Below are 109422 nucleotides of genomic sequence, written 5' to 3'. Positions count from 1 at the left end.
GATGAGTTAAAGTAATGTAAAAACATAAGTTGCCAAGTTGCCATAGCTTACTGATCATATAATTTTTTTTTACAGTGGTACTAAAATCAGTTTTGGACAAGCCCCATAATTAACACAAAGGGTAGAAATAAGAGAAATCTTCAAGTTCAAGTAGATTGTCCACAAACTGAGATAAATACATAAATATATCAAAGGTGCACAGTGTCAAACACAGAAATACAAAACACCATTATGGTAACACACATGACGTAAAATAATGCAATAAATATATGGCTTGACAACATAAGATGTAACATGAATCCCTAATGCACATAACAAAAAACAAGAAACAATTATTAAAATGAAAAAAGTGTCACAGGGAGTCACAAAATCAGTTTTATGGCTTTTTACTGTAAATTGATGTAAGATGATTTGTACATTTAACTACATTTTATATTTAATGGTACATTTAACAGTATTTTACTATTAACTGGTTTTTACTCAGACATGTTTGCAGTCTTTTTACATTTAAAAGTACAAACATTGGTTACACTTGTATTAATTAACTACATGTACTTACTACAGAATTACGGTTAGGGTTTGGTTTAGGGTTAGTTACTTGTAATTATGCATAATTTACTGTTATTACTACAGTAAGTACATGTAGTAACGTATTTTACAGTGTATTTCATTACTGAACTATTTTTTTTTGTTTTCTGTTGGTAGACCGTCTCAGCAGGGGGGTTGTGAAGAGGTAGAGTAGTAATGTCTGATCAATCTGGGGGGTGGACAAGTCAACGGCTCAATTTCATTCCCTCTTTCTTCAGCATAGAAATCTTCCATGCATTTCCACAGCTTCATTCCTGAATGTAGTGAACGATACGGTGGCATGCAGTCCGGGCACCCAGGAGGGCTGTTTCTTAGACCCCCACGAGCTGTTGACAATGTGTCATGGCGTGAGGGGCAGGAGGTTGAGTATGCGCTGGCACTGTGTTGAAATGCAGATGGGCCGAGACTCAGAGCGAGGGGTCGCGAGGGGGGCCGAGGTGGAAAGGTCAATCCGATGCGGCTCTCCATGCTTGGAGAGGGACCGTTTTTCCATGAGGATGGCTCCAGTGGTCAGGGTTAATGTGCTGGTTGAGGAAAGGAGATGTGCAGATGAATTCATTAGCGGAGGAGCAGAGGACCGTGGAGACGGAGAGCAAAGGGACAAAAGGCAGAGTCCACTCTGAAAGAGGGGGGGCCGGATTGGTGACCATCAGCCCACCAGCACCATAGTGACAACATCAAACAAAACAAGACTGTCCAAATATTCTCACTTTGATAAGATCCGATCGATTCTTTCTCACTTTAGGCGCTGTCGTGCAAACAAGAATCTTTTCTAAGCACATTTTTTGGTCTTACATGACAGCACATTAAGCGCAAAGAGTTAAATTAATCTGTGTGTGATGATGGCGAAGGGAGCGAAGGTGTTTCGAGACATTGGGACAGACGCCACGGTTGATTGAGTGTGAAGTTTTTCTCTTTACTCATGAAATAATGGATAACTTTGGCTTTAACATTAGGTGGCATTTTGCCAGGTATTTGCACAAGATTGAGATCTCAGGGGGGCATCGAAAGAACATGGCAAGCAGATACACTCAGAGATTCGGAACGCAGCCATCGGGACACCGGCAAACTCAGCCTGCGTGGTTCTGTTGTCTGGGATCATATGTGATTTCTGGATAACTAAAAGTTAATGAGGTGATTTCATAGTCCCCTCCAGTGTTTCAATGCAGACAAATCACGATTGACATCTCCTTGGTAGACTGACTCTAGACTCTCAGGTGTTCTCAGAATAAAAAAAACTAAAAACCTATATATCATGTGTTTCTAGATCCAAAAAGATCACAAATTGTGCCGATTTGCCAAGTTACCTGTCTACAAACTAATGTCAGAGATCTAATTAGTACTTATCACCAAATTCTTTCAACACTGAACTGCTTTCCATAGCTCTTTACTCTAACTGTATGTGAACAGGATTTTACAAGAAACATCTGAGAATTAAAGTTGATTTTCTAAAAATAAAGGTTCTTAAAGTGGGATTAGTAACTTTTATTTTAGATTATTTATAGATTCTCCACTTTGGACATTCTAGTAACTACAAGTAACTTTCCAACTACATGTCAGCTAACTCTCATTAGAGTAGTAGACTGTCTGATTAATATCTGCTAACACTTTATTGTGATGCTCCCCAACAGACATTCTACTGACTAGAAGTGACTTTGCAACTACATGTCAACATTTTCTTACTAGCCAGAACACAATCCATAACAACTTTAACCCTAACCTAACAGTCTACTAATACTCTAATGAGAGTAAGTTGCTTATAGTTAGTAGAATGTCTAAAGTGGATAATCTAAATTAAGTGTAATCGTGTTTTTTTTTTTAACAGTGATGCCAGAATAACCTTTTTGGGGTTTCCCATATACCTTTCAGTGCTCAGTTACTAAAAGAACAATTTTCTTAGTATGATGAACATCTGAATAATCTAAAGATTGTTTTTCCACTATACACTCTAAAAACTGCTGGGTAAAAAATAACCCAACCTTAACCACACCGCTGGGTCACTATTGGACAGAACACGTGCTGGTTTGGTTTGACCCAAGTGCTGGGTTTTACCATTTAACCCATATTTCTGGGTCATTCATTTGACCCAACCAGTGGGTGAAATTAACCCTCTTGCTGGGTTAAGTCTTACTCATGTGCTGGGTTATTTCTTGTCTCATTGCCTTAATAAAATTAGTAACAAATATTTGTTATATTACGAAAGTAAAATAATTATTATCTCTGTAATACAATAAACCAGAGAGGCCACAGTATATGTGATTTCAATCTCATTTTTATTTTTATTTTATTTTATAAATTTCTTTAATACTTTTCTTTATCGAATACAAATGTTAATCAATGTCAAAGGTCTGACATGTCCCCCTCGTCTCTTCCCTGAGGCACAGAATGTGCAGTAATTCTCCAGTCATCTCATTCTGTAAATATTCAACCATGTTGGTCCTCACCTGTTGATTACACAAGTCAAGTCATCTTTATTTATATAGCGCTTTTTACAATACAGGTTGTATCAAAGCAGCTTCACAGTGATACTGTAACATGAATATAATACAACAAAGTTTGTTTCTAGATGAAAATTGGGCCATCGTCCACCTTAAGGCAAATCAATAATATTGTTGAATATTAAATGTCCCCAACTAAGCAAGCCAAAAGCCAAGGCAACAGTGGCAGGGAACCAAAACTCCATCAGTGACAGAACGGAGAAAAAAAAACCTTGGGAAGAAGGCTCAGTCGTTCAGTTCTCCTCTGGCCATCGAGCGAACAGTGTATAATTATGATTCAGGCAGCATTACAGGTCAGAGGTCAGATTGAATAAGAACATTCAGAATATTTATCCAGTTCCATATGGTAAGTCGGAGTCATCACACCGGTATGGAGACGAGTTTGTTGAGGATCAGTCATGTCGATGAGGCCTTCACAGGGCTGATGAGGCTGGCCCTTCAGGGATGCGTCATGGATGGGTCCAGGCGCAGGTCCACCTTCAGTAAACTTTAGAATGAACAGAAAGACTAACATTAGCATAGATGCCATTCTTCTTATTAAATAATGAGTACATCAGGTGTTATAGGAAAGTGTCCCAGGTTCCGGCTGACCTATGCAGCCTAATAATCATTTAACTGATTTGAATAATAGAAATGTATAATGTTCTATATGAATGCCAGGTAAAATAGATAAGTTTTAGTCTAGATTTAAACTGACAGAGTGTGTCTGCTTCCCGGACAATCACTTAGAGTGTTGCAATAAAACTGACATGCAAGTTAAGCTTTTTTTGTGGAAGTATCAATTTATTATTGAATATGCAATTAAAATTATTGCAATAATGTGTATTCAGTATTTGCAAACTTAATTATAGTAGGTTAAAAGAGTAATATAATATAATATTATCAACATTAAGGCATTAAAATAAAACATTACTTAAAAGTAAAATATTACTGTAATGTTGATAGTGTCTTTAACATTAAAACTCACAAACCCACCACAAAGATGCTCGTTAATCTCCTGACTGGCAGCGCTGATGATCGCCTCGTTTAGATGTTACACACAATAAAATGAAAGATGACATGCATGGTGGTAGGGTAGGCTATCATGTAAGTTTACATTTTTTAAGTTTTAATATTGACGATCATTCGTTCAACTAAACGGGTAACGTTAACTTATACTTTTCTTCTCAAAACTGGCGCCTGTCCATTTATTTCTCCTTTCCTCGGTCGATGTTTATAAAAGATTGCAAGTCATACATTTACTAAAAAAACTAGGCTATATCAAGCTCTTGAAAGCCTTTTTTTTGGCAGAAACGATGGTTCGAGACATTACAGAAGACCCACACAGACTGTGCTGGAACTTACCTCAGTCACTTCTTCAGACGAGTATTTCTAAAACTACGCCAGCAGACTTTTCACTCACAACTCAGCTAGCCTACATTAGAGACTCATTTCCCGCTGATTTTACGTGCGAGCCCTGTGAGGGATAACTTACTGCGCTTATGGATTTCATACAAAACGCTTTTCTCACTTTTAAATACGCAACGTCCACAATGAATAGGCCTACGATAATTACCTGATGAATTTTGAATTTAAACTGCATATTTCAAAAAGGCGGCATATATAGCTGGTTTAATTTCAACTAAGGGATGCGGCATTTTGTCAAAAATTCTAACCGGCTAGCTGTGGCTAATAGGGGTTATGCCGCATGCGGAACGCCCAACGTTCGAACCGGAAAACAGGTATAAACATTTCCGGTTTGCATTACCGTACGCATCTGCAGCGGTAGGTGATCTCTGAGGTAACTTATTTTGCGCTTTTTTTAGAATACAATTCTTATTTCTGTTTTAATTAAAATGTCACGAATGCTTAAGTATCACAAAAAAAATGTTAATAAAAAAATAAAACGCAGTCTTCATTTGATTGTTTTAATCGTCTGCAAACAAATATAAAAGGTTAAACTACTATGTTAGCATACAAGTCTAAACTAACTTACTGATAGTTAGCTAACATCGGGTGCCATTAGCAAAAGGTACATATACTAACCCCTATTAATGTTTCACAGAATAAAATACGTTATCCCCGACACTTATCAAAGACTATGTTGAACAGTGAAATTAGCTTGCTGCTACCACCACAACTTATTAAAAATATAAGTAAACATTAACTTACCATAAAACACTGCCTGCTCCGAGTGGCGTGCTCCTCGAGTCAGAAGTGAAGAATCCAGAAAGTTCCGCAAAGAATGAAAAAAATAACCAGTTGCTGGGTCAAAATAACCCAACCAGCGGTTTATTTGTGAATGACCCCCTTACAACTCATTTGACCCAGCATGAGTAACCCCATAATGTGTTTACAGTACCCCAAACAACCCATCTTTTGACCCAGCACAATCAACCCAACAATTTGTTTACAGAAACAACCCAGCATTTTTTTGAGTGTAAAGAACCTTTTACGGAATAGAAAGGTTCCATGGATATTAAAGGTTCTTCAAAGGTTATATTTTCATTAATAAAGACTCATTTATATTGTGAATATTATTATTTAAAAAAAAGTATAAATGTGTGCAAAGAAATATATGGAAAATATTTACTTTACTTTTTTTCTATCCATCATTAAGTGCACTGTATAAACCTGAAGAGAAACATAACTATGGCTTTCAATATAATAAATTCATTCTGACCTTTAGAATAAATAATAATAAAAATACAATTAAATAAAATAAAATTTAATACAATTAACCAAGTTGAAAACAATATAAATAAAATAATAGTAATGGGCAATTCCACGCAAAACTGTCACATCCATAACACCAACACAATGCCATGGTATTTAGTTGGCGTTATGGATGTGACAGTTTTGCGTGGAATTGCCCTAATAGTAATATAAAAATAATATTAAATAAAATATTATTTAAAAAATATTATTGTCATACTTTAGATTAGGGTACAATTTTCACTGTTAACTAACTATTAACTACAAGTTTTGCCTCAATAAACTCCTAATTACTGCTTATTAAGGTAGTTGTTAAGTTTAGGTATTGGGTAGGATTAAGGAATGTAAAATATGGTCATGCAGAATAAGGCATTAATATGTGCTTTATAAGTACTTATAAACATCCAATATCCTAATATGCATGCTAATAAGCAACTAGTTAATAGTGAGAACTGGACCCTAAACTAAAGTGTTACCAATATTATATTCTTTTATTTGTTTAATTAATTAAAAAAAATAAAAATAATAATTCTCCAAACTTATCAGTGGACTTATGTATCATGTATTACTGTTAACCACCGCCTTAACCTTCCTCATGTGTATACTGTGTTGAGTTGAGTCTGAATGTTGACAGGGACAGTTACAGTGAAACAATACCTCCATTTAGATCTCCCTCACACACACACACACACACACACCTCAGAAACATTGATTAGTGTCTGAGCTAAAGGGAAATGCTGATTCTCACCTCATCTGTTATTCATTAACAGCTGGCAAAAAAAAAAATGAAATAAAGAGGAAATAGATAACCTGCTACTGCTGCCGTCAGAACAGGAAGACAATTTGCTGACAGAAAAAAAAATCTTGACACTTTAGGTTCCTGGTTGCATTTTAGCTTACCTGCACAGTTAATATAATTGCAATAAGATTCACCCCATGAGACTCTGTGTACACTCACGTTCATGTAGAAAAACTATACAGAAATGAAATAATTGTTGGAAAACCAAACCAAAGTCAGCACTCAATATCAGAGTTATAGGAATACAAACAACAGATCTTTCTTGGATAAATCTAGTTGTATTCGAGTTTTCGCAGATTTGATTGTGTATCAGTTAGTGAAGAACTAAGTGGTGGTGTGAAAAGGCTTGGCGTCCTTGAACAGATCTTGAAGGTGAAAAGACATAAAAGTTGCATGCTGCATGCAAAATATCACTGTGTTTTACATTGTCATAAAAGTAGACTATGACATTATTGCCTATAAACGATATAAGACTGTACAACTGATGGTTCAGTGCCCTTTATTGAGGAGATTGTAAAAGCATCTTTCAGAATTATTTGCGAAGATTTCGATCTGTTCCCACTTCAGACTTTAACATCTCACAGCTAAATGTTTTTTATTTGATTGAATTTAAACTGAATAAATGTGCATAAACAAATGGATTAATATAGGTTTGATTAATATCTGGTCCTGCATATATACATATATATATATGTGTGTGTGTGTATTATTAAAAAATAATAATTTAGGGCCTGGCTGTGTAATTACATTAACACTTAAGAAATAAGATAGTTCCGATTCTGAGATAGTTTTTAATGAACCTCCCTCAAATGAGCCTAATTGAAAGTTTCTGAAGTGTATTTCTGTGAAAACTAAGCTGTGTTTGCTTTGCAGGTTTTTGGTAAGAACATTTGTACTTCTCATGGCCGCTGATGGCCGGCCTGCGTGCCGCTGCATTAATGAGGCTGCTCCAAACCTAGCCTTAATCGCAGAGGAAACCATGCAGGTAATTGCCTTTGAATGTTTAATTGCGTGTGTATGTTGGGTGGGAGGTGGAGGACATTGAGTGGATTTGAGGAGGAGGGTTAAATTCACACGCACTTGATTTCAGTATGTCTGTGGACAGATATTGAGAGCCACTCATAGAATGAATTAGGCCTGAAATCTTAATCTGAGAACTTGTCCTGCTTTGATTGGGCTAAAGACAGAATGATGCAGCAAATAATTCCCCTTAAGGCTTTTCTATTCACTGTGATAGTATCACCCTGAGAGTTGTGACTTTACACCCCTAAAATATCAAAATAAAAACAAGCTCATCATAGAGGCAGTTGCATGTATGAATTGCATTTTTAATGGATTTTTGTATAAATTCAGATGCCAGGGTTGTTATCGTGATGTTTAGTTGTAAATAAAACAGTGGTTAGTGGAATATGTTACAAGAAAATAGTATTTCAGTTGTACTTGCTGATTATTTGTAATTATTTGTTTATTTTTTCCAGTTTATTATTTGAAATAAAGCTAAAATAAAATAAAGCATAAATATTAGATGAAAAACGTTAATTAAAATTTAGTTAACCTGGGCAGCTAGCCTAAATAGATAAGTTTAAGTTTAAATAAAAAACTTAAATACAAATTAAATAAAGCTATATTGATAGTTTAAAAAAAAAACCCAGAATAAAAGTGACAAAAAAAACACAAAACTATAAACTAAAATAAAAATCTAAAAATAAACGCTAATTTAAAATGTTAATAAATACTATAGAATTAATACTAAAATAATGAGATTTAAAAACGTCATTGACTCAAAAATATAGCTACTTTTGTTTAACAAACTAATAAATATAAAGAATCGATTTAAAGAAGTACAACAACATATAGACTATAAATAATAACAAAATACTTTTTTCTTTTTCTGTATTTATATTATTTGCTTACCTGTTGTTAATTGATTTTCCCCTCTGACCTCTGGGTGGCGCCAGTGAGTGAAACTTCAACAGATTGACGCACACAACAGGCCAGTGTGTAAAAAAGCACTGAAACTCCATCAGACTACCTAAACTTTTAAAATGACCACTGAACATGCCAAACGCAACACACCAGAAACACTAATAGCTAACTAACACACAGTCTAGTGGCCTGTCACAGGTATGGAGCCTTTGGCCTTCTTACGTCTGGAATGTTTAGGAGTGGCTGGGTGTTGGCAGACTAAACATATCTCATTTTATTTCAGTTTGAGTTTCATTTATGACACACACAACTGATTTAAACCACCATTCTCATTCAAATACTATAGTGGAGCTGGAAGTCGATAAAGTTGCAGTCTGGAAAGTGACTGTCCTCCACTTCCAGCCACTCAAGTCATAGCAAACATAAGCCAAGCTAACACATTTGTCTCGTGTGACCTTTCACTATCATTGATGTGCACCTCTAGGCTGGGGGACCAAATGGGATTTGGTTGGCGTCTTTTTTTCTTTCCTTTCATGCCTCAGTGTGTCTGCATGTGTGTTTTTGGGTCATTTGTTTTCTCTGAGTCATTCCGTTTGAATATGCGCAAGCTATTAACCTGAGCGCCAGCTGTCTGATTAATTGCCCAGCTCTAGTCAGGTGGACAGGACTCAACATTCACGTCTCTCTGGGCCGGCAGAACTGCTGAGCATGAACTGTGCCAAATATTTTCCAGCCAGTTTGAACTATTCATTGCAAAGTACCTGATGTCTTGACTGAGGACATTTTGACCAGACAGACATCCAGTGTCGGTATAATGGTTTTAAAACAATTTGTACCCTCATGCTGTGTTTGGCATGGCTGAAAAAAATATGCTCAACAGTGTCAGGTTATTTTTTCTAATCTTATAAGAATTGATAATCAATATCAGACATCAAGCAATCCGATTATTTTAGTATAGAATATTTTTTTAATTTAATAATTAATATAAATGTGTGTGTGTGTGTGAGTCTGTGTGTGTGAATATATGTGTGTGTATATATATATATATATATATATATATATATATATATACACACACAGACACATTTTTGTAATATATATATACATATACCTTTTGTGTGTGTATATATACATATATACGTGTATATATATATTATATTTGTGAGTGTGTATAGGCTATATATATATATATATGTGTGTGTGCATATACATATATATATATATATATATATATACAGTGAGGAAAATAAGTATTTGAACACCCTGCTATTTTGCAAGTTCTCCCACTTGGAAATCATGGAGGGGTCTGAAATTGTCATCGTAGGTGCATGTCCACTGTGAGAGACATAATCTAAAAAAAAAAATCCAGAAATCACAATATATGATTTTTTAACTATTTATTTGTATGATACAGCTGCAAATAAGTATTTGAACACCTGTATATCAGCTAGAATTCTGACCCTCAAAGACCTGTTAGTCTGCCTTTAAAATGTCCACCTCCACTCCATTTATTATCCTAAATTAGATGCACCTGTTTGAGGTCGTAAGCTGCATAAAGACACCTGTCCACCCCATGCAATCAGTAAGAATCCAACTACTAACATGGCCAAGACCAAAGAGCTGTCCAAAGACACTAGAGACAAAATTGTACACCTCCACAAGGCTGGAAAGGGCTACGGGGAAATTGCCAAGCAGCTTGGTGAAAAAAGGTCCACTGTTGGAGCAATCATTAGAAAATGGAAGAAGCTAAACATGACTGTCAATCTCCCTCGGACTGGGGCTCCATGCAAGATCTCACCTCGTGGGGTCTCAATGATCCTAAGAAAGGTGAGAAATCAGCCCAGAACTACACGGGAGGAGCTGGTCAATGACCTGAAAAGAGCTGGGACCACCGTTTCCAAGGTTACTGTTGGTAATACACTAAGACGTCATGGTTTGAAATCATGCATGGCACGGAAGGTTCCCCTGCTTAAACCAGCACATGTCAAGGCCCGTCTTAAGTTTGCCAATGACCATTTGGATGATCCAGAGGAGTCATGGGAGAAAGTCATGTGGTCAGATGAGACCAAAATAGAACTTTTTGGTCATAATTCCACTAAACGTGTTTGGAGGAAGAAGAATGATGAGTACCATCCCAAGAACACCATCCCTACTGTGAAGCATGGGGGTGGTAGCATCATGCTTTGGGGGTGTTTTTCTGCACACGGGACAGGGCGACTGCACTGTATTAAGGAGAGGATGATCGGGGCCATGTATTGCGAGATTTTGGGGAACAACCTCCTTCCCTCAGTTAGAGCATTGAAGATGGGTCGAGGCTGGGTCTTCCAACATGACAATGACCCGAAGCACACAGCCAGGATAACCAAGGAGTGGCTCTGTAAGAAGCATATCAAGGTTCTGGCGTGGCCTAGCCAGTCTCCAGACCTAAACCCAATAGAGAATCTTTGGAGGGAGCTCAAACTCCGTGTTTCTCAGCGACAGCCCAGAAACCTGACTGATCTAGAGAAGATCTGTGTGGAGGAGTGGGCCAAAATCCCTCCTGCAGTGTGTGCAAACCTGGTGAAAAACTACAGGAAACGTTTGACCTCTATAATTGCAAACAAAGGCTACTGTACCAAATATTAACATTGATTTTCTCAGGTGTTCAAATACTTATTTGCAGCTGTATCATACAAATAAATAGTTAAAAAATCATACATTGTGATTTCTGGATTTTTTTTTTTCGATTATGTCTCTCACAGCGGACATGCACCTACGATGACAATTTCAGACCCCTCCATGATTTCTAAGTGGGAGAACTTGCAAAATAGCAGGGTGTTCAAATACTTATTTTCCTCACTGTATATATATATATATATATATATATATATAATAGATTTAAATATAAATATAATTGTATTATAATATAATTTATTTATTATTTATATAAATTTAATACATTATTTTTACTATTATGCAAACGTTGAACCCCACTGACTTCATTAAATGGACAAAAAACACTGAGACATTAAAGAAAGTAGGTCATATAGGTTTGAAATGTTGACTGAATGTTCATTTTTTGGGTGAACTGTCCCTTTAAGAATTATAGCCAATTTGATATAGCCTATTTAATATTTTTGTCTAATGCCTTTTCCATATGTCATAACAACACATACCTGAATGTTCATCTCAGGAGTATAGAGCATGTTTATTAGCACAAACTGCAGGGAATTACATGCTTGTTAAAGCTTAGTAAAACCTTGTGAACGTCTGATGTAATGGTTCAGAATTGCGGTGGGACAGGCAGAAAGGAAAGGGAGGTGTATGCATGGGGTCATAGAGCCCTGATGAGGAGCTAAAGAGGGCATCCTGACACTGAACAGAGATGGGGTTCCTCCATAGATGCCTCCCTAACCTACTTCATTCATTTATTGTGAGAGTAATTTGTCCTTATTGTAGGTGAGCTTTCATCTGTTAGAAAGGATTTGATACCTAACACCTGGTGCAGTGTGCATTTAAGGCTTGTTTCCCAAGACATGTATTTCCAATCGGTGTATTCGGTCACTAGCATATTTTAAGGAAACAAAGAAGTCAACAAGCCAATAATTCAACCTCAAAACCTGTGCGATTGGACAGGTCTTAACAAATCAAAGCAGTTGATTCACTGGCCCTACACACACCTCTTGTACTTGTAAGAATAAACACAACAAAGAGACTTTCATGTTTTGGGCACCATTCAGGATAAGTGTACACATACCCACACTTACTCTCTATGTGTGTTGACTGAGCCAACAGTGTGTCAGTCAGTCGGTCAAGGCCCGAGACAGAGTGCCACAGCCAATCACAGGCCCTGTTTGTGTAGCGGAGGACAACCCGCAATCAGAACTGCACTCTACTGGGCCTCGTCCTCTTGTCATTTTCGGCTGTGTTGTTTCCACATCTATTTTAGACACTTTTCAAAAGTCAGATTCAGTATGAACTTCATAAATGATCTGCTCTTTAGATATACATTTTATTGCTTTTCACTATATTGTCTCATGTATGTCTGTTTTTATTTCTTCCATTTTAGGAGAAAGAGATTCAAAATTGATCCTTAAATGAAACGTATAGTTGAGAACTCCCAAGTTTCTCTGGGACAGATCAAAGCTTCATTTGCTTTCAGTGGAAACTCTGTGATCCAATCAGATCCTCTAGGCTCTTAATCAGCGTCACTCATGCTTCATTCAGCGTTTCACAGTGAGAGGATATATCAACTCTTCCCAGGTATTAAATCAGCTTCTCATATCAGAATGTTTGTGTCCCTTTGGACACTAATAGTCAAAATGGCCAAATTTCCCGCCATTTACAATTCCAGCAAGTTGGATGTTTTAAAAGAAAAACAGGCTCTTCAGTAGAGTGGAACGGTCGGAGGGTGCATGCTGGGGGTAAGGTCCAGGTTACTGTGTGGAACGAGACATGATCAGCGGCTGCTGAATCTCTCACACACACACTTCGCTGCCCTTTTCGCCCCAAAAAGTTTCCAAGCGTTCCGCTCTGTGCCCCAGACTGTGATGGAGGGAGGTTGAGGGAGGAGGAGGGGGTCACCGATCCAAATGGCTGCCAAGCACAGTTTGGGTCAACCTGCTATGCTCATAGTTAACCTAAAACCTCTTGCTTCATCCCATTCACACTGAAACCACCATGAACTGACTTAAACCGGATTAAACTTGCTTTTGAAAATGGCTCATTTTTAGAATATATATATTTTTTTGTAAACACACAAATCATGGAAGTACCAGCGTGTATACTGAGAATACAAAAGAAAATGACTCCGTTCCATCTGTTGCTATTCTTTTACCACATAGTTTTCATTTACAAATATCAAATCTATATTCAAATATCAGTACCAGTATATACAAATATTCCTACTTCGTAGGAATTGTTAGGAGTAGAAATTCATAAAAAAAACGTTACTCTTTCTTCAAACTTTCAGAATTACTCAGAAACATTGGATGTCTTTAAAATCCTGTGTTCCTGTGATCAGGAATGTCAGTTATGGAGCTCAGGCACCTGGCAGCATGTCTGGCCGTAAATGATATTTGCATGCGCCTTTACTGCCCTTCCAACTGTTCCACAAACCTTCAAACCCACATATTCAAACTGCCCCTGCTGGTGCATGTATGAATAGCAGTTATGTCCTTCTGTCTTTTATGTTTTGCTGTTATTTAGCACAAATTATGTAAATGTTTAGAGATGCATCATGGATTTTTTACTCTTTTCACTCTATTGAAAATTCATTTTAATCCAGTTAAGACCAAATTTAGACTATAGGCTTAGCTGTTTAAGTTTGTCTCTTAGTCTGAACAGGTAAAAAAAGGCCAAAATCATTCTAACTGACCAGACTGGGACACTGACTAAGACTCAGATGGTTTAAGCATCTTCTTTTTTTCTTTTCAGTAGGGCAAGCATATCTGATTTTTATGTGGGGTGTTAATATATATGGTCTACCTTCTCTCTATGAAATGTCTGTTTCTCGGTACGCTTTACTACACAACCTGCTTTCACAACAGAGATGAGCCATTGCTTTTTGCTGTTTGTTATTATTTGTTGTTAATGGTTAAAAAAGACATGGGAAAATTACTCATCCAAGCCTATCTTCATGTGGCCTTGAAATATGTTTTGGGAGATGAGTAAATAAATGAATAAATAAAAATGATTGCTGTCAAATCGATTAATCGCATCTAACATAAAAGTTTGTTAATATATGTGTGTGTATATATATATATACATACACACACAAACCCTTGTTATATGCGTTTCATCGCAATTAATCAATTTGACAGCACTAATAAAAATAAATACACACATATAAAAGCTCATACCATTAGTAAAAAATAAATAGCCAGAATTACCTATTTAGAAAAAAAATCTGATTTTGTAACCATAGTATCTATCTGTTGTTTGAAATTGTCTGACTCTGAAAACTTCTCATTAACTCTTAAATCACAGTGATTTATGTTTTATTTCTGTTCACTTCTGCAGACAATCCCGAAAAAAGGAGTGAAGTTTTGTCAGGCGATAGAATTATCATGCACCATGGCTAAAGAATTTAATCACATTCTTCTGGGGAACGTATTGTTGTTTTTAGTGAAAAGTGCACATAAACTGCTTTGCTCTGTATTATATGTATGATTTAACTTTTAACTTAAGCTTAATCTGTGTTCTATCTCTGTTTGCTTCTCTGGAATTTTGCATTACATTTGCAATTTTGATGATAGCCACTTTGTCTTTATCCCAAAACCTAAATTGTTTTTTTTAATAGAAATCTCCTGTTGACTGAGAACAGACTATTACTAGTCTGATGAGCTGAGACAAAATCAAGCTAATTATTTATTTTATTAATTTTAGATAAAGTTATTATACATATTGAAATATCGTTAGTCTAAATCACTTGGCATTTGTTTTATCAGTGGGATCTCAGTTGTATGACCTATAAGTTTATACAGCAACATTTAGCCTAATAAATAGGTAGCCTACAGATTCTTATAAACATATTTAATAATTTATTATTATTATTATTATTATTATTATGTGCTTTAACAAGAGTCGACAAAGTCCAAAGTTCTTTGGAGTTGTGCTGATAACAGCCAGTCAGTGTAAACACGCTGTACCTGCGCGTTAGTCAGTGTGGCCCAGGACAGCTCATTTGCATAAAGGCCCTCAGCAGACGCCCACTCATTACCATATTTTATATCGCCTGTCCTCTGGAAGCATCATGGCAAGTTATATCATTCAGACCGACAGGGAAGTGGCCTAACTTTTCGGAGCAGGTGTCTTCGGAGGAACTCGTTGGAGGAGTGAAGAGGGGAAATTTCACATTCTGCATTTCCCTCTTTACACCTCCCTGCGTACTAAACATTTAGATGTTCGCAAAAATGGTTTCCAAGTTGACGTCTTTGCAGCAGGAGCTTTTGAGCGCCTTGTTGGACTCTGGAGTTACGAAAGATGTGCTCCTGCAAGCTTTGGAAGACCTGGACCCAAGCCCGAGCGCTTTTGGAGTTAAACTGGACAGTCTTCAGATGTCGCCCTCCGGTTCCAAACTCAGTGATACGGATTCAAAGCCGGTGTTTCACACGCTGACCAATGGACACAGTAAAGGGAAGTTATCAGGGGATGATGAGGGCTCGGAGGACGGGGATGATTTCGACACACCGCCGATACTGAAAGAACTGCAGTCTCAAAACACAGAGGAGGCAGCGGAGCAGAGGGCAGAAATAGATCGGATGTTGTCGTAAGTTTATCACTTGTATAATATAATCATTGGCTATTGCTACAAATCAAAGAGATAGAAGTGAGAAAGAGACAAGGAGCAGCTGAACTGACATTGTAATGTAATGCAGTTAAAGGCCGACTGTTAGTCTACTGTGAAATTACTGTCGTTTGACAAGCATACTTTTGTCGTTATATGAAAACACAGTTCATTTATTCGTTATAATACAAAAATTTTCACAGAAAAAGTCCACATTTAGGCTACTAAAAATGTGCTGACATAAAAAGTTATTCATAATGAAATCATCCCACTAAAATGGAAACGTTTAATTGTTGCCTTCTAAAATCACAGGGCGTTGATAAGGTCATGCACTTTTTATAGGCTACCACTTTGAATTTCTGATTGAAGTTCTGAAAACTGATAAAATGTAGTAGGCCTAGTTTATAAATCACTGCGATACGTTAAATCGACGGAAAATATGTGGTTATAATGTAATGACCAAACTTTTCTCAACCGCGTAAAATTGGCCTGAAATCATGGAAACGAAATTCAGTGCTTTTCCAGAACAGATTTAACTACTGACTGCAGTGTGTTTACAAATTTAAAAGCACGCGCCAGTGTTTCCTCTTTTCACATTCTGGTTACTAATTATCTACGTGAGTTATTTCTTTAGAGATATATCAACTAAAGAAGATCTATTTATTATTAACCACCTCTGCCCTCTCGAAAGAAAATAAATACGCGCGCTCTGTTGTCTGATTTCATCTCTCTTGACTTTGTCCGTAAATGTATTTTAGGCCATGTAAATACAATTACTGATGATAATTGTTGTATTATTATTATTGCCATTATAAGTCACTATAATTATTTTATTATTTAAAATACAATTGCAAAAAATAAAATAAAATCAAACGCCTATATGAATGTCTAATTGCATAGGCCTAGGCTATTTTTATAATTCAGCAAATGGTAATCAACATCGACGTCACGAAATAAAGCTGAAAATCAAAACTAAAGCACGTGGAGTTGAGTTATTAATTTTATCCTATAAATCATCAACTGAAAGACACACAGTGACGAATGATTAGCGTGAAAGGAGATCTAGTTATTCATTGTCGAAAGTTATAAAGCAAGCTCGCGGACGGACATATATGTTGTCAGTCTCCGAATCAAACCGTCTGGACAGATTTCAAGAGCAAAAGTTTAATCTGAAATTACTATGGTAAGACTTTTTTGCATGACGTTTTAATGCATCTGCATGTCTGCCGCTTTTCGCGTTTTCTCTCCTTTCTTATTTATTTAGGTCTATTTTTTATTTAACTTAGTAATAAACATTACACAGCTTTTAATTTAGTTTTTAAAAAAAAAAAATTTTTTAGGAATAGCCTATATATTTAATAATATATTAATATTATGTTGCATTAACAGCAAACTTACCAGCCTACGGACTCGAAAATAAGCTACATGATTCTGTCTATTCTCTGTGATTTTAGGCTATAGGCCTATAGCCTATAGGCCTATATCACGTAAAGTTCATGTAAAGCTCTTCAAATTCACCAGATAAATTGAAATGCTCTCTGAATGTGAACGGTAGGCTAATGTATTTCTTTTGAAATATGAATGGAGTTCTTTGGATTTATTAGCATCCAACAACTTTTCTGTTGATGAATAAAAATTAATGTTATTATCTTGAAGCTAATTCCATAATGCTATATTTATTAAGCCATGTCAAATTCGTTTAGTTTCTCTAATCCTATAACCAGCTTTTTTTGTTTGAGGTTCGTCTCACGCAAAATGTTCTCCTTCTCTCTAAAATACAGAGCATTTTAAAACCATGTTTAATTATACTTTAGGGCCTTCTAAGTATTATTGTTTTTGAAATGGCTTTACAGTGTTCTCGGTGAACAATATAGCTGTCGTGAAGTCCTTCAGTTGTCTCTAACTTGTCCTTTTGTAATTAAATCACAGTAGTTGGATTGCGTGCAATGAAGTCTTTAACCTTTGGTATTGTTTACAACCTATTGAATACACTGATTAACGATTGTTTATTAGCGCTGGGAACAATTGACCGCACTTACAAAACAAATAACATGTTAAACAGATTAATAAATTCACTATCATAAATATAAAATAATCGAAACCAAGTTAAAAGGTGACTTAAACTAATTATATAAAATGAGTTTGTTGTAGTTATTGTTTTATGTTTCCGGTCTCTTCAGGGAGGACCCGTGGCGCGCGGCCCGCATGATCAAAGGATACATGCAGCAGCACAATATCCCTCAGCGCGAGGTAGTGGATGTGACAGGACTCAATCAGTCGCACCTGTCACAGCACCTGAATAAAGGCACGCCTATGAAAACGCAGAAACGCGCTGCGCTCTACACCTGGTATGTCAGGAAACAGCGGGAGATCTTGCGACGTAAGTTAATATTTGTATTTCTTGCTGCATGTGACAGTTTACTAGAGTAGGCTACTACAGTGAGAATATAGGCCTAGTAATATTAAACTGCATGAAATTAAATAGTAGCCTAAAGCACCACTTTCCACCGGAATTTATGCATGAATTATGAGGATTATGCAATATCTATTCATTCTTTTTCATAAAAATCATTTTCATTCTTATTTTTTTTTTTCATATGTAATTTTTGAGAGATACAGATTCAGTAAGGGCAGAAACAGATTATTAGTGATACACTTAAAAATAAAGGTTCCAAATGGGTGTTTTAGCATTAATGCCATAGAAGAACCGTTTTCCAGTCAACAGTTCTAAAAAGAACCGTTCCCGCCCCCTTAGTGTGAAGAACATTCTAAAAATCTTAAGAACCATTTTCCAATATAAAGAACCTTTTGTGGAATCTAAAGGTTCTTCATGGAACCAAATATGCCAACAAAGAACCTTTATTTTTAAGAGTGTAGGCCTATTATTATAAATTTTTAATAAATTTTGTTTTGGAGACTGGCTACTTATTGCATCATCATTTTGAATTTATGTAGCGCAATGAGCAGTCATATAGAATTATGCAAAGGTCAAAGGTTATCCCACATGGTGATTCGGTGTAACATCACACCCTGAAAGCTTAAAAATGACTGCATCAAAGGGTTAAATATCCATTTCTTTCAAGAGATGTTACCTTATTTAACTAGGATTAAAAGCAAATGCTCATTTAAACTTTATGTCCTATATGAAAATTCTGAAAGTGACATCAAAATTCCTCTCTTTTACGTTTCAGAATTCAACCAGATCTCACATGGCTGTGGCAGCAACATGTCAGACAAAGGCAATCAGGATCAGGTGCTACTTTTTTTCTCAGACTTTAGTCAGTCTGCGCAGGCTATGGTGCAGCCAGGGGATGATGCTGCCATTGAACCTGCTTGCAAGAAGCTCAGACGCAACCGCTTCAAATGGGGGCCTGCATCCCAACAGATCCTTTACCAGGCTTACGAACGGCAGAAGAACCCCAGCAAAGAGGAGAGGGAGGCACTGGTAGAGGAGTGCAATCGGTACGGAAGAACTTGCTATGAATGTCAACTACTTCCTCACTTTCATCCCAGTTATGCTAATATGTTTCTCTTGACTACATTCAGGGCTGAGTGCCTCCAGAGAGGAGTATCGCCATCCAAAGCTCATGGGCTTGGCTCCAACCTGGTCACAGAGGTGCGAGTCTACAACTGGTTTGCCAACAGGAGGAAGGAAGAGGCTTTTAGACAAAAATTGGCCATGGATGCCTACAGTGGGCCAACGCACAGTCTGAACTCCCTCCTTTCACATAGTTCCCCACATCACCCACAAGCCAGCAGCTCCCCACCAGGAAAGATGCAAGGTATTGACACATTCATTGTAATCTCTTGTCTATTATTTGATATTGCTGTTAGCCTGTGAATGTGGCTTAGGGTTGGAAAATACATTTATTGATCATTGTCTCCTCTGCGGTATGGTGTGGCAACGAAGTTGAAGAAGAGATGAGGTAGTTGATGAGATCAGGGGGAAAGAAAGAGAGCAGGGCAGTGATCAATGAGTGTGACAGAGTGAGCTGAGCAAATGGCATTGTTATTCCCAGCTTTGAAACACATACCAAGAACAATCTGCATTGTACCTGCAATCTCAGCTCTACTGAAGTCAGCAGGCAAGAGTGAGGCACAAAGAGCAGCCACCCTTGGACAGGACACAGGGTCAACCCTGGGTCATGCGGCTCAACTCACTCTCGAGTCCTAGTTATACCTGTAGGGTCACTGCGGTTTACTGCAGGCCCACTCCTCTGTTATCTAATGAATTGTATTCCCAGAAGGATTTATTGACCTAGTTTGATATGGCAAGACTTCGGCAGTAAAAGCAATACACTCTTTGACTCAACCAGCTTATTACCTATTGTTGCTCTTTCATGTTTGAGCGCCAAAGAGCCAGAGTGCTATCGCAGTGGGTGTTTTGCTTGTTTCTACGCATGTGGCACAGCAATGAGTGGCTTGTCTGTTTGCGTGTGGTGTTCCCCTCTGCACACCTGACCAGTCAGTGACCTCAGGTTGTGTTAATTTGGATGAGAAGGGGGAGGAAAGGGATGGTATCGGTCTTCTCTTCCGTGCTTTTAGTCGAGGGTCTTACAAGGTGTCCCGCCAGATCCCTGCCAGCAGAATCAGCTGTTTTTTGGTGTCAGAAGCAGGCCTGACAAGAATGGCTCAGCAGGACCCCTCATCACGTTGCCAGGGCACAGCCTGTATTATGCATGCTTAATTGACAATTAAAATCCTCAGCTACTACATCTCCCAGGCCTTTGATAAGGGAGTCCCTTCTTCCCTGCTCTCTTTACCCTGTCTCAGCAGGGAACCCTTTTGTTTATGGTATATTAGAAGACTGTAGTGACTGTAACCGAGGTTCATTTATCTCTGCTGGGCCAGGGGGAGGGACAACTCGGATCCCCTCTCACCTTTATGGGCTGGGGTATAGAAGCAGTAGCTGGGCTCTGAGCAGAACAGCAGGAGCTGTCCGCTGGGCTTTGGCTCTTTTCGGGCCAGACAGGACTGATGAGCCCCTTCTGCTCGAGGTATGGAGGGTACTGGGTGATTCCCGGTCTCAGCCCCCCTCTCGAAAACTACGCAAACCCAGGTTTTGTTAAGAGGTCGTTACCAGGTCAGATCGGAGAGAGACTCTACTTTTTTTTATTGATTCAGGTTTGGCCTGTTGATAACAGACAGGCCATTTTGCCGCTGCTGGAAGGTCAACTGATATGTGTTTTTGGGGCCTGACTGTGATCTTCCCTATGTTTGTGTTGTGGTGCCGTTGGGAAAGCAAACCGCTTCCAGAATGCTCTTTGATAACATTTAGGTAGAAAATGTTGGAGCACTAAAACAGTATCTATTAATCTAAATCTTGAAATCTATTAGTAAAGAAACTTGTATTTGAGACCGTCACCTCATGACCAAGGAAACTAGAAAATGTACACTTTAAGTAATGATTTTTAATTTACCCTTGATAAATAATAGCAAAGGAGAAGCAGAGAACAGGAGAGTTCAACTATCCTTGCTTAGTCTATTGGGGGCCACAGAAAGGCTGAAAGGCCGAGTACGTCCTGCTAAGACCCAGGAGGCCTCTCATATGCGGCAATGCTATAATGAGCACTGCCTGGGGATGAAGAGCAATGCTTTGATATTACATGCATCCCAGGGAGAGCTGAACCCTTTAAAATCTGCTGCAGTCTAATGCTACCACTCCCCTTTAGGATTTCCCACCGCCTTCTGCCTCTAACCAAAGTTTGCGGTAGCAGTTTTTGTATTGGTCAAGCTATACTAAAAGGTGACTACAAAGTGAATTGTTAAAGTTGAAAACAAAGTTGATTCGTAAGTAGTGACAGAATAAAATCTTGTCCAGGGAGACTGATAAGCCAATATTTAGCTATTTTGAGAATATTGTATCAGCCAATAACCTTATGCACTGTCTAGATATAGCTACCAGCAATGGTTGCTGAAAGTGTCTATTGCTTTTCTGAATAGCGTAATTAAGACTTGGTTTATGATACCATTCCATGTAACTTTTATGTTGTGGTCTCAGAGGTTGTATTTCGGTTCCTGGTTCCCTCAGAAACCGAGCCCTCCTGCTGGTCAGCATGGCCCAGACAGCGCAGACCTGAATGATTGAGCGTGAGAGGAGATCCCTGCAGTCCGAGTGAATGCCTGACGGAGTCAGACAATAGCCTGTTCTCTCTCTGACACTTTTAGTGGGTGCGCGGTAGTAAAGTAAAGACTGTTTATGGTTGCTGGCCCATTGTGTGCTGAGCAGGTTGTAGGTCCAATGGAGTGCTTTATTGTCCTGCACTGGTGTTTACAAGACACTGTAGAGAGCTGGCAATGCTGTAAGTGTGCAGAGGGGGGCAAAGTTGTGTCTGCAGAGTTTCCCTGCACAATGAAACACAAAAAAGGATCAATCGATTTGTTCTAAGACCTTTCTGTCATATTTTTGCTGTTCTGCTAGTCTTTTTGTTTGGTGCGTCACTCTGGGAGCACTCCAGGAAAGAGGTTATCAAAAACAAAGCCTTATTTCATTCGGCTGTGTCGTCATCTTGCTTGGCTAGCCAAACCTGGTATTTGAATGTAGGAGTAAAGACTTTTGGACTGAAAAATGCGTATGACATTAGCATTAATTGAGTAATGTTTACCTTGTTCATATCTGTGGAGCTTGGGGTTGGCAAACACCCATTCGATTGGAGACAGGCTGAATTCCTGTGGCCCTGAATGTTCAAGAGTACCCACAAAAGATAAAAAAGGTCTAAAGAGAGAATTAAGCTTCAGTAGAGCATTATTATCTATCTCATAAAGCTTTATTTCACGTAGACCTCTCTGCAGAGTTTAACCTGGAAGTGTCTAGTAATCCTGAAGACCTTGAATAACAGGTTTGGGTGTTTAATTCGAGCTGGAGCCAACCTCTGCTAGAAAGTGGCCCTCCAGGAAAAGGATTGGATACTCCTGACGTAGATTATGAAGTTCTGAAGGTCAGTGCAGCATAGTTTTCAGAGTTGCAGACAACCCACATGTACACATTCAGATGACCTTGACCATTCAGGGACCAGGTGCGGAGGGCACCGTTTGTTTACTCTGCCCTAACTAATAGATACAAACTGGGCCAAATTTGCAAAGCATTTAGGAGACTAAATCTGATCATTTTCTCTCTTGCTTTCTTCCTTAATAGGTGTCCGGTACAGCCAACAAGGTCCTGGTGAAGTCAGTTCCTCCTCGACGATCAATCACCATAGCAGTAATGCCATGGTAACCAGCCAGTCAGTATTACAGCAGGTCTCTCCGGGTGCAATGGACCCCAGTCACAGTCTCCTGTCACCTGACGCCAAGATGGTGAGCACTTCTGAGCCCAGATAAGATAACGCATGCCTGCTCTTGACACAGAAACACAAAGTAGGACCTAATAGATACCTACCTTCACCCAGTAAGTGGGATTACAAATGCTGCATTGTACTTCCCAGTGCTAAACCTAGAGGCAGACGGCAGGCCTTGGCCCATAGTGCACTGCAGGGCCGATCTTAGCAAATGTTAGCCAGTGGAAGTGAGAAAGGGGCACGGCCGTGGCTGTGCCAACAAACCTGACAAAGAAACATTCTGTTTGTATTGATTAAATGCCCCGCAGAGGAGGAGAAGGGTGCAGTTGTACTTGTTCTCTGTCGGTTGAGTGACACCGGCGCTCAATGGAGTTGGTTATCTGAATACTAATGTTTGAGTTGGGCGAGATTTTCATGTAGCTTTTTGTTTCAGGACAGTTTTCTATGCATTAATTTTTCTAGCAAGGCTGCGGTGTTATGTTATAGGTCAAATTCATCATGGTTTAGGGTGGGTTTCTGTCAACGGCAGGGTAGGAGGAAGGGAGTATGACAGCAGCTTATCTGAGTAGTCAGACGGTTGTCTGAGCATGGCCAACTCTTAACTCGGCTTATTCAAATAAACCTCTGTGTCTCTGTCAGGGCTCCGACACCTTCTTAAGATAAGAGTACAGTTGAAACAGTTCTGACAGAAGCATTCATTCTAGGCAGTCCGTTGAACTATTGGTGCATTTTCTTCACAGATCTCTGTATCAGGTGGAGGTCTTCCTCCAGTCAGCACCCTGACCAACATCCATGCATCTCACCATGTGCACCAACAGACCCCCAACCTCATAATGCCCCTCTCTGGAGTCATGGCCATCGCACAAAGTGAGTGACCCACCTTGCTTTCCTTTTCAGATTCTTTATACATTCTCCACTTGACCCCTCATTGTTCTCGCATCCAGGTTTGAATACGTCGCAGGCACAGACGATACCTGTCATCAACAGCGTTTCAGGCAGTCTGGCGGCGCTGCAGCCGGTGCAGTTCTCGCAACAGCTAAACGTCCAACACCAGCAGCTCATGCAGCAGTCAACTGGCCACATGAGCCAACAGCCCTTCATGGCCTCCGTCTCACACTCACACAGTCAGTCCACGTCCCCTGTCCAGTATCTACTGATCTAGTCAAATTCTTTCAAATACCTGTTGATGTGAATTTCTGTTTGTGTTATCTTTACAGTGTACTCACACAAGCAGGAGCCACCCCACTATTCTCACTCGTCTCGGTTTCCCCCCACCATGGTGGTGACAGACGCCAACAGCCTCAGTACACTGAGTTCAATGTCCTCCAGCAAACAGGTCAGTCATCCACAACATTTACCAACTCAGATTTAAGTCTGTTAGGCTACGTTCAAACTGCAGGCAAATGTGGCCCAAATCCGCTCACAGTTTGCTCACATGTGACTCAGATCTGCCTTTCTCATGACAGTGTGAACAGTACAAACCACATGGAATCTGATCTTTTCAATTCTGATTTGTGCCACTTCCATATGTGGGACTAAATCCGATACAGGGCGGATGTTTAGCAATGCGCCCACAGTCTGACCAGTCATATCGGAATTCACGCAGAGCAACATTCGTCACAATTCTTCACTCATATACCCAACGTTTTCAAGAAAGTTGTGAAAGGTAGTCAGTGAAGGACAGTGATGTGTCAGAACTCATAAGTATTACAGTGACAGCTCTATATACAAGCAAAACATGAGGGCTCGTATTATAAATGTTTAAAAACTCTCTCTTCCGCGGCAGATCACAGAATAAGTAAATGCATAGTCACTTACTTTAATGTCCTCCGTGTTTACTTCCGTATGCCATTGTGTTGCTCTATCGTTTTTTTCACATGCGGGTCAGTTCAGGGCCATGATCTGTTCACACTGGAATCTAATATTGGCCACATTTAAAACAACAATGTGAACAGCTATACAAAAAAATCAGAATTGAGCACTAAGGCTCGCTGTGTGAATGTGGCCTTCGATCTGTTCTAACAGAGCTGATTGGTTTCTTTGTGGGTGGTCAAGTCTATCTGCATGTTTGTCATACTTCTGCAAGCTTCTTATGGGTAAATAAAGCCATATGGGATGGAATTGTTTCCTGGAATCACTTTTAGCTTCATTGAAGCTACAAAGATGCTGATGACAGGATCCACAAACCTTTTTAAGCCAGCTACTATTCAGATTGCAATTTGCGTGAATTTTTTCACTCATGCTATATTTATGACAATCAGTTGGGCAAAGTAATGGCAGCAAAGAGGAAAAAAAAACAGATATACCAAGAAAAAAAGTTTATCATTGAATTTTTTTTTTTTACATATCTATACAATATTACATTACATATATATTAGCACAGACCCTACCAAACATTCACCGATTTTTTAAATATTTAATCCACAATCCGTCTCCATATACTGGCAAGAGTATATTGATTGTACAGTAAAGTTTCATGTATGTTTGATGTAACTCAGAATATTGCTTTTAAGCACCATTTATCAACATTTAATCGCTAACATTTCTTAAAGTGATCAGCATAAGATTTCTGGATAGGACTGATGTTGAGTTTTTCAGTTAGATAAAGGCCAATGTGGTTTTAATCAGGCAAAGAATCTGCACACAAACCCAACCTGCTTCAGTGTCTTTGTTTAGCTGGGTTTGTTGCACATCTCGATCAGTGAAGCGAACCAACGTGGATACTCCTCAGAATTCCTATTTCCTTTTGAACAGCTTGACCAATCAGTCACCCGTGATCCAAGCCTGAGCACGACTTGATTGATGAAACCGCCTTTCGCTTTCTTTGTCACACTTTTTTCTCATTCTTCTTTCTTTTTTTCTTTCTTTCTTTCTTTCTTTCTTTCTTTTTTTCTTTTTTTCTTTCTTTCTTTCAGTAAAATTATTTTAGTTATATATACAATATATATATATATATATATATATATATATATATATATTAGTTTTGTTTTACAGTTTTTTTCTATCTTCCTTTCTTTTCTCGCTCTCAATGCAGTCATTCCTGAGTCCAGTTTAGCAGTGAGTTCAGGAAATGATCCTCACTGTTAATCAAAGCCCTCGTGCTCCTTCGGCTCCGCTGCCGTGGATGGGAGTGTATGAAGTAATTACGTCTTTTCCCCTGCGCTCTGTGACCGCTCTAGCCTGAAATGCGGTCTGCAGTCACCGCTTTTACATGCCCAATTTCCCACGCTGCCACATCATCACTGGCAGCACAAACCCTGGTGGCTTGAACTTCCTGCCAGCATTTGCTTCACTTATCAAGAGCTGGTCTCTAATTCTGAATAATATGCAAATGTCCTCCAATATTTCACTTGTGTGAGATTATTGGAAATGTCAGTTGAAAGCATTTAGATATCCCAGGTATGCGGTTCCTCAACCCCCCCAGTACTGAGAGAGCAATTTCAAGCTCTTATCAGCCTGCTGTATTTGGACTGGGTGGTGCAGTGGGCACTTTGGGGGACATTGCAAACCACGCTCTGTCTTTATAACCCAACTGTTTGCCGAGCTATCCCACTCAGCCCGACAACAAAACCTCACCTCCATTTGCAGACCTGCATCTAATGAGTGTAGTCTGAGCAGCTGGCCGGCACCTTTATCAGGTGCGTCTGTTTGTCGGCCAGCGGGTCACGGCAGGGTCACCTGCCTCTCCCTCTCCAAAGAAAGAGTAAAAACACCCAAACAATACGAAAATGTCGGTTACAATGGAAAAGAGCGCACAGGGATGAGGTATATATTTGGTCAGGTGTGGCTGATAAGGAAATTCCACTCTCGCAGGATTTGTTCACATTTCATACGGAATGCTTATGTGACCATTTCTCCTTTCTCTCTTTATTTTGCAGTGTCCGCTGCAGGCCTGGTGAGCGTGTACACCTGACTTCCTCGATGCCTAGCAACAGGAGCACATCGTCCTTACCTCCATTCCCCCTCATCGTGCCCGTATCTGTGGCAACCCATAATAAGTGCTCGCGGCGCGTTGGATGATGAGTTTGTCAATAAACCAGGGGCTGCAGTGGAGGGCAAGACCCACAAGCCCGAACACTGTTGGGTTGTTCAAGAAGTCTGGCTCGGACGATCAACAAGGGTACAAACTTTAGTGACAGTATTTTCCTTCTCAGTGATGGACGATCCATATTAATGAACATGGGTGATCCTGAAGAACAAACAAATAGGAAAAACATGGTCAGGCAAAGCTACAGATACAAAACTGCACCAGAAAGGAACGAAAAGACACCTGCTTTCCAGCCAGTTCCTGGAATAAGAGCACAGTATGTTTCTAGATCTGTGTGGAAACAATGACAATCAGCCAATGTTAGAAGCATCTGTAAGGTTTTATGTAACGTATAACTGTGATGCAAAAACGTCTTCCATGAGATCTGAATGCTTAGACAATGTTCTGTACAGTTGGATGTAAATACAAGCAATTATTATATCACTATTATTTCATTATTATGAAGGATGTAAATATTTGATAATCCATGTGGTGTGCTTTTATCTGTCTAAACATGTAAACTGTGATTTAGGATGTGACAATCTAAGGAACAGGTATGACGTATTGGAATATGCAATGTGACGGGGTGCGCAGTTTCCAAAGGTCTTTTTCGACAACAATCTTAAAAGTGAGATAAATGTTAAAGCACATTCAACAAAACCTGAACCTATCGACCTACCTTTAAGCCTGGTTTTTAAAATAGACACTACTGTCAATGTTGACTATTTGCATTGGTGTTGTCAGATAGATAAGACTCATCTTTCTGTGCCAGCGTTCAGATGGAGGAACTCAGTGTAACAGACTCCCATCCAAGGAATACCGGATTAATTTTCCGGTCGATCTGAGAGACAGATAACTCTATCCGCATAGCCGGTCACCATTTTTGTGATATCGAAGGGAACGGCCATGAATCATGACGACGTGCCTTTCTAATCTAAATATTGACCAAAAATCAAACTGTCATTGTCATGGTGGAGAGATATGTGAAAAAGAGCGCCCTGTTGAATTGGTCTCTTATTGGACAGTGTAATTGTTATCAGTAGGAATTTCATGAAAGTTGGGAAATTGAGCCCGTTCGCCATTTCAAACAGTATTATTTGCTCACACACAACTCTGAACTACCAGGAAGCATTGTGAAATCGTTTTTTTATTGTGGCTCTTTACCTTGTTTTTTTTTATGGCATGCAAGTCCATGAATTGAAAACTGAAATTGTAATTTTGGTAAACTGAAGAAACACGTCCCTTTTTAGTCCCATCTGAGAGTTTGAATACTTGTCAAAAGGTCACTTCAATGTTTTTTTTTAATGTTGTTGACTATGTTCCCACTGCCAGTTGACCTGAGGTTACAGGACTGGTTTATTCTCCTGTTTATGTTGGATTTATACAAAATGTGATTCTTTCCACATTGTATTATTTTTGTATAAAATGAAATCAATCTTTTAAAATCACTATTTATGCTTTACCAAAAAAGTTTCAAGTAAAGTTTTTTGCTCAAGATTGATAACAGTGGTTTGTCTCTGATTTGAAATGTGAAATTGGATAAAATTCTGTATTAGTCCAGTCATTTTATGAAAAAAGGTTGAACAAATTGCAACAGAAGCAAACTCAACTGATTTTGTATCCTTAATATGTACTGAGTAAGGAAAAAAAAAAGCCCAGAAGAATCCCATTAGGGGAAAGTTTCGAAAAAGACCCAAATATAGCCTATTCATACCCCTATTCATTCTTCTTACGTGAATAGGGTAAAAAATGTAACCTTTAGATATCACCATGAAAATTACTGAGTTGATTACTTACATCAAGAGAAACAAAAAATGTATTACAAGTTTTTTGAATTTGTTTGTTAACATGGACAAACGGCATAATCTAATTATGTATGTGCTAATTTGCATAAATACCACAACAGATCTAAACATAGGGTATAGCCAGGTGAAAATGTCTTGTTGAATCTTGTTGACACATAACAGTAAAAGACTTAATGTTAAGGTCTGAATGGAACCCATTTAGGCTACCCATGAGCATTAATATATAGAGGCAGGAAGAAGTACTTTAGAAACCAGCCTTTATTAATTATTATTGCAGAGATGGGGTTTGGGGTTGGGTCCGTGGGACTGTTTCTGGGGATTCACTTTTTATTTTGCTTACCTTTTGTCTTCTGCATTCTCCTTACCATTGTCTCCTGTTCTTCCCTCAGACTCGTCCCCCAGAATCAGTCCCATGGACCCAGCCCCAAACCCAATCTCTTAATAATTAATAAAGGCTGGTTTCTAAAGTACTTCTTCCTGCCTCTATGTATTAATGCTCATGGATAGCCTAAATGGGTTCCTGTTATGTGTCAAGAAGATTCAACAAGACATTTTCACCTGGCTATACCCAATGTTTAGACCTGTTGTGGTATTTATGCAAATTAGCACATAGGCCTACGTAATTAGATTATGTACCGTTTGTCCATGTTAACAAACAATTTCAAAAAACTTGTAATACATTTTTTGTTTCTCTTGATGTAAGTAATCAACTCAGTCATTTTCATGGTGATATCTAAAGGTTAATTTTTTTTACCCTATTCACGTAAGAAGAAGAATGAATAGGCGTGTGAATAGGCTATATTTGGGTCTTTTTCAAAACTTTCCCCTAATGGGATTCTTCAGGGCTTTTTTTCCTTACTCAGGACATATTGAGGATACAAAATCAGTTGAGTTTGCTTCTGTTGCAATTTGTTCAAGGTTGACCCCCATTTTGGCTTAAAATGACTGGACTATATTTCTTATACATTTCCTCATACTGAATATTATAGTCTAGTATTTGCCAAGTTACAGTATTGTGAATTTTACTGTTCATTGCTTAGTTTTTCTTTTGAACACAATGATTTTTATGACATGGGTGTTAGGAATGTGTTTCCGTTCAGCAAGGGCCCATTACCAACCAACGCCTCCTTCCTGCGACAAGCACTATCTGTCTTGTTAAATCCCGTATACTTCAGGACACATGACTTCTTCTATGGTGTTCTTAAATCTTTTTAGTTTGCACAATATTTGGACGATTTAAGTCCAGGTGCTTCTCATTAATTTCAGATATGTAGTGTTTTGTATGTTGTTCAGCAGCGTGAGAAAGGATGGGGTGCATGTTTGGAAGAAAACCTCCCTGTTGCTCTTTGTTTTCCTCCTACAGGTCTGAAACAACAATTTTTTAAATTCCCCACATGGCTATGGCTAAACTTGGAGAATGAGCCGCACATTGTTGATGGAAACGAAACTCGTACCAATGCCACACAGAGCGAGTCACCATGTTGTTGCTGTAGGGTGGAAGAGTATGCTGGGAAAACATGATGGCTCCATGAAGACAATACACTGTAGGCTAGGTGGTTGTAATTAGGTGGACTTACGCACAACATTTATTTATTTTACATGGGTCTCTTTTAATAAAACAAGCGATTTAGTTTTAGTGATAGTCTTCTGTTTTTATTTAATTAACTTGTTCACAATCATGCATACATTTTGTCTGTGTATGTAGAGATTACTTTATATTTCTTCTTTATTTACTGTTGTGACAGTGACACTCCAGGATGAATTCAAAAAAAGTGTTTATGGGAATATGTACATTTCAGGCAGGTCTTCATGACCTCTGACCATTTTGTTTTTCATGACCATGTTTTTTTTGGTCATCTAACAAATGACATTTTTATTACCCTTTGGTGAAAAAGATTGGATATTTCAAATATGTTTTGAATATGACCGACAATTTGGAAATGAAAAAATCTTTTGAGTTGTTAAACCTAATTCCATAGCCAGCATTTTGCATTTCCTAAATACACAGAATTAAATAATATTTTCACACTTTTGAAGGGTTATAGCATGACTGGAAATGATGACCAATAAAAATAAGTGATATTTACAGATGTTTCTTTCAGACATCACATCATCACTTGTCTCCTTGGATACAAAGTTCACCAACTTTTTGAAAAGTAAAAAAAAAAAATGGTTACACTTTATTTTAGACAGTGTAATTATACATTTAAGTACTGAGTAATAATAATTAACTACATGTACTTACTATAGGGTTAGGATTAGGATGAGGGTTTGGTTTAGGGTTAATTGCATGTAATTGTGCATAATTTACAGTTATTACTACAGTAATTACATGTACAATATGTAACAATGACACTGTAAAATAAAGTGTTACCAAAAAACTTTATTAGGGGCAAAACTGTTGGAAATTACATCATAGATGTCATAGACAGCCCTATTTTTGGGTAAAACAATTAAATCTATGCAATACCGTTCAAAAAATCTGGGGTCGGTAAAATTTGTTAATGTCTTTGAAAGAAGTCTTTTATTCTCACCCAGACTGCATTTATGTATCAAAAATACAGAAAAAAATGAAATATTATGAAATATTATTACAATTTAATATATCTTTTTTCTATTGTAATATATTTTAAGTTTTTCCCCGTGATGCAAAAGCTGAATTTTCAGCATCATTACTCCAATCTTCGGTGTCACATGATCCTGATTTGCTGCTCAAGAAACATTTTCTATTATTATCAATGTAGAAAACAGTGTAAGACATTTGAGCATTTAGCAAAAATAAAACTTGTTTGTAGTTGAAGAGACACCTAAAAGCACATTTCGAGTAATTCTCTAGCTTGATGACGTGCTGATAGCAGCTCATACAATGTTAAACTTCAAAACTTGTTTTGTTTTTCAGTTGAATGTGCCTTAAAGTCACTCATAGAGTTATGAAAGAGGGCGTCCTGCTGGGTATACACTTGTAACCCAATGATGTCGCCCTGTTTGGTTATCAATGAGGCCTTTGATTTTGCTCCCAGGGAGCCACTAAAGATCTTACTGCTGCTCTCTTTTACTGCGCTGCCCTGAAAAGAGCAGAGGAGCAGCGAGAGAGAGAGAGAGAGAGAGAGAGAGAGAAATGCTTATTAGCATTCTGAGGAGGTGCTGAGTTAACAAAGCAGTCAACAACAATAATTATAACCATTGTATTAGTTCAATTTAAGGACAGCGCTGTAAAAGCTGGCCTGTAATTCTTGTATTTTAACAAGGCGAATGGAAAAAATACAATAAAGTGCTAATATTGGTGAAATGACTTCAGATTAATGATGTTGAATGTGGTGAATTTTGTGGTAGTGAAACAATTACAGACTTTATATTACCAATATTTTGCTGTTAATCTGATGGTTTGTCAATATGCAGGGGAGAGTGGGGTAAACTGTGCCACTTTTTGTCACAGGGAAGAGGAAATGAGATGTATAGACTACATTTAAATAAAAAATTCAAATATAAAACACAATTTCAACTGCTGATGGAAGTTTTTATCATAAAATATCACTCATGTGCATCTTTCAATCACAGGCAGTTGTGTTTCATTTTCAGTTCAAACATATAGCAATAAGCCTTTGGTACCCAACATGGTAGGGGAGGACTGGATCTTCGTTTCCGAACAAGACTCAGAGGTCAACACAAGAGCAAGATGGACACACAGAGAACAGAGAGACGGGACAAAGGGACAGAAAATGGAAGTTACAAACTGAATGTAGCTGTGTATTTAGTGGTCAGAAGAGAATGGGCACTACATCAACTCCAGCTGGGCCCCAAAGGGTTTTAATGGGCAGGAGAACCCAGCAGGGGTCAGAGGTCAGGAGGCCAATCTCTGCCAGGGCTAATTGGTAACATTGTGTCAAACTGAGATCAAAATTAGCCTTTGAAGTTCTGAATCTGAACAGTGTATAATACGCTTTGAAATACAGTTATATTTTATTACATGTTAACATAATTTGTATATAATATAAGGTAATAAAACATAATATAGGCCTATGATTTATAACCAAATTACATAGTATAAACTGTAAACTATTTATGTAATATATATATATGTGTATATATATATATGTGTGTGTATATATATATATATATACACACACACATATATATATATATATATATATATATATATATGAGATAGATGGATTATATCATTTCCCATACTTTTGATTATTTAAAAAAATCATTATTTTTTGCATTCATTGTTATTCATAATATCCAGTCTTCAAAAAAGAAAAAAGAAAGAAAAAGGAAACAACAAACAAGAAATTCACAAAGTTCATAAATTCAGTGAATTCAAACAGTTCATAAATATCCAAACCATACAGTCAGTGAAATAAATCATAAACAGCTTAATGGCTCGACAGGTTGACAGTAGCTGGAAGACTTGAAGCAAAGATGGCAGAGAGGAATAAAAATGTCATTATTAATCACATCATTGTTCTGCATCTATTGAGGGGAAGCACACTGCATTCAACATACAATGATAGTGTAATCCTTACAGATGAGAAACTGTACGTAAACAGACATTTTCATGACCCCACACACTCCGTGAGGGAATTCATCATCCCCGCCTGTGTGATCCTTTGGTAGTTTATTGATCAATTCTAAACTCAAGACCCACATAGAGGATTTTGGAATGAGAATAGATCCATTCGAGCCATTTGTGTCTAAATGGGAGTGAATAACTTCAGCCTTTCAGCTCAGAGACGAATCATACAGTAAAAGGGAGTCCTGTCAGAGAGCAGTGTCCACGCTGATGCCTGATTTATGGTGATTGGTGGGATGCTCTGAGTCAGTTGTGGGTTAATGTTCACCTGGGTCACAGGGACACCGCTGGAACCTGCCTGTATTCACATCAGGCTCTCTGATGAGTCTGGCCTCAAGCTAAACCCACTACTCTCAGTGGGGAAACAGCGTCCTTCAGAGCTCCTCAATGGATCCTAATGGTAATGTAAGGTGGCTATTCAGAGAGCTGAATGGGCTTGGGTAGAAGAGAAATATCAATCTTGTCCAATGTATTAACACAGCCAAACTCAATAGCACCCCCACCCCCCTTTTCCATGGTACCATTATTCAAAATAAATGAATAAAAAGTACTGTAACTATACTGTTTTTCCCCTAGTGTTTAACTGTACTAATAACTAATAATCAAGTAAATATGACATTAGTTATTGGCAATTCATTTGAATTTAAGTTTATTTTATAGCCAGTGTATTTTCACAAAAAGTCTTGGCATAACCCTGTAGTTTCATCTAATTAAAAATAATGAATAATGTGGACAATGAACACAAATAATGTGAGGGCAATATCGGAGGACAGTGTCCCAGGACTTTTTTTAAAGCATTTGAGGCACAAACAATGATTTAATTTCCTGTCCAAAATAATAATAATAAATAAAAAAATAAAAAAATCATGTTTATTTATGCAAAACATGCATTTGTCAAATAACTTCATTTAGTACAAGACTAGACACTGCTAGCAACAGTTTAATTTAGGCCAAATATATGATTGTATGTTTAAGTATATTTAATTATTTTTTAATTTTATAAACATTGTCTGTTTAATGTTTTCAAGTTTTTTTGCTAGAAAATACAAAGATCACTCCAGGGTTAGTTTACTAAAACCAAAACCACAAAAAACACATAACTTTGCATTAATTGAAATAAAATAAACATATCATATAAAATATATAAAAACCTAAAACTATTTTATTTCAGCTATAGTTGCCAGGACAACATTTGATGTAGCCTACTAAAATAACTAAAACTAAAGTTAAAAGAAAAAGAAATCATTTTAAAAAACAACTAATAAAAGCTAGTAAAAAACTATATAAACATAACTAAATAATTACTAAACAACTAAATAAACAACCAAATAAAAATAAACATATCAAATAAAATATATAAAAAACTAAAACTATTTTATTTCAGTTATAGTTGCCAGGACAACATGATGTACTAAAATAACAAAAAATGTAATTAATCTTTTTTTTTAAATACATTTAAAACAACAACTAATAAAAGCTAGTAAAAAACTAAACACGATTACTTAAACTAAAATTAAAATGGAAAATATAAAATTAAAACTATTTAGTAAAAAATAATTTAGTAATTTAGTAAAAAAATAATAATTTTAACACATATGACCACTGGACTGGACCACACAAATATGAGTTTTAAATTGTATTATTTAGTCACGTTCCTGCAAGAGCAAATCTCAAATAAAAATAAAGTCTGAAAATTAAATAGAAAATAAAAATACACAATTAGAAAATTAAATAGAAAGTAGAAGAAGAAGAAAGAAAAAACTTTTTAGCCCCTATTTTTTTACCCTTGTTCCTGGAGGCCAAAGTGATGTTTAGCGCCCCCTGGGACAATCCAGAGCCCATTTACGATATCTGGGACAAATACTACAATGGCGCCATCGCCTGTGCAATTATAGGTACTGCAAAAAGCACAGGTGGTAGATCATGAGCAAAAACTGTACTATTTACACATGATAATAACGTGTAGAAAATACACACAATAACATAACTTAAATTTACAGATAAAAGTTTACATATCAAAAGGACTCAAGTTTATTATTAGATTATATAATAAATCACTTTCAAATTGAAAAATGAAACGTAAAACGTTGTAAATAAGTATATAAAAAGTATTGAAAATAAATGCATCAGATGAGGTGACGCAACCGGTGGTGTGACCCCGGAAGTGGCGCATGTCTGTTCTCAGCGATGACGTCATTTCATTGAGCTGGTTAAGATGGCGCTTCGGCCCGGAACAGGGGGAGGCGGCAGGTACAGAATTTCGTACTTTAACGCTTTGTTATTTATTTTGTTATTTATATCGTATGACACGTATACGCTTTCTAAAGCCCGTATGTGTTAATTCACGTGTCTGTTAGAAAATTCATCCGTTGTTCCCGCAGTTTCCCTTTATTTAGCGTAACGTCTGCGGTGATAATGGCTGAGTCTGGTCAGCTGTGATGGTGATGTGACGCTTGTCATACTGCATCAGAATGATCACCCGTCACATTCATAACCGTTTCTTCTTCTTTGCGGGTTTTTCTTTGCCATACACCTGGATGCATAACGATATTGATGTCCAAACGTTATTAAACCGCTTGTCAGCAGACTGACTAACACCCAGAAATGGATATACTGGCCGTGTCTCAAAACCTAGTGAACTGCCTAAGTTACCTAGACAGCATTTGTGGTGTTCATAGGTTTGTTCGTTGATGGCGTCCTAACATTATATTCGATCGCAGTGTTTCCTACAGAATTGTTTTTAGATACTGAAATGTTTTGCAGCACTGTCCACCTTCGCTGCACAGATAATACAAGTATTAAAACATAACGTTACACATAAATGTATTTTTATTTTTATACATTGTAATTTGATTTCCCACTTTGAAATGCTTTAACTTCACGTTGTCATATGTACAATAAGTCAGTAATGATTCTGGTTCATGAACCTTGAGTACACTAGGGTACAAAATGACAACAGTGTACTGAAAACGATTAAAATCTCTGTATTATGCAATGCTAGTATTATGCGATGTCACTTTGAATAGAAAAAACTACACTATAGACTGAACACGTAATACGCATGTGCGTGACGTCACTGTTTTCACAAATAAACGTTTTTGTAGTTTACACGGAGACAATAACCATATCGTTTTCAAAAACGTGCATTTTGAATCCTGTTATCAAAACGCATAAAAAGTTTTAAACAGTGTCGTGCAAGCGACCCCTAAATTTCGAGAAGGACATAACTAGGGGCCGTTTACACGACACCATTTTCAACTAAAAACGAAAAACCTTTTTTTATTTTTTTTTAATTTTTTTTTTGTGCCAGACTTTCTCAGTATGGTAACTACAAATTCTGAGAGTATTTTCAGCGATTAAAAGAACTGGCTCGAGTAATTTTTTCGTAAATCGGACTACACTGTTTGCGTTGTGTTTGTTTGTTTTTGAAAGTAAGTATTCTATTCGAAGTGTCCATTCTGACCAAATATAGGATTTCTTTATTGATATCCAGATTTTGTTTACTTTTCAATTAATCCAAGATTCCAAAAATATAATTTTGAGTATACAAAATGTTGATATTGGCCTACAAAACTACAAAAATGTTCGCCCGTGTGCAAATGCATCTGAAGTTTGATTAAAATATTAATGATGTAATAATATTAATGATAGAGGGTGATATTCATTGTTTGCTGGTAGCTGATATACATGTCCGATTCTGCAATGTTTTGGTATCAAAGTTAAAGGAATTGGTAGACCAGACCAGAGCCACCCTGACCAGCATGATGGATGTTTGGAGATGAGACATCAGGTCTGTGACGTGGATCTGGTGATTTGACAGCTCCCATAAATATTCATAGTTGCTGCTTTTCATGTTGCGTATAGTTGACTGGATCAACATAGTATCGCCCTCGTGGGTGTCATTGAGCTTACAAATATTGATATCGGGCCAGTAAGGCACTTAAAAAAGTACCAAAGTTTTTATAAAGTAGAGCACATAGCTGTCAGAATGGATGGAAAGGCCAGCTTCATGTTTTATTTATCTAAAGGGCTTTAGTCTCTGCTGAACTGCTTGAATAATGAATGTCTAGTTTCAAACGGAGCAGCATCAGGTAATACTGATACCTGCCGGGAAACTAAATAACCACAGGGTTCTACATAGAGCTGCTTTATTTGGCAATATAATAAAAGTTCAGCAGCATAAGTCCACTCTGAATTTACAGTGAAGGACTTCTTGTAAGATGAGGAACAAGCTAATGTGATGTCAACGACTTTGTAATGCAAATGAAATGCTGTTTACCTTCTATAAAGAAGTAAACAATGCAAGAGTTATATTATGATGCACTTTTTGGTTGATTTATATGACAGGATTTAGTAGTTTGCAGAAGCAGCAGCTCCATGAAGTTAGATCCAGTCTGGTGGCTAAAGCTGTGATGGGCATCTTCCATATGGCCGAGGCTCTCAGACAGCTGCAGTGGAGGGCATAGGGAGCTTATTAGAACAGGTGTAATTGTATTTTTGCTGCCAACACCCTAAAAGATGCTCATCAGGTCTGAGAGTTCAGAAAAAAGACTGAAGACAGCAATGTCATAGATGCAATCTGTTATTCTGTGTGAAAGTCAGTGACTAAATAAATAAGTCTGCCGGCCCAGTGCCCAGCCTCACAGACCCAACACAAAGGAGTTTGAGGCGTTTGACAGCTCTCAAATTCCCGTATCCATTCGGAAAGTAAGAGCTGATTATCTGTGACAACCTTTAAAAGGATTTAGGGACATTTCTGAAGTTTATATCCCATTTAAAGTATTGTTTGGTTGGAAAATTGGATTGAAATGCCATATTTATGTTTTTATTTCACTTTTGCTTTTGTTTCCACTATCAGTCAGGTTTAGAGTCGGAAGTGTGTTATTTTCAAACCCAATAGAGCATTATAGGGGTAGTTCACCCAAAAAATGAAAATATCGTCATTGATTATACTCACCCTCATGTTGTTCCAAACCCATAAGACTTGTGATTTCCATAAGATTTGTGTTTCGAAGATGAATGAAAGTCTTAAGGGTTTGGAACGGGTGAGTAATTGATGGCCGAAGTTTCATTTTTGGGTGAACTAACCCTTTTGTCAGCAAATAATTATATAAAATTAATTTATTTGAATAAAGCTAATGTATTGACAGCCCTAATACTTATTAATAAACAAGAATATATATTAAGAATGAATATGTACAAGAAATATGAGATTTGAAAGCTTTGATAGAGAGATGATTGTTTTGTTAGCAAAAACAAAGAAACTCATTTATGAATTGAAGAATCAAAGATTTCCTAGTTTATTATGATAAACACTTTGCTATATAGCATGAGATATTTGGTGGAAGTCCAGTGGGAAAAGCAGCTCTTCAGTGTGTCATTGGATTTTAGATAGAACTAATAGCCTCAACCATTCAAATCTTTGATCTGAAAAATGGTTCATAACTGTTTAAATACGTTTAAATGCTACTTGATTGTGTTGATTTTATATTGGTTTGCAAATGTATTCCTTATAAATAGTTTTATTTCTATTGTGCTTATAGCAGTTTATCTTAACTCTGCTCAATATTGTTAGACTTACGAGAGAAAATCTTGTATGGACTATTATTAGGTGAATGGCTCTGCGTAACGTGTTAGACAGCCATTAATATGCTGTATCAAAGCTGCTCAATCCCAAAGACAAAAATCCTGTCAGAAAAGCTCAATCTCAGGTTTTGTGGCTATAACCGCGTTTGCTCATGGATGGATGGATGTTGGCAGTAACAGTTTAAAATGGTGGATAAATGTGATCTCCCCACCCTGATGTCACAGCAGATCTCTCTTTGAATGTTAATCTGCCTTAATCCAGTGTTTTATTTTTTTCTCCTCCCTCTGTTGTATCGCAGTCTCTTTGAGCGCTGTAAAGCTGTGAGCCTGCAGGCAAACAGATGCAACACACACAGACAGATCGCGTTGTGCCAGAGAGCCTCAGTGGAGTGTTAGCCCACATTTCAGACTATTACAAAAGCAAACAAAACAAGGCTAACTCTCGATGAGTTACTTTTACAATTAAGACCCCAAGTATTATTATTTTTTTTTTGTGTGTGTGCTTTTTCAGCCGAATATGCTTGGCTGCCAAAATGAATTTGTGAAAATTTTGGCAGGTGCAAAGTCTTTAGCTAGTACCACAAATTTTTATTAAAGATGAGCCATGATTGTTTTAACATTTACTGTTGTAGGATCTTCCTCTGATCATAACAATATTTGCAAAATGCTAATTTATGCTTTCATTCCATAAGGAAAATGAATCTATTTCTGCTTTATTGTAATGTGTTTCTTAGCTATGAAAACAATGTAATGAAGGGCCAATACTGGAATGATTTTGATTTCCTCTGTGGGGCAATAACATGAAGAACCTTCCAGAATAATGGACTTCGGCGGTTTTCATAAATGTTTCCTCAGTTGAATGATTGATTGGTTGCCTTTAGTCGTCTCTTGAATGTGGAGGGCGATAGAGTAAAGACATTAGCTTGACACTGAAATGAGCTTCAGGGGTTTGAAATGGGCAGCCTGGTAAATGACTACAATATTGAATGTGCCTGTCTTTTCTGTTTTAGTTTTATGTACCCTGTAGGAGGGGGTATTGGACCACCGCAAGGTAAGCTGTTGACATTTTGCCTGTATTTTGCATCTTTCCACATTAGATCATTTTGTATTGGATACGTTTCTCCATTACAACATCTTTTAGAACATTTAAATATATATTTTTAAATGGTTTTACTTTTGTCATAAAAAATTGACATTTTTAAACTGTTATTTAATGGCAGGAATGATGCCCATGCAGCAGCAACAGCAGCAGGGCTTCCCCATGGTCCAGGTCATGCAGCCCAACATGCAAGGCATGATGGGAATGAATTTTGGAGCACAGATGCCTGGTGCCATGCCAATACAGGTCTGTTCTGTTTCTGACGGACTTTTGAAATGTCTAAGACATGCATTAACAATAACAAATGTGGACTCCAGAATCGTTAGATGTCCTAAATATCTTTCTCCCGTGTTTCTAGGGCGGGATGGCAATGGGCATGCAGACTCCCGGGATGCAGTTCATGGGTCAGCCTCAGTTCATGGGCATGAGGGGCCCGGGGCCACAGTTCCCTGTGGACATCCAGAAGCAGATGGCGGAGGAGCATCAGTAAGGCTTTACATATTCCCGCTGCCGGAAAGTTGTTTGCATGCTAGAACTCGTCTCTGATTAGTGTGTGTCCATAGAAAACGTCTGGAGCAGCAGCAGCGGATGCTGGAGGAGGATCGAAAGAGAAGACAGTTTGAGGAGCAGAAACAGAAACTGCGTCTACTGAGCAGCGTCAAACCCAAAGTGAGCAAGTCAACATGACATAAACAAATGATTGTATTTACTTTCTAAATATTAGGCCTGTTGTTGTGACTATTAGAGTAATAGAGTAATATGTAATTATGGTAAAAACGAAGTGATGCTTTTAAATATGAAATTAAAACCACCAGTAGGTGGCGACAAGTCACTGTCTTTATGAGTGAGTCATTCATTCGTTTAGTAACACAGCAAGTGGCTGTAATTATGAATTAATTGAATCATTGAATCTCACGATTTGTTCAAAGCCGCAGATTCGTTCACAATCACTGCTGTGGCTTTCGTTGGAGCTATTATTTTGTTGCAAAAAATATTGACAATACTGTGTTTAAAATGAACATCACTTAATATTAATACCTTTCGTTTGTTGAAATGTATAAAATCAGTGTCACATTTGCAATCGTGTGGATATTCATATAATGTATATAATATATTTTTGTATCGAAGAGAGTTTGAATCTTAAATCTATCTCTATGCACAGTCTGTGTCTGTATTTGTTCTTCGTGCTAGTAAGTGCTAAATCCCCACTTTTACAAAGGTACATTGTCGAGAACAGCAGTATTGCGCGATTTGCCAAGGCAGCAATCTGCACGCAACCTATCATATACAGGCTGCTTGTGTGAGTGCAGTCAGTTTTGACTGCAAAAGATGAGGTAATTTGATCGGATGTCATGCATTTATGCCATTTTACCTGCCAGAAATACATGCACAGTTTTAATGTTATTTTTAGTTGGGGTAGAATTAAATGAATGGCAAAACTCAGCATTTTTTTCGCGTACCCCCTTCTGTCTGCGCACCCCAGTTTGAGAACCACTGATTTAACCTAATCATGATTATTGTCCACTTTATATTCCAATCATAAATTGCCATCCAAATAAGGTATATGATAGACAATATAGCTGCAGGAGAAGTTAATTAAAATAATGAGTTATTAATGTTGCTGTATCACTGCCTGTCTTGCTATATACTTTTTCTTGCAAATCAACTCCTCCAAACTTCTATTTTTGTACAGACTGGGGAGAAGAGTCGTGACGATGCCTTAGAGGCCATCAAAGGAAATCTGGATGGGTTCAGCAGGGATGCCAAGATGCATCCAACACCGTCTTCACAGTCTAAGAAACCAGGTACATCCAGTGACACGTTCCAGCTGCCTGACTGCCTTCCGGCCATTTGCCTTTCAAGTCCCTGCTCATGACGTCAAGGGTCACGGCTCAGACAGCTTTTGACAGGTCCAGAGTGGCTGTCAAGAGCTGAAGGACATTACCAGGGACACACTCACACACTGTTAAAGGGATAGTGCACCCCAAAATAAAAATTCTGTCATCATTTACGCACCCCCGTTTCTTTCAAATCTCATCCCCTGGATGCTGTTTTGTGCTATTATATATACACAGGTTTGGACTGTCATGAGGGTGGGTAAATGATGACACAATTTTCATCCTTTAAAAGTATTCTGCTCTCTCAACACAAACACACCACACCTTTTTCATTGAGCCGAACAGCTGTTTTCTTCCCAGCAGCCACCAGGAGGCTCTCCAGATTTTTCCACTGAGTTTGCTGTTTCCTCATCCTCCATATAACACATCCTCCACCTTCACACTCTTGCAGTTTCACCCCTCACACCTGGTCCACCAGGGTCCAAAATTAACTTTTTGCCACCCCTGCAATTTGCAGGTGAATTGGAAAAAATAAACTGGTAAAAAATATTTATTACCAGCTAAAAAATTCAGTTTGAATGATTTAATGTGAAGTTTGGGTTCAGTAAGATTTTTTTAAAATGTTTTTTTTTAAAGTATCTTATTCTCAGGCTGCATTTATTTGATCAAAAATACAGTAAAACAGTAATATTGTTAAATGTTATTACAATTTAAAGTAACTTTTATATATAAAAATGTAATTTATTTCTGAGATGACAATGTATTTACTGTCTCTTTCAAACAATTTAATGCATCCTTGCTGAATAAATGTATTCATTTCTTTAAAAAATATATATATTACTGATCCCAAACTCCTGAATTATTTTTTTTTTTTTTAGTAGAATGTTCTTGGATTTGAATTGCATGCATGTCATCAGTCAGGTCAGATTGTCGTTCTTAAAATTGGACCTAAACCATGTATTTTTTGAGTTTGTTGATATAAGCCAACCTGCAAAGTAACTGTTTAATCTCTCACCAAAGCCAACTTTTACCCTGATTTGGTATGAACGTTCACATCCTGTTTTATCTTGTTAATGTGACATTTTTTAGCAAAACAGGTCAGGATATTAAATGAAAAAATGTGGGCAGTAATTAATTGGATGGTGAGAAGTCAGTGTTCCATAACAGAATGAGAATGCAGTCAGAATGAGACTTTGCTAAAAGAATGCTTAAATATCTATTTGGCTTTTGTATAACATTATCCATCAGCATGGATAGCCTAAGTGATGTTAGCAGAAAAGGAAAGACGAGCGTTTACTTTGGAATAACATGCACCGGTGAATCATTCACAGTAAGACCAGAAATGAGTGTCAAGTAAATGAATAGGATCAATTTTGATTTTAATTTTGGACCCTGTCACTAGTTGTTTATACATTTTTCATTTTAATACAACAATTCAATTTTCATTGACATTTTCATTGAAAGGTTGAGTTTGTTTTTGTTAACACCAGCACCACACCTAATGAAATTCAGTACCTTCCTGTTGTTCTTTGTAAAACTGTTTCTCTTTTTTTTTTGTGTGGTCATAACTCATGATGTGCGTTGTGTCTGTCTCACTCTCTTGTTTGGTTTTTGCAGACTCATCGCCATCTCATACCTCTGTCACCTCTCACTCGCTTCCTCCTGCTTTCCCCGATGACGACGATGAGTTTAGTGACTTTGTGCAAGGCCCCGTTGATGCCTCCTCTTCTTTCCCCTCTTCATCCCTCCCTCCATCCTCCCCTTCACTAAGAGCCGCTCAAGTTAGCCAGCCATTAGAGTTGGGGCCTGGCCAGCATCCCCCTTCCTCTCCTCTTCCTCACACTGTCCCTTCATCTCTCCCTGTCTCACCTGTCATCCAACACTCTTCTGTCATCTCCAGCTCCCAAACTGCATTCCAAGGTAACGCCCCTCTCACAATCACTCTTTTTCTATCATACCATCACTTGTTAGAACACGCACCCAGGGGTCAGATGCCATAACTACACAACTTAAGGGCCGTTAACACAGAACGCTTTTTTCCAATGCGCTACTTTTCCATCGTTTTTCTATGTAAACGCTAGATGGACGTGTATGACCATTGTACTCACGTATCACGTCTATTGCAGCATCTCGCACATGAGCGCCTCGTTTTTAAGACGCCGTGTCAAGATTAAAAAATTCAACTTTTACACGCAGCGCAACTCATCAATGTCAGTTCCAAAACAGTGGACCAATCAAAAGACCCTGGACGCGGGGCAAGCGTTGCAACATTTTGTGTACTATGACTGTTTTATTTGAAATGGAACTAGCTTTAGCTCTTGATGGTATTCCCTGTATTTATATCTGCATTGGAGGATGGGGTGAACCAAAATGGATCTCGGTCCTGGCGTTCTGACACAGTTTTTATTAGGGTCAAATGCCATAGCTGGTGCAATTTATAAAAAAAATTTCCCGTGTCAATAGTATCCATCTATTCTGCTGTTTAGCTATTTTTGTTATTGCATCACGTCTCGAAGTGCGTCTCAAAACCTTTGCGTTCTGTGCTGCATTTTTTTTTAAAACCATTTCTGAGGTTTATGAACGCTGCATCTCGCGTTTTTAGATGCATAGATGCATAGACGCGTTTTGTGTGAACGGCCCCTTAGTGTTTGTTTCACCGTTGTAGCCCATTCGAAGTTTCGGGTCGGAAGATTTTGTTTATGTTTTAAATGTTTTTGAAGTCTCTTGTTCTCACCAAGACTGCACTTATTTAATCAAAAATAGAGTGTCATGTCATATTGTGAAATATTATTACAATTTAAAATATTTTCTATTTTAATATATTTTAAAACGTGCAAATGAATTGTTCTTTTGACCTGGTGTTTTTCAGTGAACTAGTTGATTCTGTTCTCAAACCAGTTCCAATTTCGAATGATCATTCACATTTACAGCTCATGTAATGGGCTCAGAAAAAAAGTTGTGTAGAGTAAGTTGGGTTTGTATGCGCCAGCCAAGCAACTCTTATTGAGATGAATGTGAATGTTAACAGATACTCTTATCCAGTTCTTTAGGACCTTTTTGCCCATAAACGCTAGCTTGCTGTGTTCTTGACGTAGAGTCAAAAGTCTGTCAGGGTTTCTGATTCAGATATGATGGTCACCATCTGTGAGATTTGCACTGTGATTCTGACTCAACCGTCACCTCCCTTCAGTTTTGTCAGGTTGCAGATGGTGTCCCATATGCTCTTATAATTTAAGCTGGAGTAATATCAGAACACCAGCACATGCACACAATGCCGATTGTGACGGCGCCCTGATAAGGCTCAAAGTGAAGCCTGCGTGGAAGTGTGTGTTTGAGTATTACTGGTTCAAAACAAGTTAAACTCTACTGACAGAATTTATGTCATGAATGTTTCATGTATGTTACCACAGAAAATAATTTAATTTGGACTAGAGCATATCACAAAATGTGGCTTAATATTTTGTGATGTTAGCACAATATTAAAAGCATTTAACATTTGCCAGACAATTATATCATGCTTAAACATTTCTTGTTTCACCCCGGGCTTTGTGAAAGGGGTCAGTAATTAGAATAGTCAATGTAAAGGTAAATTTATTGTTAAAATGAAGCTGTTTTCCCACTGACATTGGTTACTTACCTGGCTCGCTTAGATGTTTTATCAAGTGAAGTGAAGCGGTTTAGTCATAGTTGGACATTATCTGTTCCAAAACCCAGTGAGCTTCCTTGTTGTATGCTCTCTTAGGCAGCCTCATATCTCTAATAGAACATATCTTGTATCCGGTGACTATGGATGGAACTGTCAGCAACTTCTTGTACATACACATAGTCATGTTTGGGACTCATGGTTAAAATATAAGTTACTACAGTTCAATATGGCCTCTGTTCCTAACTGATTCAGGCCCTTCTCTGGAGGAGAAGATGTTCTCATCATGCGATTTAACATCTGGTAAGAAGGCCCAGGTTAGTTTTAAGCCACGACAGGCTCTGTCTGAGCTGAGTCCGAGAGCTCAGGTCACAGCCCAGTTTCACAGCAGTACCAGATCCCGAAACTGGGCCCAAACCCAAGATGACTTCAATTCAGCCTTCATGACAGGGATGCCTCCTGAGCCTCTCGCCGCAGCTCAGTCGCCCCCTGCGGCAGACAGCCCGCCCGTCCAGCCCTCTAATGTCAGCGGTGAGAAAACATCTGGTTTCAGTCCCACCTCTTTTCCGAGCTTCTCAAAATTAACACCGCTCGCAGCTCGAGACTTCCTGCCCTGCCTCTGTTTGCTAATCATTGAGATGTGCTTGGTTTAGAGGGGCTGATTTCTAATCTTGTTCTTGTTATAAAAGTCTTTATTGAAATCTTAATGTGATTATACCTAACAGTTCTCAATGAATCGCTGAAGTAAGTTGAAGGATTTGGTTACTTGGATGGTAATGCAAAGCCAAGGCATTAAACAGGAGAAAATGCATTGGCCTAAATGCTTTACCTTTGAAGACAATGTGCTCTTGAGCATGAAATATGTTCAAAGACTAATGGGAAAGTAGAATAAGATAAAGATGACTTAATGAAAATCTCAACTGAATGAAGAAATCTTCTGAAAATCTTCTACCCGCAGCACTTCTTTCTGTCCTGGAAATCTTACTAATGGTGCACGTGATTAAAAAAAAAAATTGTGCATGTGCGTGATTTAACTCGTATATGCTGGGCTTCATCTCTTCTCTTATATTTAATATATATTAAATATATATAATATATATATATATTTTTTTTTTCCACTTCTATGGGATTTTCCCCTCTTCACTCTTCCTTATTTTCCAATTTACCCGTAATAATGATTCTAGATTTTTCAGGGTAACATGTCTGTTTAATCCAGGGGTGTCCAATCCTGCTCCTGGAGGGCCATCTTTCTGCAGAGTTTAGCTTCAACACTCTTGCTGGACATTTCTGGTAATCCTGAAGACTTTGATTAGCCTGTTCAGGTGTGTTTAGTTAGGATTGGAGCTACCCTTGGTTGGAAGGTGGCCCTCCAGGATTAGGATTGGATACTCCTGGTTTGGTTTGTCAGCTGAGCCCACTGGTTTCGTTAAGGGGGACCTGTTGGATGTTTCACTACTGATGATGCTTAGTTGGAGACTTAATGGCTGTAGCCTCATTTTATCTGTTTCCCTAATTTATTTCACCACAGGACAGTTTTAGCATAGTGTACACATTGGCAATGCAAATAATGAGATGAGTGTCAATGCTAGTACAAAGCAAATTCTTTGTATGCTTTGTCAATCTGTTAGTCCTGCAAACCCACCAGCTCTCGGCTCAAGACAACTGAGCTGACAGCAGAAACAGTGGGAGTCTTTAGTGTATCTGTGCATGGTGTCAGTAGTATATCCGCACTGGGCTTTGCCGACAGCAGGTGTGAGGGACGTCTGACTGTGCAATAATGACGTGGGATATATGCTTGATCAATCACTCTTAACTTAATCGTCCAAAAACAACATCTCACTGTCTCCATGTCCATCACAAACAGGCGTAGGCGTCTACCCCCAACAAGACATGCAACCCATGGTGCCAGCCTGGTTGTACAATGACTCGCTCATCCCAGGTATATCTTTGGCTTTCGTGTCATTTTGTGGTTTTCCAAGATAAGTTTTATATCCCAATATCTAATTGCAATTGGTTGCTCTTCACAGAGTTGTTCAAGAAGGTCCTTGACTTCACCATGACACCAGCAGGCATTGACACAGCCAAACTCTACCCAATTCTGATCTCATCGGGTCTGCCACGAGAAGCACTTGGGCAGATCTGGGCCTTGGCCAACCGAACCACACCTGGCAAGCTGACTAAGGAAGAGCTGTACTCCGTACTGGCTTTGATTGGAGTCGCCCAGGTAAAAACTTTAGTCTCAAAGTCTAAAATTTCCAAAAATGGAATATGTGCATACTCTGCTAGGTGGATCTTAAGGCCAGAGGTTTTGTGATCTCCTTATCTTCTCTTGCTACCCTTGGCAGCTACAGCCCCGTGTAAAGATACTGTAGCTCTTTCAGCAACTCAAGGGACCCTTCCAGTATTAATGCATTTGTTATGCAAATTTAAAAGCTCAATAAAGAGCCACTCTTCCAGAGCCTCTGTTTTGAAGAGCAATAAAAAAAGGAAAAGCTCTGGAGGATGCTTGGCAATGCCATTGAAAATGGAAGTTGACTTTAATGAATTTTTTTAGGCAAACAATTCAGACGTTCTCTTGGCAGAGGGAGAAATGGACATCTGGATGGAGAAGGAGGTCTATTGTCTGACAGCCCTGCTTTTTAATTTTGTCTCCCTGATGAAAGACGTGCTGTACATTCACCATTCCCGTACAAGTCTTATTAAAGCGCTCTTGTCTAATGGCTCACTAAATCATTGTTATGTGTAGAGAGAATATCAGCTTTAATTGATTGTCTTATGTTTATAGCAGTGCCTCATACCTCAGCTTAATGACTGTCAGTAATCAGCGTTTATCAGTCGGCACTCAAAGATCTCTGTGCTACTTATCATTGACGATATCATGCTGCTTTAACGCTTCTTTTTATAGTTATTTGGCTAACGGGGGTGGTATGGTATATTGCAGGAACCTTTAACTCCAATCCTGGAGGGCCAGTATCCTGCAGGCTTGACTACCAATCCCAAATTTAGCCCACTTGCCCGTAATTTCAAGTAATTATGAAAACCTTGATTAGCTTGTTCAAGTGTGTTCGGATTAGGACAAAAATCAACAATCTTATGTCAGACTGTTTGATATAGATCCTAGCCTAAACTTTGATCCTGTCATTCTGTTGACAGCTTGTAGGAGCAGTTACACTACATAAAATTCCTGACACTACCAGAAATTCATCAGGGTCTAAAAAAAGTAATGAATTGGCTCTCTGTCACTCTTAAGCCCAAAGTGTACTTCAGTTTTTGTGTACGCTAGGGTATGCGTACAGTGCACATAGTGTAAGTTCGACCAAGTCGTCTTTACTAGGTGCAGACTGGGTCACTCAAGACTTGCACATGGGTTTATATTGATTGGCGAAGTTTCTCCTTTATGTGTCTCGTGTCAAGTTCCTTTGACTGTTAAACATTCTGTTGAACTGTATTTTTTAGGATACTGCTAAAAATGCTTTTATTCAGAAACATGTTTACATGGAATATTTCAGAATGTATCACCCAAATGTATTTGAGATTTTCTATCGTATGGCAAGTTGAAATGTTTTAGTGAAATTTTATGGATTGTGATATTGACCTTGTGTTTGCCATGTAAATGGCCTCGAATGCTAACATTGCATTAAAAATATAATAAACAAACAAACAATTGACCTGACGTGGCAGAAATTTGTCTTTGGTAACAAAATTGCGGCCAAATAATACAACGTGAACCTGGTTTAAGCTGCTTTGAATGACTTACTACTAACTAAACTCCTTTGTTATATATTATGGTTATATTCTCTAGAGTGGTCTTACAGTCATGAGTTTGGACATCCTGGGTCAGTTCCCCTCCCCGCCTGTGCCCAATCTACCCGCCATGGCTATGGCCATTAATGCTGTCCTGCCTCAGCACCAGCAGCCGATCATGACCCAGCCGCCCGTGTCCATGGCCATGCCTGTCACTGCGCCACCTGTCATTGGAATGACCCCTAAACCGGCTGCACAACCACCAGCCACTTTCATCACCAACTTCCCTCCAGTTCAGGTTAACATTAGACACTTTATTACAGATAATAACTGTGTGCTGTTGTCGCAAAACTGATTGATTGTTTCGTTGGCTTACTTCAGGCTACCAAGCCTGATGACGATGATTTCCAGGACTTCCAGGAAGCCCCCAAAGCTGGAGCTGGAGATGACTCATTCACAGATTTCCAAGGAGAGACAGGGGGAGCGTTCCCCAGCATGAAATCATCATCCCAGAGCTGGTACGATCGTCGCTTTTCATCAAGCTACTTCCTAATGAGTTGTGGCATATTGTTGCATGCCCGTGAAAGCATATTTTATACGTAATGCCAACAGCTCAGAGAAATGCATCATAAAACAGCATCCTGTCATCTCTCTTTAGTAGTTTATGATATTGTTTTTATGCTTTGTTGATTCCTCCAGACTGTGGTTGCTCATCTGGAGCATGGAATCACGCTCTGCTTTGTAATAGCTTGTAATAACCCGCCCGGCGCAACAATTAAACCCCTGCTTTCTTTTTTTAATGAACCCATTTCAATGGACAGCTGATAATCTCATCCCATTTTATTTCTATTCACATCTGCACGATTTTATGCTCCCAGGGAAAAGACGACGAAAGGCAATTATGGAAAGCAGGGAGTGAGAGGTTGGAAAGTGTATTCGCTGAGTGCGGTGGCCTTCACCGGTCGATTGGCCTCACTAAGCACAAAAGATCCTTTGTTTTAGAAGAATATTTTGGTGCTTGGATGTGTCAGATAGCTCTCTAATTAAATCAGTGGAAATGAGAATGGTGAGAGTAATACAGGAAGTGAGGGTGAGCGCATCAGTGTTCTCCTGTGCCAGGAATATCGCTCTGTTGTGAGGGAAGTGATCCAAGACGGAGGGGAAGGGGAAGACAGAAACAGACTTTTGTTTAGAAGAGAACTTGAGCTGAAAGTACAGACTTTAATGACAATGGAAAATTAGCTTTATTAGCTTAAATTTGAAAGAAAATACATTTAAAAAAAAATATTAAGCCATAACTGTTTTCAACATTGATAATAAGGAATGTTTCTTGAACACCAAATCAGCACATTACAATGATTTCTGAAGGATAATGTGACTGAAGAAGACTGGAAGTGCAGTTCCTTAAAAAAAAAAAATGTAAAAAATCTTACCGACCCCAAACTTTTGAATGGAAATATACATGCTTTTCAGTTGAGACCTACTATCACTGAGTTGTCTTGATATCAGACAGACACTAATATCACAAACTGTTTGGGTTTATGTGTAAACATTAACATTGAGCTAAATGTATTATTTTAAATTCACTTTCAAGATATTGAGAACTCCTTTCTCATTTCTCAAAATCTAATCGATATAGTGTATCTGTCAACTTTGACATGCTATTTTCAATTTGTTTTGATTTTGGACTCTAAAATCCCTGTATGCAAATTAGGATTGTGCCCTAAGACTTCATGTGTTTAGTCTACAGTTAACAGCATCAAAGAACAAACAAAAATCTCAAACTGAATATAATGTTTTGACTTGTAAACGTTGAGCACTTTGATCTTTTTGTATTGACTTGTGTATGTTTTGTCTGCTTTATACAGTGTTCCTGCCATGCTGACTCCAGTGTCAGGATCTTCATCCTCCTCCTCCTCTGATAAATATGCAGTGTTCAAACAGCTGTCAGTGGAGCAGCCTGCAGAGCCCACAGCTCCTGTCTCAGGTAACACACACACACAAACACACAGCTCTATACACCTCATTAGTCCTTTGAGGATGGCAGCTCTCTCAGAAGACTGCTGTCATATCAGTGTAACTTTAAAGACAGATTCTCTTGTCTAAATGCATTTGAGATAAGACTTTGAATTACTGTGTGGCTCACAGACGTGTTTTGCATAAATTTATCCTGCTATTTATCACCACCTTCCAGCTCCTGCTATATACAAAGCACACGTTACTGCCTCTACACACTGCCATTGTTCACTGTGTTTCTCTTTTGTTCTAGATTCAGGGGACAAATACAGTGTTTTCAGAGAGCTTGAGAAGCCTTCAGACAGAAAACCAGTTGGTAAGCAGATGCATGTTTGACAGCATTGTATACAACACAGATCTGCATTCACAAAATAATTTTTAAAACAATTTCACCAGCCTATAGTGTGTTTAGTTTCATGAAGGGCTCCATACACTGATGTAGGCATGTGTGCGTGTCCCTGTCTCACTAGAGCAGAATCCAGTGGGGACAGCTCTGAGAGAGCCAGTAAGTCAATGGTTGCAGTGATCTCTTTTCCAAAACTCCCATTCTGTTCTGAACTCTCTCTGCCTTTGATACATTCTGTAGATTACAGCTGAAATGGAAAAGTTTGTCATCTGCGTGTCGTTCACTTCTAGTGGTCGATCAAAATGAGTTTTCATTGGCCTATATTGAGAGGGCGTGGGAGCTAATGACTGATATCATGCCAGTATTTGATAAAATGTAATATAGTGACTGCAAACATGTTATTGACCTTAAGCAGTCCTGCAGTGTGCTGATATATTTACATGCTGCAATGGACATGGTATGGCAAAATATCTGTCGATAGATTGCTGCCACGATATATACAGCCCTTGGCTGTCGGTAAATTTTGGGCAATCTCAAAATATCTCAGATTAATTGGTCTGCACTTGTCACTTCACTTCAAATGAAATGAGAATAGATTGTGGTTGCACCTGAGTGTGTTTGTTTGTATGGTGGTGTTAATGTGCTGAGACTGAAAAATGATGTTACAGTATATGTGAGAGATTCTATCAGGTTTATTTCTGTCTTCACAGTAAAAGTCGTTTCGTTGTGCCACCATTTCATTTCAGCAGTCAAATGCAGCTTGTTAAGCATTGCTAATCCGTTTTTCTTCCTTAAGGCCTGTGAAATGAGGCTTTGAGCGACTTGTAGGCTGTTTTGAAACTCTGTTTTGTGCCGTGCCACCTCTTTGTCCTTTGTTTTGGTGTGAAATGCATTTTGCCATGCTCTTCAATTGTTTTCTTTTTGTTTTTCCGCAGGGGAGGGATTTGCTGATTTCAAGTCTGTCAGTGCCGACGATGGCTTTACAGACTTTAAAACGGCCGACGCCGTCTCTCCACTAGACCCACCAGACCAGGCCAAGTTCCAGCCAACTTTTCCTCCTCCTTTCACTTCTTCTCAGTCTCTGTCTCATTCGCAGCCATCCTCTCTGGCTCAACCTAGAAATCTTCTCAACATGGCAGACCTGGACCTCTTCACGACAATGGCTCCTCCTGCTCCCACTTCCACTGCCGACCCCAAACTCAATCTGTTCCCTTCAGCACCTCCATCCCTAGTATTGCCCTCCACAGTCGCGAAACCTCCCAGTGTAGTGGGTGATGACTTTGGTGATTTTGCCCTTTTTGGCTCCTCATCATCCTCTGAAGTAGCTCCTGCCACCTCAGTAGCAGGTAGAGGAGCCGGGACAGTGGTTCAGGACGACTTTGCTGACTTCATGGCATTCGGGAGCTCAAGAGATCAGAAAAGTGAGACCGACTCTGGAGACTGTGGCGGCGAGAGCCAGGCAGAGACGTCCCAGCAGCGGCAACAAATTGGCGGCGATAAGTATGACGTCTTCAAGCAGCTTTCACTTGAAGGTGGCCTGGCCTACGACGATAACAAAGAAAGTGGTGGGGGCTCCTTCTCGTCGCTCAAGAGTGACAATGACGACTTTGCGGATTTCCAGTCCTCCAAATTCTGTACGGCGCTGGGCGCGTCTGACAAGAGCCTGGTGGACAAAGTGGCCGCCTTCAAGCAGGCCAAAGAGGACTCTGCCTCTGTGAAGTCCCTGGACCTCCCGTCCATCGGGGGCAGCAGCGTGGGGAAGGAGGACTCAGAGGATACACTCTCAGTACAGCTAGACATGAAGTTATCAGACATGGGTGGAGACCTGAAGCATGTGATGTCTGATAGCTCCCTAGATCTCCCTGGATTGTCGTCGCATCAACCCCCAGCTGCAGGTGAGGAATTAGTACGCTTGCTCTGGTGAAGTCTGGCCCACTCTCTTTCGCCACTTTCTCTATTTCATACATGCTCAGACCGCTCGGGCCTCTCAAAGGCTGAACAACCGCCCTATCAGACACCCAGTTGGAACACTGTATGTGTGTTCAGTGCGGCTGAGTTATAGTTACATATCAAAAACTTGCTACACATCATAACATGCCGTCATTCCCATCGAAGTTATATACATTTCCAGTTTAATTATGCACAATTGTAAACCTACAGTATTTATTGTTGTTTATATTTATGTATTTATTTATTTATTTATTTATTTAATTTAGCTTATGTATTATTAATTTTTACCAGTCAAACCTTGTGCTTGTGAATTTGAATCTCTTAAGATTAGTATTATTGCTAACAGCACAATAACTGGTTTTATCAACTCCTAGTGTTATCAAGTGATCAGGCAGTTACGAAAGCACATTTATACAGTATTTAATGCGAATAGCTTGTGACTTGGTTTTCTCTCCTGACGTCCGTCTGTTCATGTTGTCACTGTCGCCATCTCTCATTAGTTACCCAGTTTCCCTTGCTTTGATTGTCATTGTATCCAAATCACAAACCAAAGCAGCATGTAATCATGAAGAGTGCACAAAAACTGTTCACAATTTTAATTTCTTTCACGTTTAGGACTGATTGCCCACTTATTTTTGCAACTGATAAAATCAGATCCATTTGTTCAGTTGCCATAGTAATATCTACATCAGTTGCCATAGTAATATCTACATCAGTTGCCATAGTAATATCTACATCAGTTGCTGTAGTTGTGACTTACTGTAACACAATGACAAGAGAATGAGAATAGCTGGAACGGTAATGTGGCAAGAAAAGATTTTGGACAGGAAATTTGGAATTTTGCTTCACATGTCCATTCTTTACATCTGGACATAGTGAACTCCGTGAGATGCAACACAGAGGCATTATGATAATGTCTAAAACATGAATTTGAAAACATTAGTGTATTTTATACAGTATGCTGTGTCTGAAATCATACTGTTAACTATATAGTGAATGCCACATACTGTAGTTTGCTTTGTGGGAAAATAAATATAAGTGAAAATAAACAGTGATTTCTGACACAGGCATTATTGCACATTGTGTTTGACACTATGTACTTTTCCCAAAATTCCTAAAAATATATTTTTTTAAATTTGATCCAACAATTAATTTCCAAAAATGTAATCAGATTTCGTATCATGTAGTTTGGATTAGATTAGTAAATATCGGATTTCATGCTTTTCAGACAACAATTAAACTGATTGGAGTGGGATATAACAAAAAAGGGCTTTTGGCGCAAAGCCAAACTTGTGTAATGTTCACATTTGACTTTATAATGTTCACATTCAAATCTTTGATTAGATGATTATGAGAAAGACAAAAGATTATTGCACAAGATGGTAATATTCATTTAAATTCTGCAAACACAAGACATCTGGCTTTACATTCGTTCAGATTTTTGACTCCGAGCCATTTTGTGCTCATCAGAATTTCAAATGGAATATATAAACTGGCAGATTAATATGCTAATGACGCTGAAGCCGTTTTTCCATTGCAGGCAACTAGGTCTTAGCATGATAAATGAGCTTAACATTTCTCTGCTTAATCTGATCCACAATTCCACCTTCCTATCAAACCATATCACAACCTCTCTTGGTTATATAGAACAGGTGTTATAGTTAATATCATTTTGGATACACTTGTTTTGCATGTAACCGTTCATCCGTTCATGTGATGGTTATCCGTGTTTGCATGTGCATGGAGAAACCTCGATGCCGTGCCTCAGTGCATACATAAGCAAAAATGACAAAGCACTACTTATTTAACACGAGTCATATCACACAAGCATGAACTGGCTGCCCTGTACTTGAGCTGCATACCTCAGGCATCTGATACTAGTCCATGCTGAGAAATAGGAGTGCACATCGGGACGCCAATTTAGTGAGATTTTCCCTTAGAGGCCTCGTGACTGGCAGGAGCTCTTGATCGGCCTGTTTGCAATCTTTTCCTAATGTCAGTCAGTCAGCATTTATTTACACTCATTCTCTGCTTCTCATGTCTGCATGAAATGCATCCCTCAAATGTGTGCTTGTGTTCCCTTGATCATTCATCGTCATCATGTATCAGGGTGAGAACACAGTCACAGTATTTCATTCAGTCAGCAGTCATATCAGCCCTCGTGTGCACAGACTGGTTGGAGTTGAGGAAGCACAGTAGGAAGAGTTCCCATACACTTGTGTGGTCTCACCAGAGCCAACAACCAGACCTGAAAATAATAGACTGCTGCTACATATTGTCAGAATTTCTATAATTACACGTTTCTTACTAGTTTTTGACTAGTAGAAACCATTTACATTTATGTCAGACTCATTTAAGTTGAAAATGTAATGAAAGCTCTGACTTCTCCGATTTGACCTTCACATGAAAGCAACTAAAATGACTGTAGATTCAGTATTTGAAGGTGAGGTTTTCATCTCATAATTACGCTAATTCCAACATGACATGAATGCAGCAATAGACATTAGCCAGAGTAGATATATTTAGTAGCCGTATTTAGACTTGAGCAAAACAAGGCCGTGAGGGATGGAAGTAGTTTGTTCATTGTGTTGTATTCTCTAAAGGTCTTAGGTCACGTTTAATTTTAGAGATTTTTCAATTTATTGGTTTCGGTCGATATTGGATTTAATCCTCGTTTTTCCTGTTTTACATGTAGATTAACTTTGCCATCATGTAATGCTAAAACGAAGATTATTGGAGAATATTTTACAAGAAAATACCTTTAAAAACCTTTTCGCCTTTAAATTATTTGTAATTAATTGTGATATTTATTAGCAAATTTTTTCAGTGCACTTGATATTTAAAAACACTAATTTAATAACTAATTTTGTGATGCATAAATTCACTTATATTATTTTAAACAATTGATTGTAGTGTTTACAGTTTATTTAGGTATAAATAAGTATATATCATTTTGATATCAGCTATTTATCCTTTTTGGCTATGAACATAAAAATCAAATGCCAGTATCGACCAGAATTTTAGTATTGGTGCATCACTATTTTCACAACCCAGTGTTTTCAAGAAAATTTGTTCCTCTCAATTTTCAGTCTCTTGTCTGCCGAATGTTAAGCAACCAGATATATGTGACCCTGGACCACAAAACTGGGTCACATGGGTCATTTTTTTTAAAATTGAGATTTATACATCATCTGAAAGCTGAATAAATAAGCTTTCTATTGATGTATGGTATATTTTGACCGATATACATCTATTTTAAAATCTGGAATCTGAGGTTGCAAAAAAAATAGATTTTGCTGCATCCACTCACAAAAATAAATGTTTTATGTATTTACGGTAGGAAATTTACAAAATATGTTTACTTAATATCCTAATGATTTTTGGCATATAAGAAAAATCGATAATTTTGACCCATATAATGTATTGTTGGCTATTGCCACAAATATACCCGTGCGACATGTGACTGGTTTTGTGATCCAGGGTCACATATGTTAAGAATATAACATACTAAATGAACTCTAATTCCATCTCACACGGTCTCATTTTCGTTTACGTCGTGTTAAACTTGCCTTCCACTCCGACTGAGGTCTGTAGGAATCCCTTTTGCCTTATCTAAATGAATTCTGTCATCATTACCTAAACCTTGTCAAACACTGTTGATTTTAGTTAGATCTTATACAAATGCTTCTAGTTCAGTTACTGGAAACCTCTAGAGCCCCAGCATAAATATTGTAGCAGGTTGAGAGAGTGTTGGGTTTCCTAACACTTGCCCTACGCCCTTGGATGTGTAGCTAACCACCATAGAGTATCTCTTTTCCAGGCCAGAGCGCTTCTCGTGGTCTTTCCATGAGAAGGTGACTTTACTTCAGGTTTGTTGCGGTACGTGAGAGTCTGCGTCTGCTCTCGTAGACCGCACTCAAGGTGGAACTCTTTCTAACTTTGCTTTTCTATGCTCCAGTGTGTGCCAGCCTTCAATTTGTGAAATTGACAAGTATATACATGCAGTAAACAATTAGTAGGATTAGTCAGTTTTTCTGGCATACTAACAAAATAGGTTGTTTTTATTAAGAATGGAAATATATACATGCAAATTTAATAGTGTATTTTTATTACAGGAAAATAAGCTCTTATTTATTTTGAATATAGATAGACTTGATTAATACTCCTGATTGTGTTGCATTTATGCCAGAAAGCATATTATTTGTATTTATGAGGAGAACACTGCTTGCCGTGATATGAAATTGTTACCTTTTTGACTTGTGTGGGTCAAAAATAGCTCCTACTGAGATGTACAGGATGGCGAGAGAAAAAGGGTACTGTCTCTTTTTGTCGTTCTTTACCTGTCACTCAAACCAATAAATGCTCTGATAGGCTAGATTTATCTGGTTTCTTTTAACCCTTTGAGCACCTAATAGAGTGATGCTAACCAACGTCCATTTAGAAGAATTGGCTCCGGATTTAAGTAGGCTGCACGATTATGACAAAATCTTGAAATTGCGATTAATAATTCTGATTGATAGAATTTTATTAAGTATAATCATTTTGTTTGGGGCAACTGTATGCCAATATTTTGTATGTAGGCTATACATCTAAATCAAAGAACTACAGTAGTCAACATTTGAAGTGGATCAAAAAAGTTGTCCTAAGACAAGAAGGGGTATTGTTCAAAATCCATGTATAACTTTGAAAGGTTTTGATCCACTTCAAATGTTGACTACTGTATTTGCTTAATAAAATTAGATAAATACATCATTTTATAATTTAATTAATCATTTAATAATATTTGACTAATTAAATGGGAGCATTTTAGCTTTGTCACTTGCTTCACTTGCCCCTTCATTCATGTGGACACTGTGATTGGTTACAAACTACCATACTCAATAGTAGTTGACCCAAATTGAACTCTGTAATTGATGCTTTACACAATTAATCAGGGCAGACCTAAGCGGATTCTCAATTATTCTTTTGATTAATTGTGCAGCCCTAGTTTGAAGTTTTGATGAGTTGTTGCGGGTGGTGGCTTGCCAATTTTTCACTAAATTTAACAACGAAATTTTCACTAAATTTAACAACTCCGTAAACGCTCTCAGGTTCTCAAAGGGTTTTAATAAGCTGCATAAAACCAATATTAGCATCACCTTGATCTTTGCTTAAATGTTCTGTATCACCTTCCCTTATTTCTGGTTGCTTTTTCCTTTTATAGTCCAACTACAGTGTGTCTTTGACCAATGAGAACTAATCTGATCTTAATCTGTGAATGTGCCTTCTCAATGCTGGGTTCTGCATCTGGATTTGGGATTTTCTGTCTTGTTTTTGTTTCCTTCTCACTTCTGCTTTTTCTGACTTTGCATGCCCTTGTATTCTTATAATGCAAAAAAAAAAAAAAAACACTTTTTAATTGTTAGTTTGGCAAGACTATTGTAACAAGATCTTTCATGGAATTTTGTGACCTCTCTCTCTTTCTCTCTCTGCCAATGTTGTCGTAATAAATATGAACAATGGTACAGCAGACATGCGTGCCGTCTTGATTTCTCTCTCCATCCTTCAATCTTGCCACCCAAAGCAGATTTAGTCATCAGAATTATCACACTGCACCAGCTTCTTGTCAATTTCACAAATGATTGAGTGTGTGAACAGTCTTGCCCCGCTCAACTGTGAGGGAATTAGGTATTGTCATGCATATGTGATTGTTTTTTTTCTAGAGCTGCCAATCAATTATAAATTCAAGTATTCAAGTATTCAAGTAGAATTAGGTGTTTTCAAATTTGTTAATTTTAATCAACATTATGCCCTCAAAATGAAGCCAGTTCCTGCTTATTTATCTGTATTTGAAATAAGTGCATGCAGTAGCTTCAAAGTGCACCGCACAATGCAGCATTGCAGCTCTTTTATCAGTCTGTCAGTGTGTGGAATGGATGATTGTATGGTATTATGAATGATTGCACATCATCACTACACTGAAAGCCAGAAAATTGGCAAAAATATCTCTTGGTGAGGCAGTCTAGTTGCGTTTTTAAAAAAAGTCAAAACTGACTCATTTTATAAAAATGAAATGTGCAGAATGACTGACATGGTTATTTTGACCTTCCAAAATGAAGTTTTACTTCTAGTAACAAATCTGAAAAGCATTCATCAATCCTCATATGCAGATGTCACTCACCCCAATCTAGTGAATAAGAAGTTGAGCGTTTCTTCCCTGACTCAGGATGACTTCTGGATGTAGATAAGGACTCAGGAATCATTAGAGTGCCAGAAGTCTCTAGTTAATGAACCAGGGCTTCATCATATGACGATATCAGGAATAATTCATCATGACCAGGGAGCACTTGAGACCATCCTGAATCCGTAACCAATAGACAAAATGACACTTTCATTTGTCTGGTTTTTAAGCCATTTGTAAATATACATAAAAACAGCACAAACTTGTGTGTTTGTTGAGTTAGTTTTTTGATAGTTTTGACCTAATGCATGAGGGAGTAAACAAATAAAGTGGAAGTTTAGTTCACAACGGGGTATCAAAAATTGGTATTGTGAAAGCTGTCATGCGGACCCCGGAGCGCATCAGGGTACCGCACCTGAGACTAACTATAGCAGGTGGTCTGAGTTTGGACTGGAAATGTGGCGCGATTCACAATTTGGACTCTGGTGTGCACTATTTCAGGAAGTAAAGTAACCTGCGCATGCGTTTTAGCCGATGATGATGTCATTAGTTCAATAAAACACATGTAGGGGTTGACCGTGGTGATGATTTAACTTTGATGATTTAACCTGCAACAGGGTTCGATAGAATCAAGTTGAATGTGAAACCAGACCAACGCTGCGGGAAAAATTGCACTCGGACCGCAGCAAACGTGCCCAGTCTGAAAGACCCCTAAGGCTTTATAATATGTACGCTATATCTTTAATAATAATTACAAATCTTGAATTTGTAATAAGAAAAATAAAAAAAAATGCAATTTTAACTTAAAACAAATTTAGATAAAGGGGAGAGATTTAAAGACTGTTTGCCCAACTTAATTTTAAACTTTCTTCTTTTATAAAGAGAGTTGAGGGTTCAACACAAGTTGAATCTGTATCACTGTCTTGCTGTTTATCACCACAAGAAATAATTACAACTCATTCGTCAGTTTGTAAAAAAAAAATCTTGTGCACTATAATGCCATTTTAGTTGAAGTCTGTAGGGCAAAAGTTTTTTTTTTTTAAATACATGTTTCAGAAATATACCTCCAAAACTTACACATGCGTTAACGTGAGTGTTATAAAGCCGCTTATTCTAATCCAGTCTTTCAGCTGCTGACCATGGAAAGCTGGTAAACATGGTAAGTTTCACATATGTGGATATCAAAAAGGGACTTTAGATCAGTGGTTCTCAACCTTTTAGACTCAAAGGCCCCCCAATATTGGATTACTTCAAAGCTGTTTGTTTTCAAACTTTTTATTGACTGAATCTAGGAGTGTTGATATATTTAATCATCCATGATTCAAGAATTATGTTCAGTTGAAGACAACAGTTATTTAGAGAGAAACTAAATAGTTTTATTACTTATTATTTGTTTTTATTATATTCTAATATTCTAATAGAAATGTTTATATCTTGTTTTTTAGCATTTAAATGTAGTTTGGAGTTTGGATAATTTTTTCATATTTTAATAATATTTTATTCATTTAAAATACATTTCAGTCATCTTGAGACCCCCCTATTGGCCCCAGCCTCCTGGTTGAGAACCACTGGTGTAGATCAAATAAAATCCGAACCAGAAGTTTATCAGAGTAGAACGGTAGTCCCACCACTAAATGGGCAATTTAGACAACTTGACAGCCTAAATACATCATTTTGTATGGCCTTGCTTCATATACATTTGAAAGTGTATTGCTACTATAAATGCTGCTTTAATTAAATGCAGATTCTGTCAGTAGAACTAAACCATTATTGAACCCAGAACATCCTGTTCTACAATTATACAACATCAAGAAAGTACTTAACTGCTAAACTGTTCTATAACTATAAATGTACTAAAATTTGTTAAAGGGTTAGTTTACCTAAAAATGAAAAATCTGTCATTAATTACTCAACCTCATATTGTTCCAAACCCGTAAGACTTTCGTTCATCTTCGGAACACAAATGAAGATATTTTTGATGAAGTCTGAGAGCTTTCTGTCCCTCCATTGACAGCTACACATCTACCACTTTGATGCTTCAAAAAGTTCATAAAGAGATCATAAAACTAATCCATATGAATTGAGCGTTTTAGTCAATTTTCTGAAGAGACTCAATCCCTTTATATGATGAACGGATTGAATTTAGGATTTTATTCACATATAAACATTCATCAGCGAACATAAACAGAAGCTCAACTGTACTTGCTTGACGTACGAGAACAAACCTCTTGCTGAAGCTCAAACGTGCTGCGTAACACGAGAATGAACCTCATTGGTTCTCGCAGAAGCTCAAACGTGCTGCGTAACAAGAGAATGAACCTCATTGGTTCTCGCTGAAGCTCAAACGTGCTGCGTAATACGAGAATTAACCTCATTGGTTCTTGCTAAAGCTCAAACGTGCTGCGTAATACGAGAATGAACCTCATTGGTTCTTGCTGAAGCTCAAACGTGCTGCGTAACACGAGAATGAACCTCATTGGTTCTTGCTGAAGCTCAAACGTGCTGCGTAACACGAGAATGAACCTCACTGGTTCTTGCTGAAGCTCAAACGTGCTGCGTAACACGAGAATGAACCTCACTGGTTCTTGCTGAAGCTCAAACGTGCTGCGTAACACGAGAATGAACCTCACTGGTTCTTGCTGAAGCTCAAACGTGCTGCGTAACACGAGAATGAACCTCACTGGTTCTTGCTGAAGCTCAAACGTGCTGCGTAACACGAGAATGAACCTCACTGGTTCTTGCTGAAGCTCAAACGTGCTGCGTAACACGAGAATGAACCTCATTGGTTCTCGCAGAAGCTCAAACGTGCTGCGTAACAAGAGAATGAACCTCATTGGTTCTCGCTGAAGCTCAAACGTGCTGCGTAATACGAGAATTAACCTCATTGGTTCTTGCTAAAGCTCAAACGTGCTGCGTAACACGAGAATGAACCTCATTGGTTCTTGCTGAAGCTCAAACGTGCTGCGTAACACGAGAATGAACCTCATTGGTTCTTGCTGAAGCTCAAACGTGCTGCGTAACACGAGAATGAACCTCATTGGTTCTTGCTGAAGCTCAAACGTGCTGCGTAACACGAGAATGAACCTCACTGGTTCTTGCTGAAGCTCAAACGTGCTGCGTAACACGAGAATGAACCTCATTGGTTCTCGCAGAAGCTCAAACGTGCTGCGTAACAAGAGAATGAACCTCATTGGTTCTCGCTGAAGCTCAAACGTGCTGCGTAATACGAGAATTAACCTCATTGGTTCTTGCTGAAGCTCAAACGTGCTGCGTAACACGAGAATGAACCTCATTGGTTCTTGCTGAAGCTCAAACGTGCTGCGTAACACGAGAATGAACCTCATTGGTTCTTGCTGAAGCTCAAACGTGCTGCGTAACACGAGAATGAACCTCATTGGTTCTTGCTGAAGCTCAAACGTGCTGCGTAACACGAGAATGAACCTCATTGGTTCTTGCTGAAGCTCAAACGTGCTGCGTAACACGAGAATGAACCTCATTGGTTCTTGCTGAAGCTCAAACGTGCTGCGTAACACGAGAATGAACCTCATTGGTTCTCGCACGTCAAGTGAACTTGCTTGAGCTTCCGTTTACCACAACTGATATGTGCGTTGATGGATGTTTATATATGAATAAAAGTCTAAATTCAAACTGTTCATCATATAAAGTGATCAAGCCTCTTCAGAAAAGTTGCACTTAACCGCTCAATTCATATGGATTAGTTTTAAAGCTTTAGAGTCAAAATGGTAGTTGTGTGGCTGCCCTCTCTCAGATTTCATCAAACAGATCTTCATTCGTGTTCTGAAGATAAACCAAAGTCTTAAAGGTTTGGAATGACATGAGGGTGAGTAATACATTTTTGGGTGAACTACCCTTTTAAGGCACTGAAACCTAAAAGTTCATGGATGTTCCATGTTGTCATTTACAGAGTCTGATGATTTGAAATTTGACCCCTTTGGCACATCTGCCGTCAGCAGTCTGGGCAGCTACGATTGGTCCGACAAGGACGATCTCCCATCTGGTCAAGGAAAGAAGCTCCAGGGAGAGTCTCAAGGTGGACTGCCATCTTCAGCTGTTGTCCATAGGAAAGAGACATCTTTCGGGAGCTCTGAGAACATCACCCACACCACAGTTGCCAAGGTGACCACCTTCCCAATCGAAGACGGTGGCTCCACCGCTGAAAACCAGTTCGAATCCTTCGCTGACTTTGGCCCCATTGAACAGGCCGGCCAGGATGACGACGACGACTTTGGCGACTTTGCCAGCACGGTTTCTGAGAAATCCGACTCCCCTCCTGGAATCACAGAAGCAGAGAGCAACCAGGGCGAAATGACAGATGAGTTTGGAGCCTTCCAAGGAGACAAGCCCAAATTTGGCAAATCAGATTTCTTGAAGGCCAGCACACAGGCCAAGGTCAAATCCAGCGAAGAAATGATCAAGAACGAACTTGCCACCTTTGACTTATCCGTGCAGGGTAAGTGTCATCACAATATTTTATGCTAAAACATTAGCATAACCGTAGCTGTATTATTTCAAAGTGCTGTGTCCTCCAGAGGACATTTGTCGGTCGCAGACATTATCAAGGATGTCTCATTTCAGAAAAGTAATCATTATTTCTTGTAAAGCGTAAATTGTTGTCATTTCTTTTGACTTTGCAATGTAATAGTTACTTTTCTGAAATGAGACAGCCTCAATGACGTATGCGATTGACAATTGCGACCTCCGGAGAGACGCAGCAAATGGATCTCATTCCCTAAGGGAATTTGTGCATGAAATCTGCATGCAAAATGTTTTTACAAACAAATCATGAGTCACCAATAACTTTTGTACAAAAATGTATTCTAAATATACAAAATCAGTAGGAATAACTTAAACCACACGAATGCAAAAATCACATAATCGAGATGACTTTATAATCGTATTATGATGAATTTTATAGATGGATACTTAATATTTCTTAATATACAGTGAAAGAGTAAGAAATGCTGCGTTATAGCTCTCTGTATAACAACACTGATGCATGCATGTACAGCTGCAAATGAGAGCTCTGTAATCTGGGTCTGTATAAAAGGTGTTTATTGTGTTGGAACTGGTTTTGAGGAGTGCACACTTGCCATTTTTCAAGGATCTTGTTGCACGTGCTCAGAAGAAAACGCGTCTTTAGAGTAAGCATCATAGGCTTTCTGAGAGTGACGAAAGGTTGTGAAACTTGGTTTTGTGAAACACGAAAGCACGTTTTATGCAAATGACTAACCTTGGGCACTCGGCCGCTCATTTATAATCCAAATTCATTAACATTAGAATGAGGTTAAGAACAAGTTCTCTTGTGCGTACCAATACGGAATAATCCCCGTGATTATTTGTGAATGAGACCCAATGAGTGCATTGGATCCAGTGCATCTCCACAGCTGCATTCTCTCTGAAAGTCAACAGATGGCAGAGTGGCATCTGATGCGCACGGCAATGTCAATATATACACATTACCACCCGAATCCCTCATCACCTTGGTTTTTCATCCTCGCTCCCCAATAATGCATTAGCACTTACTCAATGAGATAAAAGCTTATTTGCCTCTTATTGATCCCCACCCACATCTGCTAAATTTCATTTGTTCAAACAAAAGAGGGTTTACTCCTCTGCCGACCTCCTATCAGACAGTTAATCTGAGGAGTGAGGTTTGTGCAGGAATGGATTGGCGGCTGAAACCATGCCGAGACTGATGTGGTTTTCAGCGGGGGTGTGATTTACCTGTCGCTGCGTCACATGAGCTTGTTGTGCCGCCGTCCGTCTCCTTGCTTATGTGTGCACGGCATGCTTTTCGTGCCAGTTTGACTGTGTGATGCCTCATGAATAATGCATGTCTGTATTACTATGCTGCTCTTTTGCACATAATTATCATTTGTTGCAAATGAGGTGTTTGTGGTCTGTGTTGTGGCCCCACCGTGGATTAGCAATGACAGTTTGTGTGCTTCGGAAAGTTTTAATTATACAGCAGGATCAACAATTAAACTCGTACAATTATAGAGCGAGTATGGGGTAAGATGTGTCATCCCCTTTGTCACATGATCTGTCTAAATATTTAAATGCATATGTATTAAAAATACAATTCAAATAGACCTCTTCTGTGAAGTGCATGTTTTTAATTTCTGATTTAAAATTTATTTTTATTATTTTTTTGCAAGACATGTCGGGGTGGTACAGCTCATTAAAATAATTACATTTTTTAACCGAAACGCTAAAGTAGTTTGACAATCCTATTATTTCTTAGAAAAAAAGAAATGTTTTAACAAAACATTTAAAAAAAAAAACCAAAACTTTTTTTGATATTAGGTGTATTATAATTATATATGTCCGCCAAAGTCACGTGGTGCGATCAACATGCATAAAAAATACCCATAAAACAGGAAATGTTAGGAAATGACAAGGCAAGGTTTTACAAGCTAATGTTGTGGAATGACTCATGATGTGTTTTTATATTATTTACATACTGTTATAAAAATATGAACTAATTTAAAATATGAAAAAATACAATATTTTCATTTTCAATTAAGTTTTAGTAATGTTATGTGCTTTCATTCTTTATTTTTTTTTATTTTTATTTAAATTTATTTTTTTTGCAGTTTTAGTAATTTTAGTACTTCCAACTTGTTTCAGTTTCTAATGTTTCTATTTCTAATGTGTTTGTCAACTAATATTTATATTTTATTTCAGCTTGATTTCAATGACCAAAAACATTTTAATAGTTTATTTTTTACCTTGGATAATATATGTTACATTTTTTATTTTAAATAACATTCTACTATATTATCAGTTTTACTTGGTAGTTATATTACATGATGTTTTACAGTCATTAAATTGAAACTTTCTTGCAAATGATAAAAGTTTTTTTATTTTTTTTATTTTTTACTTTAAAGTTTCATATGAGTCCCACAAGAATACAACGAGTATGTACTTGGCACTCATTTTAAACCTAGTTGTTTCATGTTCTTTATCATGGACATTCCCATTTGTCATTGACCCCATGTATTTGTACAAAGGTTCCCATAAGCGTAGCCACAGTCTGGGAGAGAAAGAAATCATACGGTCCATCCCCTCTCCTGCCCCTGAGCAGCCCTTCAGAGACCGCTCCAACACCCTAAATGAAAAACCAGCGCTGCCGATCATCCGCGACAAGTATAAGGACCTCACAGGAGAGGTGGAGGTCAGTCACTTGCTCTCTGTTCTTGTCCTCCCTCGTTCTCTTTGAGTACACAGACCGGTTCTCCTTGTTGAATACAGCCTGAGGTTTCTCAATGAACAAAGCTCTCATTCGGTTTCATCTTTTTTTATTGTTTTTCTCCCACTGTCTCTCGTCCAAACACTCCTGGCAGGAGAGCGAGCGATATGCGTACGAATGGCAGAGGTGTTTGGAGAGCGCTCTGCAGGTAACGTATACCTCGACATACATTCACACATTCATAAAGAGCTTTGTATACACTTTAAAACTCTATCAGTCTCTAGATAGACTTAGAATCTTGATATCAAAATACCAGAATCAACTAAAAGTGTGATCTGATTGCTTGAGGACTGCTTCAGCCAGATCATAGATTCAGCAGTTGCTCATTTCACAAGCAGTAACGATAGCCAATCATCAGAGGTCATTTAAATACTGTTTCAAAGGTATAGTAGCAAAAGCTGCCTGGTTGTTTATGGGTCCCTGCCAGTCAAAAGATTCTTGATGTTTAATATAAAGTTATACAGAGTAGGATTTTGGAACCCAACATGTTGACACAAATATAAACCTGTGGCCTTATTTATAACATGCAGTCGGAATTGATCCTAAATTCCATAGATTTTATCCTACATCCTAAGTGAGGAACAAATAGGGATTTCTAAAGGCAGAAACTGATGCGAAAATGTTTAATGCGGACGCCAACTGAAGAGCATGCGTACAAACACTTTTTGGTGCTCGTATACCAGTAATTCAATTAATTCATAATTATGGAATGATATGCATTAATATAATTATATGAGCAAATTATAACTGCTTTGTTATAATTACATCACTGAAATGAATTCATTTATATTAATAATTTCCTGAAAATAACAATAATAAATGCATACAAACAAACGCGCATAGTGAAACCAGGCCATGCCATACATTGTCTGAGAGCGCACTTGGATTTCCTTGCCTACTGATGATGAGTGCCATACTTTTCTGAACCATAAAGGGATATTTGTGGGCGTTCTGTAGGTGGAGTTGATGCGCTTGTACACATTGCTGTGAATTTAAGATGAACTGTGATTTATAAAGAGGGATACATTTATGAAAAGAAATTTGTGCATACGGACATTTTATAAATCTTTCATAGAAACATTTTAGAAATTTTTTATGTTCGCATTTACGATCATTACATATACATTTGATTTGATTGACAACATGTCTTGTTGGTTGTTGCAGTGCTGTGCTGGCTTGTTAGAGGAAAAAGTAATGGATTTACAGAGAAAGGACTGTTTTAGGTGCGGGAAACCTAAAGGGAATATTTCAGGCTGGAAATTTAAAATCTTTTTAACATAAATTCTGTACATATTTCATAATATCCGCCCTTTTTTACTACTTAAAGGGATAGTTCGCCCAAAAATGAAAATTATGTCATCATTTACTTACATATTTCTTTCTTTGTTGAACACAAGAAGATATTTTAAAGAATTTTGGTAAGCAAACAGTTGACAGTAGCCATTGACTTCCATAGTAGGAATAAAATAGTATGGAAGTCAATGGCTACTGTCAACTGTTTGCTTACCAAAATTCTTTAAAATATATGTTGTGTTCAACAGAAGAAAGAAACTCATACAGGTTTGGAACAACATGAGGGTGATTAAAATTTTCAATGTTGTAATTTAGACAATGAAGTCTAGACGACAAGTGCTTCTTTGTTTCTGGTTTGTTCATCCACAGTCCTGATGATAAGTCTACTGCCACCTGCTGGAATGGAGACAGTTATTTATTCTCTAACAGAGACGCAGAATGTACATTAGTTAGCCGTTGGCTTTTATTCTTTGTGGTGTGTTCAAGGTCAGCTGGCTTAAATGCAGGTGAAACCGCAGTTGGCTTTCATTGCGTCTAGATTTTTGTTGGTTTGGTGTGTCTTGGCCTTATGGCTTACTGTGTTCTGCGAAACACAAATAAAGGTATCGAATAATTATCAGTACAGTGTACCCCTTTGACTTGTATTGTAATGGCAGAGACGAATCTTCAAAATATCATCTTTTGCGTTCCTCAGAAGACAGAGAGTCAATATGAAGGGGAGTAAATGATTACAAAGTTATTTTTTTGAGTGCAATTTCAAGTCATTCACATTAGATGCATTCTTGTGTTTAGACTGGAGTAGTAGTCTAATGTTCAATGATGAGGACACAAAATTACTTTTTTTGTAACGTCTACTGAATCTACTTGCTTTCCTCAGTGTAATGTCTTTGAATAACAGTATATTCATTTAGGGGCTTTTCTCAGGAAATATTGATATATGAAATCATTTGTGATAATCGAGGATTAAAATAGACATTTAGGCCTGGTTTCACAGACACGGCTTAGATTTAAGCCAGGATTAGGCCTTAGTTCAATTTGGACATTCAAGGAGCTATTTTATTTTTTTATTTATATAAATGTGTGTGCATCTTGAGACAAAACAATGGCACTGACATATTTTAAGATCTTTCGTTTAAAACAGATTAAATGTGCTTGTCTAGGACTAGTCTTAAGCCTTGTCTGTGAAACCGGGGGATAATGTAAAATTTGGTCACTTTAAAGCCATGTCTTTTCTTCCTCTTTCAGGTCATCAACACTGCTAATAACACCCTTAATAGCATCAGCAGTTCCACAGTGTGCACAGAGGTCATCCAGTCAGCACAGGGGATGGAGTACCTCCTGGGTGAGACTACGCCTACATTCACTTCATTTACTGATCAGAGACCAGCATTAGCCACCATAACCGATATCAGTAAATCTCATAAGATCAGCTATGTCACACAATATCTTCATGCACATTCATTCCTGCTCCTCATGCGTCCCTGCAGTCTTCCGTCAAACAGACAGGCCAGGTGTTCTGGTTATCTGCTTCCTATTTCTGTAGTCACACACACATACACACACACACACACACACACACTCAGGGTGGCTTTAATGAGCTGTACGTGCCTATGCTGGCAGGAAGGGAACACGGGGTGCTGCTGTTACATAGAAACAAACCGTTAAAGCTCTTTGATCCGGCTCTAGCGATTGAGACTGGAGACAGCAGGGCATTGTGGGTCTGACCGGGGGAGTCTAGTGTTACAGAGCAGAGCAACTATTTTGGGACGCTCTTATGGGTTCAGCTTAAAAGGACATTCAGCACTGGGGAGTGCTGGGAACGGCACCGCCGTGTTATTGTTTCTCCTGTTTGGTTATGCACAGGGTCTGTTCACACTGCACACAAATCCACACAGTGTTATCAATATCTGTAATACTTTCACTTTGGTTGCTATAGTAATGATGGCAAGAGAAAACTGGAAATACTGTTTCCACAAAAACTGACTCAAAAGGAGGAGCATATTTGAGTTGGCTGCTATGATGAATAGCCTCCAGCCTTTCTCATGCCATAGCAACTATCATTATCATAGCAAATTTCTATATTCATTGACACTCTTGGTTTTGCATTTCATTGAATTGTGTTCTTTGTGTGTTTGGGAAGGTTTTTACATGACACAAATGTTGTTGTTGTTGTTGTTTTTTTGTGTATATATCAGGTGTGGTGGAGGTGTATCGCGTAACCAAGCGTGTGGAGCTGGGTATCAAAGCCACGGCCGTTTGTTCGGAGAAACTACAGGAGCTACTTAAAGACATCAGCCGTGTGTGGAACAACCTGATGGGCTTCATGTCGCTGGCAAACCTCACTGTGAGTTTATCAAATAAACAATACCAGATCTTGTAGTAAGTCCAGTAATACACTAATATTGATTAATGCATAACAGATGATTGGTTGATTTAAAATTTAGTATGAGTATAACTGAGGTAAACTGTGCTTTATGTGAGCGTTGAGCTATGGAGCAGTAGGCACTTCTATAAATGTGGCACAAAATACAGCCTAAAGCTATTAAAAATGAATTTAATTTAGTTTTTCTTTCAACAAATGGTGTGTTCTGAAGGAGCTTAACCAGTTTAGTGTTGGTACTAGTGGGTAGGCAATAACTCTAGTTTAAACACTCTTCACATCCTGATAGCAATCAATAATAGAAGTCGTCTAAATATTAAAGAATTTACATCTTCTGTGGAAGTCTCAGGACCCAAAAAAGATTTTATCCAATCATTGCATTCCGTCCAACAGACATCACATGTCATCAATGTGTCCCATGAGGCTATGCAGAGTTGGAGTCAGTCACCAAGCGCCACAAACAAACAGCAGACACCTTTTACAGTTCCCCCTGATGCAAAACAACGAGCTTATGCTACGTTCACACCATGTCGTTATTACCCGTGACGCTGTTCACGTCCTCCGGCTCAGAGTTATGTGTTTCTATGTCAACACTATCAACACTGAAATGAGTCTGTAGCGGTCAGGTGGTACAAGTCAGAGCTCTAAGTTGTTTACGGTCATTATTATTGTAATGTTATGTGCTTTGAGACTGGAGGCAATTTAACACCATCTCTCGTGATGCTTTGCAAACTCTGCTGTTCTCATTGCTTGCTATTGCTAGCCTCTCCGAAATTTCCTACTCTAGCTTTAACCAGCTTAAACCATTTTAGTATATTATTTTATAACAGATAGTCAGTAAACAAAAACATAAAACAATTAATTTAAAAAAAGTTTTAAAGTATATCATATAAAATGTAACTAACTCCGTTTGAGTTTGAAAGAATTATATCAAGAGTTAATGAGAAGTGAAAATCAACATTTTAATGTTTAATATTTCAATGCATATATCATAGTTCTTACAAAAATCAGGGTATTTGTATCATGGTATCTGTATGTTTATGTCTTTATACTTACAATAGTTATACATACTGACAAAGTCATGAGGTATTAAAGTGTACCTTATTTGTGGAAAGTGAACAAATTGCATGACAAATCTCTCTGCAGTGTGCTTATGGGAGAATATCGTTGCCAGCAGATAATATTAGAGTTGTGTGGTCAGATAATATCAGCTTGGGAAAATGACGTCTAGGCACACTGCCGAAAACCCACAAACGCTCTGAAGCATAATAAAAATGAACGTGGTTAGAGAGTGGAGGGTTTGTCTCTGCACGGATCCTGCTATTTTGGCCAGATTCTGTAGCTGATGTATTGATCTGCAGGGCCAATCAACTGCTGTGAGGTTGTTCAGTGGCCAGCCGTTCAGTGGCCTCTGTGATCTGAAGTTTGAGTGACTTGTGTGATTGCCGGTGCCGGTGATTTGTGTGGAGGATGCAGTGTGGTCCCAATTGCTTTTTTAGAACTGAATTCATGATGATTGTGTGTGTGTTTTTCTTTAGCCCGATGAGAGCTCACTGGACTTCTCCTCCTGTATATTGAGGCACGGCATTAAGAATGCCAAAGAACTGGCGTGCGGAGTGTGTCTGCTCAACGTGGACTCGCGTAGCAAGGTCTGTATGCACCAAGCACACACACATCTGCATACAGTCATTAGCAACACACACAAAACACAAATATATTGTTATTTTATGTTGGATAGTTCACCCAAAATTGAAAGTTCTGTGATTTTTTTTTATTTACCCATGTTGTTCCAAACTCTCTTATATTTCTTCTGTGTAACACAAAAGCAGGAATTTTGAAGTATGTTCTGGTTGCTCTTTTCCATATCATTACAATGAATGGGAACCAGAGCTTTATTGGTTCGAGATAGAATTCAAAAGCACTATAAAAGCATCATGAAAATATATCAGTTGAGCTAATCAATGTTTAAATGTGTATAAAAGCCTATTCGATCTGTTCATCATATAAAGCGATCGTGTCTCTTCAGAAAATTTTGGATTAAACAAAAAGTTCATAAAGAGATCGTAAAACTAATCCATTTGAATTGAGCGAAGCATCAAATTGGTAGTTGCGTAGCTGTCAATGGAGGGACAGAATTCATCTACATATTTCATCAAAAATAAAGATAAACGAAAGTCTTACGGGTTTGGAACAACATGAGGGTGAGTAATTAATTAAAGAATTTTCATTCTGGGGTGAATTATCCCTTTAAATTTCCCATTAAAAAAAAAAAGAAAAAATCCCTCCTGACTATTTCTTTGATTTTCACAATTTTACAGAAGAAAAACGAGAACACTTTTGGACGCCTGTTTAAAAGAGTAGGATTCACTGAACTGCCTCAACTCTAATTTGCAGCTTGTTGCAGGGGTCAGACAGACAAACCCGTGTGTTGCTGCCAAAATGACCAGAACTCACCTCTCGCCACTCAACTCCTTTCAGACTGCCAAAAACAGCTCTCAGAGGCGCGCTCTGACTCATGCATCTAAATCTACAGACGCTCGGTCAAGGCCACGCTTTCATTCAAGTAGCTTTAGGTGTTTAATTTGGCAATAAGCTCTTAGCTCCTGTTTTCTGAGCATTTACAGAAATCTTTCATGTCGAGCTCGTATTGCCTAAGAGGCCAGTAAGTCTGATTGACGGCCAAAAAGCATGAGGCAGGCGGCAAATAGGTGATGTATTCGTCATTTTGGCACCCCGGGGCGGTGAAGAACAAGTGGTATGGGGCAAATTAAATATCATAAGGAATAGTTCACACAAAAAAATTGTGTAATTTACTCACTTTCATTTCAACAAAACCTTATTTTATTTTTTTCTTCTATGGGACACAAAATATTTTTAGCAGAATGTCCTAGCTGCTCTTTTCCAGACCATGCAAGTGAATTAAAAGTGATGGCATAAAAACAGCATTAAAGTGTTTCATATGACTTGTGCACTATATTTGGTCATGAGTTTGACGTCAATGATACTTTGACTTTAAAAAGCAGCCACCTGTCAGTCAGACAGTATGTTGTTACCAAATTGACTTAAATTTTTTATTTTAGTATTGTCTTGGTACCAAAGTAGTTAAAACCAACATGACGTAAATGACAGAATTACAATTTTTGGGTGAACTATCCCTTTTAATTATTAATCATTCTATTCATAAGCACAATCCAATCCTGTACTGGTTTAAACGTGTAATTGTCACTTTGCCACTCGCCCTGTTAACATATATAATGGCCAATCAGCTCATTAAGATTCCTCGTCTCACTGAAACCCTCCTGAATCTCCCTCACATTAAAGCGATGGTCAAGGGTTGCTGATGTAATAAGGAGTAAACATTGCTCAGAGTGCAATCAGGAAAGGAGGGGCTCAGAGCAGCAAGGAATCATGGGATGGATGTCTGAGGAGCAGATGCAGCTCAGTCATCAGTCACGGCAACCAAAAACACAGGTGCTAATAGATCCGCCGAACACATCCAGCCCGCCGCAGATTAATAGAGCCGTCTCCGTCTGCTCCTGACATCCGATTAATATCCCGCTTTTTTAATTACGTTTTGGGTGGGTTTGGGAGGCAGCGTCACTGTCTGGGGCGAATGAAATCAGGGTTTTGAAGGTGGAGCTGCATCTCTGAGATGAGATGTTTTTAAAGGTGGGGGTGTTGGGCTACAGGTGGAGATTTTCACTGGGGTGTGGATGATTCACTCTGCTGACCTTGGGCTAGCATTCAGTTTCTGTCCCTGCCGGGGAAGGATGTGATCCTGCTGCATCTGCTAACAGGATTTATCTGCAGGAATGGGCAACAGTGTATTAACTTAGAACTTTGCATAGATTCGCTCTGCAAACTAAAATAAAATGCTATATACACTACCAGTCAAAAGTTTGGGGTTGGTAAGTTTTTGTTTATTTATTGTAAATAAGTATTTTATGCTCAACAAGGCTGCATTTAATATATTAAAAATAGTTAAAAACAGTAATATTTAAAAAATGTTATATTTCAGCATCATTACTCCAATCTTCAGTGTCACGTGATCCTTCAGAAATCATTCTGATAGGCTAATTTGCTGCTCAAGAAACATTTCTGATTCTTATCAATATTTGGTTGTACTGCTTAATGCTTTTGTGGAAACCATGATGCATATATTTTTAGGAGTCTTTAAAGAAAGGTTTTGACATAGAAACATTCTTTTGTAACATTATAAATGTTTCTTTTGTTACATTTTAATGCATCCTTGCTGATTATTAATTGAGTACTAATTTAAAAAACAACTTACTGACCCCAAATTTTTGAACGTTAATTTTAATATAAAATGGTTACATTTTACAATTATTTTACATTTATATTATAACTTATTATCATAAAATTAAGCTTAGTCAGAAACTTATTTTATAAGACATAGCATTTTTACTTGCTTTTCCAATAAATCTAGCTAACCACACAACTCAAGTTGTGATCTCTGTAAAGGTTTTTGCAACACTAGCATCACCAATTTGAACTGCAAAAATAACGATTGTTATCCATCAGGTTTCCCAAACCATCTGATCGGTTTCCTGCGAAACTTCTCATTACATGTAGTCCCGCCATTTGTTGAGCTAGATGCATCAAACCACTCCCAACAAACAGTGTTTAGGAAGCGTCCCATTGTTTACATGCTTCACCAAGTCAACCTGCGAATGGCATACTTTTAATACTTTATCATAGTTAACTGTGCAGAGACAATTACGTGTTTTGATATTAAAAATTGCATACTTCACAAGTCAATTAACTAGAAGTAGTTATAGATTCTCAAAAGACTGTGTGCAGTAAACAACTTTCAGAATGAATGTTTGCTTTGAAGTGTTTAGATTATATGCTGTAAAATTTGAAAGTCTGGTAGTGTATGATCCTCAGTCATTTAGTGTATGGTTCCCAGCTTTTCCTCGGTAACCATTTACAAAGTCGACAAGTGTATGATGCCTAGTGTTTTTAAATCTGTTCAGAATTTAAGTCATGTAGTGTATATTGCAGCCTTAAATGTCACGCTAATACAGCATCCTATTAAAAGCCCTTACTCTGCGAGGTGGGCATCCATGCTAAAATTAGAATAGATGCCAGGTTATTTAATTCAAGTACCTGTAGTAGCACAGCTGGTTGCCCCTAATGTGGAAAACAATAACAAGTAGCTGTTGAAAGGAAGCCATTAGTTTGTATTTATGCTGTATCTACTGAAGCAGAGTTTAGCCCAGCACACCTTTTACATTATGCTATACAGGAGCTGTCTCAAATGTAATAAGAATTCTGGCAGAGTGGAATGTTTCAGATTTCAGAAACAGCAGTTCATCGATCTTTGATAGATATTCGGCCTCTGCTTTTTTTTTATTATTATGCAAAATCACTGAAGCAAAACATGTAAGACGTCTTGAGTTGTTTTGAACGTCCTCCCATGACATGGTTGGTAAACAAACAAGCTAGTTAGTACCCTTGCAGCTAATTAAATGGAAGTCTTGCACACAAAAAACATGCAACCTGTTAGTTTTGCATTTATAAATGGTTGCCACAGTCTTGGAAAAGTCATGGTCAATTAAATAATGAATCGACAGTAATAAATAATTTTTATATTTTTTATGTTTTGAAAAATCAATACTTTTATTCAGCAAGGGTGCATTAGATTAATCAAAAATGACAGTAAAGACATTTATAATGTTACAAAAGGTTTGAATTTCAAATGAATGTTCTTTTGAACTTTCATCAAAGAATCCTGGTTTTCACAAAAATATTTAGCGGCTATTTAACTGTTTTTAACATCGGTAATAATAAGAAATGTTTCTTGAGCAGCAAATCAGCATATTAGAATGATTTCTGAAGGATCATGTGACACTGAAGACTGGAGTGATGTGGAAATTTTAAATAGTAATATTTCACAATAGTACAGTTTTTACTGTATTTTTGATCAAATAAATGCAGCTTTGGTGAGCATAAGAGACTTCTTTAAGGGTGTGTTCACACTTGGCATGTGTTGTTCGATTAAAATGAACCCTGGTGCGGTTGCTCTGTTAGTGCGGTTCATTTGAATAAGTGTGAACGCTGCCATCCGAACACTGGTGCGCACCAAACAATCAGACCAAGACCCCTGAAAAGATGGATCTCGGTCTACTTCCAAACGAACTCTGGTGCGGTTCGACTGATATATGAACGCAACATGAACCAAATACATGTAAACAAACCAAAAACAGGAAGATTTGACCCTAAAAAGGACTAAATGCTCACGCATATCGGTTTTCTTCTCGTCATAGTCGCGAGTTTTCCCGTCATCATAGTTTGGTACAGGCTTCAGAACCCCTCGCAGCGGATCTTCATTTGTGTGTGTGTGAAGGAGAGATTCCTGTCGCTGTTTTGACTCATTTTATAAGCTCTTCACGAGTTCTCAGCTGGTCGAAATACCATCACATGTAGGCTACGCACATACAACGAGCGCATATATCCCAGCACACAGCATTGTTTTGGATGTTTGGTATTACCAAACACCAAACTTACCTGGTACCAAACTTACCAGGTAAGTTCCATCTCAAAATAGGCAGTACATCATAAAAGCCAACCAATCAGGTTGTGAACATATACCTTTAGGTTTGGTATATTTTGCTTCGGTGATAAAAATGCCAATGTGAATGCTAATCGGACCAGGACTAAATGTTTTGTTTGTTTTTTTGAGTCCGGACCAAGTGAACCGAACTACAAGTGTGAACACACCCTAAGGGTGCTTTCACACTAGCACTTTTGGGTTCGATAGGATGCTGTGAGCGCGGTCTTCCGAACTCGGGTGCGCACCTGCAAACCGGTTCATTCGATAACGAAAACGATTGCGTTCATATCAGCAGCGAAACGTACCAAAGTGAACCGCTATTAATGACGTATGATTTGATAATCATAAGAATGTGTTTGTGTTTCACTCACTTTCCTGTAGAGCGTGACTGGCGTACTACAAGCAGAGATAATGTATTATTTCTGCTCGCCTTCAGCGCTTTTAGAGCATTTGTAGTAAATTCGCAGCAGATAGATGCAAGTGGCGTTACGTACCGAAGCTTTGGGGAAAAAAAACAATGGTTCAAAAACAAAAATATAAAAAGCGAGGTGAGCAACACTATTTATTTTGCCGTCATTCCCAAGCAATGGGGGTAAAGAGCTGCTGCTTTGACGCAAACGCACCGCAGTTTGGACCCAAATAATATAATCTGAACTCGTCCAGCAGGGGGAGGGAGAGCTGTCAAACTCCGGTTCAGACCAGGCAATCGAACCAAATGTGAAAGCACCCTAAAAACATTTTAGAAAATGGTCGTATATGCATTCCCGGTGCTCGGCACAACCCCTATGGTACAAGCTATCTTTGATGATACTTAGGAACTCTAGTTACATGTCATTGTTTTCACAGTTGCCCTTTCTTGCCTTGTACTGTTGCTAATTTATAACAAGCTTCCGCCTTTAAATGGACACTTTCTTCCACTGTGGGCTCTGGTGCTCTAGTTTTGCTCATTAACCAAACAAAAAGAGAAGAAAAAAGCTCTATACTAACGCTGATGCTGACTTGTTTATGCTACTTGCAGGCACTGACAAAAGACAGTCGCTCCAAATTAAGGGTAAATATTCCACTGTTTTTCTCAAAGCTTCACTTTAGTGAATGTAGGTTAAAGCTGACGTGTCCCTCACTGTCCTTCAGACTTTGTTGTAAGAAGGGTTGTCATCTTTGCAGGTAGGATGCACTCTGTGTTTGCAATCAGATAGTAATTAACCTTTCCGCCAGCTAAACAAGGTCGGTTGAATTAGGATGACCTTTTCAGTGATTCTGAGCCACCTGTTCATCTGAGAGGAGAGAGAGAGTGCGCTTGTGCAGCAGCTGCCGTCCCTCTGTGTAACACAGACACATACACACGTATACACACCGCGGGATCAGCCGTTCATCACACAGCATTGTTCAGATGTCCACTCAGACACGTACATTCTCTCTCACTGTCTGCTTTTCTTTTCCTAGTACAGAGATGAGCAAGTGCATCAGAGAGACAGACAGATGGTATATCATTTATCTTTGACTATAGTTTGGTATTCCCAACTATCTTACAATACAGTAGACATTGTGATAGAAACATTTTCACTAGTGGTCTCAAGTCTAGACCCCACTGTATTTTGTATAATTTGTATTCTTATTTTTATTACAAATATTTTATAATTCAGTTTAAAATAAAGATAACTGATTAAATTAATGTTGAAATTTAATAATAGAAATTATATATGCATTATGTATGTATATACTATATGTGTGTGTGTGTGCATATATATATATATATATATATATATATATATATATATATATATATATATATATATATATATATATATGTGTATATGCATGTATGTATGTATGTATGTATATATATATATATATATATATATATATATATATATATATATATATATATACATATATATGCATGTATGTTTGATTAGTGACCTAGAAATAGTATTTAATAATAGTATAAAATTATATTTAATAATTTAATAATACTGGTTTAAAACAAGGCAATGCAATCACACTATGAGAAATATAGTTGCAATTACAATACATTTAAGTTGCAATTAGTGTCATTTGTGTGATATAAAGTCACACTGTGAGATATTAATTCTCAATAATGAGAAATAGTTGCAATTATAAGAAATAGTGTAATTTGCAAGATATATTTGCAATTATGAGAAATAAGGTCACAATTATGAGCGTCTTTTGCGAGATGGTCGCAATTGCAAGAAATAAGGTTGCGATTATGAGTGTTTTTTGCTAGATATAATTGCAATTACAAGAAATAAAGGCGCAAGTGTCCTTTTTTAGAACATCTGTAACGGGAATGTACACAAGTAAAAACAGATTGACATGAGACAAATATCAAGATCCCCCTCTTGATTTTCATTTAGCTTTTCAACAAACATCCTTTAAACAGGACAATATTGTTTTACAAGAATTTAGAAGAAATTGTGTGTGTGTGCGCGTGCATGCATAGTATCAGTGTGGGAGGGCATGATTCACAACATGAGTCATTTCTCCTTCCAGCATCGGGAGCTTCATTCTGCATAACATCCATATCATCACTGCCTTATCACAAATGCACAACTACAGCTGTGACTTTCAGAATGAAAGCACACTCGCACGCTTCGCATCGATATATTGAGTGAAGTTCACTGGGTTCTTGTTTCGCTTCTCTATATATAGAGCTTATGTAGGAGGATTGCGCACTTCTTTTTCTTTATTGATCCTACAAATTATGTCAGTACACCGTTGAGCTCTTGTCTCTTTCATGAAGAGTGGTGATATGCCACCCTGCAGTCAGATACTATATGACTAGTTCAATGTGCGGTCTGACATGTAGTTTAGAGACGCAGGTTGAATGTAGTACTTGCTGAGACGAGTTGGAAGGAATTTTCTGGGTTCAATACAGTTTGAGCTCTAATCGGCAGCATCTGTGACTGAGTTTCCGCAAGGTCATTTTGACATGTCACTTTAGAAACGAACCACAGCATAAATAGGTTATATTTGTTAAGTTGCTTATATGAATTCTTCCATGCAGAAATGGACATTATGGGCAGACAGTGTTATTTTAGTATCATTCATATACTATTATAGTTTCATATTTTATTTTAGAAATTTTGTTCCGCGTGTCATTTTATTCGTTTTTTTGTTTGTTTTTGTAAATGCGTCTATAGTTTAAGTTTTAGTTATTAATACTTCATTTTAATACATGAACTAAATGAATATGAGAAATGTTGCATTGGCAACAAGCTGAAATAAACATTAAGTGAAATAAAATGAATCCATAAAAACATTTTCATTACTTGAAATAAAATAAGTTTATGCTTTTATGCCTAAAATAAATTAGGTAATGATAATATCATTAATTAGGTAATGATAATAACCCTTCTTATGAGCTGAACTTCTGGTCACAGTGTTTAGTGGCTTTACATGGTCATGACAGAAGTTGAAATATTGTATTATATCAGAGAAGGTTAGTAAATGAATATTACTAGTCTTATAGTAATAAGTGTAATGTTCAAGTTTATTAAAATTCTGGCCAATACAGATAAGTGATGTTTTCTTGTTATAGGCGAAAACTGATAAATAACTGAAATAAATATTCTCTGCTATATTGCCTAAATAAAAAAAATTTAAAAATTCAATTGTTTAAATTCGGACAAGTGAATTTAGGGGCCATTTACACTACACTATCTTCAACTGAAAATGGAAACCTTTTTATGGCGTTCATTTACACGACAACAGCGTTTTGGGGGCCTGAAAACTTGAAAATGGGATTTTAAGTGCAAGTTTTTGAAAACCATACCATTTATTGTCTCTGTTTAAACTACAAAAATGCAAATTTGTGAAAACTGTGTTGCATGCATAGACTGTAAAAAAATATGGACGTAGTGTCCGTGACGTCACCCGTAGGTTTCTGAAGACCGTTTTTGAAGCCTAAAGTGGGCGTGGCTGACCGTCGCCATCTTGGCAGCGCGTCACTCCCGAATTTATTTATTTTTACAGTCAGACAATTAGCTGAGGTAACGTGACGGCTAACAAACAGCAGACAAATGCTAATGATGACTAATGGCCACTGCAGCGGGAATCCACCTGTCACTCAAAAGTGGACACCCTTAATTATTTAGAAATTTAAGGCTTAATATAATGTAAACGGATGAGTTATAAAAAAATTCACCCCCCTCACAGTTGTCATGAAGGGAAAAATAAGCTATATAGACCAAAGCCACTTTTTGCACCAGGCTGTAAACGTGTTTTTTTTCTGCTGTAAAGTTGGGTATTTTAACATGGGGGAGATACAGATTTGACTCACTTCTGCAGCCAGCCTCAAGTGGCCAGTCGATGAATTGCCGTTGAATTCACTTCCGTGTTGGTTTCAAGAGAGAGACAGGGAGGTTGCCGCTTGGTTGCATGTCACGTCACATGTTCGGTCTATAGGCTCGTAGTGTTTCTCTACAAAGTGACATCGCCAACTACTGGCCTGGCAGCAGAGTACAGCGCTTTTAGTCGTTTTCGTGGATCTGTGTGAACAGGGATTGTTTTGACATTGGTGTAAACAAATGCAAAGAGAAACTTTTCAGTTTTTAGTGTATCGTTGTCATGTAAAAGTGCTCTTAGACATCAAAACATTAAATGTAAAATGTATATTCATTTATTTTCATATGTAAAAATAGGGTAGATAACCGACATGATACCAATATATATTGGATTAAAAAAAGCGTAATTTGTATTGAACCTGGAACATTCTTTTAAACCCACCTTAAAAACATAATCCCCCGGTTTCACAGACAACGTTTAAGCCTAGTCCCAGACTAAAATCCATGTTTGAACTGTTTTAACTGAAAGCAAATTGCACTGACATATACTAACATTACTGGTGTGCATCTTGAGACAAAACAATGGCAATGACACATTTAATTCTAAGGCACGTTTATAAAAGCTACTTAAATGCCCTAATTGAAATGAGGCCTATTCCTGGCTTAATCTTAGCCTTGTCTGTGAAACCAGGCCAAAATCCTAGTAGATCAACCCCAACCTGTCCCTATCATTAAGTCGTATTTCATCTTCTAAAATATTTTTTCTCACCTTTTCTTGCACAAATCCTCTGCAGGCCTTTAATTCGGAGACGGACAACTTCAAGCTCATGTACGGAGGTCACCAGTACCACGCCAGCTGCGCTAACTTCTGGATCAACTGCGTGGAACCCAAACCGCCGGGTCTCATCCTGCCCGACCTGCTCTAGAACCCTGATCCGCTGCCTGAAGGATCGTGGGAGTCACTTTAGCTGTTTGCCTTTCAACCTGTACAGCTCTCGTCCACTTGAAATTGGGACACAACTAGATCTAGATCTGCCATTGTCTGTAGGAAGATCAGATAAGATGTACTACTGAATAATAGTTTATTTAAAATATTGTAAATGTGTCTTTGTCTTTACCTTTTTGGATCTGACTCGGTCATGTACAGATGCGTCTGGTTGGTTGATTCTTTGCTGTTGATTTCTCTACCATGTGAAGTAAATACTGCAGAGCTGTTCTGCATGTTATGCATATTAGACTTGTAATATAAAATCCATTAAACAATAAAGGGAAAACATTGGAAAGCATCAAAAACATGTAGCAGATATTACTGATATAACAGAAACATTTAGATATTGGTATTTTCTTTTATGTGTCATTATTTTCTGTTATTATTGTGCTGGAACACAAGTCACTTTTGTAGTGGGTCTGGAAACGGTCTTTGAATGCTTGTGAGTTTCTGAGAATCTTTTCCAAAGCATCAAGCCTGGGAGCTGTTCTGAAATGTTTTGATATTTACTGTTCTGAATTTAGACGTGATGCTTTTAAAGAACTTTGTTGTGATGCTTTGAAGGAAATTCAAAAGTCGGGGGATGCAAGAAGTGCAGTTTCCCCCTTCTTCCAACTCGAGCAGAATGACCCTAAACTTTCATAATGAATTCATTTCTTTTCATTGAGGCACTATTAATGAATTGATGAGGATACAAAAACGATTAAATGGCTTTGTGTACATGATGGTCATTGTTAGTTTTTTTACTGAGGTCTTAATGGTCTTTATTGTCATTGTATCATGTAATCAACTCAATTATTCTTAATTTATGAGCCTTTTCTGCTAAAATGATCCTGTGTGTGCTTTTATGTCTGTATTTCTGTTAATACTTGAAGCCAGTAAGGGCAAATTAAAATCTTTGAATGTTAGTATTGAATACAAATGTGAAATTTCTGTGTCCCACATTAGAGTGATTAGTAGGGGTGTGCCATATCATGCCGTCCACGATAATACCGGTATAAATTTTTACATGATATGTAAAAGTGTCATATCGCGATATCACTGATATAGCGACGCAATGACGTATGGCACATTACGTTCCCTAGCACGCACAACAACAACACCTGTCTGAGCGTGAGAGCAGCAAGTCAGCCTCCAATGACGATCAAATCAATAATTTTAAAACTTTCTCCAAGACGCAATTTTACCAACCACGTGAGTGTTCAGCGGTGCCGCGTCTTCTCTCTCTCGCTCTCAAAATGGGTTGCACAAGTCAAGCGTCGATACCCCACTCTTGTGTTTAGCAGTCAGGACATGACGGAATTGTCTTTTGTCACTTGTATCGTAACTAAAGTTTATCATTTTCACTTCTTTTTAAGTCTTATCAGTTTAAACATTTGCGAATTTAAACTATTCAGTACTCTCGCGCGCTCTGTTTACTCTGCGTGCATACATCATACATACAGTAAAGCCGTCTCACAAACAGCTTGCGAGTAACAAAAGTCCTTTTTTGCGGATTATATCGCTTTAACGGGGGAAAAAACACGCAAAATTGTGTAAAAATTCCGGTCATGGTTAGTATATTCATAAACAGTCGGTTATGTCTGAAATAAGCACTAAACGCGTGTGACCGACAGTATAATGAAAACAGTAATGGATCCGGGCACTAGCTCTAAAAGTGACAGCAGCCATATGTGTCTGTCATTAATGTTGTCGTCAAAACAACAAAAGATAGCTTTCATTGTAAGGAATCAGAATTAATAGCCTATGTATTTAATTTAGTCAGGACTCAGGACTATCAGTGTTATTTTACATTTGATTACCTTGTTCATTTTCTGTAGCATTTCTGAATACTAGTGTTAGACCTACCCAAAAACGTTTCTCTTTATTTGTATCTTTATTATTTTGTATATATTTTTTGCTACTTTTTTCAATTTAATTCAAAGATTGAAATCAAGCTTCCTTGTGTTGTGTAAACTCTTAAAAACAAAATTACCCAATTGTAAAAACCCAATGAGTGAGCAAACATTTAGGTGAGATAAATGTAATAAAAAAAATTGTCTACATTTTTTTTTTCTATATCGTCATAAATATCATTATCGCAAATATTCTTGAAATATCGTGATATAATTTTGAGGCTATATCGCCCACCCCTAGTGATTAGTCTGCGTTTCTTCATCTGTATCTAGTGACAACACATCCCTCACACTGACTCCCTCCCATTCACAGCAATATTACCTTGGCAACAGTTTCCAAGGATAAAAGACTTTGAATTTGTAACATTGTAAAAATGCATTAAGATTTAGTCACAGTCTATGCATTAAAAAGATGATTTCTTTAAATGTATTTTTTCCCACCATTCTGATGCTGTTTTGACAGGCTGTTAGCTGTCAAAGTACAGAGTGGATGATGTTCTGTACTTGTCTTTATACACACATGACTAATAACCTTTATCCACCTAGTCTTCGCTGAACAACAGGGATTAGATTTAATGAGACTTCCTGCTCTGTTAATCCAGACATTCTACAGACTACACAGGAAGAGAAATAAAATTCTGTTCCATGCTCCTACACACTTAAAAACATTTTTTTTAGAAAAAAAAATTTGGGTTCCCCAAAGAACCTTTCCGTAAAACAGCCTCCTATTGCATTTGGCTCCATTTTGACCCGGAGGTGGTACGTCATTTTTTTTAATTCATAGTTTGTTTTTTACGAAAATTAAACTTTGGTAGTGTGTTAAGACTGTAAAAATACACCATCCATTTTTTCAGATTTTTGTTACAATTTATTTTTTAGATATAACATTTAAACTAAATTGTTTTAGTTTACAACCTTTTTCACTCGGGTTCATTTTGACCATATATATATATATATATATATATATATACATACACACACACACACACACACACACACATATATATATATATATATATATATATATATATACATACATACATACATACATACATACATACATCTATCTATTGGTTAGATTTGTCTCAAATTACTTTTACTCAAAATACATTTAACAATTTAGGTACCACAGAGTCTAATAAAAAAACTTTTAAGAGTGTAAGCCTGTCATCCATTTAACAACAGCCAGTTCATCAGTCATGTACAGTATACAGTAGGGATATATTACTTTATCAACAAGTAAAACTATGTAGCATTGCTGTAATTTGTACACATTAAAGATGTAAATATTAAAAAGTGTTCAACAGAACAAATAAAAATCCTGAAAAACGAATCCTGAAAAAAGCACGAGGAATGCATTAAAATTTTAAACCCTTTATTCATTTTATCACACTAATTAAATCGGAACTCTTTTACATGAATTCTGTTCTTTCTAACATGAATTAGTAAAAGCTTTGCTAGTTCTGTGACTGATGTCCTCCGGTTATAATTACTGCTTCACTGCAGAAAACATTTGAAAGAAACATCTTGAGTTAAAAATTCAAAACTGAATAGAATTGCAAAAAGACCAAATAGACAAAATATAATTCATTGAAAATATTACTTGCCATGACTGCCATATTTATTCAACCTTTCAAAATGCAACTGTTTTGTATTCACAATGTTACAAATCCCAACACAGGGTTTATGGTATGTTCATTAAATTTTCCTTTAATATACACAAATAGTTTACAAAGGTGTTAAACTTTTTAGCTTCTTTCTAACTCTTCACACAACCTTCCAAAACTTTTATCTTTTTTTGTTTACCTTTTTTTCTGCACACGTTTAAATACACCTTGGAATATAATATTTTTTTTAATATATATATATATATATATGTATATGTATTATTTGCAAATGCTACCAGTTATCAAGATCAGACTGCTGCCTCAACAAAGACGACAGCCAAAAGTGAAACAACATCCTCAGAATATTATGTTTTTTAAGTCTTGAATTTCTGATTCTCAGCACTACACTTGGTTCCCAAAGTGCTCCAAAAACCGTTATCATCGCCAAGATTCATTTCAGCATTCAAGGATGAATTGTCACTCCTGACCTCATAAAATATGGAGTCAAAGTGACTTCTTCCTCTTGAAAATGGACCGTCTCGCTTTATACTCTGGCAGAAGGGACACGTGGACGTACGGAAAGAGCCCGGAAGACAATAGAGTCAAAGATGGGTTATCGGACCTGTCCTCTACGCTTGAAGTCCAAACCCCTCTTCACAAGCCCCAGAAAGGTGCCAAGTTCCTGCGGTCCCTCTCGTACACGTCAGGAATGACACCGTATGGTGTCTGGATCATTTTCACAGAGTTCCTGCCAAACAGTTTCCTCTCGTACTCAATGAGCTGTCGCCAGAACCCTCCATTAGGACGAATGACGGGTCGCCGGGCCTTGACCCAGGCGTGAGCTTCGGCCAGGGAAACTCTGTGGTACTTCATGAGGTACGCCAAACAGAGCGAGGCGGAGCGGCTCACCCCAGCCGCGCAGTGCACCAGGACGGCTCCCCGTTTGCGGCCCACGCTGTGGATCTTATCAGCCACACTGTCAAAATAAAGCGAGATCGGCGAGTGAGGCATGTCGGCCAGTGGCACTTTCACATACTCCATGTGCGGCCAGTTGAAGTTGGGCAGCTCGATGGTGGCGTTCACCACACAGGTAATCCCTTTGGACAGGAGGAGGCTGCGGTTGGATGCCACATTCCCCCGCGCGAGGAACAGGGAAGGAGTGATCTGGGCGATGCCCCCCAACAGGCTGCTGGTCTCGGGCACCAGTCGGGGGACAGCCGTGGGCACCACTGAACTGCGGTGATGGTGGTGGTGATGGTGATCTTGGTGGTGGAAGAACCCCTGACTTCGGGAACCCATAGAGGAGCGGAGAAAGGAGACAGAGAAATAGAAACCTTGAGGTGGCGCCAGGATGTCTTTCAGTTCTCCGTTGTCATCTCAAAGTGAATGATGAGACCGTTGGGTGCACCTAAAACAAACCGAGAGCAACACAAGTCAGTTTATTTGGAATAACAAGTAGTCCAACCTCTGGAACAAGTGCCTTGCACACGCACAAAAATGTATACATTGTATGTCCATTGTGGGCTATGAACCTACAATCTTCTGGTTAGTTGTTAATAAAAAGCACTTATGATCAGATTACATCATATTAGGAACATCTGGATGTATAAAGGCAAAAATTATGATATGAAAATGTTCTTATACGTACGCCAACTGAAAAGCATGTAGGTGAAATTGAGGCGCTTGTTCACATGGAGCTTGAATTTAAGATTCAAGAACTGTGATTTATAAAATGGGATGCGCTTATGATTTTTTTTTTTTTTTCATTTGGACATTTTATGATTTGTTTTTAGGAATATTTCAGAAATTGACGTACATTCACATTCAGGATCATTGTACGCATGCCTTTATAAATGAGGCCCTAGAACTCTGTCCCATGGAAACAAGTACTGTATAGCCGCTTTTCTACTGCGTGGAAAGACGCTGCTTCCACTGTAGTTTATTACTGCTTTAAAGTGGATGGGATTATAGAAAGCCTAAGTCCCCTTACGGTGGACCACCATGGGACCTTATTTCGGAAAAATATTGTATGGTAGTCAATGGCGAGAGACAACAAATATTTTGATCTCGTTTGAATTGTGCCCTGAATTACACATATGATGTTTGTCAATTTAAAAGATACATTTTAAAGTCAAGAAAGTCGCAGTTTGATGTGAAACTGTTGAGGTATAAGACTGTGAAAATACGTAATTACAAAGACTACAAACCCAAAAGGCGCACATGTGACGTCATACCTTACCAATACAAAATGAATGAAGCTAACTTTACTGAAGCTAAAGTCTGTCATTTTTTCTATAATCTTACGTTAAGTCTAGTCTTTCTGGAAGAACGAGATGAAACGCGCTAAGGTGACAGCCATGTTGGTGACGTACATAGTGCGAGACGAGAGATGTAGTTCATTGAGCGATTTTCACATAAAACTAAATGTTACTCTTCTGTTTTATGACAAACTGTGACTTTCTTGAGTTTCATAATTATCTTTTAAATTGACAAACATCATATGTGTAATTCAGGGCACAGTTCAGATGGAATAAAAAGATAAGTTGTCTCTCGCCATTGACTACCATACATATTTTTTTCCGAAATAAGGTCCCATGAGCCGGAAGCGGAGAGGAGGGACTTAGGCTCTCTATAGACTGATCGTTATAGTTGCCCCGCCTATACTGCCGTGACATCATCGTAAACGCAAAAAAAAAAAAAAACAGTCGTTTAAAAAAATTTGTGTGAACAAATGATACTGGGGGTGGCTGTTGCCAACTATTTATATCTAGTGGGATTGGTGTCTTGTGTTGCAAATCCAATGATGCTGGTAGTGACGATTCTCTCTAGCCAATCAGTGATCTGCAGTGTTCACACGTCACATTTTAGTATTGTTACGGCTCGCTTTGGAGGTGATACTAAAAAAAGTGTCAAAGCGTCATATGTCCATTTTAATTTGAAGACATTTTAAGAATCCAGAGAGGTGTTTTACAAGAGTCGATGACTGAAGCTTCTTCGACGATGGTAAAACAACATTAGCATGGCTGAATGCTGGTTTAATGGACTTAATTGCTGTATGTACCCAGCAGATGTGCCCTTCTGTCAGACTCGCGTCCCTTGAGCTGTGCTTGAGAGTGTGGGGGCCATACGGAGCAAGCGTTTACTGGAGCCTGGAGGACCCTTATTAATCAAACCAAGAACAAGGCTCGAAACCTGTTATACGCGAATACACTGTCTGACAGTACGCTTGATGTATCGCACAGAACAAGAGGGCAGCCAAGTGCCTCAGTATACTAGAGGAAAAACACCTTTTGGAGTTTGGAGTTGTAAAACTGACAATGATTCGACTGAATAACAATTCTTTACAAAAAAAAAACATACATTATGAAACTTTAAATTTGGTCATGGTTTGGTTCAATCTGAATAAATGATTTTGCCTTGCAGACATCTAATGAATCAATAAGCCCCAAGAAGTTGTGGTTTACAGTGATTTTATAAAAGCTGAAGGGCATTGTTAGACACGAAGCGGAGCGGAGAATCACTGCAATCCACAGCTTCGTGGACTTACTGCCTTTATAAAAAGGTTACCACGTGTTGCACATACCTGGCAAGATCTCATATAAAATAAACACACAGCAACAAAAATGTAATAATTTATTGATAGCAAATAGCAGAAAGGTTGCCAAGAATCACACATGCAATGGAAAGCATGCTTGGTGCAGTACTACTATTGTAATGAGGTGACAGGTATGTGTTTATAGAGTATTTTACAATAGCTTTAAACACGACTCTCAATCAAGGTTAAATAAGAATCTTTTTTTTTCTTTTTAACCCAAAGTTAATTAACTGCAAGTCCAAGGTTATCCACATTTTTTTCCTCAGAGAATTTTATTTTTTATTCCCATTACATTATACCAAAATCTTTAAGGTTGTTCCAAGGCCATGATTAGTTCTTTATTCAGTGATATGCAATAAATGTTTTAACATAGATGAAAAAGTTAAATTTTTAAAGATTCCTAATTGAAGAATCATCTATTAATGAATGCAAAAAGTATTACTATAATTAAGTATCGTTATAATTGATGCACTGAATTTTCTTTGTCAGATTGATGCATGCATTTTTACATCCAAGACTTCCTTAAAATTGATGTCCCTATCACACACTAACAATATATAAAATGACTTCAAAATGCACTAGAACTAGTAAATTTCTAGCATGCCTATAGGGGGTTTAACCAACACACATTTCATTGTGACTGGAGTAAAGGCATGGCTGAAAAAACTCTTTGTCTTCTGATAATGTGACTGAAGCACACAGCTGAAGGTTGTGTTCTGGACCCGACGATCATGTTCTCAGGTAACACAATCATTCAGCCGGCAATTTTGGCCCTCAGAAGCCCCTGTGGATTCCAAGTGTGCTTTAATCTGCATCCTCCAATTTCTTGTGCTCGAGTCGCTGGCAGGCATGAAAAACTACTGAGTGCAGAGCATCTGTTTTTACAGCCTACCTTTCAGACATCAACATGTTTTATTGAAGGGCAGACGGTCTACTTATGTCTTGTGCTGCATCATGCCTGAGGGCTCTATAACATTCATATAATTTGCAGTGGACTGACCCTTAATAGTATGCCACAAATATCAAACCAATCATGTTAAATAAGAATTACATCTGATGTCTGTGCAAACAGCAGCTGTGGTGTGGTAGTTCCCCACTGTTTTTCAGAGCTACAGATGGCTTGATGCTTTATAGCATCATGTGGCCACTTCTGCTGTGCGTTTCACCATATATGTGATCCTGGATCACAAAACCAGTCACATGTCGCACGGGTATATTTGTGGCAATAGCCAAGAATACATTGTAGGGGTCAAAATTATTGATTTTTCTTTTATGCCAAAAATCATTAGGATATTAAGTAAAGATCAAGTTCCATGAAGATTCTGTAAATTTCCTACCATAAATATATAAAAAAAAATATTTTTGTGAGTGAATGCAGCACAATCGCGAACATAAATGGACAATTTTAAAGGCGATTTTCTCAACGTTTCGATTTTTTTGCACCCTCAGATTCCAGATTTTCAGTTGTATCTCGGCCAAATATTGTCCTATCATAACAAATACATCAATTGAAAGCTTATTTATTCAGCTTTCAGATGATGTATACATCTCAATTTAAAAAAATTGACCATGTGACTGGTTTTGTGGTCCATGGTCACATATTTTATTTAACTGAGTTTATTTTAATTGAGTTGAATCGAATAGACAATGTTATATTAATAATATATTATTAATGCCAGATTTTTATTATTTATTATGTTAATTATTTTTTAATTATGATTATGATCTAATATTTATAATAAATAAATATTGTATTAATTAATTGCATTAAACTGACAGTATTCCTGAAATGCACACAGTGGCAAAAGGACCAGCAATTTATGGCAGTGCCCTTGTGCCCAGTAGTCTGCTATACTGTGTTTGCATTAATAAAACCCATCTGCCACAGTTTGTGCTGGCTGTCTCCCTGAGCCTTCCTCTACATCAATGAAAAACAGCCCGCCTGCCATTCTCAAGGGACTCTGATCGCAATAACATCTACAGTCTCTACCATCGTTTCAAACGGGGCACACAATCTCTCTCTCTGGCTGTCACTCAATTCTCACACTGAAATCTCCGAGCTCGGATGCCACGTGTGGTGCCGCACAAACAGCTTATGGGCTTGTTAACACAAAAGGGCGGGCAGTGTCATTGTGACTAAGTGTTCTTGTAGCTTTCGAATCAAATATGGCATCATAATCATCCCTGACAGCAACATAGTGTCGGCCCAGATCCGGCTCACATCTGGTACGCGTTGAATCCACATTTACCGGATGTGACCCGGATCTGGGCCGACACTATGTTGCTGTCTAGGATGTCAGTTCAGATGTCATCATGTCATTTGTTCTAGCTTATCTTGTGAACGAATGTCATTGGTGCATATTTGACTATTGTGCTTTTTTATTTTCAACTTACTTTCAACTCTTTAGTGTGAAATGTTGCTGTTTGAGCATGAAAAAGTCTGCAATGTTACAAAGCACAAAGTCACTCCATAGGGAGTTATTCTCTGTATCAGTGCGCACTGTTTCTGAACTCCCCGAAATGCCTCGATTGTAGCCTTGAGTTTTCTTCCAGGAATGTACACATCTCAATATTTCTCATTTAAATAATTCCTGGTTGAGTTGCATTAGTAGTGAGTTGTCACAATGTCTAAGAGACAATATTTTTCCAACCCGAATCTAAACCCCCTATTTTTGGCCTGCCTAAGGCGGACGAACTGAGGAAACAGTGGTAAAATGTATTCTTAACACTATTCCTCAGCACAACCACAACCTATTGTTGTTCTCACCATTTTTTCTGCTTTCTGAACCATGCAGATGTTATAAATGACACCGTTATCTAAAATGTAAGGGATGTATAAAATAAAGAATTACCACTGTGAAACATCCTGCACAAGTAGTGCATGCGAAGGTGGTTTGGGTTCATCTTGTTCTTCTTGACTTTCATTATTGAACTCAGACTCGAACTGATATTGCCAAACTGACACCATTACAGTAGTGTTTACAGCAGGAAACCTTCAGAGCTGATACTCTCTGGTTATGGTAAGGGGCGTTACATTTCCAACACACGCTCTAAGCGGTAGACCAATCACAAAGAAACCGCAACTAAAGCAAAGCAGCAGGTGAAAAAAGGTGTGGCAACAATTTAAATTGTAAGAAAAATACGTTTTTTTAAAAGTTAAATTATGTATGACCGGATACTTGTAAATTAGCATAATAGGACCCCTTTAAGAACTATTGTGGAGGGGAAGCGGAACGTTTTTTTAAAATATTAATTTCTGGTGCCGTGACCCATGACTACTGTAGGTGTTGAGGAATAAAGGCTTGATATATAAGAGCAAAGATGAAGTGCTGATAGAGTCAAAGGCCTCACTGCTGACTATCACAGCTATTTATACAAGTGAGTGAGTAGAGAAGTGGCAAGAGAAGAAAGAGAGAGGAAATGAAGGAACATAGGCCTGCTCTTTTTGCTGTATTTGCATTACTTTTTGCTGAATGCATTGCTTCTAAATATAAAGCATATAGTTGTAGGAATATTAAAATGTCATTCCAAATCTTTCATTCCAAGTCTTCTGTATAACACCAAAGAAAAGATTTTGAAAAACGACACAATAAAAAAACTGAAAATGACCAGGCAATGGATGTCAAGCTTCAAAAAAAGAACAAACGATCTATATAAAAGATATTCATATGACTCAATATGAAAGTCACTCTGCAGTGGTTCGGGTATGAGACAAAAATATAGGCTGGGGGAAAAAAAGCTACAAGATATCTTCTTTTGTTTTCCATGGTGGAAAGAAAGTCATACAGGTTTGGAATGACATTTATTTACACTGAACACAAATCAATGAATTGCAACTATTTCTTCAAAGATAAATGTGTGCTTCTTGTATTTTATTATCAAAACACAAAGCACTAAAAATCCATCCCCATGTACATTACAAGTAAATAAGAAGCAACCACTCAATCTTAAATTGATGTATTTTCCACTGAGCGCCAAGCAATTTTGCTAAAAACGCAGTAAATCATTTTCTCCACCTGTGGAGTGGCGTGAACACATATTCATGGCATGACAGTAATGGGCTGCTATGTCAACCTCATACGCTCACATACAGGCACTCATCACTCAGTGTGTGACTCTGGACCTGCCAACACTAGTGCACATCACAGATTCAGTGCCGCAGGTCTCGGATGCTGTGTGTGGAAATACTCCCAGAGTCTGATTCCACCTCCGCAAGCATTAATGGGAATGAGAGACACCTGCTGAGAAACTCGAGCCCCAAAATGGCAGCCCTTCTTCCACACCAAATGTGGAAAACAGGAAACTAAACCTGAGCCGTGTTTACTCAACCAGCTTAATCTTGTCAATGGCCTAATGAAACAATCCATGCTCATTCAACAAGTGGTTCCGACATAAAGATTTAGTGACACTTTAGATGCACATATTTTAAAGATTTAAATTTTTAATATGCTGCAGATAAAATAGACAATCTGCCTAATAGGTCTATCAGTCCTGTTTCTCCTTAAATAATGGGTTTTCTAAGAGAATCATAAAAGAAAATACAATACTATATTGCACACTGTGCATTTTTACATTTCTGTGTATTTCTAATTATTATGGTCGACCAATTATTGTTTAAGTGGTCGACAAATACAGATTTTTTTTAACGATACCCATGCCGATATCCATAAAGCAAGGTGACTGATACATAAAAATGAAATCCCAAAATTACTGAAATGAATATTAATTTTACACAATATAGTTTGTTTTAAAGTACCAATAAAACAGAACACACTTGGACAGATTGAACAGAACAAGTGATGAACAGAATGATTTAAAAAGATGCAACACAAAGATTTATTTGTTCACAAACGAGATATAGCTTTTAGAGCCTACAAGGATTCTGAGTTGTAAAATATTTATTTGAAGATGTGAAATTTAATTTTTGTATTTAATTTTATCCAGGTGTAAAAACTGCGAGTTTCTTGAGTGCAGTTAGGCTATTTGTTAAGAGTGAACAACATGATTGTTGGAAAAAAATTATTAAAGAAAGCTGGCAAAACCTTAGCGATAATAATATTATAATGTGTAAGTCAACACTGAGGTGAAAGGAAGAGGTTAATGCCAGTGAAGGAGTGTAGATCGTATTTTGTTGCATTGAGCGCTTCATGTCTGACTCAGTCACGCACAGCAACCTGTTCCATCAATGGCATCCATGACACATTTTCAAAAAAGCATTTGAATGAGAAATAATACTAAATATCTACAATACGACGGTGACCCTGTTGGCTGCTCAATTCGAAAGAAACTAAGTGTAGTTCAAACTCTAGTGACGAAAAATTATTGAAGCATCGTTGAAAACATGGCAAAAACATCGCGCAAAATTACAACTAGCTCCACGCACGCGAACTGTTTGTCTTCACTTTGCGCATTTTCTTTTTCTTTCATTAGAAGCAGAAAACGCACAACATTTGTGTCGGACAAACACACTTGTAAATACGTTACATTCCGAGATTTAAAGACATAAACATTACAAAAGCGACATACTACACTGTTGCGTCAACATCAGCGTAGACTCTGTTTAACAAGATTACTCGTGTTCCTCTGAACCAAAGAACAGACTCAACTTACCTCACACACAAAACATTGTCCTCTGAAATTATACACGGGTTACACATTCACTTGATGGCAGAATGTAGGCTATCTCTATCACGCAAACAATCTGATATTTCGGGAATATTCCGTAAAATTTGACAACTCCGCGCACTTCCCCGTGATGGAGATGAGCGCGCGCGCGTATCTATGGTGCGTATGACAACAGGAAATTTTCTATTGGGAAAACATAAGCTTAAAGAGAAGAGAAGCGCCTCCCCCGTCCAACACTACAGCCAGTCAGTACTCATACTGTCACATCGCGATCCACACTCAGCTACAAATATGACAAGACATTCTCAGCAACAAACATCATGTGGACATGAGAATTACGCCACTATAATAAATGTAAAGAGCCTCAGTCAGGCGCATCATATTTATGAGGGTGGTGCAAATATACAGGTCATTTTACTGGAGTTCAGAATATAATCTCTATATTAAACTCATTTAGTAATTACTGTTGGATTAATTGTATTTTTAGACCAGTTGCCAGTAGTTTAGAAGCTGTTTGTCAATATAGGACTAAAAGGAACCACTAAAAAGATGAAAAGCAAGCAACGAATCATAACTTAGTTTGTGGATTGTACATTTCTCAAATAAAACACAATCTCACATTGTCAAATTATAAAGACGTTTAAAGGAATAGTTAACTCATGATTTAAAATTCTGTCATTTAGCCTACTCGCTTACGTGTTGCTCAATGGCCTTCTTTTGGAACATAAAATTAGCATTTTGCGTAAAACATATAGCCGATAAAACATGAAATTGTCTTGAATTGTCATGACTTTCTAAGTAATGATCTTTTAGGCGTTTTATATGTAGCAAGTCACCATGAAATCAAAATGGACAATTATCATTTTTTACAGAATATTGCAGTATTTATTATAAAATGCTTTATCTGTGCACATCATTATACTTTTTAAATTCCATGTGCCCTCATAATCTTTAATTAACTTAACATCTCTTCTCTGATGATCCGTTTACTGGTGTGAAGGCAGGACAACCTGTCAGTCACATGAGATCGACCACTGGTAAACCACAACCATCCAATCAATTCCCCACCGAGACAAAATCAAGTCCCAGCCTACATTTTTCTTGTTCAAGGAGCCGTTTCATTTGGATGTCACAATAAGGAAGAAAAGATTATCGCATCGTCCATTTCATACCAACTTTAAATGGCCCTATTATGAATTTTTTAAAATGACCTTTCATGTAGTGTGTAACTCTAAGTGTATAGCTCTAAGTGAATGAAAACATCCTGCAAAGTTTTAAATCTGAAAGTTCACCGTATATAAAGTTATTGTCTTTCAAAAGTAAGAGTCAACTCTGAGTCAATGAAATTAATAGTTTTTCAACGAATAGTTTCGTTGTGACGTCAATACGAAACATTAGCATATTGCCCGACCACTTTGCGCGCGCAGACACCAGGGAAAACTTGAACCTCAAACCTGCAGCTGATTCCTGATGTCGAGAATATGCTGCGCTTTGCAATGTGAAGGTAAAGCCCGTTTTTCTTTCACTGCCCAATGATGAGCACGTGAAGAATCAGTGGTTAACATTCATCTTTACCATGATACCTCATAAACTTTTGCTGTGTTCCCTTTATTTTACTGACGACTGCTTCTCAAATCTCGGTGTTCAATGCAGGATTCGCAAACATATCACTGAGAAATGTCCTGCTCGAGTTGTCCTTGTAATGAAGGTTCGGGTTGATAGTTCTTCCAATGTTTCATCATCGGACTCGCTCGGATTGATATGGACAAGCATAGCTGACGTTGTTATGGCAATTGCCGTTTTTGTTTTCGACACGCGCCGCTGTACCCGGTAGACCAAACACAACAGACTGAGCTGTCTGGCCAATCAGAGCAGAGTAGCTCGCGGAAAGGAGGGATTTAGAGAGATTGATTCATCTCGAGTCGTTTGAGAATCATTGAAAATGTGGTGATGTGCAAATGTATATTGTGAGAAAATGAAACAGTTTTTTGACCTTTGATGCATGTAAACCTGTTATAGGAGACTCCAAAACAACATTAGGAAACTTTAAAATAGCATAATAGGGGCATAATAGCATTCAATTTCACTTTAATGAAATTTATTATAACGTGTTACTGAGAACATTTTTATTGTAGGCTATGTGTAACCGGTCCTACTCGACCCGCTCTGAATGGGATTGGAATACGTCCGTTACACTCAACCCCCTACACCTCACTCCCATCCGGGTCACGGCACCAAATGTAACCAGTCCTACTTGACCCACTCTAAGCGATATTCGAACCGGGGTCTCTGGCAAGGGAGACGGGCGCGCTAACAAGAATGCTAAAGACCGCAGACTCTAGCATCTAGCGTCGCCTCTTGAGATTAGGGGAGTGAGGTTTACACGCACAGCTCTTACTGGCCTACATCCGTTACATTTGGAACAAAGCAGCCTGAACATTCTGCCTAACATCTTATTTTGTGTTCCATGGAAGAAATTAAGTCATACAGGTTTGGAAAAACATGAGGGTGTGTAAATGATGACATAATTTTCAGTTATTTCTGTTTCTCTGCCCACCCATCTGATGAATGGATCAATCTTGACTCATACAAATAGATTATCAATTGAATCATGAGGGCTTGAATAAAGATAATTTTGACCTGAAATTAATTAATTTAATTTTCATCTGTTGATTTATGTCTGGGAGCCTGACACTTTACAATCACCGTAATAACACTTAAGCCAGAACATTTTGGCATGAGCAGTTTCTGGAATGGCACATCTCAAACGCAAACGTCATGCTTATCGAGGTCAAGAATGCTAAGCTTCAGTCTGACAAGAATTTGAGGCACAGAACTCAAACTCTTTATTTGAGATACCTCACCTCGGAGGCAAACACAGAGCTGTACTGTTTGAATTTCCAGGATGACCGTAGTGGCGTCAAAGGCAGGACCATTTTGAAAAGAGAGAGGACAAAGACTGAAAGAGTCATTGAAACACCTGATACTCTCTGCTGGGGAGAGAGCTCAAGCCCAAGGGAGGGTCACTGCTTTCCTGTTGCTCTGAACAATGCAGGCATTGCGACTACTGGTGTGTATACATATATAAACTGCTTGTGTAAAGGAGGATGCAGAATAATGTAATTTATCTTGATTTCTTTTAAAGACCATACACTCAGAAAAATAGTACAAAAACTGGCACTGGGACAGTTCCCTTTAAAAAAGGTAAAATGTACCATTTAGGTACTAATATATACACTTTTGGTACCAATATGTACCTTTGAGGTACTAATATGCACTCTTTAGGTACAAAGGTGTAACTTTTGAAAGGGTACAGCCTCAGTGATCAAATTCTATCAATTTTATTTCAAAATTCAAACAATAAATACTGTTTGGCGCTCTTTAATGTGGCGTGCCAATCTGTCTTCTTTATTACAGCACCAAATAAACATAAATAAACATCAGAAGGAATGTTGAAAGATACAGCTTACTGAAATACATCATGTCTCGTAATCGTTCAATGAGTGTTTCAACTGTGGAGAGACGTGATTAAATCAGCTTGTGAACAATGTCACGTAAAGCCAACCAACCAGCATGTTAGTTCACCAACTCTAGAGAGTAGCATTATCCTAAATATATGCACTATATTACATATTTATTATTTTTTTAATCTTATTTCATGAAAATAACATTATTATAAAACCGCATTATATTAATTAAGAATGAGATGTTAATTTTAACCTACATGCATAAGCTACAAATTAACATACACAAAACAATCCTACACTTTTGACATTAAAGTCAACATGAAATCAAAACGGACCCTTATTTACTTTATGAACAACGCATCATTTTTTTTATTCATAAACATTACTTTTCTCCACTGCTAAAACAATTTAGCTCTCATATAGAGACAAACTTTCACAATCCAGAATATTCCAAGGTGATAAGTTCCCCATTTTAAATATTCTATGTGCTTTGATAGTCACGTTTCTGTGAAACTGAGCATATTTTTTTGTAAACTATTTATGACATCCAGAATTCTATGTTGCTAGTTAGCTGTTGCAACAATAATTATATTACTAAACAATGTAATTGATGTGCATCTGAGAAGCCAAATACATTAATAAGAATCAGTTTAGAGGAAACATGATTGCTGGAGAGGAATGTGATACTCGCTGGCATGAGGATGATCATTGTTTAAAAAAAGGAACAGCGATAGATGAAGAAAATGACAAAGAGAGAGAGAGAAAGAGAGAGAGAGGGCTGAGCCACAGAGACAAGACTAAAATGAGACTAAAATGTCAGATGAGTCACAGTCGTTCCAGTGAGACTGTGAGCTTTAATATGTTTCTACTGGCTTAAATGGAGGCAGAAAATTTACTGTGATACTGTTGGGAAACAAGCCATAATCTGATCTAAATGGAGCCTCTCAACACCATACTCGACGAGGAGAATAAAAATATAGATCTGACCTACTGAAAACAAAAGCCCATGACACATTCTCAGAGTTCAGATGCCACCCTGTCACCAAGACAACGCTAACTCATCTCTTTGTATTTAGTCAATATTTAATTAAATCACTGGAAAAGTATTTCGAACCTGGCAGTGAATCCATTCCACTGCCCTTATGTGGGAGCTGGACCAGAAATAGATGTGGTGTGCCAAGCATGCTGGAAGAGCTCCAGAGTATCCCAGTTCTCCAGAGACAGACACTCTCCCATCTCCCAAAATCTCCCTTCAGATGGACAGGCTGAAGTTGGGTGGTTTGGCCTTGCCTCAGGCACCTGTTAACACATCTAGATATCTTGCCCATGAGCGCACAGATCCAGTGCCTACAGCTGTAACAAGATCTCCGGATTAATTGAATGTACCGGGTTCAGAACAAGTTAATCTCTATCAACAGCATCCGCGCCGTGATCAATTACCACATTTCATTTCGGCTTGGCCCTCAGATTGTAAGCAAATAAAAGTGCAGTTACAGTTATGAACATACAATGAAAGTCTGTGGCGTTTTGGAGGGTTTCAATGCAGTGTGCAACTTGTAGTTTTATTAAAGTTATAATGTTTAAGTCTTGTTGTGCTACTTTTGAAACTTTGGTGTAAAACAGAGAGAGAGAGGGTCTGAAAAGTGATTTTGTACCTTGTTGTGGCAAAGTCACCAGTCGCCGCTCATTCACTGGGGTTCAGCTCTTAGTCACAGTGCTTTACTTACAGCCTCAAATCAATAGAGTAGAAGGGAAAGAGGGAGGTAAACAGCGCTAAGAGCATTTCTCTCAGACGACTGATGTAATTTCCATAAAAATGGAAGTGGTGATTATTATAAAACTAGGACTGAGGGCCGTGGAAAAGACGACAAATCCATTGCCAGAAACATGCATCCCCACAAACCTTAGTAAATAAACCATATGTGACCCTGGACCACAAAACCAGTCACATGGGTCAATTTTTTTAAATTGAGATTCATACATCACATGAAAGCTGGATAAATAAGCTTTCCATTGATGATAGGACAATATTTGGCAGAGATACAATTATTTAAAAATCTGGAATCTGAGGGTGCAAAAAAATCAAAACATTGAGAAAATCGCCTTTAAAGTTGTCCATTTATGTTCACGATTGTGCTGCATTCACTCACACAAATAAATGTTTTATATATTTACGGTAGGAAATGTACAAAATATCTTCATGGAGCATGATCTTTACTTAATATCCTAATGATTTTTGGCATAAAAGAAAAATCGATAATTTTGACCCATACAATGTATTGTTGGCTATTGCCACAAATATACCCGTGCGACTTGCTATTTCCAGTTTGTGAATAACTGTTCTTCTGAGTCAGATCATTTAAAATCAATCATTTGATACCGATTAATAAAAATAATTCCCACCTAAGGCATAGGCAAATAAAAGAAGGGTGAGGCCTGGTTGAGTTGCAATAGAAGTGTGTTGAAATAAGGATATTGTAAGGTGTTTGACACAGGGTCAAAGAGGTTGAGAACCACAGCTTTAAGTCAACATAAAATCCCAAACGACCCAATTTTCTCTCTAAAACACATTTATAGTCTTATTGTCAAATATTCATTAGTACATGTAATTCAACAAATATAATCTGCATAATGACTTTTCCATTGACATCACCAGGACATCTTAAGTTTCAAATGATGGGTGTCTGGTAAGTATGGACACTTTTCACAATCCAATCAATGCCATAATGATGCAAATTAAGTCCAGCTCTGCATGTTTTTCTTGTGAGCATCCCGTTTGATGTCACATTACAGAAGTTAAATGGGTTGAGAATATAATTTCAAGTGCAAATTCTAATGTAGGCATGCATGCCCAACAAACTATGGTGTTCAATGCCTGTAAGAAGGAGCCTAATTTGCAATCCAATTAATGCAGCGTTCCTGCTGGTGGTACAAATATTCATTCTAGCAGAATTGGATTAACAATGAATAGACATGAAGCCTATTTTTGGCTACTGACGCAATTTTTCCCTCACAGAGAGCTGCTAATGCAGTCCGGTGTCTGATCCCAAAGGCACCTGTGTCTCTCCAGCTGTGATAGCAGCGGTGAACAGACTCCATGACATTACTACAGTCCTCAGCTCCAGCTGTCCCTGCATGTCAGACATCTCCGCCTCCAAAAAAGAATTAGCAAGCGGATTTATACAGGACTGCGTGCGTATAGCCGATTAACACACACCAGTTCAACAAACGCTGGCTGTGTTCAAACTAAAGTGTGCTTTTAAGAGCTCAGTTACAACAACATCATCGTTGTTTCATTTTAGCAAGTACACACTGAACAAACTGAATGTCTGAATGAGGATTAAGGTGCTTATTCTCAAGTTAGAGAAGGATTTGGCGGGTGAAAAGACGTTGAGGAGAGATGCAGAGCTTCAGTGCTGAGCTCAGTCATGACTCCTCAGCCGAGCAATGAGCATGTAACAGTATGAAGAGTGTGTGTGAGTGTGAGTGTGTGTGTGTGTCCGCTCTCTCGCCGTCCCTCCTCCCTTGAGCCGATCCTCTTTCAGACTACAGCCCTAGAATGCCACAGACCTGGTTTCCAAGGAAACCGTGAGTGTTGACAATAGAAGACGAGTTTATATCCATGTTAATCACTGCCTAGCAATAAAGGCGAAGCATTTGCCAATGGCTCAGACACTTCCTTAACAGCTGAAATATACTTTCTTAACCAAGTTCTTGGTTATATTGTGAACGATTTATCAGTGCATGTTACTTCAAATAATACAAAAAGTCAAAATGTAATAATTAGTTTCACCTTTGAAATGACTTTTCCTTCTTCTAACTCTCACCAACCTATTGCTTTAATTAATAATTTTCAATATTTTATCAATTCCAATAGAGGATATTCTACGTGGCACCCGTTTTTTTTACCCGAATCTACAGTAGGCTATTTGCTTTACGTGTTATTCCAAAGACAAAAATATATTTATCATCTGCATAATCATTCATCAAATTGCCTCTGGAACATAATAAAAATACACTTAAACCAGTCGGAGCGTGTCTCTGTTTAACTGGTCTTTCGACCTAATCTGATCTACCTTTTTATGGCACTTAGTCATTCACATTTAGGTATTAATCAGAAAATTCATAATTCCTGGTCAACAGCGAAGGAGTGCTGAGATTGTGTGTAATGCTAGTGTTATGCTTAGCTAGTATGCTTGCACAGTTAGCTTGCAAAATGTAATAACATTACAAGTTTTAGAACGAGAAATGTGTAATTTTACAATTTACTGTACAACATGATTTGAACGATTCACAATTCAAAATTGAGCTTTTTTTTTTTTTGCATGTAAATTTAAAAACATGCATGTTCATAATAACAGTTCAGGTGACACGTGACAAAGCGATTTAGTGGTGTCTAATCAGGCACTGAATAGAGTATCCACACACTTTTAGTCAACTGAATCTCTTTAGAGTGCCTGTGCGGTCTTGATTGAATGAGCAGGTTGAATACTTAATGACACAGGAGGTTGGAAGCTCATTCCACTACAGCGGAACAGAGAGAGAGAGGGTCTGGAAAGTGATTTTGTACCTTGTTGTGGCGAAGTCACCAGTCGCCGCTCATTCACTGGGGTTCAGCTCTTAGTAGAAACACAGTGCTTTACTTACAGCCTCAAATCAATAGAGTAGAAGAGAAAGAGGGAGGTAAACGGCGCTAAGAGCATTTCCCTCAGACGACTGATGTAATTTCCATAAAAATGAGACGATTAGGAAGTGGTGATCATTATAAAACGAGGACTGAGGGCCGTGGAAAAGACGACAAAACCATTGCCAGAAACATGCATCCCCACAAACCTTAGTATCACCATCCTGTAAAGCATACATGAAGCTGCTATGTCCAGTATAAACTCTTCTTCTGAGTCAGATCTTTTAAAACTAATCAATTTGACACAGATTAATAAATGATTTGCCGACAAATCAACTCACTGACTCAATCGTTCGTCACACAAAGCTATCGTAAGGCTTTAAATTGATCAAGTCAGCATTTAGAACTTAAAAGATTAGTGCACCAAAAAATGTTAATTCTGTCATCAATTACTCTCACACCTCAAACAAGTACGTTTGAATTTCAATTTACCATGTTTGAGCGCTAGATATGTTTGCTGATCAAAGTTTATATGTGAATAAAAGCCTAAATTGCACCATTCATCATATAAAGCCATCGTGTCTCTTCATAAGACTTGGACTGTGCGTTTATGAATTTTTTTGAACCGTCAAGAGTTTTGGGTGAATAGACTTTGAATGAAGAGACAGAAATTGCTCAGTTTTCATTGAAAATATCTTCATGTGTGTTTCGAAAATGAATGAGAGTGTTTGCAACCACATGAGGGTGAGTAAATTATGATAGAATTGGGTGGACAAACTCTTTAAGAGTAGTCATATGGACTACTTTTGTGATACTTTTATGGTAAAAAGTTTTTTTTTTTTTTTAAGGTTTGAAAGCTTCAGCCCCCATTCAATAGGTGAATTATTCTTTAAAGGATGGAAATGAACTCAAATGCAGATGACTATGAACTGTGGGTGAAAATTGAGTGCATGAGGAGGCATCAGATCTCATTTAAAGACAAGCCAGTGTGGTTTGATGAAGGAATGAGCATGCAAAACAGCAGATCTACCTCCTACACAGTGAGCCGACGCCATAATCTGCTCTCTTTCTGCTCTGCTGCCAGTCAGCGGCCGTTCTCTCACACGCCAATGCTTTACGGATCAGGGACATTATAGCATGCATTCCCAGTCTCATGCTACGCTCTTGTACGGGGACCGTTTCTGCCTAGAATGCCAAACGAGATGGAAGTCAAACAATATTTAGATGGAAAAACTTGAATCTAGACACAAAATTCAACAATACGTTGTGACAAGAGTGCCGGCGTCATACTTTCACAAACACAGTCAAAAGCAGTTCAGATTCAGAAACTATTTAATGCGAGACCTCCATGCTTTACGAAATGTCACCTAGAGGAACGAGGACGTAAATAAAAATATCAATTCCAAACCCCACACCTTTCAAGCCATCAAACAGGCCTGCACTTCTCCATGGGGCTTATTCTCATTTGGGCAGGGGCTTATCATCAAAGGTGGGATCTGGAGCATTAATCAGGTCGCTCTACGCTGTAGTGATAAGCTTTCTAAAGGCTGGTGGCTGCTGCTGCTTCTGTCACCCGTGTGCTAATGCTGCTAGCGTTAGTCACGGTTCTCGCAGGTCATGCCGTTTCACTAGAGCGAGAGGCGACAGTAATAGATTTCACACTCAACTGGTGCAAATTTTGCCACTCGAGATTTCAGAGCACTTTTTCCTCAGCCTTCACATTAGAACTAGCCACAAGTTTTAAAGAACATATTTTTGTTGAAATATTATAGTAGTTCTAACACAACTGTTGCACAAAAAAATGTAATGAATTATGCATAAATAATAACTGAAGTGTAATGAATTAAGTCAACATAGCCTATTCTGCATACACAAAAGAGTGAGTCTCACAAAACCTGCCTGGATCATGTTTCACCTCAATAATAACAAGAACAAAATAAGATATTACACTTTGCATTAAGAAACTGAAGAGACTTGGATAAATACATTTTTGAAGACATTTTTTTCAAATTAAATACAATTTCTCCCTATTGATGTAATGTGTAGTGTCATTTTATAGTGCCGGGTATTGAATTGTCATGAAAAATACATTTAATAGTATAAAAATCGGATTAATTTTCTTTAAGAAAAATAGAATTTCTTATTTATTTGTTAAATTCGGAGTGAAATGTGATCCAGGCATGTTCTTCTAATACTTTGAGATGTTCATCAAAAAAACATTCAGACTTCAAAAAAATGATTCGACAATTTTAAAGGCATGTAGATTAAATAGTAAATAAAACGTGTTAATGTTACAGCGTCGTGTTATCAGATTCTTTGTGCACAACTATCAACTTATACAGTCCAGAACACACAACAAAGAAGCACCCAGTCAGTCTTTCAATAACAAACAGGTGCAGATGTGTGAGGAATTAATGACTTCAATGAACGAACTACACACAACCAGTACTCTTAAAATCTATCATCTCTCATTGCTCATTCTCAACATGAATGATCTGCAATGAGCATGATTCTTCATTTATCAGATGTCCTTGCAGCAGTTCAATCATCACTAAGCCTTATTGATGTAGCCCTCTTTGATAAGGAAATCGTAGATTTTGCGCGTCTTGTTGACATCTATCTTGATGAGCGATCGGGCCTGCGCCAGCCGTAGACCCCCCTGCCGCCGGCACTCGTTCAGCAGGGCCTGTTTGTACTCCAGATACGCTCCAGGCACCAGACGAACCACCTGACATAACTGAGAGAGATGATGACAGAATCGTTTAGGATCCATTATATCCCATCAATTAGGCAGATGTCTTCAAAATGAGCTTGTGCCAGAAGCAAAATCATGAGCTGCAAACCTCTTTCTCTCTCTCGTTGAGTTTCTCAGTGCCAGGCAGCCCTGTTAGGTTGAGAGGAGGTGCGCTTCTTCTGCCTGTGGATCAGAGGAGCGAGACCATTCAGAGCTAACACCGTTAGCAACAGATGTGTTGCAATCATCTAATAAGCAATAATCAATAAAGCAATAAGCCACAATGGGCTGTGCATTACAGCAATTATACCACGGATTAATTCAACGTTGTGCTGCCTTTAACAACAATAATAATAATAACAATCAATCAATCTCAACTCTATTATTGTTATTAATAATGGTTCTTATTATTATCAATGTTGAATATAGTTTTTGCTGCTTAATAACCTTGTTGAAACCATGATAAAAAATGTCAGGAAGTTCAAAAGAACAGCATTTATTTGGAATATAAATCTTATGTAATTTTAATAATGTTTAAATGTCAATTTTTATTTTTAAATCTTACTTACCCCAAACTTTAGAATGGTAGCGTATCACAGTTTCTACAAAAATACTGAGCAGCACAACTGTTTTCAACATTGACGATAATAAGAAATGTTTCTTGAGCAGCAAATCAGCATATTAGAATGATTTCTGAAGGATCATGTGACACTGAAGACTGAAGTAATGATGCTGAAAATTCACAGAAATAAATTACGTATTAAAATATATTATCATAGAAAAAACTAGTAACTTTTTTTTTACAGTATTGCTGTTTTTATGGTATTTTTTAATCAAATAAATGCCTTGGTGAGCAGACGATACTTCTTCCAACAACATTGAAAATTCTTTAACTTTTAATGTTAAATTTTAACATTAAAGATCTAAACTTTTGACTGGTGGTGTATACCAATATTAAATACATTACATATATCATTCAATAAATTAATTTAAAATAAACTAATGTCTGCCTGATCAGAAATATGCTTTGATTTCTCAACTTATCAGAATCAGCCAACGTTGTATGCAGTCAGAGTGTGATCAGAATCATATGCATTTAAATATGTCCTAGTTGTGCACTCAAGTGACAAAAGGAGACAAAACGTGAAAGTATGAGAGAGAGAAATACAAAGAGATGTGAGTGGCTTCCTTTTTTGTTGAGCGCATTTACAGCAGTGCATCTCAGAGAAAAGATTAATGTGTTTGAGCCGGCGGCTTCACGGCTGAAGAGGACATCACAAAGATTGCAACAAGAGGCCTGAGTGGAAGAGAGGAGACATAGCGTGAAGGAAATGGAGGAAATAAGCAGCACTGTACCTGAGGTAGTGATAGTGGTGACCACAGGAGTGATTCCAGCGTCGCTGTGAGAGAGAAACACAGTCAAAGCTAAACATTCTCACACAAATGCTTCTGAAACATCTCTGAAAGACGGGCTGGGGCTCTTGGGGTTCTCAGCTAAATAAAATATAAATAGAGAGCCTGATTCATCATTCACTTTTACTTTGTCTACTTTTGCTGAATATCAGCTACAGCTGGAGCTACAAAAACACAAACAAACTGACAGCCAAAGCTGTTTGAATGAGAATACACTGTGGACTAGTAGGCAGGTAGAGGCATGAATCACATGTGATACCAATAAAACAGCAGAAGAAAGAACACTAGAAATAAACAGCAGTGCCCTCATGGCAGCAATAAGATAGTAGAACTGAGTATGAGTGATTGTGTCATGCTGGAATGACAGTTATTATACATTTACAAGTGTGTTTTTATATATATGTTTTATTTTTCTCATACAATACTGTTGAAAAGTTTGGGGTCAGTAAGGTTTTTTGTTTGTTTGAAAGAAATGTATACTTTTATTCAGAAATCATGAATTAAACTGATCACAAGTGACAGTAAAACATTTATAATGTTGAAAAAGATTTCTATTTTAATTAAATACTGTTGTTTTGAACTTTCTGTATCAACAATATTAAGCAGCACAACTGTTTTTAACATTGATAATAATAAGAAATGTTTCTTGAGCAGCAAATCAGCATATTAGAATGATTTCTGAAGGATCATGTGACACTGAAGACTGATGCTGAAAATTCTGCTTTGCATCACAAGCTACGTATTCATTCAAAGTGTGCAAAATATTGCATAAAACATTTGTGAATAAAGAGTTTCAATCTCGACCAAAATCGTCACTTCCAGGGAAATTGCAGCAAAATAAAAAGTTGCTGCAATCGAGAAAGCCGCTGTGGCTTTTTTCCCCCTCCATTTTAAAAGATTGCGTCTTAGAGCGCGAAGACGAAACACAATAAAAACTGTCATGTTATCTTGCGTCTGGATGATGGTGTTTGTGAAATCAATTGGTAAGACGCTTCTAGGAGGGAACTAGACCAAATCATTTTGATGACAGACTTTGGTTCAGGCATTTCAGAATGATCATTTGAGATGATGTGCATGAAATTGGTCAGCTGGTTAGTCCAGTTATCCAATCACATCCACAGTTGAGGCAAAGTGTTTTGTTGAACGTTAAGAGATTTATTTGGTAAATGTGTGTCCGTGTCTTCTAATCGGATGAAAAATGTATCCGACTCAATTGAGTGCATACTTTTTATTATGCACATTTTTAGAATTTATGCGCATTATGGCGTTTCCATCCAGCGTTTTTTAATGCAAAATCCCAAAATGCATATAAAAATAGGCAGATGGAATACATTAAAATATATAAATGCTGCCGTGGTCAGAATAAGAGACTTCTTTCAAAAACAATTAAAAATCTTACCGACCAGCATGATAATAAGAGAATGAAACAAGTACTTTGGTACAAAATTGATACTAAATTAAAACGAAATATAAACAGACAGGACAAAATAAATGGTGTAAATAAATTTTGGATCGGTAGCAGAATAGTTTTTTATTATCTCTTAAAGAATACTGTTATAATAAGTAGCCCAGCATTAAGTTAATTTGGAGCTGAATGAATTGTAAAATAATTGTAATAATTACAATACTACATTGTAATAAAGTATTGCAATAAGAGAAGTATAGAGAGTGAGTAAGGTGGCAGTAAGGAAGTGATCTTACATGGCAGCCTGTTTGTGCAGCCACTGTTGGCAAGCACGGGCATCGTGAATGTACTGCAGGACGTCACACAGCACGTTCCTCTTCCTGCGCTCGTCCTCTCGAGTGCG

The 109422-nt window shown here is 37.9% G+C and overlaps 4 protein-coding genes across 7 annotated transcripts in view; 2 read left to right on the top strand and 2 right to left on the bottom strand.

Moving 5' to 3' along the window:
* The first annotated feature begins 15238 nt into the window (after positions 1–15238).
* On the top strand, positions 15239–28578 carry hnf1ba (HNF1 homeobox Ba). Of its 2 annotated transcripts, none has more exons than XM_084126826.1 (9): positions 15239–15754; positions 17953–18152; positions 18964–19234; positions 19319–19554; positions 22908–23068; positions 23790–23916; positions 23994–24173; positions 24267–24385; positions 26928–28578. In XM_084126826.1, the coding sequence occupies exons 1-9, from the start codon at positions 15387–15389 to the stop codon at positions 26946–26948; spliced, it is 1683 nt and encodes a 560-aa protein (XP_083982952.1). In that variant the 5' UTR covers positions 15239–15386; the 3' UTR covers positions 26949–28578. The 2 variants fall into 2 exon arrangements, with proteins under 2 accessions (XP_083982952.1, XP_083982953.1); XM_084126827.1 differs by lacking the exon at positions 15239–15754 and adding an exon at positions 16851–16955.
* A 7062-nt stretch (positions 28579–35640) lies between these two features.
* synrg (synergin, gamma) lies at positions 35641–83562 on the top strand. 3 transcript variants are annotated; one of them, XM_084125434.1, is made up of 22 exons: positions 35641–35707; positions 40054–40094; positions 40264–40388; positions 40501–40628; positions 40706–40811; positions 41836–41947; positions 43598–43900; positions 45879–46154; positions 47488–47562; positions 47651–47847; positions 49426–49665; positions 49749–49885; positions 51236–51354; positions 51637–51699; positions 52665–53624; positions 63765–64310; positions 66874–67037; positions 67207–67260; positions 69651–69747; positions 70601–70749; positions 72324–72434; positions 82461–83562. In XM_084125434.1, exons 1-22 carry the CDS (start codon positions 35673–35675, stop codon positions 82590–82592), a joined length of 4170 nt encoding a protein of 1389 aa, XP_083981560.1. In that variant the 5' UTR covers positions 35641–35672; the 3' UTR covers positions 82593–83562. The 3 variants fall into 3 exon arrangements, with proteins under 3 accessions (XP_083981560.1, XP_083981561.1, XP_083981562.1); XM_084125435.1 differs by lacking the exon at positions 45879–46154 and having other exon boundaries at positions 35654–35707; XM_084125436.1 differs by lacking the exons at positions 43598–43900; positions 45879–46154 and having other exon boundaries at positions 35655–35707.
* A 3116-nt stretch (positions 83563–86678) lies between these two features.
* dusp14 (dual specificity phosphatase 14) lies at positions 86679–95501 on the bottom strand. Its single transcript, XM_084125328.1, has 2 exons — positions 95362–95501; positions 86679–87564 (listed from the first exon to the last, which is right to left on the bottom strand). Exon 2 carries the CDS (start codon positions 87453–87455, stop codon positions 86811–86813), a length of 645 nt encoding a protein of 214 aa, XP_083981454.1. The 5' UTR covers positions 87456–87564; positions 95362–95501; the 3' UTR covers positions 86679–86810.
* Positions 95502–105701: 10200 nt separating this feature from the next.
* Positions 105702–109422, bottom strand: part of tada2a (transcriptional adaptor 2A) — a 14966-nt gene continuing 11245 nt past the window's right edge. The window contains exons 12-15 of the mRNA XM_084125319.1: positions 109316–109422; positions 107558–107601; positions 106311–106384; positions 105702–106204 (exon numbers count right to left, since the gene is read on the bottom strand). The exon at positions 109316–109422 is cut by the window's right edge and continues 26 nt beyond it. Coding sequence (XP_083981445.1) covers positions 106019–106204; positions 106311–106384; positions 107558–107601; positions 109316–109422 — 411 coding nt within the window. The 3' untranslated portion in view covers positions 105702–106018. The remainder of the gene's footprint in view (positions 106205–106310; positions 106385–107557; positions 107602–109315) is intronic.

This window comes from Abramis brama (assembly GCF_963993115.1).
Source record: "Abramis brama genome assembly, chromosome: 10".
Classification (NCBI taxonomy): Eukaryota; Metazoa; Chordata; class Actinopteri; order Cypriniformes; family Leuciscidae; genus Abramis; species Abramis brama.
Note: the sequence above shows the minus strand (reverse complement) of the source record. Positions and strands in the feature narration are given on the sequence as shown.

What these genes read in the sequence shown, in the direction of transcription:
- synrg (XM_084125434.1), top strand. Translation starts at nt 35,673, where the DNA reads ATGGCGCTTCGGCCCGGAACAGGGGGAGGCGGCAG. An exon ending in GGGGATGGAGTACCTCCTGG is followed by an intron (nt 69,748 to 70,600) that starts GTGAGACTACGC and finishes TGTATATATCAG; the next exon opens with GTGTGGTGGAGGTGTATCGC. An exon ending in TGTCGCTGGCAAACCTCACT is followed by an intron (nt 70,750 to 72,323) that starts GTGAGTTTATCA and finishes GTTTTTCTTTAG; the next exon opens with CCCGATGAGAGCTCACTGGA.
- hnf1ba (XM_084126826.1), top strand. Translation starts at nt 15,387, where the DNA reads ATGTTCGCAAAAATGGTTTCCAAGTTGACGTCTTTGCAGCAGGAGCTT. An exon ending in CTGGTAGAGGAGTGCAATCG is followed by an intron (nt 19,235 to 19,318) that starts GTACGGAAGAAC and finishes GACTACATTCAG; the next exon opens with GGCTGAGTGCCTCCAGAGAG. An exon ending in CTCCGTCTCACACTCACACA is followed by an intron (nt 24,174 to 24,266) that starts GTCAGTCCACGT and finishes TTATCTTTACAG; the next exon opens with TGTACTCACACAAGCAGGAG.
- dusp14 (XM_084125328.1), bottom strand. Translation starts at nt 87,455, where the DNA reads ATGGGTTCCCGAAGTCAGGGGTTCTTCCACCACCAAGATCACCATCAC.